Genomic DNA, 144,179 nt, shown 5'->3' with positions numbered 1-144,179 from the left:
CAGGGCATTCACTCAATTTGCACAATGGGGGGTCTGACCTCCGAAGACCACGACATAGCAAACACATTCAAAGATTTCTACTCACACCTCTACTCATACGAATCCTCAGACCCTGAGGCTGGAACTCAATACCTCCAAGTGACACACACTAAATCTCTTACCCCAGACCAAGTGGAGTCTCTTGACGGGGACTTCCGCATAGAGGAGGTCATATCAGCCATCTCACATCTCAAACTCACCAAATCACCAGGTCCGGACGGGTACTCTGCAGTTTTTTACAAGCCTTTTGTCCAATACTAGCACCAATCCTTCTCAGAACCTGGGACGTTCCCTGCCTCAATGCTTACAGCCTCCATAATAGTCCTACCCAAACCAGGCAAAGATAAAAGGCAATGCAACTCACACAGGCCTATTTTCCTGTTGAACATAGACTTAAAAATATTTACAAGCATTATCGCCCATAGCCTCAACGGAACATATACCCTCATTAGTGGACCCAGATCAAGCAGGATTTATCCCTCGGAGACAAACTAGTGATAACACTAAATGTATCCTTCACCTCATTGAAAAAGGCATTTGAGCGCAAGGGGAATACATGCTACTAACGGTTGACACAGCAAAGGCCTTTGACTGGGTCCACTGGCCCTACCTGGAACAAATCCATAAACATTTCGGGTTTGGGGAAAAATGCAGGACACAAATCCTTAATTGTTATTACCCATCAACCGTCTTAATGGGTATACATCCACTCCCTTCCTGATTAATAGGGGCACCCAACAGGGCTTTCCCCTGTCTCCCTTGCTTTTCGCTCTCTATATGGAGCCAATGGCCCAGAAAATTCATGAAAACCCAGACATTACCGGAGTACCATTCAGTGGCGACCGATACTCTATCAGTCTATATGTAGATGATGCGCTGCTGACCATGGAGAGGCTGGCTATCTCTTTTCTGGCATTTTTGGGGGAGCTAGAGTCTCTAGGGCTGCCTCAAGTTTTCAGATTAACGTAGGGAAATCCCAAGCTCTCAACCTCTCCATGTCTCCCCGGGCTGTGGAACAACTGCTGAATCACCATTCCATCGAATGGGCAACCGAGCCAATCCCCTTCTTGGGGATCATCATCGCTTCCATGACCCAGGCAACAGCAGATTAAAACTATAAGGCGTTGCTTCGGCAGATTCAACATGATTTTGGGAGGTGGAAACATGTCCAGATTTCTTAGCTGGGGAGGATAGCGGCATCCAAAATGACGATCCTTTCTAAAATTCTGTATCTCTTTCAAAGCTGTCATCTATCGCCGCCACCTGGCATGATCGCTAAATTACAGACCAAGATAGAGCAAGTCATTTGGAAGGGCAGGAAACCTCGCATGAAGAAATCCTTGCTACCTCTCCCTGGACACCGGGGGCCTGGGTGTACCAAACCTACACCTTTACTATAAGGCAGCGCAGCTATGCTCCCTAGTGGAGTGAGGGCATCCAGAGTCCGAAAAGCATTGGCTCTTCTAGGCCAGGGCAGTTGCTGGCACATCCCTTTGGAAGGTCCCCTTTCTACCAAAATCGCACAGACCTCCAAACCTGTACCTTTCGCCAGTAACACAGGCTACTATGATCGCCCGGGACCAGACTAGTATTAATATACAATGTTTAATGTCCTGTGTGGGGGTGAGGGAGAGGGCGTGGGTGTCTAAGGGGGCTGGGGTAAGTTTACCCGCACAATACAGTACTTTGTTAGGCTACACCTAGGGTTGGTCACCCTTGGTGGTAGTGTATCTACTGCTGGTCCTGTTTGTTTTATCTTAAAAATGCTAACAAAAATATTTGAACCATAAAGAGTGAAAGTGGATGGACGGAATGCAATGACAGCAACTTTAAATTTATTTTTTAAAGAAAAAGTAATGCACTTTGTTTCTTGTATGTGGATTATCAATGTTTTAGATATCATGTGTCCTATCAGGGGTGATGTCTTCAAAATGTTCCACAAAATTCAAAAGTGGTTTAAAAAGATTTACTATAGCATGTGTATCCTACACTCTCTAGATTAAAGGCTGCAACATGATCGGCACAATGGAATGACAGCAACCTTGAATTGACACCAAAGCTACCTTTCAAACCACAAAATTGTGACCTCTTGTTTCCCAAACTAGACTACTGTATACTATTTCTGGGGAAAAATGTAATATATCGTATTTTATCTATATGGATCATCAGCTTTTTAGACATCATTTGGCCTATTAGGGTTGATGTTTTGAAAAGGATCTCCAAAATTCAAGTGTGGTTCACATATATTAGTAGTTGTGTACCAGGTATAATAATAAAGGGAAACTTTTTAAAGTAGGTTTGTTTGCAATAGTGTAGTAAATGTTGGCAAAACAACTGTTTAACGAACTGTAGTGAGTGCAATGCATAGTGTCACTTATTTACAGCGATGTACTGTTCAGTTTTTTTTTACTGCAATCCATATGATTGCTTTTTCCCCACTGTTCATGGATGAAGCCTCATACAGTGCATCATTTATGGCATACAAGTATACAATCTGAGAACAGTAAAAAGGAAAAAGGAAATGTTTTACTATGTTGTAAAATACTATTACAGCTAGAGCAATGCATACTGTTGCTTCTTTAATTTTGTAAATCAAATGCTAACTAACTTTTCTATTCTTTTTCTTTCACAACACATATTGGAGTGAGAGGTGTTTAGATGTATGAAAATACATGTACAGCCACATGCATATTTGTATGAAATAGTCATGCAGAGGGTCTTCATGTTTAAAGACCAGTTGTTGATATCCTATCCCACCAGTTTGTTTTACCAGGTAGGATTATTAGAAAACTGCCATGCAATTGATTGCCAGTTTCATGAGTTCTTGCAACTAATCCTAACTCACCCATACAGGTAATCACATATTAACTCAGTTATCCATATAACCAATCACAAACCCATTCACTCACCCATATGGGCACTCACACAGCAACTTACTCACCGATACAGCCACTCATGCACCCTCTAAATCACTCAAATAGTCACTCAAGTACTCTTTCACTCATTCATACAGATACTCACATACCCAGTTACTCACCCATACAGCCACTGACACATACTCACTCACCCATACCGTGACTGACAGATGCACTCACTGATACAGACTCTATCCTTTGCATTCACTCACCCAATTAGCTACTCATGCATCTACTCATTCATTGATACAGCAGCTCACAGATATACTCACTCACTGATACAGGCACTCACATACACACTCACTCAGCCATACAGCCACTCATACATGCAATCAGCCACCCATACAGTTACTCAGACACGTACTCAATTACCAATACAGGCAGTCACATACCCTTTCACTCACCCATTTTGGTACTAAAACACACCTACTTACTCACTGATACAGCCACTCACAAACACACTCACTCACCATACAGCTACACACTCACCTACACACTCAGATATGCAGCCATTCATAGATGGACTGACCTAATGATACAGGCACTCAAACACACACTCACTCACCCATAATGCTACTCATCTACATACTCAGCTACCCATACAGGCACTCACACACCCACGTAACCACCTATACAGGTAGTCATTCACCCTTTCACTCACCCTTACAGGTTCTCACATGCCAACCTACCCACCAAAACAGCACCTCACACATACACTGACTCAGACATATAGTCACTCACTCACCCATAAACACACTCAGGTACCTACACAGGTAATTGTATACCCTTTCAGCCACCCTTAGAGACACTCACAAACTTTTACTCACCCATACAGGTACTCACATACCCCCCTACTCACTCATGAAGCCACTCACACACACACACTCTGACCCACTGATACAGGCACTCATACAAGTACCTAATCACCCATACAGCTACTCATACACCCTGTCATGCACTCATCCAACCTCTTACACACCCACTCAGTCACTTATACCGCTGCTAACATACCCACTCACTCACCCATACATATACACAGACATACACTCACTCACCCATAAGGCCAGTCACATATCCTTTAACTCACTCATATGGCCACTTACACACCCACTCAGTCACCCATACATATATTCAGACATCCACTCACTTATTCATACAGATACAAAGACATGGATTAATTCACCTATACATTGACTTACACAACCACTCATTCACCCATGCTACCACTCATCTATTCATACACTCACTTATATAGCCGTTCATGTAGCCTCTCACTCACCCATACAGCCACTTATACATGTATTCAGCGACCCAACCAGACATTCACATACCAGCTCACTCACCCCTACAGGCACTCACACTCACTCACTTACTCACTCACTCACTCACTCACGCATACAGCTACTGATAGATACATTCACTCACCTATACAGCCGCTCACATAGCCACATGCTTACCTATACCACTAGTCACACACACCCTCATTCATACATACACTACTCATTCACCCATTCTCTCACCCATGCAACCACACACATGTGCTCAGCCACCCATAGAGGCACTCACACATCCACTCACTCACCCCTACAGCTACTCACAGACCTACTCACTCACCCATGCTGCCACTCACATATCCTCTCATTCACTCACACAACCACTAACATACCCACTCAGTCTCCTACACAGCCCCTCATGCACCCACTCACTCACCCATACAGCCACTAACAGCCACACTCTTTCACCATAACAGGCACCCACACATGCACCTACTCACCCATACAGTTACTGACATACCCACTCACTCAACCAGAAAACATCAACTAGAAAACATCCATGTTCGCGATTACTTAGACAAATACCTGAAAAATTGTTTCATTAGTCCCTCCAAGTCCCCGGCCGCATCGCCACTTTTCTTCATCCCTAAGGCAAATGGTGACTTGTGTACATGTATTGATTATAGAGCTCTAAATGCCATTGCAGTAAAAAATCGGTACCCTTCACCATTAGTACCAGTACTCCTTGATCAGGTCCGTTCGGCCACCATTTACACCAACTTGGACTTAAGAGGAGCCTATCATCTGGTGCGCATCTGTTCAGGGGATGAATGGAAAAGAGCTTTCAGGACTTGATATGGTCTATTTGAATATTGTGTGATGCTGTTTGGCCTTTGTAACTCCCCGGCGGCATTTCAATTTTTCGTTGATGATGTCCTACACACATTTTTGGATAGATTCGTCATTGTCTATATAGACGATATTTTTATATATTCATCCTCTTATGAGGAGCATGAACAACATGTAAAAGCAGTTTTAAATACCTTACGGCAACATGGTTTGTATTGTAAACTATCCAAGTGTGAATTCCATGTGTCAACAGTGGAATTCCTCAGTTTTATTTTATCACCCCACAGAATAACTATGGCATCCCGTAAAGTACAAGCTATTCAGGACTGGCCGACACTGACATCAGTCAAAGACATTCAGTGGTTTTTGGGGTTCTCTAGTTTTTGCAGAAGTTTTATTCATCACTTTTCCCTAAAAGCAGCCCCTCTTTCACTTTGTTACAAAAAGGAGTAAAATTCCTTTGGGATAAAAACACTGAGAAAGCCTTTCAAACATTAAAGGAAGCATTCATGTCAGCACCAGTATTAAAACATCCAGATGTTACTCAAACATTTATCGTGGAAGCCGACGCTTCAGAGTCAGCAATAGGTGCATTATTATCACAAAGAGATCCAGAGACAAGATCGTTACATCCTGTGTCATACTTGTCTAAAAAACTGTTACCTGCAGAAACTATAAGGCAGCAGAAAAATAACTTTTAGTTATCCATTTAGTTTTTAAGGTATAGCGTCACTATCTGTTAAATGCAAAATTCCCAGTCACGGGCTACACATACCATAGGAACCTGCAATTCCTATGATGTGCCAGGACCTTAACACCGCGCCAATTAAGGCGGACGTTATTTTTTGCAGAATTTGACTTCACTATAACATATCGGCCAGGTAGTGATAACATCAAAGCCGACACGTTGTCACGGTATCAGGAAGACACCTCCTCCTTGATTAAAACATCCCCTCTACCTATAATCCCAACATCACAGATTGTAGGAGCAACCGTTTCCACTCAGTTTTTGAATGACATTAGAGAAAAAATGCCGATGAAACAACTCATATTATGGCAACAGCAAGAGAAGCAACGATACATACTGGAAGCACTACCTTTTCAAGGTAATTTATCGTATGTCCCTACGAAGAACTTACAAAAACAGGTACTGAAATGGTGTCATGAGCACCCTTTGGCAGGACATCCGGAATGCTTAAAAACTTTAGAGCTCGTGAGTAAAAACTTCTGGTGGCCTAAATGGAAACAAGATGTAATCAAATTTGTTCTAGAATGTGAGATATGTGCTAGAACCTAGTCTGAGCCTTCCAAAAAGAAGGGTCAATTGGTTCCTTTACCAACGCCACAAAAACTCTGGGAACATATTTCACTTGATTTTTATTGCAGATCTACCAAAAGACCACGGGAAGAATACCATTTTAGTGGTAGTAGATAGACTCTCTAAAATGGCACATTTTATTGTGTGCCCTTCTTTACCAACTAGTCTGGAATTAGTACATCTACTCTGTCAACATATAATCATGGACTACCCAGATCCATCACATCTGACAGAAACTCACAATTAATCTCAAAAGTATGGAAATCATGGTGCGATGTGTTAAAAATACGAAAAAATGTATCCACCAGAATCCATCCAGAATCAGATGGACAAACTGAAAGAGTGAATCAGCAACTCAAACAATATCTGCGTTGTTATTTGGCTCTCAATTATGGTTCTTGGGTAGATATGTTATGGGAGGCCGAATTTGCGTATAACAACCATATTCATTCAGCAACTAAAATGTCTTGTTTTATGCAAATTATGGTTTCATCCTCATTTCACACCATTATTGACAGCACAAGTGGATTCTCTGCTTCCACAAATACAGACTCAAGTGCAAAAAATGACAACGTTATTACAACAATTACGTTACAATGTGATAAATGCCAAGATTGCATATAAATGACTTGCAAAGAAAAAAGAATACCAGGCCCAACGTACCAACAAGGAGATAAAGTATGGTTGGCTACACGACATATTCATTTTAAAAGAAAATGGAAATTTCATCCAAAGTTCATTGGGCCATTTGAGATCGTATTGCAAGTTAATCCTGTTTCCTTTAAATTAAAGTTGCCAAAAACCATGAGAATTCACCCTGTGTTCCATACCTCCTTGTTGAAACCGTCTAGAAGTCGTACAAAAAAGGCACCACTTCCATGTATCATCAATGATCAACAAGAATACAAGATACAAAACATCCTTGATAGTAAAAAAAGAAAAGGCAAACTCTGGTATTTATTGTCATGGAAAGGTTACGGACCAGAAGAACATTCATGGGAACCCAAAGAAGCAATCCATGCGCCTCGTTTACTGAAAACATTTCACTGCACTCACCCCTTGGCACCAAAATAGGAGTGAATCCGTCTTTGAAGGGGAGGACTGTCAGGATTCTCCCCAGGATTCTCCTATAACCGCTCAGACAGCTTCTGTTGCCCAGTACTTACATCACATTGTGACTGAGAACATGTGGGGGTGTGTGACCAGAATATGTAAAGTTGTCCAGTCAAGTTGCGACCAGAATACGGAAAGCGATTGTGCCCCCCTGTGAGGTAACAAGTGGTGGTCTGTGACACTGCAGTGAACATTGAAAAGACTTGCATTTGCCACAAGCGTTACATAGACATCGGGGGATCAGTCACTTATATGCCAGTCAGTGTCGTTTTGTCTTCCAGGGTCTTTTCACAAGAGAAGGACGTCGGCCGCCGTGATCTATAAAAATGGACACGTCCTTCTCTCAGCTGCGGATTATTCTCCGGGTCTTCTGTGTCTGAGCTTCGTGTTCAACTGTGGAGCACATTGGAGTCTTATGCACGTTCTGCACAGCCAATGAGGTAAGGATTGTGGCGGAAAAGCAGCAGGACTGTTGCAGATCAGATCAGAGCAGACAATCAGCTAGTGAGTGGTAGAGCTGAGCGCAAGATATCAGCAGTGTCCAAAGGCAGGAATCTACCGCTTGAGAGCAGCGTGAGAAGGTAGGACACACATTTTTTTAGTATGTTAACAGTACAGTTGAATATTGCTGGAGTAAGGCTGATTAAAGCTACGGGACAAATCTAAGGGCAGTAATTGCCCATACAAGAGAAAAAAGGTTTATAAAACATTTGTCCTGTTAAAGAACATAAGTGCAACAGTTGATGAACAATTGTACGAATTAAAATTGGAATATATAACTGAAACTTTCAGCAGCTGATAAAAACTTTACACAACATGATGTGCATATGAATAGGCAATTTGCATATTTTCTTTCCTTTTCTCAGTCTTTGTTTGTGAGAACCAACAAATACATTGGTCATTTTTTGTAGATTTATTGGAACTACTTTAGAGACTCTTGGAGATAGAAAGCAAGACTTTGTGAGAACCAACAAATACATTGGCCATTCTTTGTGGATTTATTGAAACTACTTTAGAGACTCTTGGATATAGAAAGAGAGACTTCTTGTTTTTGACCAAGTGTGAGAGTACGACTTCTTTGAATAGTGCATTTTTTTACAGGTAACTGATAGTACAGAATCTTTTATAAAGTGAACTGAGCTAATAGTGACAATTGATGTTTTGAACCTGAAGAGTTATTCTTTTCTTTTAGGTCTCCCTCCCCGCAGTACCCTCCCTAATTCACTTCCCCTCATCTGGCCATTCTGATCCTCTGTGAATATTCTATCAGAGTCGAAACTGCCAGAAAGTGGGCCTCTTGAGGGTACTGCTCCTGAGGAACATTGAGAATCGTGACAATGGGACAAATATTGATGGTTCAGGGCCTCTTGTTGCGCTATATTTTCAGCTAGTAGAATGTATGCCTATACTAGGGGGAGGTGAATTCAATGTTTTATTAGACAACTGTTTGGATAAGATAAACAAGAAGCGGAAGGAGCGGAATAATAATAACTGATTAAACAATTAAATATTGTAGTCCAAAAGATGCAGTCCAGATGGTCTCTTCCAGTAGGATTCTTTAGTTTTTTCAAGAATTTTCATATATAATACCCCAACAAATTATTGTGTTTATTTGTACATATCCGATAAGTTGATTAATTTATTCTAAACCACCACAGCCAACACCTTTCGTCCCTCTTAGGACATCATCAGGGCTGTAGAAATTAGGCCTGGGCGAAGCACTACGCTACGCTCGCGTAGTTTGCGAAGTTCGCGCTACTTCGCACTACGCGAACTGCACGTAGCACAGTGCGAACACGCGTAGCGTAGTGTTGCGTAGTGCTGCGGTCATTTTTTGCTTGCTCGCGGTCCTCAACGTCAAGTTGGCGACCGCGAGCAAGCAAAATGACATCCCGGCGAGACTTTTTCCTTGTTCGCGATCGCGAGCATGGAAAATAAACCACCCGGCGAGATTCCCAACGCGAGGAGGTCAGGTTTCTCATTGCGAGGGCTCGCGTATGCTCGCGACCGCTCGCGATGAGAAACTACCAGTTCGCGTTGAGAAAGCTGCCGCTCGAGTAAAAATCTACTCGAGCAGCAGAAAACTACAGCTCGCACTGTGCAAGATGCCATTTTCAATGATTGCACAGTGCCGGTTGCTTGTCCGCACTGTGCAATCATTGAAAACAACATCTTGCACAGTGCGATTAGATTGTTTAGTTGGTTTTATACTGTGGTTAATCCTAGAATAATGATGATAATTTTATTACAGGCTAGGATTGTTAAAACATGTAGTGATGGTTAAGTTGGTTAACAAGTTTTAATACAAATTACGGGGTTCCAATGTTAATTGTGATTATAAAAGACAAACTATACATTAGGAAATAGCGCCTCTTTATAGGTTTTGATGGAGCGCATTCATAATGTATTATATAATTTTTTTGATTCTTTCAACGTGGGACGATCCATAATAACTTTAAGTGCTGCCGAACTGAGGGGCGTATGACTCTAGATTTGAATGAAGGATCAACAGGATATGCAACAGTCTGAGATCGGTAAGGACACATTGTGGGGACATCTTGGTATTTGAAAAGCGAGTACTATAATGGCATTGAAATTTTTGAACTTGGCGCTGTGAACTGTAGAAGTAATATATAAGCAACGATGGCTGGTTATTGATCGTTTAAATTAGGTTTTCTTATTATGCTCTATATACATAAGTTTTTTATAATTTGTATAGATGTTGATGCGTCACAGTAATTTTATTGCTGTTAATTTAGAGTGACGCACAAAAATGTAGCCTATTCGTATTTAGGAAGAGATTGTAAGAAACTAGGATTGTAAACAATAGAAATGGCGTTGCGGACCTACAGGGGAAACATGCGTGAAATATATAATATGTTGATGCGTTACAGTAATTTCATTGCTCCCTATTTGGAGGGACGCACATAATGGCAGATTATTCGTATTTAAGAAGACACTGCACGATACTAGCATTTTAAACAATAGAAATAGTGTTGCGGACCACAGAGGAAACATGTGCGATACATATAATATCCCGTGATTGGTCAGCCGGAGGAGCTTTCTAATTGGATTATGTGCTACCTCCGTGACCATGGAGGTGTTCTGAAATATTCGGTGCCACGGATTGGTTAATTTGACCTTAATACTTCCGGCTCTCACGTAAAATGAGGACGCGCATAGCTGTAATTTGATAGGCTAAAAACTATGCGGACCAGATGGGAAGCAATTAAGGGAACATGTTTATTGGTTGCCTACTAATCGGAAACTATGATTGGTGCCTTGTATCTTTAAATAGCGTATTGGCGGAAAAACTTGTACCAGCTGGGGATGCTACGTGACTATCGGGAAAGAATTGGTGCAGTTAGTAAGGTATGTTCTTCTGAGGAAGTGCTCTGCATTAATTGGAAAATGCCATTTGAAATATTGGTATAGTACTAACAATGATGTCCTCATTATTATTGAGGAATTTGTTACATATTGGATGATTCATTGGAGAAGAGATTATAGAGGAGAAACGTACAGACCATAATTTAGGTGAGGAATAGTGTTACAGGAGGCGCATTTATTATGATGCATGCCAACAAATTATTATGCAGAAAATTGCAGTTTTATTGGAAGAAGTGGTTTAATGTTGGAGAAGACTCGTATTCAATGAACTTTAGTATCCTACAACGATTAACATTTATAGTGACGTTTGAAATATTTAGGAGGTATGTTGCATATTATTTTTATTTTTATGATTGATGACAAACATATTTGACAAGGGACGTTTCTTTGATTTAGATAGCGAATAACATTTACAATTAGAATGGTTGATCGTTTTCATTATTAAAATATTGATTGGGGGAATAAGAATTGATTAATAAAAATCTGGAATTGTATGTTTAGGATAATCCTTATAGCATTGGAACCATGAATAGATATATGAGGATATAGGATTTCATGGATGATGTTAATAAAATGATGTTATGAATGGTTATTGGTAACTCTTTCATATTTGAGATTGTTAAATAGGCAGGATTTCAAGCCAAAAGTTATTTTTCTGTTCAGATGATTTTTTTGTTGTGGATATTCATAATGTATTGTATAGTGATATTATGCCCTTTTTTCATTTCTACAGCCCTGATGATGTCCCAAGAGGGACGAAATGCATTGGCTGTGGTGGTTTAGAATAAATTAATCAACTTATTGGATATGTACAAATCAACACAATCATTTGTTGGAGTATTATATATGAAAATTCTTGAAAAAATAAAGAATCCTACTGGAAGAGACCATCTGGACTGCATCTTTTGGACTACAATATTTAATTGTTTAGTCAGTTATTATTATTCCGCTCCTTCCACTTGTTGTTTATCTATTGTATATTAGTGGCTTTGATGGTGGGCCACTGGAGATTGAGTGAAAGAGTTTACGAATAGAGATCTTTATAATAACCACACTGTATATACTCACCGGTGCACACAGAGCAGTAAACCCTCATCGGTGTGATTAGTTAAACTGTTTGGATAAGTCTACATCAAGCAAAATAGTAAATTAGTCTAAGAAGCAGACACATGTTAAAATGATGTTTGAAGACTTAGGTTTATGTGATCTTTGGAGACTTAGAGAAGGGATGTCCAGGGGGTACAATTTCCATAGTAAGAAATGCGGCCACTATTCCAGAATAGATTATGTTTTAGTGGATAAGATTCTCCTAAATAATCTCAGAACTATAGACCATCTCCCGGCACATTTATCAGATCACTTGAAATAGCCTTAGAGATTTTCCAAAATCAGGAGACAGGGATTTAAAGTTGGACAATTACAGGAAGTTATTATTAGACCAAGAAGTGGTGGAACAGCTGTGAAAGGAGACATCATTGTTTTTTAATACAAATTTGGGAACATCCTCAGCAAATGTGGTTTGGGATGCCGTAAATCCATACATACGATGTAGATTTGTAAGTATAGCTGTCTACAAGAGTAGAGAGAACAACAAAAAAGCTCCTGGAACTGGAAGCTAGTACTGCAGAAACAGAGGGGGCATTATGGGCCAGGCTAATGTAAGAAACGGTGATGGCATGCCAACCAATAGTACACAAGACAAAGGAGTAAACTGTCAGGAAGGAATTCGTAGACGGTAGGAGGCAAGTAGATTACCCCATTGTGAGTATGGTGAGTACTTTAGTCAATTTCTGCATTGGAAAACAAAACTGAATCAAACTAGAAACACGATAAGAGAAATATATGGAAGTGTTAGCAAGGACATTAAAGATGGCTTTGTATATTTTTATTGAGCGCTTCATGCAGAAGGGACCAAAGTGTTAGAGGAGGTGATATAAACTAAGGACTCAGTAGATAGAATTAAATTAGAAAGTGGATTTGCACAGGGAAATTTAACAGGAGGACATTAGTGATGCCTTAAGAAGATGTACAAGAGGTGGAGCAGCGGGCCCTGAAGTGAGTGCATATTGTGCTAGCTGACAAAATTACATCAGTGTTGACTAGCCTTTTCAATGCCGTCTTTATCTGGGATGATCATTCACCATATACTTTGGGAGAAGCAATGATCAGTGTGATCTTAAAACTGAAAAAGAACCCCCTTTCTTATATATATATATATATTCTGACCTCCTCTATAGAACACAACTTTCACAGATGTGCTCATCACCTCAGTTGCAGTTATTTTGACTGATCTCCAGAACAGATGCATTCTGGGATCCTTCAACCTTTTCCTCACCAACAGGACTTACGAAAGTGATAGGAATCAATCCCTATACTTTGGGTGACCACCACATTGTCAACCTCTCAATATGCCAGTAGTCTCTGTCATAACCATTAACCCAATTCCAGAACCTTCATTAGACCCTGATAGAAATCTGACCTCTACTTCTTGCAGTCTGAACTTTACATCTCTTCACCCATGGACCCCTCAATGAAAGCTGCATCTACAGGTCTCTTCCTTGTTCAGAACTGTGATTTTCCTTCAAACCTCTTGCCACCAACTATTACATTGAAGAGATAGCTGTTTGAACCTCTTTGTTAATTCAATGGAAAAGGGAATTCACATTTTAAAGTTGAAGAAATCACACAACATCAATCGGAACCATCTTCCAACTTGACTACAGAGTTTACAATCTAGCCTTCAAGAAAGCAAAAAGATCATATAATGTACACTACATCACAGAAGCAACATGCCCAGACAAAGACCTCTTCAAAGTCAAAATCAAAAAATTATATACTCTGACTGCCCTTCCTTCAGCATTACCCATACCCAGGAGCTATTTGATTGTTATGTGCACCACTTTCTCAAAAAAGCTATTTGTATGCACTTTCTGATGAAGACAGCCAGTGTTCATCCTCTGCTGCAACTAATCTGCACCAAAAACCATACTTACTTCAATTGAGACTTAGTTAGCCTGGATCATCAACCACTCTGTGCCCTTCAAAACTTTTCATAACATCACAATGTCCTCTACTCTTTCTTTGTTGTCAGTCCTGAACGAGTGATTAAGAATTTCTGCCTTTTCGCTTGGTTGGTATTACTAGCTAAATACCTCCAACCTCAACCATTCCTAAATATGCAAGGGTGTGGACGAGCAGGCACCTGAAGGCAAACATACATGACCTCATTACCGGAGAAGAATATTGAAAAAGTATTCTTCTCACAGATCTCATCCTTTCTGCACGTAAGAGGCCTTCTCTGTGCAGACAAACAGAAATTTGACAGGGAAGAGACACTAAATCCCCATTTATCATCAGCTGGGATGACCACAAAACAAATGCTGATTCTAATAGAGTTGCTGCACCCCTCTTTCTGGCCCTCCCTTTAGCCATTCACTCATTAAGTTATTAAAAATCTATTGATTATTATTTCTGACATTAAATGATATTGGAACTCAGGGTGCTATTCTGACTGTATCATTCTTACCTAGCAGATTCAATCTAAATTATCAGTCATCTCCCTTACTACTTAGCACGCTTAACCACCCATAAAGGCATTGCTGCTGACATTTCAATGATTACTCTTTGCATTTCATTGGATACCTTGTCCCTTCTAAGAGGTTAATAATTATACACAGTATTCAAAAGATGGAAAATACATCAAACCTGAATAGGTACCCCTATGCTATTGGCTCCAGGCAGTTAATCATCTTAGGCGAGTTGAGCTGCAGAACTATCTGCAGCTCAACAATCTAATATGGAGATTTTCTAGCACTAATCTTAAACTCAAATTAACAAAGCAACCGTGGACACCTTCTTGACCATGAGAATAGTACACTTTATTTGCTCTCATCTGGGTATCCACCACAAGGATTTAGGCCACTGCAATATATTGTACTTGTTTATGGTTGTAGAAGTTTCTGTATGCTTCTCATTCAGAGAATTCCAATGATTAATAAAAGTACCACTTAACTATTCCATTGTGGAGGAGTCTTCCTTACAATATTTGGCAACGATCACCAGCATTCAATAGGCAGCGGAACACAGGAAAAAGGAACTGGAGCAGAAAAGAACGCACTATAACGGGAAAATGGAGTAGAAGTAGACAATTTAATTTTGACAGAAGGTAAATGCTGGTGAGTCGAGTGCTCATTGTATCGTCGCTGTTGTTTTTTTTTGGGGGGGGGGGTTTGCCTTAAATACTTAAGGCACCCCAATCCTTTACCCACACCACCCGGCAATAACACCTTTAACAAAGGTTTGTATGCTGTACGAAGTGTTATTTTACGACCGCAGACATATGTCCTAAAGTATTCCACACCCCACACAGTTGTCAGAGTCTCTCTCTCAATTACGGAGTAGTTTCTTTTGGTTTGGGTTAATGATAGAGACACAAATGCAACTGTCCTTTCACCATAACAATGGACTTGGGATAAAATTACCCCCAACCCAATCGCGCTTGCATCGACTGTGACAATGGTCCTAGAATTTATGTCAAAAGGTACTAACACGTTTACCTCACACATTTTTTTTTTAATGTTCTGGAATGCAAACTCCTGTTCTTCCTCCCAATGGAACCGGCAACCTTGCCATAACAACTTCTTTAGACATTCTGTTTTGTCAACAAAGTTTTTGGTAAATTTCGAATAATATTTGCTTAATCCTAAGAAGGATCGTAACTGATCTTTGTCTTGAGGAGAGGGGCTTTCTGATGGCTTCTTTTTTTTTTTTTTTTTTTTTATGATGGCTTCTAATAGATCCCTTTTCAATTTCACCCCTTGTTTTGGTTAAGGAATATCCCAGGTATTCGATTTCCTCTACCAGGAATATGAATTTCTCTTTTTTTAAGATCAGACCTGCCATCCTAAGCCTTTCTAATACACGCCTTAATGTGTTGTTATGGCTTTCGACAATGTCGCCGAAAACTAGAATATAGTCCTCGAAGTAAAGGGACTGGTAGTTATCCTGAGGCTGGTGTGGGAGCCCTGTGTTTATCTGTGTTCCCATCTACTAATAAAAGTACTCCTTAACTATTATAGTGTGGTTGGAGTCTACCTTAACATTACAATACAAATGCTTTCACACCGGGACTAAGCCAATGACCTCAAAGTGATTTTTACAATGAGGACCCTTAATATGTTTTTCACAGACTAAGTGGAACAGTAAACATAAGAAACACAACCCTACATTTTTCTCTTTTTAAGTAATATCCGCCTTAAGCTCATCTACAAGCCAGCTGCAACCCAATAGGAGCTTACTTCTTAACCCCACATATCACACTCACCACATTAGCTACACTGTTGTCCCACACTTTAGAAACATGCACATCAAACTGAATAGCACTTACTGAACTATCCTGATTGCATTTTGGGAGGATGGTATTGTTTTACACATGTTACAGGACAATACAAAATGTATTGTGAGCCAGAAACATAATGAGTATTGTGCTTCATTATAGTTTTAAGCAATGTGTCAACCACTCATGATGTCATGGGACTACCCCTTTGAATGCATGGCAGATACAGCGGGATGACAAGTATAGTGCCTGGGAAGTAAGTACACTTGTTGTCTTGCGCATTAATCTTTGCTGGAAATGGAAAAACTATAGTCTGCTGAACAGGACAGAGCAAAATAACTTAGCATAGGATAATGGCAACAGTTGTTGGACCAGTCCTGTCCTTAAAGACCAAGACATATGCAAGTTATACCAAGTGCCAAACAGCACTGATCTCCTGCTGATGTCTAATGCACGGTTCCTTTCAGTGGCCTGTAGGCGTTCCTGTCTTTGAATTGCTAGTCATTTAATTAGGAGTGCCACTTAAAGTCAAGTTAAGAGTACTTATTCACCTTTAAAACCATAAAACCTAAGAAAACTCACGAAAATGCCTTCTTATTTTATTTAAAAAGAGTTCCACAGTCAGAAGATAAACACACATATTAAATTAAATATTTAAGCGTTCATGGATACACTCCATATTCTGAAAATGTCAGCTTGTACATTCAAACTACACATACAAATACAACTTTATAACATAGGCAGGAAATTGCAGTCATTAGATACCAAGCTAGAAGCCGGTGATATTTGTTAAAATATCACTGTGGCACACTCATACCGAGGATATCGTTATCTGTCCTATAAAGTGCACAATAAAAATTCATATAAAGGGAAAGCAGCGTCACAAATGTTTATTTTTAAAAGCATTCAGAATAATTACTCTCAACACGTGCATACATTCACAGTATAATGGTAGCTGAATTAAAGCGGATGAAACGTCAACCCAACTTTAAGTGACAAGCCATCCTACCCCCACGCACTTATACATTTAGATACTGCTTTTAAAACAGTACGAGCTGAAATGAATTGGTATATAAGAAAGCGTTCAGATTTCTCACCTTTGTGATGATTAACGTTTCAATAGTTTTTTTTCCCCAATTTTCAATCCAAGTTTATTTAGCTAGTAAAATCAATACAGAAAAATAAATACATTAAAATATATGCATCAGTTAAAATGAAATAAACAGAAATCTCAGTTTTTCAAGCATAAAAACATTCATCTAAGTTGACAACATTATTTATTGATTTAATTTGGGCTACCATGGTCATGGCTTCAGAATGATTACAGATTCGTTGTTTGTAAGCCTGCCCCTCTCTGCAGGGTCACCACCAAACCTTTTACCTCCACCCCTGCTCTTTTGTTAACCCGTTTTTGTTGGCGTAGGACTCTGCACATCTTACCACTACTAACCAGTGCTAAAGTGCGTGTGCTCTCTCCTGTAATTTGGCTTACACCCAATTAGCACATTTAGTGTACTTATTAGTTACACATAAAGTGGTTCTACATGTACACAGAACCGGTAAATTAAAGGCCTTTAGCACTCATTGTGCCCCCCCACATAAGTAGTCATTTTAAAGATTCCTCAGGCCTGACAATGCAGCCTATGGGGCATATTTACAAGTTAATGATGCAGTGCATCACTTAAAGATATCTTGCTGCATCGAGCTGCGTCATTAGGAAAGTGCAAGGTTGCGTTGTATTTGCCACAATACGATACATCCATGTGCTTTCCTCTGCGCTGGTGCAGAATAGGCTGTCTAGCGCCGATGCAGGCACCAAGTGTGCCTGCGTTGCAGGGATGATTGTTTTTGTGCAAGAAGGGATAACCTCCTGCAAAAAAACAAACACTGATTGTGTTTTCCTCCTTATATGTGTACTGCAGAATGCAGCACACATAGAAAGAGGGAGAAACGAGGCGAAAGAAGCTATTTCTCCTCATTGCGCCACTTTTATACCTATCCTGGGGAGGCGTTAGAATCTGATGCATTCCCAGGTTTAAGAAACCTTGTAAATCTGGGAATGTGTCAGAATCCATGGGTGTTGTGTGGAAAACACCCACAGCAACACCAATGGAACACCCCTTTCACACAAAGTAATGCTTGAAAGGGAGCCATATCTACATGGCCATGAAAAGCCACACAGGGTGACTTTGCTGGCCTTGTAAATATGGGCCCGCACACTGCACCACCGGACCGTCATAAAAATTTACGCTCTGGGTGCGCAATGGGCTTGTAAGTATGCCCCTATGTGTGCAGTTCTAAAATGCATTTCGACCTAGTAAAATAAACCTTTTGCCAGGCCTAAACTTCCTTTTGAATACATATAAAGCACCCCTTAGCCAGGTCCTCACAAGCTCATAGGGCAGGGAGCATTGTATTTTAAAAGTTGGACATATACTTTTTTAATTTTACATGTCCTGGTAGTGAAAAACTCCTACCTTCATTTTTTTACTACTTCAAGGCCCACATTTCCCATAGGATAACATAGGGTTACCTTATTTCGTTTAAAAACTGTTTTTTTATTGGGAGCAGGTAGGAAAGTCATGTTAGCTGTCTGAGGAATCCTAATTTACAATCCTCTTTACTGGTAAAGTCAGATTTTAAGTCACAATCCTGAAAATGTCACTTTTAGAAAATTGTCATTTTATTGTTCCAACCATTTGGTGCCAGGATCCTGTCCCAGGGATACATGACTACGTGTAGTTGGCAGTTGGCCTTTGTTTATTCCTCCTAGGCAGCCATACAATAGAGGGTCTGAGTGTGGCCTATTGTGCCCCCTGATAGATTGGGACCAGGGCAAACAGTAAGACAATTTCAGACAACTCTGTAGGGGGAAACTCCAGAAGCTCCCCCCACTTCAAAGTGAGCACCAGGTATAAAAAGGGTACCTCGGATCCACACTACACTCCCGGACACGTGGATACTATAGAAGAAGGACACCCTGTTGCTTGTGGTGTCCCCTTCTAGCTGAGAAGAATTATTGGACCTGCACTCTTCATCCCAGAATGAAGTCCCTTAATCCCAAGCTGAAGTCACTCCAAGGTCAGCTGACTGGCCTCATTTCTGAGCTACAAGGAGAAACAAGTTCCAGAGGCCTCCCTACATCTACCCAGCTGACCTGCTGCTAGGACCAACTGAACCTGCAACTGGAACTAAAGATCTCTGCTGGCCTCTACTGGAGTGAGTTCCTGATCCTCAAGAAATGGTTCTCAGTCCTGAACTCTTGATGTGGCCTCAGTTTCCCTCATCCTGAAAGAAAATGAGAAAACTTGAAGTTTTGGGCTCTTCTCAATCATGAATGGTCAATTTTGAACCAAGATCTTGCCACCCGCACTGATAGCCAATGTGAATCTCTGGTGAACCAGACTCTTCGCATCACAGAGACTGACAGCAGAAACTCCCTGTAATGCCAGAGCTGCAAGTTAAACTACAGGATCAAAGGCCCGCTGTAACTGCAATGCAAATCACCTGGAACGACTGTCCACAACACCCTACAGGATGTTCGTGCTCCAGTGATGACTGTCTCCGATGCCAGGCATGCTTTCTGTACTACAGTGACAACCATCTATGACGCTCTCCTTGCTCCTTGCGGCCTCCTCCAACTTGAACTGGAATCTTTGCACTAGACTTTGGAAGGTAATTATTTCCACTGGATTAAACTGTTCCATGTAGCTGGCCCACGTTCTATCGCTGTCAGCCTGACATTGTAACTTTCACCCGGTCTTGAACATTCAGATAACCGCCAGTGGCACTTTATGCTTTTAGGCGCTTCACTTACCATACATCTCTAAAATTTCATATCTATTGTTCTACTGAGTTTTGTTGTTTTGGTGTCAAATATTATTAAATTTCAGTCTATCTTTTCTAAATTGATGTTGGATTTTTCTTGTGTTGTGTTTTCACTTTATTGCTGTTTGTGTGCTACATAAATACTTTATCAAAACAATAATGTCTCAACCGGTAATCATTTAAAAAGATCGTTAAAGGAAGTGCTTCAGTCTTGCAAGGGGAGGGGAAAACAAAAGGAGGGAGACCATAAGATTTAGAAAAAGCGTATTGTTATTTGCAGGTAGTTAAACAGCAGTACATTACAATTGGATTGAGTTGGACCTGGGCGTTAGCAATTGTTGAGGAACAAGCGGCGGCGGTTTGTAATGAATAACGAAGCGCAGGGTGCCGTGAACTGACGTGGAAGTCGGTGGTTTTAATCGGGCTGCAAATAAGAATAAATCAGGAGCGACGCTTCTCCTTATTCATTACAAACCGCCGCCCCGGTTCCTCGACTATTGCTAACGCCCAGGTCCAACGCGCCTCCTTCTCCTCCTCAACCAAGTCGGAATTTGTTTGTATTTCCAGTACAATACACAGCGACCGCTATATTGATTTCTACTTGTCGCTTCCTTGAACAGCGATTACTTCACTTTGCGTTTCTAGCATTACTTAAGAAAGACTACAATGCCATGCTGTCAAAATGTCAACCTGTACCATGCGGCTACATACATGTGGACACATTGTAATACACCATCTCCCCTTCACATCGCAGTGGCATTATCAACACCTCCTGCAGAGCAGTCCCAGCCACTCTTCACTGATGACGAGGAGAACAACACCAACATCGACACACAAGCCCTCCTAGACATCATTGACCTCATCCACGGATCAGGGCAGCCCAGCTACATCGAGGAGATGCCACCCACCACCTAAACCACCCAGCAGGAGGCACCCACAGCCCCGGCACCCTCCCAAGTCCCCGAGAAACAACAAATGGCCTTCCAACGCCGTTTGCTGGAGGGCCAGAGGGAGACGGCTGAGCAGGTGCGGGTGGGGTTCAAACTCATGGGTGCCAAACTGGACGCCATTCTTGGGTGTCTATGTCCACCCCATGGTCTTCAATGAGCCCTGACTGACATCTCTGAACTCATGACGGGGAGAGTAAAACAGCTGTCCACTAAGAGTGGCTCCAGCGATACCAGCCGTGAGCTGGCACACATGCGGAGGCTCATGGAGGACATGGTGCATAAGGAAGCGGAAAGGATGGCAGCCACCGCTGCACATCATCGAAATGTAGCTGGGATCTATCATGCCCTGCAGACCTCCATCATGGCATTGGCACTGATGAATGCTGCTGCCCCCACACCATCCACATCCCCGCCCCCTGGTGTGTCAGTGCCTCCCAGTGAGGCAGGCGTATCCACTCAGGCACCTGATGTGTTAGTCGCACACAGTGCTGCCGACAATCCCCTTCCGGCCCCTGATGAGTCAGAGGGTGCGACATTGCATTTAGCGCACCTGGTCCCATGAACACTACAACAGGGACACACGCATCAGTCACTTCCTTGTCTGGACATGGACTGGATCACGCCCCATGCCCACGAGTCATTGTGGCAAGCCCTGTGCTGGTCCGGCGTACGGCAGGCCAGACCACTCCGATGACGCACCGAGCGGGGGCCATCATTGCTACCGGTCACAGGCGTACTCACTGGTGGTGTGCAGGTCACTGGTCTAGTCATCAAAATGTCACAGCCACTCCCTGAGGGCAGGTTTGTACACACACCACACCCATCCGGCACAGGCGTCACTGGCCATGTGACTCCGCCAACATAAGGGGCCATTGACGTCACATTCCCCTCTTCGGTTGGTGACTGGATGACAGCCGCTCCACGCTTCTCATTCATAAAGGGCCCATGGGTTGTTGCACACAGGGTTGGTGGCATCTGAGGCCTGGTGCACGACACGGGCCTACTGCCATGTGGTGCTGACTGGGTTTGCACAGTGTTAGTGGCACCCGAGGCCTTGCGACCTGCACGGGCCTGCCACCACGTGGCGCTGACTGGGGTTGCACAGGGTTAGTGGCACTTGGAGCATTGCGGCCGGCACAGGCACCCCACCATGGGACGGTGACTTTGGGAGTCAGTGGCACCTTAAGCTGCTGAGCAGGTGTGTAGCCTGCGATGATGCCCCGTCCCAGCGGTCCGGACAGCTCAGGTTTTGTGTGCCCTGCTGGACCGCAGTGTAGGCCAGAGCCACCGGGCAGCGCAGGCCTACCGCCATGTGGTGTCACTTCCGGGATCCCAGAGTTAGTGGCACCCATTGAGTTAAGCGGGTGTGCAGCCTGCGTTGGTGCCGGGTGCACTGGTATGTCCTCTGCCATGGAGTAATCAAGACCCAGCACCAAACGTGAGACCTGTTGGTCTGCAGAGTGTGGCTGCAAGATGTGGAGGGTGCCATGTCCGCGGGCCCCGGGCTTGTGGCTTGCAGCCGCACGTGGTGGAACCTCTTTCATGCACGCCAGTGGTGGAAGGTGAGCAGTGAGGCCTGGGTGTGCATGGGCGGGCATGCTCCGATGGGCGGCGGGTGGGGTTGGGGTGCCTCTGCCTGGGTGTGCATGGGCAGGCAGGCGCTGTTGTCTTGTGCAGGTGTGTGTACTGTGCCTGTCATGTATCTGGACTCTGTTTCAGCTGGCGGCTCTGACTCAGAGGTGTGACTTGGTGAACTGTGATACATACCTGCACGTGGTTGGAGACACACCGGTGGCAACAGGTGAGCAGTGTGGCCTGGGTGCGCAGGGGCGGCACTGTCTCTCTCTCCCCCTCTCTTCTTCTCTCTCTCTCTCTCTCTCCCCCTCTCTTCTTCGCTCTCTCTCTCTCTCTCTCCCCCTCTCTGCTTCTCTCTTTACCCCTCTCTTCTTCTCTCTCTCTCTCCCCCTCTATTCTTCTCTCTCTCTCCCCCTCTCTTCTTCTCTCTCTCCCCCTCTCTTCCTCTCTCTCGCCCCCTCTCTTCTTCTCTCTCTCTCTCTCCCCCTCTCTTCTTCTCTCTCTCTCTCCCCCTCTCTTCCTCTCTCTCCCCTTCGCTCTCTCTCTGTCCTTTGATGTGCGGAGGACACACCTTCTCATCATGATTTTTGTCTTGCAGACTGGGACCTACGGATTGTCCCGAGGGGAACGGCCATGTGTCTTCATTTCATTTCAGTGATCATTTTAATAAAGTTTCATTTGTTGCTTCGAAAGTGAATGTGTGTTGCTCTTTTCTGTGTCAACACATGCATGTCACCAGTTGTGATTGTGCGACATCAGGCAAATTATTTTGTGCATGTTTGGGTGTAGCTGATGTGGCATGTCTTTGGTCGGGAGGGTGCCAGGGAGGGGTGGTCCTGGGGGGTGGTGTCAGTGGGTGTTGTGGGCCTCTTGGGTGTCCGGGCCGCATAATGGGTGGCTCCATGGCTTCTGTTGCCCTTCGGGTGTGGCCCTGGGCTGGTCTCCCTTTTGTGGTGCGGGCTACCGTCCGACTTTACATCAGGTCAGTTCCTGGTGCTAATGCGCCTTATCGTCTGTTTTGTGTTTTTATCGCCGATGTGGCTGGTCGTTGTGAATGTTGTGGTGTGATGTTGTCGTGACTTTTGGCACAGGAACGCCCACTCTGCATCTCATTAGCGATAGTTGCGCGGGACCTCTGTGGCGATGTGTTTTTGCGGCTGCTATCGCGGCTAAACAGGTGCTGTGGGCTGTTAACACCAGCTTGTGAATGGGGCGATGGAATTATCGCAATTTTGGCTGCGATAAAGTGCCGTTGACTCGGTGATAGTTTCTTGTGAATATGCCCCTTGGTGGTTAGAACAAATTACAATAATAGCCTTCGAATGGTACTCACCTTGTCAGAATTGTCCCAGTGCTGCCTGTGCTAGGCCGTAGTCAACATGAATGAATCAATCTATAAATAAATTAACTCTAGAATCCATGAGTTTTCATGTCATAAAGTGTATTTTACTCATACAATATGTGGGTAAGAGACAGTTCTTGTTGGAAAATGCCCAGAACGTTCTCGCCCCTCTGCTAAGTTTTAGGCGAGAAACTTCACAATGATATTTCCCAAATTCCTAAGATAGTGAGCACAGGCAGCTACTTTGCAAAAATATAACTCTGCTCGACTTTTGTGATGTGCAGGTGCCTTTTAGGCTGTGAGGTGCTCAAGATATGGGTCTGTTGGAATTTAATAAGGTTAGTTTCCTTGCTGCCTCAGACTCCACTTTTGCAGGTATACACCCCCTAGGTTCATCTCACTGAACGGACAAATTATGAGTGTCAAAAATATTCCGGAATGAGGACCTATGGAGAGTGACTAACTAGTTAGTTTATTCTCCAGCATTGCAATTTTCTTTCATTGTTTTCGTTCACAAATTTTGCTCAGTGTCTCTTTAAGACTGCAGATTTTTCCCCCCGTTGTTTAACACTGTATGAAAGCATGTTTTAGATACTCTGTAGTTTGTGTACCACTTTTTTTTATGCTCAATACTTTTACAGTAACCTTAACTGATCTTTGGTATAATTCTTCATCGTAGTAACAATGGCTCGATGCATGGCCACAGAGGAGATAAGTGACTCACTTTCGAAAGTCATTATGTGTTCTAGGTTCAGACATAACATTTCCTATGGTGATACTAGTATCAGTCCTAATCGAACTATCATAGTTAATACTGACTCTGTTTTCAATAGTCCCTATTTACTTTTCTGCAAATACAAAGGTGTCTTGTTCAGCTGTCTTCCAAAAAGGAAGAAACCTTTGCTTCCGGTTCCAGAGCTTTACCAAGGGTCAATAACATTGAAATGAGGATCAAACCCCCTTTCTTGACCTCACTTGAGTGGGTTGGAAAAAGGTTCTTCTAACCAGGAGCAGAGACAGGCTGGCCCGAATGCGTAAGATTTCGTCAAAAAAGGTCCTTCTTTAGTGTAAATATATATTAGAAGGAAATGCACGATTTGGTCCTTGTTGGACTTGGCCTTTTTTTGCAGGGTCACCCCCTGACCTTTTGCCTTCCTCCTACCTTTTGCTGAATTCGTTTTGTTATCTTTAGGACTCTGTGCACTTTACCACTGCTAACCAGTGCTAACTTGCTAGTGCTCTCTACTCTAAACATGGTGGAATTGACTTATACCCATTTGGCATGTTTAATATACTTATAAGTCCCTAGTAAAGTGGCACTGTCTTTGCCTAGGGCCTCTAAATTAAATGCTACTAGTGGGTCTGCATCACTGATTGTGCCACCCACTGAAGAAGCCTTTCAAACATGCTTCAGGCCTGCCATTTCCGAGTCCGTGTTTGCAATTTAAACTTCTATTTCTACCTGGCAAAATCAATCTTTTGCCAGGCTCAAACCTTCCTTTTTAATAAATATGCGTCACACCAAGGGTAGGCCCTGGACAGCCCAGAGGGCAGGGTGCAATGTATTTAAAAAATAGGACATGTACTTTTAGGTTTTACATGCCCTGGTGGCATATTATGTATAGGGCGCACTTTCCCTGTTTGCACCACGGCGCACCTTAAAACATGTGTGCCAGGTGCAAATAGGGAAAGTGCGCCTAATTACATTGAATAGACTGCCTCCAGGGCAACCGCGAAGTTGTGCTGCCCTGATTGCAGCGTAATCAATTGAAATACGGAGTGGCTTTGAAACAGCCGCTCTATGTTTCACTGTACAGGTTGCAACCCGCCTGCAATTTTAAGAGGGGAGAGGGAACCCCTTGCAGATGGGTTCAGTGAGTGACTGCACCTGCCTGCAAGGGGATGTCCAGAGATCAGGAGTTACACTTACAGTGCAGACACCTTTTAGGTGGCACTGTCAGTCCACCTCATGACAGCTTCTTTACTTCTGCGCACGTATCTATGATACAGTGCAGTTTCAGAGTCAAAGGGATTTCCTCATTTGCATGGGGCTGCTCCCCCATACAAATGAAGGAACAGCCTCTGATTTTAGCACTGGTGCTATATGTGCGCCAGCCACTATCCGCATTACAGACGGGGCAATACAAGAGTCTACGTCCCCTTCAGTAATACCAGAGTGTCCCCAGGGCACTCCGGTAATTTGGCCCCTGGTAGTCTAAAAACTCTTACATTCCTTTTTTTACTACTGCAGGGTCTATCTCTCCTATAGGATTACATTGGAGTAGCTATATTACATAATATAAGTGTAATTTCTAAATGGAAAGAGTTATGTGTGGTGTCTTTGGAATTGGGGTGAAAAGCCCTATTTAGTGGTGAAGCCGGGTGTTTAATCGCCATTTTAAAAATGCCACTTTTAAAAATTAGGTGCTCAGCCTTCACACAAAGGGCCCAATGCCCCTGTATTGTCACTTCAGACAGTTTGGTACCAGGGCAGGGGAGGCAGGAAATTCAATGCACTTCAAAGCCACTGTCTAGACACGTTCCAGAAACAGAGCAGTAGTGTATAAACAAGGACCTCAGACACCAACTCTTCAGTACACTTCTCGACTTGTGGATACTCTGCCAGGAAGAAGGACTGCTGTGCTGCTGAAAGGACTGCTACTCTGAAAGAGCTATCTCCCTGCTGTGCTGACATGCTGCCCTCTTGGCTGGGGAAGGAGTACTGGACCTGCAACTCTATTTTGAAACCAGGACCCCAGAGTTACTCGAAGGGCTAGTCAGCTGGCCTCCTGATCTGAGCCTTTTGGGCATAAAAGACTCCCCAGCAGCTCCTGAAACTGTCTTCAGTGAGTTCCTGACCTCCATGTGGTACATCTCAGGTTCTGGACCATTGGTGTGGCTCATGGGCTCTGGAAATCAAGCATTTGGGCTCTTTGCAACAATGAATTGGCCCGTTTGCACCGACTGCTGCTCGTACCGAAATTCAGGGTGAGCTGCCCGCCAGCCCAACTCATTGCACAGCAAACATCGATCACCTGTGGAGGACCGCCAATGCAAAGCACCAAATCCCCTCACTGTCCACAATCTTCGGTCTGTTCCTTGCATCATACCGACCACCGCCTTCAGTGCTTTCCTAGGTCTTCACGATAATCTCCAACATGAACGGGACCCTTGGCACAACACTTGAGTGGGTAAACCTTCAGAGTGACTAATCTGGGACTGCATTCAACTCGTGCTCCATCGTGATCGGCCTCATCATATGACTTAGACCCGTTCCAGTGTGGCCAGATAGCCGCGGTTAGCACTTTTTGCTTTTATGTGCTATTTTATGGTTTATTTTTTACAAATTCCTAACTCTGATTCTATTGATTGGATATTTGCTATTTTAGTCTTGTTTCATTTATTCAATTCTGCTCTATTTTTCTAATTTGGTGAAGGATACTTTTTGTGTGGTGTTTTAACAGTTTTACTGTTTGAAGTATTTCACAAATACTTTACACATTGCCTCTAAGTTACTCCTGACTGCCCTGTGTCAAGCTACCAGGAGATGAGCACATCTTAATTTGGGGTTTGCTTGTGCCTTACCCAGACTGGGTGGTTTCTGCTTGACCAGAGCTAACACACCAGTCAACCAGTAACCTAATTTCTAATAGTCCTTAAGTCATATTTTTTAAATTATCTACATCCATTTTAACCAAATGTATTTATTTCCCAAAGATCACTGGGTTATGTACCAGCCATTACCTAAACAGCAGATTTTATTAGAGCTTGGAAGTGAACAGCAATGTAATTTCCTGGATTGTGCAGTTTCTTTAAACACAATATTGAAAATAGGAACTGTCAGGGATGCCGTTATTTCTTTAGGGCAGGGTACACTTATCAACTCAAACACACTGTTTAGATAAAAACACAGGGCCTTATTAGGATGGTAATGAGACCGCCACAAACAGCCCATCAGCTGGAGTCTCACCGCCATCCTAAGCAATATCCTCGCCTGCCACATGCCACATTAGGATGGCGGACGGTGTGTTGGCGGTAAGAAAGGCCGACCACCATGCATCCGACGGGCTCCTTGAGCCCACCGATGTGTTGGAGGGAATTGCATTCCCTACAATGGTGGCGGTGACTGCCAGGCAACGCCGTAGGGATTACAGTTTCCCTTTCCGCCTGCCTTTTCATGGCGGGTAACCCACCATGAAAAGGCAGGCAGAAAGAGACTATGGGGGGCTTAGTGTGCCCCCCCTTCCCACCTGACTCCAGAAATGGGACCGGGGGGGCATCTAAGATGCCCCCCTATATATCCCTGCACCATGTGGCAGGCACTGCATGATGCTTGCCACAAAGTGCAGGGATATGTGCAGTGCCCCCTTTTTGTCTTGAGAGTGTGCTGCAACCAGCAGCACATGCGCAATACAAAATGTAGGCATTGCGACCGCTGTGGTGGTGGTCGCATTGTAATGCCTATGTCGGGACTGCCGACAGATTGTCGGGCAGTCCCGATACAGCGGTTTGGTTTCTGCTTAGGATGTTGTGAACGTGGGTTAAGTGCAGAGGGACCCATTACTTAGGACTTCAGGTATAGAGGCAAGGGGCTTCTCTTAAGAAACTAGCTGTCAGCCTTCATCCCCGCTACTCACGTTTCAGACACATGAAACCTATACAGACTGTCAATAAAACAATCAGTCAATCAAGTTTCTTGTAAATCACATCTAGTCATCCATTAGGGTCTCAAGGTGCTAAGCGTGGGGTGGTCTGAGGTTCAGTCGAAGAGCCAGATCTTGAGGTCCTTCCTGAATTGCGGCAGCAAAGGTGATTGCCTTTCTGCCATATTGGCATCTCCCTATAGTATTGGTTTATTTGTGTAGAGCCTGCTTTTCACACTTTGCATTAGAGTTTTAATATTGTATAAATGTCCGCTTCATAATATTTCTGCAGAATTTCACAGTGCCACTCAGTTTCCCAAAAAATTGTCAAGGGCATAAGAAAACTACTAAGCATCCAAAGCATATCTTTTTAATTACATTTAGGCAGTAGTGGTTGCTAGGGAACCATAGAAACAAATGTCTTTTTGAGAAGCAGGGAGTTTGTATCGCATATTGTTCTGCTTTTTGCAGGACGCAAAATGTACGAGAAAATATGTGGAAATGTAAGGTTTTAGTTATTAAGCAGACTACAAGAGAACTATGTTTCTATAAACTACTGGTTGTTTTTGAAATGCACCATCGTCCTAGGCCTCTATCATTGAGTAACACCTATCTAATTCCACTAAAAAGTTATTTTCTGAAACCCAAGTCCCCTTGTGGAAAGTCATGACATTCCATTGCCCTATAAAGTGCTCCTTTGTAGAGAGATAGTGTTCTTCATTCTCCCATCAACTGTTGAGAGAATTTTTAATGACTCCTTGTTGGAAAGTGGATTATTAGTAGTGGTAAATATATATCTACCACTGGCAATAAGGTCATTAACAAAGTCTAGGGCTCAGAATATGTCTCAGAAAATTATTCCCATTCTCAACCGTTGGTAGCTTCGCTGTGAGCAGGCAGGTTTAACCTCAGAGACAGGTACAGAAAGCATTTAAAAAACACTAATTCATTAAATATTTAACGCAAAACACAAAATAAATATCCAATGCCAATTTATAAAAATATAACATATTTGTATGTATAAAATGACATAAAAATGACAAAGATCCAATGTTGGGGAACTGGAGATATGAATTGTGAAAGATTTAGCACTATAAATCAGGGGTTTATATAGCATGGCTACTCACCTGTGTGGGTCTCAAGGCGATGAGGGGGGTGGGGGGGCAACTGATCCGTCTGGGTGCTGAGTTTCAGTCAAAGAGCCAGGTCTTTTTGAGATCTTTCCTGAATTGGGTCAGCAACAGGGATTGCCTGAGGTGGAGAGTCAAGGTGTTCTAGGTCTTGGTGGTGAGGAAGGAGAAGGATCTTCTTCCGGCTCTGGTCTTTTGGATCCATGGGATGGTGGGTAGGGCCAGTTGGGCAGAGCAAAGGTGTCTGGCGGGTATGTGGAATGTGAGGCAGTGGTTCGAATATACTGGTCCTGCATTGTGCAGGCCTTTGTAGGCATGTGTGAGGAGCTTGGAGGTGATTCTTTTGTTGACTGGGAGCCAGTGGAGTTCTCAAAGGTGTTAAGTGATGTGGCTGTGGCGGGGGATGTTGAGGACCAGTCTGGCTGCTGTGTTTTGAATGTGCTGTAGTTTTTCCTGAGGAGTTTCTGGGTGATGGCGGCGTGGAGTGCACTACCGTAGTCGAGCCTGCTGGTGATGAGTGCATGGGTGACTGTCTTTATGGGTTCGGTGGGATCGAAGCAGGCGGAGTGTGTGGAAGCATGGTGAGGATAGGGTGTTCATCTGGCAGTTCATTATGAGCGAGTCCAGTATGATGCGGATGCTATGTGCGTGGTCTGTGGGTGTGGGGGATTCCCAATGTGGCATGCCACCAGGATTCATCTCAAGCTGAGGGGTGGGTCCTAAGATGATTACTTCAGTCTTGTCCGAGTTGAGTCTGAGACAACTGTTTCTCTTCCAGGTGACAACAGCCTTCATCCCACTGTGGAAGTTTACTCTGGTGGCTGTGGGTTCATTGGTGAGGGAGAGGATCAGCTGGGTGTCATTGGCGTAGGAGATGATATGAGGTCCGTGGTTCCTGACAATGGCAGTGAGGGGGGCCATGTAGTTGTTGAAGAGGGTGGGGGTCAGGGAGGAGCCCTGGGGCACTCCACAGCTGATCTCTAGGGGTTCTGAGAGAAACAGAGGTAATCTGACTTGCTGTGTTCAGCCGGTGAGGAAGGAGGATCTAGTCCAGGGCTTTGTTGTTGATGTCAGCGTCATGGAGTCTTGTGATTAGGGTGCGGTGGGCAATGGTATCTAAGGCAGCCAAGTGGTCTAGCAGGATGGGGGCTGCGGTTTTGCCCTGGTTGAGGAGGGAGTGGATGTCGTTGGTGGCAGTGAGGAGTGTGGTCTCGGTGCTGTGGCTGCTTCAGAAGCCGGTTTGGGAGATATCCAGGAGGTGTTTCACTTCGATGAACTCAGAGAGTTGGGCGTTGATGGCCTTCTCGATAACATTGGGTGGGAAGGGGATCAGGGAGATGGGTCTGAAGTTCTTGAGGTCTGTCAGGTCGGCTTCTTTAGAAGATGGTTGATCTCTGCATGTTTCCAGTCATCGGGGAAGGTGGCGGTTGATGGTGCGACAAAGCTTGGGGGTGATGGAAGATGTGGTGCAGGCAAGGGTCCGAGGGGGCTCCAGAGTGGATGCTCTACATGGTCTTGAGTGTGTCATCTATGGTGAGGGGGCCTAGTTGAGCAGGATCTGTTGGGGTGCGTCGTGTTTAGGTGCGGTGGTGTCTGGCATGGTGGGAAGATATTGGGTTTCAAAACTGTCGCAGATCTGCTTGATCTTGTGGTGGAAGAAGGTGCCAAGTTTGTTGCAGGGGTATTAGGAGGATGGGACGTCTGTGGTCTCGCTGTTGAACCTGCCAAGCTCCTTGAGGATGGCGAAGAGTTCTTTCCTGTTGTGAGTGTTGGCATTAATTCTGTCTTGGAGGGCTGCTTTCTTTGTTGTTTTGAGAAGAGGTAGTGTGCGTTGATGCCGGTTTTGAAGGTTGCAAATGTTTATAGAGTTTTGTTGTTCCTCCATCTTTTCTCGAGCTGTCTACAGATGCGTCTGGACTCGTGGAGGGTGGGAGTGAACCAGCTGGCTTTCTTGGGGTGTTGCTTTCTGGGTGCCTTCTTGAGGGGAGCCAAAGTGTCAGCGTAGTTGAAGATCCATAGGTTGAGGTTGCGTGCTGCAGTGTTGGCAGCAGCTGATGTCAGGGGTGTGGTAGTACTGAGGAAGGTAGTGAGATGCTCTTCAGTGACTTTTTCCAGATATGATAGGGGGTGGTGAGGGCGATGGTGTAGGGTGGGTGTGGTGAAGGTGACGTGCACCCAATGGTGGTTGGTCCAGAGGAGTTAGGTGGTGTTGCTGTAGGTGATGTTTTTCGCAGGCAGAGAAGACGATGTCGAGCGTGTGTCATGCTGTATGGGTCAGAGTGGTGACTAGCTGCTTGATTCCGAAGTTGGCGACGTTCTCTAGAAGGGATGCAGTATTCTGGTCCCTGGGGTTGTCCAGATGAAAGTTGAGGTAGCTGAGTAGGATGTAATCGGTGGATGCTAGAGCCTGGGGTTCGATTAAATCAACGATGGTGTCAGTGAAGGGAGGGCAGGGGCTGGGAGGACTGTAGATGAGGGTGCCACAGAGGGTGGTGTTGGAGTTGATCTGCATCCGGAAGTGGAGGTGTTCCATGGTTGTCTTTGGGATGTCGGAGTGGGTGGTCAGGCGGAGGGTGTTCTTGTGTATGATGGCAATGCCTCCTCCTGGTTGGTGGGTGTGGTCCTTGCGGATGATTTTGTAGCCATAAGGGATGGCGGTGTGTGGTTCAGAGCTGGGTTAGTCCAGCTTTCCGTGAGGAAGGTGATGTTGGGAGAGATGGAGTTGAGGAAGTCCCAGATTTCTGTGACATGTTTGTGGAGGAAGTATGTAGTAAGGAGGATGCAGCAGAGCCAGTCAGGTGTACTGTTGGTCAGCTAGGCTGCGAGGGGAACAGGAGTGTGGAGGTTGGTGAGGGTGTAGCTGCAGCTTTGCCAGGAGAATGGTCCTTGGGTATCCTTTGGTGACTTGAGGTGGGAGGCAGCGTGGAGTCCTGTGTTGAAGGTGAAGGGGGTGCTGGCTTTGTATCCGTGTAAGGTGCGAGAACCAGGGTCTTACCACTGGGTGCGGTCCAGGCACAAACAGGCTTGCATTTTTCGTTCTTCCGGCATGCCAGTGGCACAGCTGCGTAGTTGCTGACATTAGGTAGTGTGCAGGGGGGCTGGTCAGCTGGGAGGTGGGAATGCGAGGAGCGAGAAAGTATCAAAGGAGGGGGTAGGGGCCTCAGGGTTAAGAGCGGCAAAAGAAAAAAGAAAAGTGCAAAAAGTTAGCAAAGGCAGAGAGACAGAATGAAAAAGGCAATAGAAATGCAGAAGATAGCAGACAAAGAGAGACAGAGGGCAGCCTAGCAGCAGAGCAGTGACGCTTTACCACTAGACCACCAGGGATTAGGCATAGACTGGAGACTGCGGGTGAAGGAGGGTCTCAAACGCCTGACCAGAGGGTCAGCAGCAGCAACGGGGGCAACAGCTACTAGGCAGAGCTGTACATGGAAGAGAGCAGTCCACCAATAAGGTCAGTGGACTGGCTATATATAGCTTTATATAGCACATAGAAACCTATATCCCGTATTGGTCACGCTAGACCGGGACAAAGTCAAAGTTTCTGGCTAACCGCATTGGAGCCCAGCACAGCTACCCCTCACGGTAGGACTCGGTTAAAGATTTAACCTTCCAACTTCGAAACTTTTCTGGAGCTTTTTCTGCCAGGGTCCCTCAAGGATCTTTACCAGTCTTCGTTTGGTGAGGGTTCGCCGGCTTGACTTTCGACAAAGTCCCGATCAAACTCTGGAAGTCGGACCTATGGAACTTTCCAGCAGGATGAACCAGGGATCCAGGCCGGCTCGCAGTTGAAGGTGGGTGGCTTAACTTTCGCTGTGGAGCTGGTCAAGTATTTACTTTTGAACTTAGAAACATTTCTGGAGTATTTTCTGCTGGGCTCTCTGGATGCTTTTTCACCTAGCCAGGCTCGGTTAGGGTTTGCTTACTTGCTTTCCAGGGAGCTCCTGGTCAAACCTCGGAAGTTGGACCTTCAGAGCTTTTCATCGGGACGAACCAGCAGGGCAGGCTGGCTCGCGGTTGAGGGTCGCTGGCTTGGCTCTCCAGATTGAGTTGGTCTACTTATGGAGCTTTTTCCAAAGTTGCTCTAAACTTTTGGAAAGTCTTCCTGAAGTTCCTCCAGGGTTCTCAATGTGTCTAAAACACAATCCAAGGGTCTGGAATCTCCAAAGGGTTGTTGAAAGTTTGGGACTTCAGTTCCCACAATCCACTTGGACAAAACCCTTACAAGTCCACTGGACAAACTGCAGGTTGGGGATTCTCCAGTTGAGCTCTGTTAACCTGTAGCTTGCAGGAAGTACACTATGTAGTCCTCTTGAAGTTAGTTAGGTCCACAGAGCTGTAGTTCCAGATTGTGTAGCAGACGCAGTCAATCAGAGTACAAATCAAAATTCCAGCATGGACCCTTCTGTTAGTTTCAAGCAGCAGATCTGAGAGGCTCTGCCCCTCTCAGATACTTATTCAGTGTTCTCTGGGGTCAAGCACGGGGGCACCCCTGTCCAATGAGGTGCAGGTCAGCACCCCAGCATCACCACTTCCTCCATAGTGTGGTAAAATTGTCTTCCAGAAAGCATTATGTCTCCAAAATTCGATATGGCTGAAGTTTCAGCAGAGGAGCAAGAACTAGTTAAACCAACCTCCAGTATGGCTCAATACCATAGCTCCCCTCCCCCTGACATATGCAAACTCCTTCCTTTAGCCTGCCATCTGACTGGGTTCAGAGGGCATGGGGGAATGGAGGTAGATGGAGGTAGATGGACCTGACTGTCTCTGCTTGTCCTAACCCACGTTGAAACTCCATGGTTTATGCCCCCTCTCCCCTGACATTGCATTCCTGACACTTATCACTTAATCGAAGCAGCCTGGCTAATCCTCTTAACTCTGACCAATCAGGGGAGACCACAGGAAGGCTGAGTTTTGGCTTACAGACAAGAAAGTCTTATACCTTCTTTTCTGTACATTTCAGGATAAATTCAACAATAACATATTGTTGGGTTTATAAATATCATTGTCTTAGGTCCTTGAATAATATTTTTCGGTAATCCTTAGCGTTAGTTATAAGTTCATAAACTAGTGCAATGTTAACCTCTGTGGCTGAGGATCTACACTGGAGAAAATGAAATGTCCAATTTCTAGAACCGCATGGCCTATAAAACATATTTTATAAAGACCTTGCTTATAGCTACATGACCCCCCACCCCCGGAACAACTAGAGGAGACTTTGGGGGTATTGAATATGAAAATATAATATAGATCCTCACTCCACCGTGCTCCTAACAGTCGATTTTACTACAAGGGAAGTGAAATGTGCAATTTCTCTCTCCCCATGGCATATAAACCTCTTTTATAAGGGTCCTACTTATAAGTAACTGACACCCCTCACCCCTCGGACACTTAGGGGAGACTCTAGGGGTACCTAATATGCCAAACAAATATTGTAGTTTATCAATGTTTAAGTGTCTCTACCACCAAAGTCGAGTTTGGACACAATTTACATTTAAAAGCAGTCCTGCAACACAGGGTTACTTTTAAAATGACCTCAAGCTCTCAGCAGTGCACACACTCAAGTGCAGAAGGGGCTGCTGGACTCTAAATTGCCATGACCTATTATTATAATCTAGGGTCTTAAAGGTAGTTTAAACAACCCTGCCCTATTATGTACTAGGGTAAGTCATGGCAATCATAGAGGTACCCTGACATATAGTGTACTCTAATGTGTGTATGTGTTTCCACCGTTTTCATCATAGCACTGACCTTGAGCCTGGTTAGGCAGAGCCCAGGGACAGTCATAGTCAGTTACCACCAGTACCAGTCAGCAAAAAATGGGGGTGCCCAGGGCACAGGGTGACTTTGCAAAACTCCTACAATATCCCACTACTAGTACTTGTGTGGGCTGATTTTTTAATTCCCCTCTCTTAAGAAAAAGGTGGCAAAAATAGAAATTTGAATCAAAATTGTAGTCACCAGCCTGCATCCTTATTGCATGCACTCTTAATGACGTATTCCTCACGGATGAACCATATCCTACAGTTAATCCTAAATCCATGAGTTTAGTATTAGTACGTCTTGAGTAACATGAAATAATTTTAACATACCCAGCGGATAGACTATGCCCTGTAGCTACTTTATGTATTCTGTACCTTGTTGATATAATTCTCTAAAGAATTGAAATTCTAGCGAACATTTTTCTTTAGCCAACTACAGCTGTTGTACACTGTACCTTTTAAGATCCTCGTGGTACAATGCATTTGAAAATGGTCCACCACAGTCACAGTGTTCTGGAAGTTGTCAGAAAATAAAAGAAGGATTCTGCATTGAATCCATTGCTAATTTAACAATCACATTGGCTGAATCACCTTTGCTTTTTCTAAGTAGAAACACAATATGATTTTGTGAACCTGTGACCACAGAGAGGGCCATATTTGTGAAAATGTAACACAGCGCATCAAGTAACCTTGCTGAACTGCGTTACAGGGAAAGGGCAAGAATACCCACGGAACACCCATGGAATGCCGCTCTGGGGCAGAGTAACGCTGCGCAGCATTGTGTTACTCTGGATTTATCAAGCTACTCAGGATCACGCACAGTGTCCTTGACTAGCTTGATAAATCGCATTTTGGAGGTTGCATCGCACATGCTCCAAGTTGCGTAGTCCAAATGTGATGCAAACCCTACATAAATATGCCCCAAAGTATTTAAAGTTCAATTCGAGGATGTATTGATTATTCAAAGCAAATACAGAAAATTCACCAAAAACAACTGTAATTATTTTCCTGTTTCCACATGAGAACATTTTTGCTGTACTTTTGAGCTGGCATTTGCACTGTTTTGTCTCTAAGACTGAGTCATGCTTCTTTCATGACAACAAAAGAAGTGGTTTGCTTATGTAGTGCCTTTTATTCTTCTACAGAATCTGCTTACCACTGTGATTTGATTGTAATAATGTCAGCCACTTAGGAGGAGGACATTTTCAAGTTGCTTGTTTCTGAGAAAGCTGTAATTTCAGGTTATTGTGAAAAGGCTGCCGCAAAAACACTGTCGTTTGGTGCTGCCAATGCACTTTTAAAAGAATGTAAACGCCTGCTTTGGAAATTAGAATATAAAAATGTACTTTACATCAGAAGAGTCACGATGAATTTGCTCACTTTGTGAATAAGTAACAATATGAATATGCGACCTTTGGGGCATATTATCAAGCACGGCGTTAAAATTATGGCCGCTTTAGTGGCAGAAAACTGCCGCTAAAGCGGCGATAATGGGCTTGATAATATGCCGTAGAGAATTCCAATAGAAGCCCATGTTCACACCAGTACATGGGCTTCTATGGGAATTCCCAAGGCCATATTATCACGCCCATTATCGCCGCTTTAGCGGCAGTTTTCTGCCGCTAAAGCGGCGATAATTTTAACGCCGTGTCTTGATGATATGCCCCTTTGTTCCTCTTCTTAAGCAGTGTGAATATTATGTTATGTTTGTGTTTTACAGAGCACTTGATTACCAAACGGTATCCTGATGCTAGAACTGATTTAAAGGAGATAAACTGTGGTTGTCATGAGGGGTAATTACATTTAAGGAGCACATATTTTTCCAGATGTTTTACTCAAAAATCCTGGCTACAGTGACTGAGAAAGCACAGTTGCCCAATATAAAGTGGCAGAATCTGGGGGTAATTAAGCGTCTTCCTGTGGAAGGTGCTAGAAGGTGAGTAAAAACTTCTTAAAGTTGTTGCAGAGTTAGCCACCCCCTCCCCACGAGAATGGATGGCATCAAACAGACTAAGGGGCTGATTTATATCTTGGAAGATGCATTGGTCAGTCCATTCGCCATCTGATCTGTTCTCCCACCTGATTTATATGGTGCCCGTTTGACAGACAAAAGTCCGTCAGCCCCCTCCCCCACATCCCCCACACTACTATCGCATGCAGACTCCACCGTCTGCGGAGTAAGAGCAGAAAAGTGACTGACTACGGGATTAAAGCCCCAACTCTGCCCTCCTAATCACAATGTTGCTTTCCGTTGGCAGCTAAACCTACACACCTGAGCTGGAGGTTTGCTGCAGATAAAAGGGGGTAAGCTACTTTTACTAATCTCTTGTACCTTGCAAGTCACAATGAACCTGATGTTGCCTCATGCTGCATACCTGCTCCTGGAAATGTATGACGACCGCCCACCTCTGCGCTGTTATAAGAGGTATGTGTATTTAAATGGATGTCATCATATTAAAATCTCCATTATAGACCCGTACACATTTGTGACATATACTGTCGATCATACAGCAAATAAGCATCTTAACTTTAAAAATACCTGTAAATTTAATGCCAAATCAATTAAGGGTAGATATGTGCAGGCACATTGTGGACATATGAAAAGTTTGTTGAAATATGTCTGCCATGTCATTGTCAGTCATCATGATAGTAGTGCTTCAAAAATATGAAATATAGATGACAACAATTCATTACTATTTTAAAAATATTCTTTTTATGTCAAACTTCTTTTTATTGAAAGTGTGCAATAAACAGAGAGACAATACTTTGCATCGTCAACTCCCTCGTTCCTCCCGTCACTACAGAATATAGGGGCCTATGCATCAACAATGCCATTTGCGATTCCTTATTAGCGAAAAATAAGGAATCGCTAATAAGGAATAGCAAAAGGCTATGCATGTAGGAATCGCTATTCAAATAGCGATTCCTTAATATTCCTTATTACCGAATCGGTAATACCGAATCGGTAATAAGGAATACCTACCCATTCATTCCTATGGGCTTGGAGGCCCATAGGAATGAATGTAAAGCCAGTCTGTATTAGCGATTCGGTATTACCGAATCGCTAATAGCGGGAGCACTTTCAAGGGTGCCAGGGTGTCAAAAGGACACCCTGTTGCACCCCTGAAAATGATATGTGCACATATGTTGCACACACACATGCTCTAAGGGCATGTGTGTGCGCAACATGAAACTTTGAAAAATGCACAAAAGTGCTTTTTTCAAAGTTTTTGCAAATTACTATGCAGTTCATCTTCATGGTAATTTGCTCCCCCTATTAGCGAAATCGCTAATTTTTTAACTTTGATGCATTGCATTTAAGGAATCTCACTTTGGGATTCCTTAAATGCAATCGCTATTTAAGGAATCGGTATTTAAGGAATCCCTATTTAAAGAATCGCTATTTAAGGATTCCTTAAATAGCGATTTCTGCTTTTGGGTTGATGCATTGGGATTGGGTATTTTTTACTTAATACCGGGAGCTATTACCGAATCGGTATTTTACCGACTGGATTTTGGGTTGATGCATGAGGCTGATAGTGTCTGAATGCTCGGGTGTATCAACGTTATATCATACATCCCAGTCTGTCCCCTCCATCTACACAAAATTTTCATAACATATATAACCACCTCACCCCCCTCCCCTCCCCCTCTCCCCTATGGTGGAGAAGCTCTATCTGTTGCTATCAGATAACTTTGCGCCGTGAGTAAGTTGGGTGATGGTGCAGACACCACATCGTCCCCACCTTTACTCAATCAAAATAATTTAAAGCAAAGTATCTCCACCATTCGTGAGACACTTACACTTTTAAGTGTGTCAAAAACATATAGGGGCTTATTTACAACCCCTTGCGCTACCGGTACATCACTTTTTCCCATATTAAAAGTGACGCACGGGTGGCACAAGGGGCTTGTAAATAAGCCCCATAATTTCAAAGTTTATTAAACTATTTTCTAAGGTTCCAAACATATATGTTATGTGTTATCACAGTGTAATATATATTGTTTTTCCTATTATTATTACTTTTCCCTCTTTGAAGGGTGACCATAATAAACGTTCTCCCTCACCTCTCCTGTTATCTTAGGTTGCTTGTCATATATTAGTGATATTGTCACTTTACCTATGCAATAAAATGTTAAAATAATATGCAGCACAGATTAGATTTGCATATCACATTGACACTTACATGTCAATGCAAATACAACTCAATGTAGGCAGGCCATGTATAACTGATGTTACTGGTGTCCTAACAGCACTTGATGTAGGAACACTGAAGTAGTGTAGAATATTGGCTCATTTGCATTGCATTACAAGATCTGAGCAGTTAAGATTGTCAATATGTTAGATTAGAGGTATCATCAAAGAATGAGTTAAAAACCACATAGGCATTCAATAGTACGAACAGACTTCCCTAGGTCAACTTACACTTCTAATTTTATGAAGTGTATACTCTAATTTTAAATGGCCGAAAAACAAATACATCATCATCAATTTGTTTGTGTAGACCAAAAGTTTGCAAGCAAAAATAAATTTGGTTTCATAAGGAGATAAATCTCCCAATTTTAAAATTAAAATCAAAACTTGCAAAAAGGAAATAAAATAAACATAAAGAGTGGATTTAGCCTGCCAACCAAGATGGCCGCCTAGCCCCGGAGCTCCGCATCGCGGCGGGAATATCGCTATGATTTCGCGACCTGATAACCCATTTTACATATTGAAACGGAGTGTTTCCTGTGTTGGAGGTGTCCTTGAGATGACATTCTTGGCTTACTATGGCTTTCCAAAACTACTGCAGCTCATCTACGGCCCCCATTTTGATTTTCTCTGAGAGGTTATTTTTCCACTTCTCCTCAGGTACAATGCTTTTTTCTTGACTTGCGCCAAACTATTCTGCAATGCTTGCTCTTTCATGCCTGACCAGTCTTTTCCTTGCTTTAAAGGAGGATTAAATATTTTTTACATAAGCAGATTGCGCATTTCTCTTCTGGAGTTTCTCTTCACATGCTGTGGGGTGTTTGCTGGTATTTGCTAGTGTTTTCTCTTACCATAACGTAATCTCTCTCCCCCTGCTTTATTGGTAGGAGTAAGAGGCTATTCTTTATAAATAAGAGATTCACTGCTCATACTCCTGTGTCTGACTCTCCACCTACTAAATCTGCACTTCAAACAAATATCATTATGGCGCAGTCTGGCTCTTCAAGGTCTACGGTCTCGCCACCATCCTCAGCCAAAACACAGACTTCAGCCTCTGCTAACAAACGTCTCAAACAGGATCCTCCCTCTCCGCCAAAGTATGATTCTCTGGTGTCTCTGGACATTGTCTTAGAGGAAATTCGTGCTTTGCACCCATTTATTGAAGAAACAAATACTCGCTTAAAGCTTTGGATACCAAATGGTCATCTATGGACTCTCACATTACCATAATGGAGCAACAAGTTGATGACCTACAAAATTTTTCCACAAAATTTGTTGCTTTAGAGAGGGAGGAACTTTTGTTAAGGAAATCAGCGGAGGACATTGAAAATCGAAATAGGCGCAATAATCTTCGCTTATGCGGTGTTTCTGAAGGTTTGGAGGGTGATGATCCCATCCACTTTTTCAACAACTTCCTCACAAAGCTTCTTGATCTTCCTGCATTTACAAATCTGAATATCCAAAGAGCTCACAAGCTGGGCCCTCGCTTGTCTTCATCGTCTGCTCCTTCCAAGGCACGAGGGGTGATTTTTCTATTTTTGAAATTTACAGACTTGCTACTAGTTTTAAATGCAGCTAAACATAAAAAATTTCTTGTCTGGTCAGGCACTAAATTGTTTATCTCCCAGGATGTTTCTCCATCGACAGCCACGCGACAAAAATAATTTCTTGATCTTCGGCCAGCTTTACGTACTCTTGGAGCAAGATATGGATTATTTCACCCGTGTTTATTCAAGGTGACTTTCCAGAACAATACTTCTACTTTTGATGATCCGGCAGAACTGAGGAAATTCATTCACTCACACTCACACTCCACGACGTTGATGAAGATCTCTGGTCCTCTTTCTTCTACATCCTCCATACCTTGACTTTCTTATCTTCAACTACGTAATATGATCCGATTTGTTTTACCTAATGCTTTTTTCGTTACAGGTTTTTGTTAATGAGTGGTATGTAACTTTCTATTTTTACTTCTCATTTGTATTTTCATTCCCTCTGTATCTCTGCAGGTATTTATCTTCTTTCATTTACCTCTTTATCCATGTCCTATTTGTTTCACATGTTCCCGGCTGTGGTGCTACCTCCCAGTTGGTCGTGCCATCTTCTTCCTTGTGTCGCCACTCCTCGTATTTTTCTCTTGTCTTCCATTGCAAGGTACATATTAGAGTTGTCAATCCTTTTATTTCCTTATTTGCATTCTTATTTGGTAATATTGGATGTCATGTACTGTCTTCTCTTACTATCTGTTCTATTACTCTCCTCTCTTTTCTTTCTTTTTTCCTTTTTCTCTTCTTTTCTACAACACTCTTCTTTTCTCTACTTTTTAATTTGCTTATGGTTTTTATGGCTGATTGTGTTATTCACTATATTTATCAATGTAACATTGTTGTTGGTTCTCTTGTTCCATATATATTTCTTATTTTCTCGCATTTAGAGTTGTTACTTGGAATGTAAAAGGATTTATTAATCCCATACAAAGACAAAAAATTATCTCTCATTTAGCTTCCTATAATCCTGATTTAGCTTTATTACAAGAAACTCATTTGTCAGAGGAAGAAGCTCTTAAACTTAAACGCAATTGGGTTGGTTCAGTTCTTGTTTCCCCTACCACTACAAAGAAAAATTGTGTTATTATTTTATGCCATAAAAAGCTGAAATGTTCTGTTATATCACAAGAAATTGATGCACAGGGGCGATGGATTTTAGTCAAATTACTTATTAATGATAATATCCCTTTAACCGTTTTTAATGTTTATGGTCCAACTCAACCAGATTATTCCTTCTGGCCGACTATTACAAGTAAGTGTTTGCAACACAAAGATGAATTTTTTATCCTAGGGAGTGACTGCAATCAGATCATGGACCCCTTTATTAACCGTAAATCTCAGGTATGTTTTGTCCCTCACAAAGCTCACAAACAATTTCACAGCACCATTGAACAATCACATTTCGTAGATGCTTGGAGATTATGTGGTACACAAGATAAAGTCACAGTGGGAAGTATTCACAATACATCAAGGAGCAAAACCTGATCTAAAATAGATAAAGTATGACAACACAAAATAACTCGTTCAACAAATGAATGTGATTTAATAAATATCACATGGGTTGACAATAAATCAGAACTATAAAATGTAATGTATGTCATATTATGCATTTATAAAGAGTAGGTACAAACAATGTGAAGTGACAGGTGCGCGAACAGGATGAGTGCAGGTGATGTGCAAAGGGAAGGTTGTGCGTATATGTACATCCACAATCAGTAATAACGACCTATCCTGCCAGTTGTCTGGCTAATACAAAAATGAAAAATCATAACAAGAAGATACAGATATATGTTCTCTGTCATCTAAGTTTGACACAAACAAACGAATGAAACAATGTCGAAGTTTCGACCCCTAATAGAACCAGCAGACTTTGCGCCTTGGAAGCGGGGTCTTCATCAGGACCAAAGTAGGGGGAGGTGGCACTTATGGATAATGGTATGTGATTAGTGAGGTGTGTCTCTAAAGGAACGTATCCAACAATCAAGTTAATTAGGATATCATTTACCGGTAACAGCGAGAAAACATCTGGCTGAGATGTGGTGGTGTGGGCCTTGAGGGCTTCTACATGGGGGAGAAAGGAGACATAAGAAATCCCCTGGGATCAGTATTTCTACTAGTGGACTTGGGGAGTAAAACACAGAGCAGAAAATGGCCAAAACTTACTCACGGTTGGCACAGGTATACGTGGTGTGTAGGCCAAGGTTTCTTAGTAACCAGTGGTCAGAGGTAGCGAAAATATCCATAATAGGTGAGCCAAGGCTCATTAGTAACCTATAGCTGAAACAGTAAATGTTTAAAATCAGAGGAGTCTGGCCTCGCTGGTGGTATCGTTGACAGAGAATGTTCATGTCACAATCTAATACTTTAAAAACTTAAAAAACCCCATGGAAGGCACTTGTGTAAAAGATTCACCCTATGCTCGAGGGGCGTTGGTAAAAGCACTGAACCATATGCAAAACACTAGTCAGTGGGAAAATCTAGGCATGCAGGCGAAGCTATAGAGAGTGGACCCTTAAATCACTTGTCAGAGTACAAGAAAGGTTCTAAAGTGAAATGGAAACAGGTAACATTATTGTCTGTTAGGTTGGAGAAATAGCATGACAGAGAATAATAACAACTGGCCGCGCGATAAAGATTGTTCGTACGCGGTAGCTGTCTAGCGCTCAAATATCTGTTGAGTTAAAACATCGCATGAACCAATCTGAGCGGTAAATGCCCTCATTGCAACGTTGTAGCTATCTGGCGCTGGATAGTTCAAAATATCTGTGGAGCTAAAACATCACATGAACCAAGCCAAGTTGAGATTATGTAACCCAAACCAAACAGAATTTTCTTTTTTCTCCCCTCCACATGGTTCCCTAACCCGATTAGATTATCTTTTGCTATCTAAACCTCTGGCTCAAAACCTCATCTCATCTTCCTGTGAACCTATTTTGATCTCCGATCAGGCCCTGGTAATCGCTTATTTTGATCTGCTCCCTTCGCAGCCCAAATCCTCCAGATGGAGGTTTAATAACTTCCTTTTACAAGACCCAGTTGTTTCTTCCTCTTTCACCTCTTATGCTGAGTAATTCTTCTCTCTCAATGAAGGTCCACCCACCTCTTCTGCCCTAGTTTGGGATACTTTTATGGTTGCTGCTCGCGGTCTCATCATAGACTTGTCTCTAGGAAAAAGAAACACACTCGCAACATAAAGCCTTACTTGATAATATTAAACGCTTGGAACACCAATTTTATACCTCCTCATCAGATTCCAATCTGAAGAAACTTATTCGTGCAAAGCTGGATTTTAATACAGTTTCTACTGACACCGCTTCCTCTATTCTTCGTAGTAGCGCCCAATACTGTGGGGGCGTAATAAGGTAGGTTCCCTTCTAGATAATTACCTCAAATCTAGAAAATAAAGAAATCTGATAAATTATATTCAGTCAGAAGATGGGAAAACTCTTTTTAAGGACCATGACATTTTGAATTAATTTGCCTCCTTTTATGAAAACGTATACACTCCGGAGTCTTCTGCATCGTCTGTTCTTATTGACTCATACATCAGCAATGTCTCTCCCTCTTCTCCATCTTCAGGTCTTGATTTTGATTCCCTAGAGTCAGACATATCGATCCAAGAGATTACTAATTCCCTAGGCTCATTAAAGAAAAACAAATCCCATGGCCCAGATGTTTTTTTCGTCGAATTTTATCTACATTTTTCTAATATCTTACTCCCAAAATTATTTAATCTCTTTCAGTATTTTTCCGCTACTGGTGTAGCAAATGGTACCTTCCTTGAGGCTTCTATTTGTCTTATTCCTAAAGAGAGTAAAGATCCAAAATTCTGCAATAATGACCATCCTATTTCTTTGATAAATGTTGATTATATAATTTTTGCTAAAATATTGGCATTATGCCTTGAATCACTCTTGCCTCATTTAATTGGTCCAGAACAATGTGTATTCGTCAAAGGCAGACTAACATCTGATAACTCTTGATTATTCTTAAATGTTCTAAACAAAGCAACTACTTTGCCTTATCCCTTAGCTGCAATTTCTATTGATGCGGAAAAGACTTTTGACAGAGTTGATTGGTCGTTTTTATTTAAATCACTTTGTTGGCATGGATTTGGACCTAAATTCATTTCTTTGGTTTCCTTACTGTATACCACACCTACTGCCTCTACTGTTGTCAATGGTCTTATTTCAAAACGTTTTTCCCTTCATCGCAGTGTTCGACAAGGTTGTCCCTATCTCCTCTTCTTTTTATCTTATCTCTGGAACTTTTTTTATCTGACATTTGTCACAACTCTTCCATTTCTGGGTTTTTATATGGTGACCATCATTTGAAACTCTCTGATTATGCGGAAGATATTTTACTTTTTACATCCAATCCAGAATCTTCTCTTCCCCCTTTATTACAAGAAATTTCAAATTGTTCGGCAGTATCAAGTTACAAAATGAACTCTGATAAAACAGAAATTTTTCCTATAACCAAATATTGCTCCAAACATCACTTTGACCTCACGGGATTCGCTGGAATACCTCAAAAATCAAATACCTAGGTGTATGGTTTACTAATTATATTCCGGACTTGATTACTATAAGTATGAAAGATAACCTAGATCGGATTTCCAAACTTCTTTCTTCCTGGAACCCTCTTTTTCTTTCCTCGTGGGGGCGTCTTGATTCTATTAAGATGATGGTTACCCCTGTGGTCTTATATGTTCTTTCAATGCTCAGTTCATATCCCCTCTCTTTATTTCAAAAAGCTAGATTCCCTTCTTTCTAAATTCCTATGAAATGGTAAAAAATCTAGAATTTCTTTATCTCATCTCTGAAAGTCTAAATCTATTGGAGGTGTAAACCTTCTAAATTTTAGATTATTTCATAAGGCCTTTTGTCTTAAACAGGCTTCTTATTGGCTTCATTCTGATATTTCCTCTCTCGCTCCTTTATGGGTCAATATTGAACATTGCCTTCTCTCCCCTTTCTCTTTTTCAGAGATCCTCGCCTTTACCTCCAAAACTAACCTCACATCTCTCCAGCTGTTTAAACACACTCGCTCATTACTAAGACCCCACTTACAATCAAAATTAATTTCCAGGAATATATTTTTACATTCTCCTCTTTGGCACAACCGCTTTCTTACCATCAACAACAGACCTTTATTTTGGAGTGCTTGGAGATCTAAGGGTATCATTTGGATTCATGATATCTTTGATCGTATCTCTCCTTGTTCTTTTCCCCAGTTTCAATCCACTTTTCAATGTCCTTGTTCAGTTTTCCCAAAAATTTCTATTACTGATGGAAACCATCGTAGAAATGTTTTACTTTCTTTCCCCTGAAGACTCTCTACATACGCAAGATCCACTTATAAAAATGTTATTGTTACTTCCTAAGACCTCTCTTATTTATAAGTTTTTCAACTCTGCTGATCAAGCACGTGCCAAATCTAAGGTGGAGCTTGCATAAGAAACGGATCTGGGTTGTGAAAGGAGCATTGATTTTTGGAACAAGTTCTGGATTAGATCATTAAAAATCTCCAGATCTGCATCCACCTCTCAATCTATGTTCTTTATGTATCATAGATTGTGTTTTACTCCTTTCTCTATTGATACTTTTACACACTCTGACAACAAAACTTGCCGGTCCTGTGATAATCCCCTTGCTGATTTATATCACCTCCTTTTTTCTTGCCCTCATGTAGCCTTATTTTTGTCACAAATTTTGATCTAAGGTCTCAACTATTTTTAATCTCCACACTCCCATATCACATACGATTCTCTTCATAGGCAGTCTATCAGAGTCACTTGGGTTGCTATCTCATGAGCGGGGACTCTTCGACCTTATGTTAGCTTTAGCTTTTCAGCAGATTACACTTAATTGGAAATGCTCAAGCAAACTCTCAGTCCCATCCTGGTGGAACAACATATGTCATTACCATAGGTTTGATACTGCTTTAGCATCATATCATAATCCACTGAGAAATAGAGATATATTTTGGTTACCATTAACTGTTTACCGAAATAAGATCTCCAATGTTCAGTTATCCTGTAATTGTCCTGAAAATTTCCCGCCTCCATGATTTTTTATAATCTACGTCTTTTTTTTTCTCTTTTTCTTGATCTAAAATATTTATTATTGTAATTCTATTTGCTCATATCAACCTATATTCCAATTGCTCCGATACATATTTATGATTATTTGATTTTCAGTTGTAGAATATATTTTATTCTCCCCTCTTTTCCCTCCCTCCCCCTATTTCTGTTTTCCTTATAAACCATAACATTTTGTAAACTGCTTTCTACTATATTTCATGGCATATTTCATTCCATATCATCTAATTGTCCATGAATATTGTTCTGTTTTTTTGCCCAATGCTGTATGATATAATTTATCTTAATAAAGCTTATTAAACTTAAAAAAAAGAATGGGTTTAGCCTGAACAGGTGTTGCTCTCAATCCCATATAGGATTCTTGCCTCCATTGTCATTGTGACACAAATAACCTCCTGCCAAAGAGGCATTTGTCGCTCCATGAACATTAAGATTGCATCCAGGCACCTCTTTTTACCAGGTGATAGGAGGGGGAGCCTTTTCTTCTGGGGTTTGGGAGGTGTAGGGATGGTTTGGGAGGGAGGAGGAAGGTATGATCGGGTGGGTTTTAGATGTGTGTGGGAAGTAGAGGGTGTAGGAGCAGTTGCAGTGGTGGTGGGTGGGTGAGTTGTGTCTGAAGTGTCATGATGATTTGTGGTTGTGCTTTTGGGTGTGTGTTGCCGAGCGTGCTGTAATAAGGCTGTAGTTTGTGTTTGTGAGAAATGTGTTGGTGTTATTGATGTAGTTCCTTTCGGTGTGTGTTTCTGTGGTGTTTGAGTGATGTTGTGTACTTCACTGAGGGTTTAATTTTTCAGGTGATTGTTTGGGTGATGGCATGTGCTTGTCAAAGGGTTTGGGTTTCTGTGGTGTTTTTGTGGGTGATGGTATGTGTTGGTCTGAGGATTTGGGTGTCTCTTGTGTGTATTTAGGTGACTGTGTGTGTTTCTTTCAGTGGTGGTGTGTGCTTGTCTGAGGGTTTGTGTTTCTGTGTTGTGGATTGTTTTTGTGATATGGTGTGTTTGCCTGAAATTGTGAGTTTGAATGAGAGTGTGGGTGTGGTGATGGCTGTGGGTGTGGTGGTGGTTGTGTGTGTAGTGGTGGTGGCAGGTGTTGAGGTGGTGGTTATTTGTGTGGTGGAGGGTCAATTGTAATTTTAACTTTGTAATTCTTGCTAAAATAATTTGTAACCATAATAATGGAATATGCTGGCAGGAATAATAATATCTCATATCATAATATGAGTTCTTTGTAGTCATTTCTCAAATGTCATATCTGGCAAACAGTATTTATATTTATAAAAAAAGTATTTCTTGTAACATGTATTTGAGATCCTTCCCACACCATTTGTTCAAAGAGTAAATTGCAATACAAACTCTAGCATGATAATTTTTCAATATTGAGGTATAAATATTGGAAGTAATTAATAAGCCAACATATATGTGTGTAGCTAGGTCCTCTGTTCTTTTGGTACATACCTTATTCACATTTAAATTTCTGCTAGTTCCATGTCACAAAACATCATCAGACTAAGGAAAAAACTTTGGCATGATTGAATATAAATAAATAGCTATACAAAATCCAGATACTCACATATAATGTACTTACAACCCCATTGGTAATTCTGTTTGCAATGTTCGGCTGGCACAACATTTATTCCTGCTAAAGTTGCTGGCACACAAAATAAAGTGTTACAGCATACAACAGGAAACACACAGAACATCATACTTACCACCTTCTTGCTACTCTCTGTACTTCAGCTCCCCATCAAGCAGGGGATAGGCCACTGACAGTATGCAGGCCACGAGTGGTTTTAAGGTGCACTGGATCTAGTTCTGCTGCTTGGAGGACTTCCCTAGCTGGACCTCTGCTACCTCCTTGGTCCAGTGAAGCAGGTCCTACCAAAGCTTACCGCAGTGCAGACTACGGCATCTATGGACCCCCATGGTCTGCACCTTCACTGCAATGACCCTCCAGATGCCCTTTTTGAAATGGGAGCTGAACTAAGATATGAGAAAAAAGTAATTGGACAACAGATGTTAGATATCACCATATTTAGATATATACATTTAAAACATACTCATTTTGGTTACGTTAATATTAAGAGGGGTATTCTTAAGTGTTTCGACAACATATGAATGGGCCATACTCGGCTACCTTATTTTCAAAAACATGATTCTAGTGTATACACATATTATAAGTGTGGATATGTTACAGTTCATAAAACTTTATTTGGTTTTTCCATACAAACCCAACTTCAACTAGACAAACATTAGCAAGTATAAAGTTATGGTTAAGACTTAAATTACTAATTTACGCACCACCTTCAATTTACCGTAAGTTGTGCACTTACATATCCAGTGTTATGTATCCACTGTACTTGCCTCACTACAATAAATATAACTCACACCTTCTCTATTCACTGGTTATACTCTTCCACATTACACATGTATGCCATGTGAAATTATAGCATTCGCAACATCCCTTGTGACATAATTTGTGATAAAAGTGCATGGACATATATAAATCTGGCTGGCTGAATCCATCCACACCAAAGCCGATTGAGCTTTATCCGATGGCAGAGGATTATTCCCAGTCTGTGTGGTAGACTTGATAGTATGACGGCTCTCTCTCTGACATGATGGACGGCGGTTTTCCTGTTCTATTTATAAATAAGTTACTCTGCAGGCTGACAGATGTATTTAAACCTCTGTCACTGCAAACAGACGGGTCGATATCAATAGGCCCGGAAGTCAATGAGTAAGGGCCTAATTTAGATCATTAGATGGTGAGTGTCCGAAAAGTTTCATCTCCTTGTGTTTGCTTTGTTCACCCTAAGTTGGAAGGGTATGCCCAGACGTGGGTCCCTTGCTCACTTTGCCACTGGATTCAAGCTAGCCTGGCTGATGAAGGGTGTTACCCAGAAACCGGTCCCAGGATGCTTGTTTCCGGTCCAGGGAAGACATGGCTTGGCAGTTCAGGCTGGACTGTTCCCATGAGGCACATGTTCAAGACTGATTTGCATATAGCTTTGTCTGAACTGGGGTGGTGAAGTGAGCTACAGAACGATGATGGATTCAACCCAGATCTGTGACTGGGGGTGAGCGTCTGAAAAGTTTCAGCACTCCATCCATCATCTCTTTGTGTTTGCTTTGTTCGCCCTAAGTTGGCAGGGTATGCCCAGACGTGGGTCCCTTGTTCACTTTGCCAATGGATTCAAGCTAGCCTGGCTGATGAAGGGTGTTACCCAGAAACAGGTCCCAGGATACTTTTTTCTGGTCCAGGGAAGACATGGTTTGGCAGTTCAGGCTGGACTGTTCCCATGAGGCACAGGGTCAAGACTGATTTGCATATAGCTGTGTCTGACCTGGGGTAGCGAAGTGAGCTAAAGACGATGATGGATTCAACCCAGATCTGTGACTGGGGTGAGTGTCTGAAACGTTTCAGCGCTCCGTCCATCATCTCATTATGTTTGATTTAGATCTTGGCGGGACTGGTCCACTTTTTCAGCAGTCTGCCTGCTCGATTTAGATTTTGACTGGTCATTGGAGCAAAGACCGCCACAGTCCCACTGCCTCTGTCAGAATCTTTCACCTGCTTCGACGGCATCAGAGGCGGATGCTGCTGTCAGAGGGAGTCCATGAAGATTCCTGTTGTCCAGAATATAATGTGCTTTTCCGTTGAGGCAACTGTGGTTGGGAAACCCCCAAGCTCGAGTTGGCAGAATCGATGAAAAAGAGGTGAAAACTCATATTTTTTGGAGTCCCACCACCAAATTCACCTTCAACGGCATAGTCCAGGTCCTTTCTGTGCTGCTGGTACTTGACCACGATGCTCATCCACCCCATTGTCGCTGGTAGGCCTTTGTGTTGGGTGTGGGCATACATTCAAAAGAATGTGTATGTTGTTGGTGTGCAATGGTATATGCAACAAAAATGAGCAGTACACATTATCTACATGTACATTTTGACAGATGCACAACATATATGTGTATTGAGATGAGAATAAGTAGTACTTACCTGTCTCCACACCACCACGGCTTCACTCCATCAGGACTCCGCTGCCAGGACACCATAAGCACAACGGGAACATCTCAATCACACAACACACTCCTCCCTGCATGATAGCGACAGAGCACTGCTAGCCAGCAGAGAAGACCGCAACGGCGGCTGTCTCCTGTCTATTGATGCAACATCGAAATTCGGCGAGCGGTCTACAGAGTGGTTTTTACTCATTCATGATTTCCCTCCAATGAATTGGCCTGGTCCAATTTCGAATGTGTCAATGGCATCCGCCACGGTAATGAACCTATTTTTAGGATACAGGTCACATAGTGTAATGCAGCCACCCTCCTGCCATTTTTGTGGAACATAGTTTGTTTTATGAGTTTAAATGGACACAGTACCCAGATATCCGTGTCAGGTGCACAGGGAGCCCTCTTTAAAACAACCTTTACCACCCTCTCCCACGCCCCGCATACCAGTTTAACAACATATGGTAAGGTTGTCGGGGCCTTTGCTCCCATCATTAATATTTCCAGCAGTGTGTCCCTTCTGCTGGTGACTTTCAGCAGTCTGCATTCCCAATTGTCTTGATCGTTCAACCGGTGGAGTGCGTGCTGCAACTGTGCAACTAGGTAGTAACTTTCCAAGCAGGGCAGTTCCAGACCACCTTTGCGTTATGTACACTTCAGTGTGCTCAGACTAACTCCCTTTCTACCAGCGGCTCACAACAGCTCAATAATCAGCACGTCTAGTTCCCAAAAGAACCTCCTATATATCTCAAACAGGGTTCCTGGAAGATATAGAAACAGCGAGGAAGTACTATAATTTTTACTAAAGCGATCTTCCCCATCAGGGAGAGGCGAAGTGTACTCCAACATTTTATTGTAGGCTTTTAAGCCGTCAATCACTCTGACCATATTTGCAGCATCGAATTCCTTAGCCTCGTGTGCTACCCAAATCCCCAGGTACTTTACTGTTTCCGTTTCTCATGGGAGCTCGAGCCGTGGAAAATCTGCAACAGGTCTGCCCGCCAACACCCCTAATGGGAACAACTTTGATTACGAGCCACATGCAGCTGCCTGTAAGTGAACCAAACTCGGCAAGTACCTCCAGCATGATGGGAACTGACTATGCTGGGTTCTGTAAATATATCAATGTGTTGTCGGCAAATAGGGAGACCACATGTGTAATCTCTCCTATTGTGATGCCCATCCATGCAATGCCACCTGCAGTAGGTAAGCCAGCGGTTCCATTGCCAAAGCAAAGAGCAGTGGTTAAAGGGGGCATCCTTGACTGATCCCCCGGTCCAACGCAAAGTGCCACAACACAATAACCTTCACTCACACCCTAGCTGTGGGGACTCCATATAGTAGTGGCACCCACCTTATGTAGGCCTCACCTATGTCTACCTTGTATAGCACCACCCACAGGAACTCCCATGACTAGGAGTCTAAGGTTCGCTCGATGTCCAATAGCGCAGGCGCAAATCGGTCATTCTGTAGAGTAGGTGAATCTAGCACCATTGACAACCTGCTGCAGATTGCATAGGGTATTTCTGTGAGGGATACGCCCACACTGGTCTTCTACAATCAACTGGAGCAAATACTCCAATAATCTAGTGGCCAATATCTTACTGAGAATTTGTACATCCATATTGAGCATCAATAAAGGGCCGTAAGATGATACCACTGTACTGTCTCTGTCAGGCTTGTGCAGCATCACTATGAAGGCCTCTCTCGTGGACTCTGGGAGACGTCCCACTTCATAGGCATCTGTATGTACCTTCAGTACAATTTGTCCGGTAGGCCATCTCCCGTCGGGGCTTTAGCAATCTTCATCACCTGTATTGCTGCTATAATTTCTTCTTTGGTAATGGGGGCATTCAGACTATCTTATTCAGCTCCGGTCAAATAGGGCATTCATATGGCAGCTAAGTATGCAGTCCTATACATCTCATGAAGGTGCTCAGTGAACACCTCTGTGATCTTCTGTTGCTAGGTCATCATGCACCCCTGTTTGTTCTGTAGTCCCACTATGGGTGTGCATCTGTTTCAAGCCTCAGAGAAGCATGGCAAGCATCTTACTAATTTGTCCCCTTCCCTGTGTAATCGCTTCTTATAATTAGTTAATACAAATGTATCTAATCTGTCCCAGGTAGCCAGAAACTCCTTCTTACATTCTTGCCAATCCGGTAGTCTAAGGGGCCTATCCACCACCTCACGTTCTAGGGTACTGAGTCGTTTCTCTAGCCCATAAAGTGACTTAATTCGCTGTTGTTTGACCCCATATGTAATCTTCATACATTCCCCTCGCAGCACTACTTTCATTAGATCCCATTCTAAGGCTCCAGTGGATGTACTACCCTAATACTCTGCGAAATGGCGATCTATCACCTCCATCACTTCTCCCACAAACACCTGAACTGACAGAGCATCCACACTCACTCTCCATAGCGGCACCTCTGGTGCTTGTTTATACATGCGGAAGGAGATCAACAGAGGTGAGTGGTCCAACAAGTAAAGCACCAAATAGGTAACATTTTCCACCCACTGGATTAAGACATAAGTTAACAGGCAATAGTCTAAGTGGCTATGCGTCCCAGTAGCAGGCACATAGCATGAGTAAGCCTTATGTTAGGGGTCTCGCAATTTACATACATCTTGCAATCCCAGTCTCCCCACAGTTCCTGAAGAGCATTTGTCATTGCTGGTTTAGCATTTATCTTAGGAGGGTGCCTGTAAATCTCCCTGTTAAATACACAATTCAGGTCCCCTGTCAAAATCATAACTGGGAAAACGTGTTCCGAGGATGCACGCATCACTGATCCAAAGAATTCAGAATCATCCACATTTGGAGCATACACATTCACCAGGCACACATCTTTAACGTTCTAGTGTCCCAGAGACTATCAAGTATCTACCCTTCAGGGTCCGTTTTTACCTCCTTCGCCACAAAGGGGACCCTAGGCGCCACCTAGATCAAAGCACCCCTGGTGTAACTAGAATACGACGTAGCAAATAATTGCCCCCTCCACCTACGGTGAAGAAGTTGTATGCAGGACCCCCAGGCGTGAGTCTCCTGAAAGGAAAGCTATCGAAATTCTATATCGGTGTAGATAGGAGAATACCCTCTGCCGCTTACCAAGATGGCCCAATCGCTTGACATTCCAGGTAATATATTTCCAGTCTGAAGTCATGACTCCCTACATTCTCCAGCACCATCATCCCATTGTGCCTTCCGCTCCTGCCCCATTTTCCCTCTTTTAGCCCTGCACTGCATCCCACATTCATTATCACCATCATGTCGCCTGAGCCTGTCCCACCCCTGAAACAAAATCAGTGCCCAGAACACAGGCAACTCCCCCCACCCTTAGGCAGTGAGACCAAACAAGAAGGCCTACCCCAACCTGGTCATCACTCAGGTCCCACCACCCCAACCTCCCCAGAGGTTCAACAGCCTCTACTTCATACAGCAGCGGACCCAGAATCCCACTACGTTTGTGAGGTCAAGGCACTCAGTCCGTCCAACACCACATCTATATTGTCGGTAACATTGCATCCTGCAGTATTAAACAACTGGGGTGCCCCCCTCTCAGTCCCTCACACTTCAGGAGACCCCCCATCCCTGACCCATGCACATCAATGTCAACATGGAAGTTTTGGCATAAGCCTCAATGCATAATGTCAATACATATTTCCAGTCAACCGTAGCACATGCTGCCCATGTACATAGTGCGCTCAATCACCCAAGGTCTTTGATCAAAGTTTTGCTTCCACTCCCTGTCATGTCTCTGTGTTGTGTGTGGGACTCCTGGGTATCTGCACACAGTTGGAGTCTGTCAACGTGCCATCTGGGTATGCCAAAATCTCCCAGTATTACAAATCCCAGAGCATTGCAAAGAGTCATCAGAGTGTCTTCATGCTCTGGACCCCTGATGAGTGGCACCACTCACTCAATTATTACGTTCTAGGGTAGGCCACCTAGGTTGGCCGCCCAGGCAATCCAAACTGTCATAAGTCTCACCAGGATTTACAAAGAAGTAGGCCTTCCCCTCATGTTGGACCCTGAGCTTGGCTGGGAACATGAGGCTGTATGTCATATCCCTGTCGCGTAGTCATTTTTTTATAGATCAGAACTCCTTTTCCGAGGTCCTGAACTCTGCGAGTATAATCCAGAAATATCATAATTTCCCGGCCTTCAAACTGACGTGTTTTTTGAGCACTGACATGTTGCAGGATTGCATCCCTGTTTCGAAAGTTGAACAGGCGTGCTATGATTGCTAGTGGTGGTGCGTCCCACCTAGACGGCTGCACCAACGCTCTGTGTACCCGTTCAATTGTGAAACATTTGGAGACCCTTTTAGGCTGCAGGGTATTAGTGATCCAGTCCTCCAAAAATAGCTCTGTGGATTGTCCTTCCGCTGTCTCAGGGAATCCCACTATGGGTAGGTTGTTCCGTCTAGAGTACCCCTCTACATCTTCCAGCCGGGCCTCCATGTGCGTTGATGAAGTTTGTAGTTCTGATACTGCCTTCTTTAGGGAGGCCACCTTGGTCTGTAAGTGTTTTTATATTGTTTTCAGCCTCTGAGACTCTGTCTGACATTTTACGAAAATATGCACGGAGCAACCCCATTTCTAGTGCCACTATATTAATTTTTGCAAGTGTGATCTCTCTTGAACCCCTTATTTCAGGCAGTATCTCAGCCATCATGTGGGCCCCCTCCTCCCCAGAAGGGGCGTGCTGCTCCACAGCCCCCGCTGCACCAACGGGCTTTAGGGACTGAACATAGCTATCAATTTTATTAGCCTGAACCATTTTTGTTTGTTTATCCTTCGCCATGTTAAGCCTATTACACTTTGTCTACAGCAAAGAGCCTGCAGTTAGCTTGTGCCGCGATTCCTTTGGGGCCCAAGCAGTTACCTCCAAACAGGTCCCCAGGAGCTCTTTCCAATACTCTTTTAGCAATATTGTTAGGGGCTCTCGCTGTGATCCTCTGGCCACATCATCTTGCTCTTCATTTGGGGGCCCAGCCAAGTCCCAATGCTCTTTTCCTTGAGGCCCAGGGCTCTATGACAGAGTATTTCAGCCTCGTCACACGGCAGGGGCATACACTCACAGGTGGCCCCTATTGAGGCCTAGTCACCAGCATGAGGTGCTATTTTATCATAGCAGAGGACCCAGCTCGGGCCGCACTCTTCTTATCTCTGGGTCCCGCTCCTCTGTTCTGCAGCTACATCAGTGGCCCAGCCCATCCTTAATCACAGTCCCCGGGCACCCGTAATCTTCCATGCCAGACCATGGCTCAAATTCCACTGTGGCCCCGCAACGTCTCCTTCTTTCATGGCTACGCTGCACCTGTTGGTTGCATAGGCCCCCACTGGCCCTAAGCCCTTTCCAGCTGATTTTGATGTCTCCACCGGGCTTCATTCCACTGTCTCCAGTACCGCCTGCGGCCCCGCCACAGCTACTCCACTGGATGTACTTTTCGGCCCGTTGACCCACACCTCCTCCTCCTCCCCTGTGCCCCCACTGTGCTGCAACCTGCCAGTCGACAGGCTTGTTCACAGGTTGGGGGTCAACCTGTGGAGGCACACAGGTCCCTGCGCTGCAGTCAGGGACCACGCCAACATAGGATTCTGCAGGATATTATAAACATTGGCAGGAGCTCCGAGGAAGCACATCTAGGCACCCCTTCTGCCTGGCCACGCCCCTAAGGCAGAGCTATAGGTTGAATAAAGAAGAAAATAAGTGAGTTAGGGCAACGGTTGGAACTGGCAGTGTTTGGTTGGCTAGAGGGATGCCCCCAACCAGGCAGAACCTGCTGCTCCCGTCAAGGGCAGCTGATTACACTTACTGTACAACCCGTGCTCACCCTTGGGTAGCTTGGCACTGAGCAGTCAGTCTTATATTAGAGGCAATATGTAAAGCAAAGGAGTCACTCACAATATATACACCGAGCTTCACAAAAGAGACTTCACACAGGATGTATGTAAAACATGCATATTGAACACATATTCCATCACTATAACATGAACATCATATACTTTTTGGGCATAAAACACCTTTGAAAATATTACTAGCAGTACTAGACCCACTCGCATTGTTATGATACCAATAGTATGCATACTGTGGAAAATTTCTTATCTAACCCCCGCAATTGAGAGAGAGAGAGAGACAGAGAGAGAGAGTGTGCACCCTTATGTGATGCACAACATCAAACTTATGTGCAAACATGAAAGTAGAATAATTTTTTGCAGCACCGCAGACCAGAGCCACGTGGGTAAACCCACTGTCAAAATGTATTGCGCTTTTGACATACACTCAATGAATGAAGTGGCACCACCAGTCAGTGTCGCGAATCATAGGTGATCCACACACAATCAATCCCACTCACACACACTTACTCTGCACCGCTACATGGTGCAGCAGGTATCAGCCAGTCCGTATGGAATGCTCTAACACACATATGCACTCTAATGCAATGCCACCGGCACCCAGCAGGTCAATGGCTCACACTCTGCAGACTCAGTGGCTCAAGCCTCTCTTGACCCATCTCTGAACTGTCTTGGGAGGGGCCTGGTGCGGAGAGGGCAGTTAGTCCACGGCAATGAGGGTCAATAGGGAAGAACCAAAGAATGGGGAGAAACCCAGGGGATCCTCTCCATAGGAGGAGGTACCCCAATCGGTATACGATGATCCAGGTCGTGCCCATGCAATGCGGGCACAGCGTCTGGTGCATGTTGGTATGAATCTCACCAGGCACATCAGATTTCAAACATGATGAGTTGCACATTCTGCACCTCCTTGAAAATGAGGCACAATGACAAGTGCACGTTGAAATGGATTGCTCCAAGCAATTCCGGTCACACTCACAGCATAGAGTTGCAATTCCATTCCTCCCTGGAAGTGAGGCACAGCACCCGGTGCACGATTATACAGGTTACAGGAAACCTGTCCAGTCACACAGGCACAAGCTCAACAGAGCCACATGAGGCAGAATGAGGCACTTCTACGGGAACACCCCCCATCTCTGAGGGTCACACCCTGTGAATCAGAAACCACACGCAATGAGAATGCAGTTGGCGTATCACACAAGAGTGAAGCGGCATGGTCCAAGAAACGGGCAATATGGGGTCCTGTAACTGGTGAATCCGCTCACCGCCAATTAGATGCTAATGAGTGTTATGGTCTCTGCAGTAGAGTAACCACACATCCTAGATGTGGGCAAGATATCTGGGGCTCCGCATTAGTCAATCCGGTCTCTATACACAAGTCTTAGTTCCACAATCACACCACCCCATAGTTGCGATTCAGTATCCTATGCGAGCACTTGAGAGTGCACCATTCTTCAGATGTCACAGGTAGATGGTGTGTGTCTCTCACGGGAGATCGTTGATGTCCTTGAGAACTCCAGGAGAACAGGAGGCCCGCGGTCGGGCCCCTGAAGAGCATACTTTAGGTCACCACACTTCAGCTGATCCTCAGCCCAGGCCAGCCACTATTCAGACAGTTATCCTCCATGTGCACAACAGAGTCCTCTGGCAATGTGCACTACGCAGTCCGGGTTCTCCGGTTGCACGTCCACACAAGCGTATCACACCCTTTGCTGAAGGATGGCACCCGTAGTTAAACTGTCTTGTGTCTTTGATTTTAAGAGTGGTTTAGGGGGTTTCCCTTTCAACCACAGATTTCCCCGCTTAGTTGTAGGCCTTTCTGCCATGGGGACATGGAATGCAGATCTTAATCTTTAGTGGGGCCATGATCTGGCCTCTAGCGACTAAGGGTTAAAACTTGTCTCTTCATCTATCCCATTCGACCCTCAAATGGCAGAGGTCTGCCGTTCTTGTGGGATGTCCATTGTTTATGGCTGTTGCTCGGGAAATGCACAGATGTGCTCCTCCAACCCCTGGTGTCCACTGGAGCTAGGCACCATGGTCCACGAGACTCTTGAAACATAGAAATGTCCATATTCTATAAGTGGTATTTCTAAGTGAGTTATGCCAAAACCCGCTTTACAGTTGGAAAGGGTGTGGCATGGTGAATCAATTGATAGGAAACATCATGAGGTTTCTCCACTGCAATCCACTATTGCAGCCCAAAGTAATGTCAACCACTTCCTCTGGTTAACCTATGAGAAGAGCAGGCTTCATAGGTAGTGAATACACACATGTGTATGCCTCACTACCTGGGAGCACATGCGCTATTGCGCACATAGACCTGCATTTGGCAGGTTGGACCCATAGTCCCCGTCACCAAGGTTAGAATTATGCCCGTCCGAGTCTGCACATCAGACTGGACATGGGTTTAATTGATACATGTGTCTGTGTGTATGCACAAGCATGAGTTGGCTGGTGGCACACACAATCACTGGCAGCATAGGTGTGGGTGCACACATACAGTGGCCTACAATGGCATGCTGCTCATGAGTTTACTCACGATAGATGCCTGTGAGCACCCACCTGTCTGCAATGACAGATTGGCCCATGTTTCAGAACAGGAAGGGTGCACCCACTTTCACTTGGCAAGGACAGGCCGGGCACATGGCTTACCCAGGCCCTAGCACTTTTGGTGCAAGTACACGTACACCACCCGGCCCGGTCCAGTCGTACATGGGTGGACCCAGTAACTGGTGCGATTGCACAATCCCGGCCAGTGATTCTGGACCAGGCACCTTCCCACTAGCACCACAGATGCAAGTGCACAGACACAGGCCTGCACCAGCAGGCCTGACCCGGAGGTTAGAACACTGGGGATGCAGATTTACACTCCTCAGCCTGAGATGTCAGGTCGGGCACCTATCCAAAATGCCATAAGCGCCAGGGCACATCCTCCAGCCTGCAGCGGCAGGTTGGGACAGTAATCGAAACAGCATAAGGGCCGGAGCGCACACCCCAGTCTGCATTGAAAGACCAGCCCATTCTTCAGAACATAGTTTTAGGCCTCTTCCTAATCTGTGTAGGAAGGCGCACACACTTCCACACTGCCTTGACAATGAGCACTTTCTCAGGTCCCTGAGGCTATGCAAAAGATTCAGCAACACCCCGGGAGTATCCCTTGAGAAGAGCCGAACTTCAATGCAGGGAAAACCTCACCTGGGGAATCCTCACTACCTGGGCAGGGTACATCCATATTTACCACACAGCCCTTAGTCTACCACCACCCCTGTGCCCAGCAGGGCTCCCCTTGGGGGGCACCCTAATGGTGTGGGATGTCCCACTCAGGGTTAGGAAAGGCGTAAGAGATGCCAATCTGAACAGAGCCACAATGGCACCCCACAGGCCTACCATGGCAGGCCCAGGTATGTGGTGTACCTGTTTTCATAGCGAACTGAGGTACAGCACCTAAACCCATCGCATATGCACCACCTGCCTAATGTCAGCGAGGTGGGCACATGCCCCTTCCCTCTGCAGTACAGTGAGAAGGGGCCCAGATTCCTAAGGTCATGCGGAGGGAGTTGGCAAAAACTAGGAGGAAAAAGCTAAATGTTTTGGAGTAAATTCCCCAAAGAAGGGTCATGTCCAACAACAACCCTAATGTATGCCTCTTACAGGCTTCATCATGCAAGCATTGTTTATGAAAATATGCGTAGAGAAATCTTATATAGTGAGGCAATGAACACAGTGAGCTGAGAAGAAAAAACAATATGCTTCCAAAATTGTAAGCCAACATTTCAAGTTCACCAGGTTGAAGGCCTTCTCGAAATCTAATGCATTTACATCTGCTAGAATTTCATTAGAGTGAAAATAAATTGACATTTTTGCTAGGACATAAGTAATAGAGGTCAATTTTTTTCCTGGTGGGAATTGATTGTGATCCTGATGGCTTAAGAGAGACTCTACCAACAAGTGAGTGGTAATTATTATGGCCAATTTTTTATAGTCATATAATGGGTCAACATGAACCTAATTCCAATGGGGCTTTTCCAAGTTTTAAAAAACTGACAACTGTACATTTATGAAAAGACAGATACATTTCAATTCTCAGCTAGATCACATATAAATGTTTTGCAAGGAGTAGGAATAGCTGTACAACAAAAGGATTATAAGATTCTGAACCCATCTTTCCCAGGGTTTTTCTTATTTGGCAATTGTTGAATTGCTTCTTTTCATTCTGCACCCAAGAAAGGCCTCACTGATTGGACTATTTCATGAGATGAAAGCGTTGGTAGTTTTACAATGACAAAAAATGTTTATTCTCTTTTCTAAATACTGAAGGATCTTCTTTGCATATTGATTTATAATATCTCAAAAATAGAGATATAATTTTGTCATTTTCACTTAGAACCTGATTCACCCAGAGGTCCTTGTTGGATTATATTAAATTATGATTCTCCTTTCCTCTAGGTTGCTAGGTGTGAGAAATTTGGTTGTTGGTTGACTAGGGTGTTAGCCCTGTTCAGGCAACAGCCACAATCCCTGTCAGGTGAACCACAAAAGTCACTAAATCAACCTGTGCATGACATAAAACAACAGTTGGGCTTAACACAGATGGAATGTGTAAAGTATTTATGCAGCACTCAATCAGTACTAGCGTGAAAACACAACACAAGAAATATCCCACACCAGTTACAAAATAGAGTAAACTCTAATAAATAATTTGACACCAAAAAGACTTTTTAAAACAGCAGGCATCTAGTTGCACGAGACCAGGCCAAAAGTGAACAATGCGGCAAATCGTGATACATAGCGGGTCGAATACAAAAGAGAATTAGGCATGGTCATCGCTTACCTTCAAAATAGAAGAAATTTAGAGAAAAAGTTGTAAGAAGGTCCCGTTCAGCATGGCAAGGTTGGAGGGGGTGCCAAAGGAGGGAGCGCATTGACAAGGAGCCACTGGACGAAGTCGTGGTGAAGATTTCTACATACAGATTTAGGCCTTTATTATGCTGTCGGTCAGTCGATTGGACCGATGACCTCATTGCTGTGGGCAGGAGACTGCCCGACAATCAGTTGGTGATCCAACTGCCCAATTACAATATTACCGCCATAGGGATGGTTGATAAGTGATTTTCTCCAATTTGGCCTGTGCTGTGGCCCAAGAAAAACGCTGTAGCGGAAAAAAGCACTTTGTGCACATCCTTGCCCCATGTGCATACGGTGCATGGATGTGTGGGAGGGACTACATGTGCCCCTAGGGCCACTTTGTAGTACCCCATGGGGGACAGGGGCCCTGTCGGAAAGGGACATCATAATCCCTACGACGGTGCCTGCGCAGGCACCGTCCCATGGTAGGGATAATATTCTGACTGCCGCACTGATGGGATCTTGGATGCTATTGGAGGTGGCGATTCTTTCCCCTGACCTCTGCGGTCAGACGGCCTGCATTGAAGTGCGGCAGTCGGAGTGATGGCCTGTCTGTTGGGCAGACCACCACTGACAGCCTGTCGGTAGCAGTCTACCCTACATTGAATCAGGCCCTCAGTATCTTTTTTGAAAGTCAAAAACCTTCAGTAGAACAAGCTGGAGGCTGTAGCCCACAAGAGTTCCAGGAGGCCGGATCCTCTTTCTCTGAGGGACTGCTGCATAAGATTTGCTGCCGCAGAGAAGAACATAGTAAGGGCAGCCATGAAGTCAGGCCGACCGGTGATGCACCTTGAGCAGATTGGTCCTGGTCTTCAATGTTTACCTAAACATTTTCCCAAGTTTGGGATTTTTGGCTATCTTGGTACCTTCAACAGCACAACCAAGGGCCCGAATAAGAGGGGCGCCACTTGAGGGTTCAGGACTCACTCAAACTCACTCAGACTGGCCTCAGATGTGGGTTTAGGATAGTGGGAGCCTGGTATATCCCTGTGGTTTGCACAGGGGGACAGCAAACTAGCCCGTGGAGTCACTCTGGCAGTCTTGGGTTCAAGTGATCAAGAATGGCTCACCAAGCAAAGCAGACCTCCCAGGTGCAGTAAATCTATCTTGTGGAGTATACAGCAGGCCACAGCAGTGAGCAGGTCCAGAAAGTGAACTGAAGAGTGGGTCTGTTCGCCCTATTTTTTATATCTTGTGCCTTCATTGAAGTGGAAGACTTGCCTATTCAGTTGCAAGTGGGGCTGTGCCTAGCTCCGTCCACACATCCTGCCAGCAATGGACCTATTTAGGCATATCTAATCCTTCTATTGAGTGACTGTCAGACAAATAATTTCAACAAAAATAATGCACCTCAACTAACATTTAATCTTGAATTCCAAATGTGGGTTTGACCTCCCACTTTTCACTCTGAAGAAAAATGCCGGCATCAGGTCTCAACTTGTGAGAGCAACCTGCCATCAGCCAATCAAAAAAGTTGAACTTCTGGCAAAATGGAATCTGAAACCAGTACACGGCCATCATAAATGCTGCAACTGCATTGTGTACAGTCAAATCATTGACGGTACAATGATCACACACGGTCAGAACCGGTGGCTGCACCATGAATCTTCGAATTGTAAGACAAAAAATGTAGTCTATGCCGTCATTTGCCCATGTGAAAAGATTTACATTTGAAAAACTAATCAGGAAATTAAACAGCACATAGTCCAACATTAATCCTGCATCAAAATCAAAACATCATCTGCCCCACTGGTCAATCATTTCAGTGAATTCAAAAACTCTGAAAAAAACATTTTATGGACAGTACTTAGTGTTATTCAACCGAACCCCAGAGGAGGTGATGTGGAAGACCAATTGATCAAAAAGAGGCATATTTTATTATGAAATTCAATACAGTGATCCAAGGTCTGAACCAAATGTCTGACATAAACAAATTATAATTAGGCTGTCTGGTTTTAGGTTTAAACCTATAATAACTGATAAAACCCCACTGGAAAGGAAATAGCCCATACCAGTGTAAGCATATAAACACTGAAAAAAAACTGCACAACCACAAACTAAATGCCATTCAAAGAAAGGAAAAGGAGAGTGAAAGAGTCATTTTTATTTATTTCGGAAGGAGCCAATGCCATGTAACTTTGTTATACAAGGCAGCAGTAAGAAGGACTGGGCTAACATCATTCTGCTCTAGTTTTGTTGTTTAGGGATTTCACTAAAATATTGTTTCTTCTTCCTGTTTTAGTTTTGTGGTCTTTGGTCTAAAGATACAGGGGTTAGAAGCATGTTTTAGGTGTTGTTTATTTATTTTATAAACTGTAGAGATTTAGGAAATATCAAAATCATATTTGATTTTATTGCTTCGTTTGAGTCTTGAAAAATGTAGGTTTCATAAGAATCTTTCCCAATATGTACCAATACATTCACCAGCAGAGAATGTGTACAATACCTTGATACATCAGCCCCTTTTTCTAGTGAGTCAGTATTGATAGTAGGTGAATTGACAAACACCCCAGGCTTTAAACATTCAATTCAAGGTATAGTGACAGGTATATGTGAAAAGAGTGCAGTCACAAGCATCTGGGATACTAGTGAAAACGTGATTGCAATCTAACGGGTTTATATTTGTGCGGTATGCGATGGCGCCTCCCTATCCCTCGCAAAGTTTACAAATTTCAAATTTTGGTGTGGTGCTACAGGCAAACCCTAAACCCTTCAAAAAGACAAAAATGCCCCACAATTTATACTCAATAGGCCTGTGCACACACAAATCAGATATAGACAACTAGTACTGCCATATTCTACATCCACATACGACTGCTACAATGCTCATTATTATTCGATTCAACACAATAATGATCGTGTAACACTCCAGATGATTTGTGTTCATATGTTTATTGTAGGTCACTATGCCCAGCCGACACGTGTTTCGTCAGGGTCAACACCCAAGACTTCTTCAGGGCTAGAAGAATGTACAATGACGGGTTTCAACATCAGACGTAAACATCTGTGTGAGGATTAGTGATGACTTTTAACATGAAAGTGCATCACCCTTAGTGACAGCCCAAAGTATCATTATCTTTATACAACAAAGAAACCAAAAAATGTACTGACAAAAGATGTACTAACAAAAACAGAGAAAGTCCCAGTGCTAGTAGAATGTCAAAGTGATAGCTCATTCTGAATTGAACCAAAAGCAAACTCAAAAACATATTAAAAATTCACTTCATTATACACATTCTAAGCAACTCTTCTGTCACATTCTATATTAATCACACCAACGTTTTTAGAATATCTGTTGCTTAATATCTCACAACCAATGCATTTTCATATAAGGGTTAAAATTACACATACAATGTACTCATTAGAATTTCTTAGAACATCATTCAAAATCCAGAAAAGGAAGGGAGCAAAGGAGTATAAGAGACGCAAAAGTGTGAAAGAGGAAGAACAAAGATTAGTGTGGGTAAAGTAATTAAAAAGATCAATTAATCGCTAATGATATAAGGCCAAAGATGTAAACCCTACCTTAACGGCGTAAAAAGCTATACCTCATTGAGTCTGAAAAAAATATAAGTCAGGGTGGTAAATTTCTATACAGGTCCTCTTATTGGCAAAACTACTGTAGGTGGTAGCACACCAAAACAAGACTTACCAATATATCGGTAATCCATCCATCCCGGCTCAGGAATAAAATGTCAATTCCATATACATTCGATAAATAGGTTTGTTATAAAATCCAATATGCTGCAAAATACATGAAACGAGGGGCACGGGTCAAGTTCATTAACAACAAACCATATGGAAATCAAGACTACACAATCGAGATTAAAAACATAGCTAAGTACGACACTCTTGAAGGTGTGGGTCAAACTACACTTTCTACATGCGTATCCCCACATATATTTAGAAGAAAGGAGGACTCTCCAAAAGGAATTAGTTAACATATTGACCTCCCAAGTTACATACAAATAACGGACAAAACCGCAGCTGTAATTATACCTATCCCCGAGTAAGGAGAAAAAATTCAGATTAAGGTAAAGCTAACCAAATCCGCATCCACAAGATACCAAAATCAAAGATTTTACCTCCAATGAAACGAAACTTCATGTAGGTCGTACACAACGGGGTTGTTCAGCCGAGTATGGCCCCAAAATCGCATTAACAAACTATAAGAGAAAACATGACCGAAATTAACTTAATGCTGGGTCATGTTAACCAACACCAACCGTCCGCCCTACTAAGGTCACAATCTCACCTTTGTCGAATATCGTGTAGTAGCAATCCCGTGTGTTACTCCATTCAGCGACTCGTGGTCAATAAACCGGAAGTATCAGTGCCTGCCCGAGTCGGCATTTTCTTGTGTGTGCTGCCATTACGTTGCGTTATTGAGAATGACGTGACAGGGTACGTTGCATGAAAGTGAGAGACTAGAGCGTAAACCTGCCTTGCCTAATTCACTGAATAAAACAATAAATGAATACAATAACAAATTATACTCCTGCTCAACCGATAAAATTAGTCCAATTCCATAGTATAGCCAATATATTGCATGTTGAACCTCCTTTCAGAGTATAAATTCGTCGGTCCTACCAAAGGCACTATACGTATCAAGAACGAAAAGTAAGTTGCATAATATTAAATCACCCTGTACAACTATTTAGATTACATAAAAACTCATCTAATACCGGATACATAGATCAAAACACAGGCATACTCGTATTACCCAACATATTTAAACGGGTGACAGATCTGCTACAGTGAGTCCACCTCATCACTAAGATGCTCACAAATAAGACAAAAGCACCATCGTTATTCTTGAGATGCCTACGTGACAAAGTTATAGGGGATTAGACAATATATTAACCCTCCAGTGTTAGTTGATCATGTAAATCAATCATCAAGTTATAGGAATTTAAAAACGGTGAAGACGGTCCAATCTGTGCAGTGATGATGTGCACAGCAAATATAAACAGGTCAAAGCCTGTAGAAAAGGAAAAAGACAAGTAGAAAAGAACAAAGTAAGAAAGTAAGAAAAATAAAAAGTCCAACATCACAGATACAACGTCAATATTATCATATCATGGCCAATCATAATACCAGTCTTTCAATACAAATAATTTGTTCATAGATGCTATGTCAACAATGTATAATGTGAGTATACATTAGGTTGGTTTCACCCCGGATGTTTCAACGCAGTAGTCTTAGACGGGAAAAGATAAACATTCACAGGTCAGAATTTCCCTATGATCCGTGTTGAGCCCGAGCTCAACTGATTTCAGTTTCATGATCCAAGTGGCTTCGGTCCAACGTAACATGAGTTCCCTGTCCCCACCCCGTATGTTCGGTGGGACATGTTCAATGCCATAAAAGCCAAATTGTTTATAAGCACATTTGTGCTGGACAAAGGGAAGCATGTATGGCCATCGGATATCTAGCATCTTCTTGTTTGAGGGCTCGTGTATGTTCACTTATGTGTTCTTTAAGCATACGTATGGTACTGCCTACATACTGTTTTTTTACACTTACACACAATTATGTATATTACATATCGTGTCAGACAATTGATATTTTGTTTGATCTTAAACTGTCTTCCATCCGGACCATTAAAGGATGTAACATTATGCATGGCCCATCTACACACCCCACAGCCACCACATTTGTGAAAGCCCAATGTCTTCTGTGTGAGCAAATTCTGGCCTGCCGTGGCATTTGGTACCGCTGGGCTCAGAATTGATTTCAATGTTCTACCCCTCCTGTAGGTTAAGAGAGGTCTTTGAGTGGTGAAAGTGTCCAACGTTTTGTCTGCTCTTATAATTTGCCAATGTTTGTGCATGCTCCTCTGGAGTACTGAGGAGAATTTAGTATAATCAGTAACGAGTCTCACTGATTGTTTTGCTTGTTTCTTACTTTCTCTCCCCTTTAGAGTTTCAGTACATTGCATTTTCATGATTCGTTTCTCAGCTTTATTTAGGAACCTATCCTGATAGCCTCTATCCTTAAACCTGGACTTCATGGCATTCAGGCATAGAGAGAACTCATTGTCTTGACTACATTTCCTCCTGGCTCTTTTAAACTCCCCATAGGGGATGGCCTCAATCTGATGTCGTGGGTGAGCACTAGAGGCATGTAACAGGGTGTTATATGCCGTGGGTTTTCGTTTGCTGTTCAAAGTACCATTCTGGGCATAAAATTCTGTGTCTAAAATTGCACTACTTGTCACACTATGTTGGTGGGTGAACCTTACACCCAGAGTATTGGCATCCAAATAAAGATAACATTTCTGTAGTATCTCTTCTGTTCCAGACCACAATAGAAGGCAATCATCTATATATCGGCCACAGTAAACAATAAACTGATTAAATTCACTACCCTTGTCACTCCAAATCCATTTGGCTTCAAAAAACCCCATGAAAATATTCGCAAAAGAGGGCGAAAATTTGGAGCCCATGGCTACCCCGCAAGTATGCTTGTACCATTGGCCCTCAAACAAAAAACAGTTGTTATTCAGAATTATTTCAGTCATCTGTAGAAGCATTTTGGAGTGGTGGAATTGCGTTTCTGATTGTTTACCCAGGTACCATTCCATCGCTTGTAGGCCCCTAGGTGGATCAATATTTGTATAGAGTGAAACCACATCTAAGGTAGCCAGGATAATATTGTCTTGCAACGTGAGGTCATTTATTAGACTAAGAATATGTTTTGTGTCTCTAATGTATGCTGGCAGATTCTGTACTATCGGTTGTAAAAACAAGTTCACATACTCAGCCAGTCTCTCAGTGGGGCCCCCAATACTGGAGACAATTGGTCTTCCAGGTGGAAACAGAAGATTTTTATGCACCTTGGGCAGTGTATATAGTACAGGGAATCTTGGTCTCTGTACTCTCAGGTACATATGTTTGTCCTCACTGAGTAATCATTCTGATTGCCACTGTTTTAGACATTTATTTATTAGGATGGGATTGGAGCTCAACTCCCGATAACACACTGTGTCTCCAAGTTGGTTAAGGACTTCTCCATTGTAGTCCCCTTTATCCATGACCACAATATTTCCCCCCTTATCCGCTTCCCTGATAATGATGGAATTGTCTGTGGATAAAGTATTCAGGGCTAGTCGTTCATTCTGGGATAAATTATCATGCGTGATGTCCCTTCGCGATTTCAACTTAGTCTCATATCTGTCAATGTCATTTAAAACTAAGCTATGGAAAATATCAATGGTATTTCCCCCTGGCATTACAGGAGTCCATCTAGACCTGGACTTGAGTCCACTTGATATAGAGAAATCCGCCTCAACATTGAGTTCACTGAGAAGATGGATTATATTATCGGGTGTATCTTCCTGGTCTGTAATGGAAAGTAAAACCTGAGTGTCATATACATCCTGTATACTGAGTACATCTGAGACACCACACACTGGGATATTTTTAGTGCCTTTATTTTGCAATGGACTATTCATAAACATTTTTTTCAATTTCAAATTTCTAGTGAATTTGAAAAGATCTATCTTCGCCTTACGTGTCACCTCTTTCAGTTGGGCAGAAGCCTAACCCTTTCTTCAGAACTGTAATCATGTCTTGTGTTAATGTTAGGGAAGAGAGGTTAATAATGTCGACCCCCTTCCCTGCGGTCTCTTTCAATTCTTCTTGTCTCCCGATCTTAGATTCATCTTTGTTTCGATTGTGCCCTGCTCTCTTCCCCCTACGGGTTTTCTTGATTGTCCACTTCGTGTGGTCTGTATCCTGTTGCCTCTCTTGATGCGTTGCACTTCCATTAAAAAATAATTCTCTGATCTTACTAAGTTAGAAGTGCCTGGTGCACATTCTAAATCACTGTCACTGGATAAGGGGGCACTAATGGAGGTTGAACTAGAGGAGATGGAGATATTTTGACGTCTGCCAGTGCTCTTATTAACCTGATCGTATTCTAATGAAAACATGACACCAGGTTTTTGGAAAACATGGAACGCAGTGTCACCTGGAATGCTGCTGCAAAAGGTTCTTACGAAGTTCAACAAAAATTGGAGTGTTATTGTTTGTATTTGCAGTGATTCAGCTATGTATATGAAAAAGTTGTGTGATGACCTGTCAAAATCGATACCTGAGCTGAAGTGCTTCCCTGTAGAAGATCCTTGCACTTGTTAGAAGGTATGCTGAAAGCCTATTTACAATCTTCAGAGATGATGAAGAATGCTATTGTCTTTTGAGTCCATTCTGGTGCACTGTTATTTTATGTGCGGAAACTAAAACTCACACATTTCTCATGTTGTGCTTTGTGTGGCATCAAAGAAAGAGTCATCACAACTGTATAACTTAGATGGTAGTTCGCAGTCCTAGAAGCCATTAATGCTATATTATTCATGTGGAAACCGTTTACAGAACATTTGCTGAGTGATGATGCCAAAGAAAAGAAATGTGAGGATCTTTGGTCACATATTGGTTATGATTTGAGAAAAAGTACACTCTACTGCATTCTTAGATTTTTACAGAAAAGCATTACTGATGTAGTGGACATAATCCAAAAAACTAGAGTCTAACAACCCCCTAGTCTACCAAGTGTTCAGCATAATTGGTGTAGATGTGAAAGATCTCCATGAGAGTAGGCTGGGTGACACTTTTAGTGACTTTGGCACTGCAACATGTTCCATGTGTGTTAAGAGTTGGTAAGCAAAGAAATGTTGAGGAACAATTCAGGAACTTTTATTTTACAATGTATGAGAAATAGTCCTTCACCAACCATGTTATTTGAAGTCAATGAAGCCTCACTGTGGTACTCTGCACATCCCTTCCTTAAAGGAAAATTTTCTCTGGAGTTTCGAAAGTGCTGCTTCATTTATGACCGCCTCAATAACAATAAGGGCATATGCGCCCAGTTCAACGCATATGTTGCAGAACCGGTCACAGAGAATAACAATCGTCAGGTGCACCAGTATTGGCAGGAAAGCTATGTCAGTGGCCAGAGTTAGCAAATTGTGTACTGGCTATTTTGGCATTGCCATTCTCAAGTGCCAATGTTGAGAGGGCCTTTTCACAGATAAAAGTTTACATGGGAAGGAAAGAGCATGCGTGCATGACCAAAGACTCATTGAAGAAGTATTGTATGGTTTACTATGATAAGTTTGATTTGTAAAAATGTATTTGGATCTCATATTCTCTGTACATACACTGTCTATATACCATGCAAAAAGTTCTATTAGCACCAGAAAAACGCTGTTTCTGTTGTTTTTAATGGCGCAAAAATGTGTAACCACTGATAACCACTGTTTTTTTAAGGCATTGAAATCACTTGAAAACACTAAACAAACCCCACCAGAATTTACCAAAAATAGAAACTGTAAACAGGAAAGCCTAATTGTAATCTATGCCAATTTCAATCTTTGCTAGACATTTGGACCATTTTGGAATTAACTACACGTACCATAATGCATTGCCTTTTTGACCACAGTATCAACTACTTTTGTCTGACTTTAAAACAAGATAAGAACAAGGGTGCCTTTATCATTAACTTCAGGATGAAGATGGAGGAACCAATGATCCGTGAATCTTACTAAACTATTTAAGTGTTACTCATCTTTGTCGTATTCAGCGTGCGCTTATGCAGCCTTTTTCCAGTTTGAGCAAAACACTGTTTCTGCCATCTAGGTATTTACCGCCTATCCAAGCGAAGAATTAGAGCGCCTCACCTGCTGGTATTTCCAAAACAGATTCCTAACTGAATTCCTTTGAGTCAAGAGTTTTCTTCGAAATGCACTGTTTAAAGCATTTGCCCTGCCTTCTCCTACCACAATCCTTCCCCCCATTTTTTAAACAAAATTGCACATAGCGAGGCTCTTGAAGCAGCAATCACACACATTTGTGCTACATTCACTGCGGATGCAACTTTCAGGCCATGTATTGATTTATAATTTGATTTTCTGGTTACAGACTGAAAAATATTTTGGAGACTGGCTCAAAAAAGAAAATAAAGTTGTTTTCCTTGCACACAACAGTACTTAAGTTGGGAACAGTCCCCATAATGAAGATACAAGATAACATTCACCTACAAATTGCTTCCTTGTAGCTTTACTGAGAGAGGTGTAGATGACAGTTAGCAAAAAGTGTCATGAATACTCTTTTCAGATACACACGAACCACCGCCAACCCAAGGCCCTGAAGAGAACTCCCACCAACCAGTGGTTCGAAACACGTTTGCCAGAAGTGTTTGGGATTCCACTTACTTTGCATCGATATGGAAATTGTAATCAGAATGAACAATCATTGATCCATCCGTATTAGATGGTTTTGGAGCCCGATCATCAGTACCGAAAGGGTCAGGCTACCTTTGAGCTGCCATGATACAACTCTCCGGTTTATAAACACTGGACTGGTTAGAATAATTGATGTGTGTTTCTAAATGCACCCCACATTTTTTTTTTGTATTCATGTTTACAAATTTAGTAGCACGCTAATTTTGAAGACATTTCACTGTTAAGTTTGTACTAGTATCACTAATCTGTTTATCAGTTCGCTGTCATCGTTTCTGTGGTACAGTTGATTTATGTTAAAGAAGAGTGTTTTTCCTTTTTATTAGTTGTTAAAAATGCATCAATCACATCCAACAATGAATTGTGATATGAAGACATAGGTTGAGTTTATTGATTAACTGATCCTTTAGTCAAATGTTTTGAATCAAAAACAACCACCTTTTTGACAGTTGTTTGTACTTTGTCAGAGGCCCATGTTGGTTGTTGTGAAGGGCCCAACCCCATAGTATTTCTACTTTCTAAAAGTGAAATTAAATTCTAACTTTACTATTAAAGAGGATATTTATTTACAATTTCACAGATGCAAAACATGAAATGGTATCTGTTCCCACTCAAAACTTATCACTTATTAAATGTAATAAGTCAACCCAATGTTATCCTATGGAACAGGTAAACCTCAGAGTAGTTAAAACCGAATTTAGTTGTTTATCACAACCAGAACATATAAAACTGAAAAGTAGATGTCCAATATTTAAGTTACAATGCACCCTGCCCTGTGAGCTACCTAGGACCTACCTCAGGGGTGACTTATATGTAATAAAAGTGGTGTTTAAGACTTGACAGGGGGGTTATATTTCAAAGTCGATTTGGAAGTTTAAAACTGCATTGAAGCTGCAATGACAAGCCTGGGACATGTTTTAAGGGGCTACTTAAAAGGGTGGCACAATAAGTGCTGCAAGCCGACTAGTAGCATTTAATGTACAGTATATAGGATACAACTCTACAGGGATTTATATGTTAATTAAATGTGCCAATTAGGTGTAAGCCAAACTTACCATGTTTAGGGGAGTGAGCACAATCACTTTAGCACTGGCTAGTAGTGGTAAAGCGTACATAGTCCTAAAGCCAACAAAAACAAATACCAGCACCAATGGAGGAAAAAAAGGCAAAATGTTTTGGGAAAGACCAGCCTAAGGCTGATGGGTCAACATCAGGTCTAGAAATCATCATTTCCCTTAACTCATAATCTTGATTTTGATACGTTCTGTCATTAACAATTTCTTTGTATACAAATTCATAAAGGCAATTCTTGCTGACTTAAATTTAGCAGATGAATCACATGTAGGCACTTTGATATAATTTGCTTCTGTGTGTTGCAATGCTAACTGTGGTCACACTAATTCTAAAGGCTTTGATTTGTTGTGGATGCAATATTAGATGGATTAATAGTATTGTAGTCTTCAGAACATCCAAGACTATTGCTTGATCTGCTGTATTTGTTTTTGAGTGAACACATTTTTTATTCAAGGCAGAATGTTGGCAGTATTCAGTTCTAAGTAAATAATGTTTAACATCTATACATATAAATTTGCCTATTTGAAAGAAAATGCAGCAGCTTGAGAATCACCATGGAATAGTTTGAGAAACAATCTGGATGAAAGTGTGTGGATATTTCTGGTGGGTAATAGAGAAACAGTCAGTCCAAGAGACCTACTTGAAATTACTCAAAATACTTGATGCACCTGTTCTGGCTGGATCACGTGTCCCCATCCTCATGTTCGCGGATGACACGTTGATTATTTCCAAGACCCCAAGTGGTCTACAGAAGGCACTAGGACGCTTTGAAGAGTTCTGTAAACTGAGGGGATTGGTGGTCAACACTGAAAAAACCAAGTTTATGTCTTTTAACGTGCACAAATCATTCAGGGGGAAAATTCTAATGAATGATTTGCCCTTGGAGGAGGTGACCTCCTTCACATATTTGGGCATTACAATACAGACGGATATGCGTTGGGATTCCCAACTGGACTGCGCCGCTTTACTTCATAAACAAAAATCAGGTGCCCTCCTAACAAGATTTAAACGCTCACATACAAAACCAATCTCACCAGTCCTTGAAGTATATGGGACAATGGTATTGAGTTCATGCTTATACGGGTCTGAGCTCTGGGGCTTTAGTAACTCGAACAAATTGACGTTGCTTGAAAACGCATTTTTGCGTAAAATTACAAGTCTTCCAGCTAGCAACCCACTGCGCCCTTTGTTGCTAGATTTAGGGAAAAAGCCACTAGTCCATCTTGTAAAGCTTCGCCCACTTCTTTATTGGCGCCGACTCTGGTGCACTGATGAACTTGCACACTATCAGAGTGGCTTTAGTGACATACTAAAAACTGATTCATCACATAAAATACATTGGCTGCGTAGTATTAAGCTCCTCTTGGGCAGTATAGGTTTGATTGAATTATGGAATGACCCACTAAACGCTATTTTCCCTTCTAAGGATAAGCTGAAAGCTATATATTGGGAATGGGTTTTCATGATAGAAACTACGCAAGGACTTTCCTCTCACTTAACAGGTCGTTTTCTCGATTTAAAACCTAGTCCATTGCTAGAGAGGTATTGGGATTTAATAGAGAGGCCCTTGGATCGTAAGTTATACTTCCAGCTACAGGTGGGTACCCTACCGGTTGCAGAATTTACTACTAGTTGGGGGAGCCCCCAAAACAAAAGTGACAAATGCTATAGATGTATTGAGGATTGTGAATCCGTAGAACACTTGCTATTTTTCTGCCCAATGTACATGATACCCCGGAAAACCTGGATAAAACCCTTCTGTAAGTTACTGGGTACCAGGAACTATCGTACAGCCCTTCGTATTTTGAGTACTGATACTGCTCCTCTTATTTGTATAGCAGTGGCTAAGTTCTTAGGGTGGGCCTGGGGCATACGAACTAAAGCCCTGAGTTATGATGGAAACCTATAGTATGATAAACAACAAAAGAGTATGGGAAAAAACAACTACTACAAAAGAAAGGGAAAGAGAACCTATATTGCCAAAATAATCAAAATTTGTAAAAAGAGTCCTCACTCACCAACCTGGTTGGTGACATGCTTCATCATTGGACTCCCACCAGGGAGGTCTAGTACCTCCCCGGTGTGCTACAACGCCTGTTTACAGCGGAGCTGGTGATTGAAGTGTCGCGTGTGATAGTGCAAGGTGATGTGCAAAGTGAATGTAAAAAATGTCTAGGTTTCAACCAAAAACCTTTATTATGGTAAACCTGGCATTAATTAAAAAGGGTATGATAAGTGGATACCAGATTTTGGTTAGTTAACCCTAATAGTGAGAAGGATAAAATTTGGTCAACATGTTTCTGCCATTTTTAGTTGATTCACCAGGCATTCGTCAGGACCTTACTGCCCCGGTGGTATGCACACGCTAAGGTGCACCCAACCGTTGGCAGTGATGTTAGTAAAAGACTCACGGTTCTTGTTACCGGAGAGGCTTCAGGATTTCTGAAGAAAAAGTGTTAATGGCTATGATCTGCCTCACACCATGGACCCAGGGAGGGGGATGCGCACTTGTAGTCACACATTCGTCAAAGCGCAGCACCCGCCGGAACACCTAGCGTTCCCTCCGATTTGGATCCCGTAGGTCACCGTAGATTTTCTTCAGAAATCCTGAAGCCTCTCCGGTAACAAGAACCGTGAGTCTTTTACTAACATCACTGCCAACGGTTGGGTGCACCTTAGCGTGTGCATACCACCGGGGCAGTAAGGTCCTGACGAATGCCTGGTGAATCAACTAAAAATGGCAGAAACATGTTGACCAAATTTTATCCTTCTCACTATTAGGGTTAACTAACCAAAATCTGGTATCTAGTTATCATACCCTTTTTAATTAATGCCAGGTTTACCATAATAAAGGTTTTTGGTTGAAACCTAGACATTTTTTACATTCACTTTGCACATCACCTTGCACTATCACACGCGACACTTCAATCACCAGCTCCGCTGTAAACAGGCATTGTAGCACACCGGGGAGGTACTAGACCTCCCTGGTGGGAGTCCAATGATGAAGCATGTCACCAACCAGGTTGGTGAGTGAGGACTCTTTTTACAAATTTTGATTGTTTTGGCAATATAGGTTCTCTTTCCCTTTCTTTTGTAGTAGTTGTTTTTTCCCATACTCTTTTGTTGTTTATCATAATTACCCTAGGGGGACGAAGAGTGTGTTTTTGACCCTGTCTCTCTTGTTGTTTGATTCTGGAAACCTATAGTAATCAACTGCAAATGTACAAGTTTTTCATGCTCGCCTAAAGGTCGGGTACACAAATAGTAATTTTAACATATGTGATATTTTAAATTGAGAATATTTGTATGGGTTTTAGACCGATTTTAGCTTTAGCGACGGTTGCAATATGAATTTAATCTTAGTCTTAAAAAGTTTAGATAATTTATATGTTTTCTGTGTTATGATTGTAATGTGCTTTTATAACTCCACTGTCGAATAAAGCTTTATTGATCAAAATACTTGAATATACAATTTCTATATGATTATCGTGACAAAGAAGATACAAAAGGCCTAAAATCATACAGATATTAGAAAAAACTGAAATAATATGTTTTTTACTTTTTAAATTATCTAGGATTAGATGAGTTTAGCGAACTAGAAGAAAAATACTTAAAGTCACCTCCTATAATAAAAAAAACAGTTTACGTCATTGCCAACTATGATTTTGCAAAGGAGTTGCAACATCTACAATCGAAAAAAAAAAAGGATACAATATTACTCAAAAATGACCCTATCTTCAAACAAAGAGATGCTCAGTGAACATTGACAACATGAACAGGATGACCAAGTGATAGCCTGGAATACTGATTTACAATCCTGGCTATTCCTCTTAGGGCTGCAGATGAAGAACTAAAAAATGCCTGTTCTAGCCAAAGATATTTTATTTTGTTCTCAGTCCTTTTTTGAATCGAAGCCAATTGAAACACTGTCTTATGCTTCTGACTAATATTTAGGACATAAGCTAGCTACTAGCAATTTTGCCATCAGTGTCTATGCTGATAAAATAATAACTTAGTTTGCCAACATTATGCAACTATAAAGTTTTGTATATTCTAATTTATTTTTTCCCCTTGGTTCCACATGCAACATACATGCAACCCTCTCCCCATTTACCATTCCTACACCCTGATAAATCCCACCCTCTCTTAGTTGATCTGTAACCATGCCCATTAAGGATACACATCCTTCCCCCTATGATCCCAACTGTGACCTCTTAGTGCACAAACTAGAGTTACCGCCTGAATAATCAGCAAGTATAACAATTGCACCTCTAGTATTTCTTAGAGTAAAACTGAACAGAAAGGGCATCACAAAAAATTCAGAAATAACCAGACCTCAGCCCTTTCAACTTGTTAGGGTGTGTTTGCACTCCAACGTGCTTGAATCTTTCGGCCAACTGCTTAAATTTCATCTGCACTGACAGGTGTTTCAGCAAAAGTTGGGGTAAAACGTACACTTAAATCCATTCTACACCTTGATCATTCTGAGTTCAATGGCTTTTGCACACATCTTTTCTTTTATTCTGAAGTTGAGAAAGTTAATCAAAAACGTGTAGGGCTAACTACCAGTCGTAATCAGTAAATGGAACACTATGGGTCAAAGTTCATTATTTTCTGACTGCAAGAATGTAGATTAATATTTGGGATCTGCCGTCTCCTACCTCAGGGAATAACAACACTATTGTTACAGGGTGAACCCTAAAAGACAATAAAATAAACTGCAGCTTAACTCTCTGGTAGCAATGGCAGAGAGCAGTCAGGCTTGCCTTAGGGCAAAGTGCTAGGTGCTTATGCAATAGCAAAACAGTAAGTCAAAATACTAAACAATAAAAATCCTAAATAGCAGTAGTAAACTAGACCAAATTTTACTAAACAAAATTACACCAAAGTGACAAAAATCGAATAAGGGAACAAGAGGTATTATTTTTTAAAGTTCTAAGTAAAAATAGCATCAAAAAGCATTATGCACCACTAATGCATCAATGAAAGTGGTAGACGGGCACCTAGGCAAGAATTCATGCTGAGTCTGATGGAGTGCCTGTCAGATACACCAAGTGGGTTCATCTTGGTCAAAGGTTTTACCTTTTCTGAAACTACAATCCCTACAGCAGGGCAAGCTTGAAGCGCTATCTGAGGAATTTGCCTTGAAATCAGACACCATTAACGCGAGATCCCACTGATGCTCTGAAGGTCTTGGAAGTCCAAAAATGTTCTAGATTGCAACTTTTCAGAGTTTCTGGCGTAGGGACAGCAGTTAGGAGCCAAGGCTTACTTTAGCTGAGGCCCCTAGAAGGCTCCAGGTCAGGTCCAATTGGTCCAGGCCAAATGGTCACCTCAAGAACAAGGCCTCATGCAATATGTTGTGTCTCTGTAGCCACACAGGAGGTCAGCCAACTGAACATTGGCGGTCACTTCCATGTAGGGAAATAGTGGGAGAAGATCGAGTCCTTTATATCTAATTTCAGGATACTGCAAGCAGCGTTCAGTCCTATTTTTACCATCTGCAGATCAAGGAAGTGTTCTGGGGTGCCATATTCATGTTTGGCAATAGCTAGTGGGTAGGGGTGGTGGTGACTCTTGCCTCTTCCCTAACCAAATGAAGTAAAAGTTCCCAGGGGCTACCCTAGCCACTTTGGTAGCAGTTCATTGCTGCTCTGCTGCAAACAATCCAACAGGGCACATTACTCCTAAATTCAAGATGGGGAAACCCTTTATTTTTTTAGCTGAGCCTATGTGCCCCCCCCCCCCCCAGAGGTGGGCACAGGGAAATAAGTAACCAACTCCTCTGTGGTCACTCTGAACTGGTTCTGGATAAGTTTCCCTCCCACTGGGTTCAAAGCCAGCCTGACTGTGGTAAAAACGTGTCTTCCCTAGTCTCACCTTCTATTTACTTGTAAAAGGGCAGGTCCTTTAATAGTCAATGATGTTCATGGGTCCACCCTAACTGCACTTCCTGTAAAAAGAAGAAAATTCCGCACATTCAGACTATTTTTTATGCCCTGGGAGCAATTTTCACACATCAATATGGCCAAGACATGGGAGTGCATCTATCAGCAGGCTAATGCTAACTAGCCTACTGGAAGTTCAGGCAGGTAAAAAGTAACTTTCTTAAAGCTATTTTCCTAAATCTTTATTAAAAATCTAACTTTGCTATTAAATGGATTTTTAATAAATATTAAAAATTGTCAGTGAACTACTTCTGTAGATTTTTCCTGTCAGAAGTTACAGTTTTAAGTTTATAATCTGTACTTTGATATGTTCTAAGATTCAGCTACAGCCCTGCCAGTGAAAATAACTTTTTGGGGCTAATCACTGGAGAAACATGCCAACTTAGATTTTGCATATCTTCCACTTTTAAAGATCTGGCACAAGGTGTATCTGGGGTGACATATGAGTGTGTAAAATCAGGGTTCCCCACGGGTCAAAAAGGGTTATTTTGACAGGTTTGACAAAGGTTGTTAAGCTGCTGCATTCAGGCCACTCGTGGTACTCCTGAAGCCACGTTTGTATAGGCCCACTCTGTAAATGGCACAATAAGTGCTTCTGTCCACAGGTGGCATGAAACATCCAGACTCAATGTGCTTTTTCTACACTATATACTAGGGATTTGTAAGCAAGGTAATTATGTTAATCAGGGATAAGCCTGTTTACTCATATTTAAAGGGGGAGCACAGGCACCTTACTCCTGTTTAGTAGTGGTAAAGGTGCATAGGGTTCTTAGTCCATGAAAAATGGCACCCAGAAAAAGACACCAAATCTGGGGGTAGCTATGCAGAAAAAGCATATTTGCTACATTGGCCCTCTTCCGTTTTTCTGGTATACCTACCAAGTTCCAATTAAGTCTTTGGGAGCAATTCTCTAACTCTTTTAGTTTCATTTTAATGTTCAAGAGTTTTTTAAAGAATAAAGTGTGCTTAAGCCAGCATATTTACTCTGCTATCTTTCCTTTTTGAAACTCTAGTTTTTTAGCTCTTCAAACCTGGAAAACAAAGTTTCCATCTTTAAATTAATGTTGCCAAATTTATATTGAATCATTTCAGTCAGAGCAATATGAGATAATTTGATTTCTTGTACCCCCTGAAGAAGCTACTGTAAAAGTTGAGATACCTATAATATGTTAATGGTTTCATAAATCAGATTCCTTCTATCTATATGAACTAGAGACAGACACAAAGTGCCGGTATTAGATATTTTCTTCCCCTGTTGCATAGAGAGGTATCCTCCATCCACCACCACCACACCATGCCATTCTCCACATCACTAGCTGAGTCCAGCTCATCTATTTACTTTAATTTTCAAGCTTCCATTATAATTAAACTCGGTAGGATCAGTGGGGCCAGAGCGCAATCTGGTTGAATCAAGAGGCACATTTCTAGAGAAGAAGCAGCCCTTCGGCCAAGAAAACAGGAGCACAGCACAACTGCAAATCTCTCGGAAGCACAGCTGGCTCAATCAAGTGAGCGGGCGGGATATACCACTTGCATCTGAAGAATCTCACCATGGAAGTGGCCCCAGTGCCTTTTTAGCACCACTTCTCTATCCAAAAGCTCTATCATGGAATGCCCCACTTCGGAATTGATTGCGGCCCTCAAGGCTAAAGGGTTGTGGCACAGTTCCTGTTGGGAACACTCAGCATCCCTTCACAGCAAACGTTATTTTTCAAGATGAATTTCAGTTGTAAATCAAATTTCAACATGTGTATGAAAATGTTTAAAAACACATTTATAAATCAGTATTGGAATTACAAGTGTTCAACATTTCCTCCATACTATTTCCCCGTAAGTAACATGGGAAGCCTCTGTGCAAATGTAGTATTTCAGTATTTAAAGTGTGTGTTTTTTGTACCAGTTTTAAAAGTGTTAGTTGTATTTTTGGCTGGGAATTCAATTTAGAGAATTGTCCTTGCAGTGTTGTAATTGCTGCTGTGCAGTTTCTGGATTAGCTTTTTCTGTACGCCAGATATGCTTAGTTTGTAATTTGTTTGCAAAACTGATCAATGTCCACACCATCAAGGAAGAATTGGATTTTTTTTAAACTCTTTTTATTGATTTGAAAACCAATAAATCACATTTAGGTTTGCATACATTTTAGTACAGTCCCATTTGTATACATTTAGTAGGAATCAGTAGCTGATCAGTCATTCAATCCCACAATATTGCCGATATCTTTCCTCATTTCCATCTCCTTGGTAGGTGAGATACACTGTTCACCACAATACTCATTCCATTTAGTCCATTTTTTGTCCCATTTATTAGGGCAACCTCTGGATTTGAACACCTCTTTTTCTGCTATCATACAGGAATTTGTTTTTGATCTTTTTTATGAAAGACCATGATTTCTTTTTCAGTTTACCTACATGGCCCATATCTTGCAGTTATCCTGTTGGATGTTTAGGTTGTGATAGAACGCTTTAATGCTCAGTGCAAGGATGACAAGTCATCTGGATATGTAGATCATTTAATGCCCGACATGTTCATTTTCAGAGCAGTAGCTTAGATTTCTTCTCACAGTGTTGCTGGTAATTGATGTGCATGTTGACCAAGGTTGGGCAGAAATTGCATCCTAGTCAAACCTGATGCTGTTGAATAATGTTTGGAAGTACCAAGTTGTGTGCTGAGTATCTTATACTGCATCTCAAGGACACATGGACATCATAATTATGAACTAGTAGCACCTAAGTTAAATTGATAAGCACAACATTTTGGGATGGACTGTTCTTACAGGAGCAGCAGCAAGACACTGGAGAAGCTAAACCCAATGGTGTGGAATGTGCCCAACATCCTACCAGTGGTTCATATTAATTCAGGAATTAGCATCAATTGTTATTTTAGTTTCTAAGTCCAAAGACCGAAGTATTGTAGGTATGCCCCAATGGAAGCACTTAATAGTTCAGGCGTGGATATTTCTATTGAAGCAGGACTACAGCTGCATAGGGATAATCTCCTTTAGTAACAACTCAGGCAAGCAAAAAAAACAACAGTATGCAAAATGTCCTGTTGCTACTAGAGTTCATATTAATTCAAGCAATTCCATCTATCACTTGTTTACAATGTAAGGGGGTCACCATCTGTGATGTGGGTTTGGCCAGATGTGGGTTAGTTGTTTACTGTGTCATAGAGACTCAAATCACACTTTACAGGTGAGACCCAGTAAGACAGAAACAAGTCTGGGGCTCCTGGGGTTTCCACTCAGACTAAGTGTGGCTAACCTTTTCCTATTGGTGCAGGAGTGGTGCTTATGTGAATATGGATGGAGGCTCTTTAATTTCTCAGACATCAATTTGTGAAATGCCCCTGAGCAATTAGCAGCAATACAGATTATTGTTTTCTTTTTCATCGATCACTTTACTGCTACTTAAGGAAGTAATTTGAGCTTAGAGTTACATTATTTGGGAGGCCTAGGCCCTGCTGCAATGAAATATTTGATGTGATACTGGGGAAATTTTGCCAAACATAGTTTTGTTAACATGGCAGGAGCACTTCCAGCAAAATTGCAAGGCCACCAGCCCAGGACAGTCTGCTCTGTATATTGGTTTAAAACCAAGCAGCCAAAGCAATTAAAGCAATTATCTTCTTGCTTGGTATTGATGTTTTTGTCATTAGCATATATAGGATCATCTTACATTGAGCCAAGGCTGTCACGTGTTATTGGAAGCATTGTATTCCATGTTTTGTAAAAGGATGAATCTATCACCACTTTTCTCCCAGGAGAAGCCACACAGAAAGAAAAGAGAAAGAAGGTCTTCTATTTCCGAAAACTGTCATAGACACATCAAGAAGTTGTCTTGCTGTTTCATTCCCTCAAAAGACCATTGCCCTAATAAACTCTGAATCCTTCTTAGCCTCCTCATTTAGAATTGCTTCCAAAGACTCAACAATAATGAAACAATGTATCATGACAGATCATGCATCTGTCTATTGAATGGTTCTACAACATGCATTCCATGGGTTTCATGACATTCCATTGATTGTTCAGTGACTGGCCAATCATCATATCACTGAATTTTAAACCTTGTTAAAATACACTCTTGTTGGACGTCCCTGAATGAAACTGTAACTAGATATGGAAAGACTAGTAATGCATGTTCGTAAAGATAATTAGATGCTCAGATGATTATTTCTATTGCTCCCTTCCCAAGATGAAAGCTTTCAATCCAGTATTTCTTTTGGATCTAATAAAGCTCACTCTCACAGCATATAAATAGACAGTGACATCATCAGAAGTGAATCAGATTTTAATCCAAAATATTGTTTCCCCCACTGTATGTTCCACTTCATCATTGCTGATAGAGACTCACAGTTTCTTTCTTGCTTTTAGCCATGCTGATGTACATAAATAATGAATACTGATTTATAAAGTGCACACACCCTAACACAGGGCATCTTGGCAATGATATCAGTGCTGACACAGTGGAAGAACACCTAAGGGGCAATTCCAGCAGAAACAGCACATATTAAGATAACACCTAAAGGCAGATTCCTGATAGGTAGAATGTAGCTCAAAGGGTAAAGAATTTCATAATGTGGAATCCAAGAAGGAAAAGGGCCTACCTCTGATATGGTGGCTTAAAAGGGGAGTACAAATATGTTCTGTAGTGCAGCATGTGAGATGCCACCTGTTGACATGAGGAACATAAGGAATGAACACAAGGAAAGAAGATACTCCTTAAGAGCTCTGGTCCATGTAATTTTCTGCGCCAACAATGAATGAAGGTGAGATATTGCGGAGGGTGAGAGTGACATGCGACCTGCCTCCAGCTTCCCCTGACTGACACTGTTCGACACGCGCTGCTCATGGGGCGGGCGAGTCATGGGAAGGCAGCGCGAGCAAAGCTTCGCCCTGAGTGGTTCTGTGTGTGGCGCCTGCTGCTTTGGAGAGGTGCAACCGGCGGGGAGTGCGGTCGGGGCCCCACGCACCAAGGGATGGTGCAGACCTCACGCGCTCTCTTCACAGCTGGGACCTGCTCCATATCCGGCGGAACCACTTACTACTCCAGAACACCGCTATCCTGGACATTGTCTTGATTAGAAGGTTTCCTATTTGAAACAAGCACTTCTACGGTGCATTCCAAGCTGGGAAGACTTTGGCCAGCTCATGCTTGGAACCAAAGGAGATCGGGATACAAGTTGCTGTGCAAATAAAGAATTTGACGCCCTTTTGAACCTGCTCACAGCTCACAGCTCTCTACTCAGCTGGGAACCAGGCCAGCACCGACATTGTTCTACCACCGCAGGGGTGAAAGTGGGACCGGGAGTGTAGCGAGTGAGAGAACTACACTCCCCAGGGTCCTTAGCGGCAAATAGCGCCGTCGCGCACCGTTGCCATCATCGGAGCACCAGGAGGCGCGCTCAAAAGTCACCAGGGGCTCTTGCAGCGCCCTTTTGAACCTGCTCACAGCTCACAGCTCTCTCCTCAGTTGGGAACCAGGCCAGCACTGACAAGGGCTCCCGCAGCGCCCGTCCGAGCCAAGAGGAGGCAGGGCTGGCCCGCCCCCCTTTGCCGCGCAAAACATTTTGAGCGTTGGACAAACTGTAAGGATATTTCATATTATATTTTTCCTGGTAGACTTGCTTTTAGAAGTTGGTGCTATATATTAAAGTACTGGTCATGACCACTAAACATAAGGTTACAGGACAGAGGACTGGGGGAGTAGCGGGGAATCTGGATGCGTTCCTATCTAGGGCGGAGTCAGTATTAACACACAAAATACACCTCACTGAAAAAAGACTCTCTTTGGGCTCGTATGCAGGACAAAAAAGAACATCTTTGGGGGCTATAACCTTGGCCAAATCTCCCCTGGGTGCTCCCCAGGGTGCCTCGCAAATTATGGATCACTTAAGCGTGGATACTATGGTTACAAGCCCGGCGGGGGAGTTAGTGGATTGAGTGGTCTGCAAACCAGGGCTATGGGAGGTGGAGTATTCAGGCACTCTGGAATTTATTCAAAACTCGAGACAGAGTATATCGAAAGAACTGCTGGTTATTCCACCTGAGAAAACAGTTTTGCCCGTACCCCCTGTCACATCCTCACCACATACCTCAATTACGCCCTGTGTGGGCCAAGGTGACTCTGCTACTGGATCCAAAAGGGCTATTAGGGATGGGGAAAGTGTGGTATGCTCTACCAGTTCCAGGTTGGGAGGGAATGGTGAGGGAGGAAATGGTGAGCCGCCAGCAAAACGCACAAGGGGAAGTGTGGCATTGAGTAATAAGGCCAAAACTAAACCTAAACCTAAACCTAAACCTCAAGTTTTAGGGACACGTGAGATTAATTCCCCGAAACCTAATGGTAATTTGCCTTTTTCTACAAACACTGACAGATTCTTGGAAACATTTGGAGTCTTTAATGTCTGCTCTCTTAGCGCCTTTTTTAAGCAAACTAGGGGAGATAGGAGAAAAGTTGTTACATCTTTTAAAATCTGGTAACGTCCCAGTTATTCAGGAGGCATGTGGGTTCAAATGTGTGGTTCGAGGGGTAGTTAAAGCTCCTGTGGACCAGGTAATCCCAGAACCCACTGGGCCTGTGGGGGATAATAATAGGGAATTGGTCCACAGAGCAGGAATTGAGCTCACTGGTAATGCGAGTCTTGCTATGCCTCGTCCATTATGTGTAGCATCTGCCCCTGGGGGGAACACCGCACATCTGGGCACGGGAGTCCCGGGGTAAGGTAGTATGGTTAATTCCCTCTGTCTAGCTGACCAGTTCCCGGACCAGCCACTGGGTCCTTTGAGACCTTTACCTATTGATCAGCCAGAGGCTATTGCGAGAGCTGGTAATCATCACTGAGATGGCCCCTCTGTGCTGAATGCTGTGAATATTAAGTACTCTGTAGATGTTCTTGATCTGCCCCCGGGCGCGTGTCCTTATGTTATGGTTCTGGTAGGTGTTCCTCCGCTTAGAGTAGACCAAACTGGGCCTTGCCACTGGGACACTTCTATAAGCCTTCTGTGAGAACTTCGATGTTGACTGTTCCCTCCATTCCCCTGTTTAACAGGTTTCAGGCACTTTCTGGTTTAGATGCTCAAGACAGACTGCCGGTTAATAACGTAGTACCTGTTGTTTCAGATAATTTGGCGGAAATATCGAATGATGTAACACATATTTCCTTGATTAGCTCATCGAATTCTATTATGCCCTGTCCTGTTAACCACCAGATTTTATAGATTGGTACAGTAAAACCTAGTTCTACTTCTACAATAACTGATGGGGTCATAATAAAAGTTTTAACATGGAATGTTGCTGGTTTAAGGGCAAAAAAGGGTGAGGCCAGCTGGGAACTTTACCTTGCCACACATCATATTATAGCCCTTCAGGAAATGTGGGAGGCTAATGAAACATACTACTTGGATGGGTTTTTATCATTCTGTAAATTTGCTATACCATCTATTATGGGCAGAGCAAGGGGGGCCTATTACTGATGATTAACCTTAAGCTGTCTTATAAAGTAAAGTTGATAGAATCAAGTTCTCCCCATATCTTAACAGTAGAACTGACAGGGAAGAATTTGTCAACTTTTCTAGTGTTTAACTTTTATAATTCTTTCACCAGAAACGATGAGCTAGAGCATCTTGGAGGCCTTACCGATTTCTTGGGTAATTATGTAGACAGCACCGAAACACAGTATGACACTTTAGTCCTGGGAGATTTTAATATTCATTTTTGTCCTACTAATTGCCTAGCAAGTCTGGAGGAGGATTATGGCCCTTAGTGGCTAACCCATTTTGAGCACACCTCTTCCAGTACCTTTTTAGAAAGTTTTTTTATAAACTCACAACTTGATCTGCCCTGTGCAGTCGGCCAGATTAGATCCTGTACCTATATATTTTGGTCATGGCCGTCACAGTATAATTGATTATATTTTGGTCTCTTCCTCACTGATGTCGACATTAGGCACATTAAGTGCAACAAAAAATTGTTTCAGTGATCATAATCCACTGATACTGGACCTCAATATATACGCTGTAAATAGAGATAGGACCATGACCCAACTTACTAACGCAAATACTGTGCTCATAGATCAAGCACGTAGAGTGAGGTGGGAGAGGATTACCCCTGATAGTTTTACTGATAGTCTAATGACCAACTGTGCACAGGAGTTTGGGATCTGTTTAGACCAGGACTCCCAACCACTATCTATCCTTGATGTCTTTGACCGGATTAGAAAGCAGGTCGCTCTGAACGTAACTGTTTCTTGTAGAGGGAGGCCCCCAAAATTTAAAAAATGGTTTGACGAAAGTTGTAAGAATACCCATAAGGAACTTATGTGGGAACTTAACCAAAAACCCAGGGAGGTCTCACTGGTTAAGAATGTAAGAAGGGCATACCAATTGTCATTGAAAAGACGGAAAAGGCAATTAAGGGATATGGCATGGGAGGAGCTTAGTCAGGCCAGCGTACTGGCCAACAGCTCTAGATTCTGGTCTGTTGTTACTAGTCCATCGTTTGATGATACACCAAACTCCAGTAAAGATTGTTTAGTTCCCGCTGAGAGGTGGGTGCAACACTTTGGGAAAGTGTACAGTGATGTGACACCCGGAACTCCTTCGGGGACATTAGAAAGTGATCGTGTATGCCACCCTCTTGTTTTTACTACTGACAAAGTCAATAAGGTGATCACATCAACTTTAGGGGGGAAAGCTCCAGGTCCCGATGGAGTACCGGTTGACCTGTACAAGGCAGATCCTAAGCTATGGGCTAAGGATTTAACTTAAGTTTTTAATGCAGCTTGTCCTGGGCCAAGGCGGTTATTATACCAATTTTTAAGAAAGGAGCGAGGGGTGATCCGGCTTGTTATAGGCCTATTTTGCTCCTTGATTCCGCAGCCAAAATTATGGGGAAAGTTGTCTTAGCCCGTTTGACAGACTGGATTGATCAAGCAAATATTATTTCCGATCTCCAATATGGTTTTAGACAAGGAAAAGGCACGTTGTACCAATGCCTAAATCTCCATTTGGTGATAGGGAAGTATACAGTTGTAAAACGCGGGGATCTCCATCTGGCCTTTATGGATTTAACCTCGGCTTTTGATCTTGTTAATAGATCAAAACTCTGGGTGATCCTTCAGGATAAAGGGCTAGATGCAGACTTAATTTCTTTTTTTGCAGCCATCCATGAAAATACAATAGCGGCTGTACGCTTTAATGAAGATGGTAGCCTGACTGACTCATGGGCAGTAAAAAGAGGGGTGCATTTTGGCCCCTTTACTCTTTACTCTCTATAGTGCACATGCATCAACAAATCCAAAAGCGATTCCTTAATAGCGAGAAATAAGGAATCGTTATTAAGGAATCGCTCTTCAGAATGCATCAACAGATTCGGGAAAAATTAGCGATTCTTTAAAAATCGCTAATATTTACCGAATCAACAATAGCGAGTATAGCAAACACCGGATTAGCTAATAGCGATATCGGTATTACCGAATTAGCTATTACCGATTCCGGTAATAGCGAATTCGGTATTAGCGAAATCGGTAATAGCGATTTCGCAAAAAACGGGTCGCTCTGGGAACGGTCTAATGACATCACTACCAGGAAGTACAGCAGCCCCACCCTCATTCACTCGGCAGAGGAGCTAACAGGAGCAGGAACTGGAGACAGCCTGAGCCCAGTGAATCACCACTGACAGGACTACCACCCTACCCAACCAGGATGGAGAAAGATGCACCAGCCAGCGCAGAATCTGACAGAAAGAGAAAGCGCAAGTTCTCCGACCGGGAACTGGAGCACCTGATCGAGGGGGTGAGCAGCAAACACGATCGGCTGTTCGGGAAGCTGTCCCTAAAGGTGCCAGAGGCAGAAAAGCGTCGCATATGGCTGCGCATCAGAGAGAGGGTCAATGCGGTGGGAGTGACGCCCCACAGCATCGACGATTTAAAAAAGAGGTAGTACGACCTCAGGAAGCGGGCCAAGGAGAGGATCGCTGAAAGGCTCCGGGAGGCAGCTAGAACAGGAGGGGGACCATCAACAGTGCCAGAAAACACTGCCCTGGAGGAGCTGGTAGAAGGGACCATCGAGCCAGAGGCCGTCGTGGGAGTCACACAGATGGACACCTCCGGCGCAGCCACAAGTGCCCAAGGTAAGATGCATGTCTGTACCCATACTCAGCATTGCGTACAACCATTCCCAAACCCCCAGCACGATCACAGTGTGCATGCAGAATTGCCCCACACATCTTCACTCATAACAATAGTGCATCATGGGAGTCGTAGTCATGTAAGGCCGGTGTGCATGTACAGGAAGAAAAAATATACTTTTGTCAAAACATCTGTAGAAGCTAGAAATAGACTTTAATTTAGTGAATCATAGAGGGACATGTATGTAGTAAAATACACCTTAGTAGTACCAATCCCACTAACCATGCACTGTTTCACACACAGATGCATCTCCTGGCGATTCCGACGACAGCGGCCGGCTAATCATATCCGAGACACCAGCCGATTCTGACGTCGATACTCCGGCAGAGCCGCATTCACCACCTCCACCACCACCACCACCTGCTGATGCGCCAACTGCAACGAGACAGTGGAGACGCAGGTCACAAGTCCCACCCATGCAGGTGATGGATGCATGTCAGACACCTGCAACACCATCGGGCCAAAGTCCAACATTCGTCCCACCGCCTGCAGCACCACCAGCACGTGTCCGACTCCCACTGCGCCGCAGGTCTCTGCGCAGTACTCCAAATGTAGGCGATGATGCAAGCTCCCCAAATGGTGGCATTGAAGAACAGATGCTGCGTGTCCAGCGCCTGCAGGGGAGACACATGGCTACCATCAGCAGTCACATAGCGCGCCTAGCAAAAGAAATGCGTACCCTGACTGCAGCAGTGAGGGACATGACCACTGTGGTGGCAGAGGGTAATGGGAACCTGAGGGAGGACATCCAGGAACTCACCCGTGCCATGAGAGCAGGGCATGACAGCGAGAGAAGGAGGCACCGGCAGAACTTGCTCCGGTCCGCAGCCTCTACGAAGGCCATCACTAGGCTGTGCAACAGCACAGCTGTTTTGTCACGCCGCTCGGTGTCACTGCAGGTGGACCTGAGCCATTATTGCGGTGATGTTGCCAAGGCCCTAGGCCAGGTGACCGCTGCAGTGGAACACCTGCAGAGCGGTACTTTCAGTGCTAGCGCATTGGGAGGGGAGGACGGCAGTGAGGCTGCCTCAAGTGTGAGCAGTGTTTCCGTGGCGGAGGCCAGCACCAGGAGGCGCAGTTCGCACTGCTCCACAGCCACAGGGACAGGCCATGGTGAGGTAGAGGAGACACCTGAAAGGAGGCTGGGCGTTCGAGGCAAGCGCCACTAGACAAACTGAAAGCCATCCATGACCTTGGTGGGGTAACCAGGGTCCTCTCCTATTTGACACTTGCACACCCGTGACTACAACGGGCATGTTTAGTTACACTTGTTTTGGGGAGCTCTTATTTTCTATCATGTGTGCCCGCACATACCTCAGTGCTCCTGTGCATTAAACAGTAGCACCAAAAATGAAATCGTCATGGTTCATTCTTACCTGGATCAGAAATGATGTTGCGTGATGTATGTCCGCCTCCTTTGCCCCTCAGCTGTGTTAGGGACGTGTGCCTGTCGGTGTTGTGCGGGTGGTTGGTCATCCCGGTAGTCGTCATTCCTGTCTACCTCTATGGGTATCCCCCTTCTGGTTGCGATGTTGTGCAGCATGGCACATACAGCTACTATCCTGCAGCAGGTGTCAGGTTTGTATTGCAAGGCACCGCCAGTCTTATGTAAGATTCTAAAGCGACTCTTCAGAATCCCAAAGGTCCTCTCTATTACATTCCTGGTGCTTATGTGGGCCGCGTTGTATCATTGCTCCTGTGGTGTTGCTGGATTGATGTAGGAGGTGAGTATATATTCCCGCAGGGCGTATGCACTGTCACCTAAAAGATGGAAGCAAAGGCTTAGCAACGGTGATGTATATACATGTGTGGTGCTCATGTTTGGAAGAGGTATGTATCCGTACCAAGCAGAAGTCCCTCTCCAAATTCTCTGTTGAGTAGGTGCCTGTGGATGCCACTGTGTCTGAATATGTAGGAGTCGTGTGTGCTCCCCGGAAATTGTGCCACTAGGTCCATGATGATGTGCTTGGCATCCCACACAACCTGCACGTTGATTGAGTGGTAGGACTTCCGGTTACGGAATATGTACTCATTGGCAGAGGGTGGACAGATGGGGACATGCGTGCAGTCAATGCATCCAATGACATGGGGGAAATGGGCCACCTGGTAGAATGCCTGTTTGTTGCGGTCCAACTGCTGTGGGGTTGTGGGGAAGCTGATGTGGGTGTGTATCATTGTCAGCATGGCATCAATGAATTTGTGGAAGAAGCGTGAGAGTGCGCTTTGCGATACACCTCCGGCTACGGCGATGACCCCCTGGAAACTTCCTGAGGCCAGTAGGTGCAGGCTGCATAGGACCTGGACGTGCGCAGGAATTGCATTGGTCCGATGTGTCTGGTGCTGCAGTAGTGGTTCGAGGTCTGCAATTAGGCGCATGATCATGGCATGATTCAGTCGATACTTGTCGTACACCTCATGCTCATTCTGTCCTAGCAATGTGATACGCACTCTGAAGACTCTCTCCTGGACCCTTCTCCTGCGCTGTCCTGCTGCATTGATTCGCATCCTCCTTGCAAGCACGTAGAGGGCTGCCATTTTGTGCAAGCCAACAGGGTCTCCAGAGCCAATTTTAAGGGCTTACTGATTGGTACCATCTGTGGCACATGTATTTTTTTTTCTGCTTTTTTTTTATTTTTTTGTAACTTTACCTCCAGGTTCTGATTCCCCTTAATCTGCTTATGCTAAATAGCGATTTTTGGGATTTTCGGTATTTGCGATTTTTGATGCATTGAGTAGCGATTCGTTATTAGCCATTGGCACTTGCCGGTAGCTAATAGTGATTTCGGTGATAGCGAGTTCGGTATTTAGCGATTATTTATTTTAGGGGGTTGGTTATTAGCGATTCTTTATTCTTCCCGGTAATTATTTACCGATTCTTCATTTTGTCCCGATTAGTGATCAACATTGGGATTCCGTTTTTGACACTTGCTAACGGCTGATTTTACCGATTCGGTATTTTACCGACTGGATTTTTCCTTGATGCATGTGCCAGTATATTAATAAGCTAGGGGATTCCCAAATTTACTGTTGTAAAGACATCCCCAGAGCCGGCTCCATAATGCTTCCCGCATTTCTGTATGCTGATGATGCGGTGTTGGTGGCCAGGACCGCAAGGAGGCTGCAAACCCTTTTAAATTGTTTTACAAATGTTATGGAGTCATTGGACTTAAACACCAATTTTAAAAACTCACATGCTATGTCCATAGGGTCAAAGAGGGCAAGGAAGGTCAAATTCTATTGCCAGGGTCAATAGCTAGTAAAAGTCCCCGTGTTTCCATACTTAGGGGTACTTTTTGACGACCAGCGCTCATGGTGCTCGCAGCGTGCATACACGAAGAATACATTAGCTAGAGCATCGGGGGCCACTCTAGACTTTTCAAAAAGAATAGGTTCAAAACCAATCCCTGCACTTATAAAGATTTCTAATGCTAAGTGTCTCCCTATGGCGACCTATGGGAGTGACATCTGGGGTTATACAGATGTCAGAGAAATTCAGGGGGTTGAAAACATTTTCTTCCGTAGATTGCTTTCGGTCCCTGCTTCTACGCCAGTTTTTAACACACACGAGGAATTAGGATCAGGTTTTATTTCTGACCAGATTGTTGTTGCCCCGTTTTTGCGTTGGTTGAGAATTTGAGCACAAGCTACCCCAAATCTTAATAAATTGGTCATGGAGATTGTCTCACTCTGGAAAAGGTGTTAGACATTCCGTGGCTTAGATACATTAAGGACCAGATGCAAATTCTTGCCCGCCGACTTATTTTTGAGTCCCCCAGCATTGGGTAAATCGGCCATTAGAGACCTCAAGCAGGACTTTTTAGATAGATGAAGAGTACTAAGGGAGGAGAATGAATTGAAAAAACCCATGGTGAGAAGCTTTGCTATACTGAGCCTGGGTCGGCAGATACAACCATATTTATCCTATATAAACAAACCGTACCATCGTTTTGTTTTGATAAGATTTAGGTTGAACATGGTTCCCTGCCTCCTTGCATTCCCCAAAGGGTATTTCAAAGAGGGAACTTTAACTCCTTGTCCTTGCGACAATTTCTCGGACCAGAATACTCATCATATAATATTTTTCTGCGCATATTATAACTTGCTGCGCTGAAAATGTATTATTCCCTTGCTTAGAGGATGTAATTTCAAGCAAGTCAGGCCGGCGCTGGTATACTTACAAATGCTGGCCTCACCCATGGTCTGTTTTGGGGTAGCAAGTTTTATAATAGGTGCAATTATGTGTAGGAATAGGCTATCTATCAACCTCCCTGTGGACACGGCTTTGAATCATGTTAGTTAAAAGTGTATTTTTATGTCTTTTTCTTTACATGTAATGTTGGATAAGACCAAGCTGGGCTGATTGTATTTTATTTTATTTACCCTATTTATTTATTTATTCCCAGGCCTAATTATGTGTTAGTGGTCTGTATTTCCATTTTTGTATGAACTGTTGCATCATTTGAACGAGTGTATTTTGTCCTGTGGATAATGAATTTTGAGTGGAGCAGGACTCTATGAAGATTAATAATAACCATTTTATGTTTTTTATTGATTGTAGATTTGTTTTGTCTTGTTTGTCATTTGTACTTTGATGGCCATAATCAGCCGAATAAAGTACATTTTGACCTGACCTGAATTAAGTTTTTTTAACAGGTAAGAAATAGGACATTGTGAGGACAAATGAAGGACCAATGGTGGTGCTACCTTTTGGAGTTTGATTATTCTGAATTTAGGGATGTCCAGGTAAAGTGGGTAACTGTGCTCCAATTCTGATGTTACTAGAGCATGGAGTACAGATTTCTTGCAAGAGGTGGGAAGAATAGGAAGAACCATCCTGAGCATTTTGAGTGATAGAAAACAGTAAGCTGTGACAAAGTGTTACTCTGCATCAAGAGGTAGGTCCATGAGTGGTACAGGGATGTTCCCATGCAACAACCCACGGTCATTGATGCAAAACCCCATTTACTAACAATAGTGGACAGGATTTTGCACCAAAACATAATGATACTTGAAATAAGGCATTAAAAATGAGAATTGCTTCTATTTCTCCTAACATTTCCCATGTTGCTTGTGTGCTGCACCGTACAATACACATCTGAAGTGGGAAAAGTTTTAAAGCTAGTCTAAACATAGAATTTTGAAATGGCACCCTTCCAGTACAAGACCTATGCTAGAACAGGTTTGTACTCCTGGCCCTGTGGAAGATTCAGAAGAAGAACTTACCTGCTGCCAGAAGGACTGCCCTGCTGCTAGAAGGACTGCCCTGCTGCTAGAAGAACTGCTTGACAAACTGCTTTGCTGTCTGAAGGAGGAAGATTGGACTGCTTGCTTTGATTCCAGGCTGCCAACAGTCACTCCGAGGATCAATTGGCTCACCTCTTGTGTTTGCTGCAGGAACACAAGCTTCCAGAGGCCTCCCTGAAACTTTACAGCTCACCAGCACCAACAAGAAATGCCTGGACCTGCCTGAGTCCTTCTACTGGCCTCTGCTGGAGTGACTCCTGATCCCTAAGAGGTGCATCCCTGTCCCTGGACCCCTAGTTGGCATCATTGAGATCACCTCCACAAAACAATATGAAAATCCTGAGGTTCGGGTGACAAAACTTTGCTGCCCATGACGACTGCAAATGCGAAGCTCCAGTGAGACCTGCTCCTCGTGCCGACAGTGACCGTCCGTGATGACTGGCAATGAAAGTCCTGAACTTCACACCGATAGTGAGCGTCCACGATGCTCAACCAACACAAAGCTCCAGCAATGAGGAGCTCTTCACAGTACAGCAATGGCCATCCACATTGCCCAACCTACTCTTCACACTGAAATCCTTCTCCTCATGGACTCCTCCAATGCAAACGGAAGTCTTCATAACGGATTTGAGAAAGTAACTCTTCAGTGGAACAAACCTGGGGGCATATTATCAAGCACAGTGTTAAAATTATCGCCGCTTTAGCGGCAGAAAACAGCCGCTAAAGCGGCGATAATGGGCTTGATATTATGTCGCAGAGAATTCCAATAGAAGCCCATGTTGACACCAGAACATGGGCTTCTATGGAAATTCTCAAAGGCATATTATCAAGACCATTATCGCCGCTTTAGCGGCAGTTTTTTGCCGCTAAAGTGGTGATAATTTTAATGGCGTTTCTTGATAATATGCCCCAACGTTCTTGTATCTGGCTACACTCTATCGTGGTTGGCATAAACCTGTGACTTTCTCCCGGTCTAGCATGACCAGATAACCAGAAGTGGCACTTTCTGCTTCTTGGCACTATTTCCACTAAAAGCTTTAAAATTCAATAACTTCGATTCTACTGATTGGATTTTTGTTCTTTTTACATTTAATTTATTAAATCTACTCTATATTTCTAAAATGGTTTGGGATTTTCCTTGTGTTGTTATTTCACTTTTGTGTGCTGTATAAATATCTTACACATTGCCTCTGAGTTAAGCCTGACCTCTTTTTGTGCCAAGCTACTAGAACAGTGATTCTCAAAGTATGGGCGGGGGCCGCATGCAGCCCTCTTGACCTTTACATGCGGCCCCCCTGGTGAACAGCAGCACGAGCTGCTGCTTGGTTGCTGAGCACTAACACTTAGAAGAAAATGTTAAACAAACGGAAAGCATGTATTGACCTGCAAATAAATGCTTGTCCGTTTATTTAACATTTTCTTTAGACCTCCTCACACACTCCCTGACCCACCCACACCCCTACCACCACCATGCTCGCATCAGTGCTGTCCTTGGTCACACCACAGACCGTACTTTGTGGCCCCTGGGCAAATGTTAGTGAGTACCCATGTGCTAGAAGGTTAATTTATGATTAATCTTCAGGATTATGGAGTTATGAGTTTAACTTGAGAGTGGTGCATAGCAATGTAATAAGAAGGTTCATCGTCAAACATTTACCTGGAGAGTGTGATGCATATTGTGGTGTCTGTAGTTGTGCTCCCATGCTTGCTTGCTGAGTGACCAGTGTATGTGCTGCAATCTATCATTCCTGTCACATTGGGGAATCCTCATATGGCATACAATTGTACGGTCACTAATCAACTTCCTGCTAGTACATAGGAAAATTATTGCAGGAGTTGATCATATTCAGCAATGTACCCCTAACCTGAATCTATATTTTTGGCATGTCGGGATGTGCTTATCAATGTTTGCTTGAATAAAGAAGTTTGCACATAAATACCCTGTAGCAATTTAGGCCCAGATATATGAAAAGACACTTTGCTGCACTATGCTGCATCAAGGGGAGAGGGCAGGAATGCACCATATTTAACAATATATGGCTAATTCCTGTCCTCTCCTTGCACTGGAGCGCTTTGTGTTGGCCTGCGCCAATACAGGCACCCTTGTGCTGTGGTGCAAGGGTGCCTGCGTTGTAGGCAGGATTGCTTTTTATGCAGGAAGGTACACCTTGCTGCACACAAAAAAATCCTCTGAGGCTTTTGCCTCTTTCTATGTGTGCTGCAGAATGGAGCACATGTAGAAAGAGGAAAAAACTAGCAGAAATAAACATATTTCTCCTTGTTACGCCTCCCCTAAGGTGTTGCATTTTGACCATTCCATGTCTACCAGTCATGATAAATCTGGAATGCGTCAACATCCATGGGTGGATGCGTGGGAACACCCACGCTCCACCCATTGAACGCCTTCACAGGGCAGAGTAAAGCAAGACAGCAACTTGCGCAACCTTGCGTTACTCCATATTTACCAAGTCACGCAAGGTGGCCTTGGGTTGCTTGGTAAAACTGACTGTAGTGTTGCGTTGCCCTTGCGCTACCTTGCTTGATAGGAGGGCAATGCAACACTGTAATGAATCTGGCACTTAGTTTGCAAGTATGGACAGTCAGTTTGTATCCAAAAGTTCCAAGTTATGTATGGTTTCTATGTTTTTGATAATATATTGTGTCTGGCACTCTTATCTTCATTAGATTGAGTCTTACCTGCCAACCATCGACCTTCCCCTTTATCTACGGCTGGCATTGCCCTTTGGCAATATACATTCTGGTCCACTTCCTCCATCAGAAAAACACCAGAATTGGATTCTAGTGCAGAGAGAAGAAATGCCTTCATGTTGATGGATGTTGCCGTCTGCAGAAGCTGTTTCTATAGTCTTATAGAGTTCGCTGTCAAATGTGTATGAGTTGAGTGCATTATGTTGTTCAAGCGCTGTTGTGTGATTTTATTTTCTTCACATTTTGTAGTTTCATTTCCTATATCCTTGTTTACATGTGTGTACTGAGAAGTTTGTAGCTCATTACATTTGTTTTCTGTGGTATTTTGTGTTGTTCTAGGCTTCCCGCCATATTTTATAAGGGGGAGGCTTTTATGCATAATCCCTAGTATTTTGCTGATGGTCGTCAATCGTAGAATTGCTTGTGTTTTGCAAAATTATTTTTAATGCGTGCACTTTTACTGTGCGATTTAGCACTGACGTTCGTTTGTAGTAAAATCACCTGCCCAAAAATGCAGGATGACACGGTATACCTATTTACTGGTCTCTTGTAATGTGGAACAGCAGATTAATGGGAGTTATTATCTCTAGCATGTGATACAAGGAATTCCTTCAACCTTGGAATGAGGCTGCTAGAGTTATTTTCCTGTGCAACGCCATAGGGCATAATAACACACAGCAAAGGGTAAACTGACAGAGAAAAGTAGAGCAGAAATATATTACATTAAATACACTAAAGCTTTGCAAAAATTAAATATAAAAAAAATGTTCTTCATACATTTTGAAGCGCGCTTAATTTTTATTTAAAGTGTAAATATTCTCCCTTTGTAGTAAAAATTATCTCGTGTTACAGAAAAAAATTGTTTTCTGTTAAGGATAAACCGATAAATGTTGGCACCTTCGTCATGTCTGGAAACCAGGGGGCAGATTTATGAGCCCCTTGCGCCACTTTTGCGTCACTTTTAACATGGGAAAAGTGACGCAAAAGTGGCGCAAGGGGCTCATAAATCTGCCCCCAGGTACTTTGCAGCGCCCCCCTTGCGGAAAAAAAAATCTGCACACCTTAAATAACAATCAATCACACTTCTAAATATGACTGCATTTTTGCTATCAATTTTCTGATGATTATGTAGGCTAGATTCACTGACTTGAAATAGACTTCACACTTATGCTGATTTTAGGACTGCAAAATTGCACACAGCCTAAAATGATCACAGAATTATGCAGTCCAATTAAGAATATCTTAGTAAAGATAGTGGTAAAGGTAAGTAGTCATATGCCCCAGAAATAAAAGCACAAGTAACAGTAATGCTAATGGTAAAAACATATGTGGACAAGAAAATATTACTACTAATAAATAATGATATTAATAGCAAATCAATTATACACAGTGAATAATTGATGCATTAAAATAGAATTAATTGCCAGCAGTACTAAGGGCAGGGAAGTTCCTGACCAGAGCTGTAAAAGGCAATTGCATACTGTGTCTTTCCTCAGAATATTAATTTACCATGGAGAAAACAAAACAATAATACTTACATTTCATTCGTAGACTTCCTACTGCTAATGTTAGCAGTTGTTTCCTACACACTCCCACAAGCTGAAGCAGGTGCAGGGATCAACAGGGGGGCACGGCCACCATTCGGTGGCCTTGCACCCATGGGGGCCCTGCTGGGGGCCCCCAAAGGCAGATTCCCAAAGCCTTTCTGGGTCGGAAAGGCCGGCACAGAAAAGCTGTGGGAATTTTCCATCGTAATCTCTTGGCCGGAAAGAGCCGGCCGAGGGATTACTGAAGGCTTTCCAAATGGCTGACGCGTTCTCCGAGCCCATCGGATGCCATTCGAAATCCTATTCTGATTCCCTTCCGACCGACCCCACCAAAAGTCAGTCAGAAAGGAATCCGACCAACCGATTATGATGCGGTCTGGAGGGCTCCGAACGACGGTCGGAGCCGTTTCAGCCCGCATCGTAATCAGGTCCCTAGTAATGCTGTTCACACTATGGTACTATGGTGACGGGCAAGGCTTTCTCTTGTAATTGTATTCAGATTTCATTAAATTCACTATTACCATCAAATGTTTTTTTCCTGCTACTTGCAAGGCCTGATATTTTACAAGCTTCTTCTGGTTTTGAATATATTTCTTGGCTACAGTTTCCAAATGTGGTTTCTTCCTCCAGTTGTTTTAAATAGTTTATTTTCTTTGTGATGGGGTTTCACCTGCTTTGTTTGGCTTTCTTTTTTGTAGTTCTCCATTTCTTAGGGCAAAGTTAAAAACCAGGGATGTCATTTTTTTCTATCAATCTTTTTTTCAATTTTTAGTTTATAGGAGGAAACAGGATGGATAGCTAGAGGGGAGAGCAGTTTCATGCGTGATGTGAACTGTGACAGAGCTCCTTTACACATTAAAGAATATAGGGCTTGTTGTCTGAAAAGGCAGATTGCAAACAGTGGGTGGAAACTGAGCCTTGACTTTTTGTGACCTGCCTGTAATTTTGTGAAGCAACAGCCAGGGCCGGCTTTAGTGCTGGTGGCACCCTGTGCGACAATGTTTGTTGGCGCCCCCCCCAATGACCACCTCCACCACGGAGTCTCTCACTAGCACCCTTTAACAGTGACCAAGTCTCCATAACCACACTCTCTCAGATGCATTGCATTGGTTATATAGCGCCACTCATACCAGTGTAGGGTGTCAGAGCACTTTGCATCACACACACATTACTTAGAGACAATCAATCATACGTGTGTAAATCAGTGTATAGGAAATGGTACATAAGCCAAAGGAGTAAGGGGCAGATTTACAAGCCCCCTGCGCCACCACTACATCACTTTTCGTGACGTACTGGTGGCACAGAGGGCTCCTCTATATTTACAAGGAGAGGAAAAGCCACCCGGCGTGACTTTTCCTCTCCTCGTAAATGGCCCCTTCACACGCAGCACTGTGCGTTGAAGGGGCGTTCCATGGGTGTTGCTGTGGGTGTTCACACGCAACACCCATGGAACAAGACACCTCTCCAAATTTACCAGAAATCGTAAATCTGGAGATGTGCGTGAATGCTACGCCACCCTAGAGGTGGCGTAGCGAGGCGCAACAAGGAGAAATGTTTTCATTTCTCCTCGTTTTTTCTTCTTTCAATGCGTGCTGCATTCTACAGCACACATTTAAAGAGGAAAAAGCCTTTTTTGATTGTTTTTGTGCATGAAGGAGTCCTTTCCTGCACAAAAACAATCTCCCCACCACGCAGGCATCCTTGCACCATAGTGCAAGTGTGTCTGCGCCGGTGCATGGCTGCAGATTGTGCGCAGGGGAAGCACAGAGATGCGACATATTCTTGTAAATATGTCGCATCTCTGTGCTTTCCAAACGAACGCAGCACGGCGCAGCAAAATGACTTACTGCACCGTGCTGCGTTACTTTGTTGTAAATCTGCCCCTAAAAGTGTAGGAGTCACATGTCATCCGTACTGGCACACAGTATAGTTTGAGTGCTTGTTGTGGAGAAGCACAAACTCAGAGTCGAAAAAGAAACAGCATAGTTGGGAGTTTTCTTTAATAATAAGAATCAATTTCTAGCCAAATTAACCCTTTTTGCAAAATGAATCAATGTTCTAATAATGTAAACTTTGCAATGTGTATGCAGTTCTAGGATGAAAGTTAATAGCTCACTATTCTATATTAGGACTTTAAGTTATAGATTGCAAGTAAAAAAAGGATGTCTCTTTTAAAACCAGTAACCTGCTGATCTGTTTATATTATATGCACTCTGTAATCTACTTGGTACACGTTCTTTGCAGCAGTCATATTAACCCTCTACACTAACTTCACCTAAGTCAAAACTTCAACTATACAAAATGCTGATCTCTCTCCAGGAAGATAATTAATCACACGAGTTATCTTGACATTTATGTGAGGCCTGGTAATTGCCGGGGGAAAGAAAGCTGCAGCAGGTGCTTCAAAAGCATAATAAACTTTCAAACACGGCGCCCCCAGGAAGCCAGCACCCTGTGCGGTGGCACCGGTCGCACCGCCCTAAAGCCGGCCCTGGCAACAGCATTTGTGATAATAGTTCACAACACAAAATGTCCATTTGTTTACAATTGCAAAATGGCCTGCCTAATGAATATTAATTAGGTAGGTCGCATTGTTGCAGGGATTCTGCTTATGCACAGAACTATGCGCAGGAACCCAGGCCCTCAGTGAATTGTGGTGTACCAAAAAACTCACCTCAGAACCCAGAACCCCTTATCCGACCAGCATCAGTGTCCCATTCGTTATCCGAGGTTTAGCTCGGCGGTCCCAATGTATAGACAACCCAGAACAAGCGACTTAGGTGCCAATTCCGATCCGGTAAAAACCGGGTACGAACCGTCGGACGGAGCCTTTTCTCCGTCCGACTCGTACCCGGTGCGAAATCCATCCGAAAATGCAAGTACGATTCATACGGAAACACCATTTCCGTACGATTCGAACAAAACACCGACCGAACAGAAACTAAACACAATTCCGATCCTGAAAGGAGCCGACGTGACGTCGGTACGCATCCAGCCTACGTTTCACGAACCAGGAAGTACGATTCGAACCGACGTCATCCCGCACGGAAAATATTTACCGGCTGCCAAAAACTGCCGGGAAATCAGGACGACACACGCAAGGAGCAGCTGGACGCGACGAACAGACATGGACCCGAACCTACGTGCCATCCCTGCCCTCCTAGCAGTCCACCTGGCGTACAGGAACCGACGCAGACGCCGCAGAAGGTCAGCACAACAACCAGGGGCAAAGGGGGGGGCAGGGGCAGGACACACAACACCAACACATGGTACCAAATCACACATGGCCTGGACATACCTGACCATCAGGGCCTGGTCACTTCCAGGGGGTGGGGGCGAGGCCAGCAACGCAAGCGTCCGCCACAACGGAAGTGGATGGTCACGCGAACCGGTACGTACCCTACCCAGGCCGCAAGAGCGTGGGTACGGAACGTACCACGCGTCCCCCTACGTCACTCCAACAATAGCGGTACGGCCCGTACCCACGTCAGAAAGGCCTTGGTACAGCTCGTACCAGCATTGCTGGGGTCATGTAGGGGTACGCGTGGTACGACCCGTAGCCACGCCCCCAAGGCCTGTGTACGGTGCGGACCCCACGGCCCCGCAACAATGGTGGGACGCACCGTACCCACCCACCAAAGGCATGGGTACGGCCCGTACCCAGGCACGCAGAGCGTGGGCAGGGGTATGTACGGACTGTACCCCCACCCGTGGAAGTACGGCCCGTACCCCCACCCGTGCATGTACGCCCCGAACCCCCACTCGTGTATGTACGCCCCGAACCCCCACCCGTGTATGTACGCCCCGAACCGCCACCCGTGTATGTACGCACCCAAGCGCCACCCGTGTATGTACGCCCCGAACCCCCACCCCACCCTGGTATGTACGCCCCGAACCCCCAGCCGTGTATGTACGCACCAAACCCCCACCCGTGTATGTACGCACCAAACCACCACACCAGCCGTGTATGTACGCACCAAACCCCCACCCCAGCCGTGTATGTACGCACCAAACCCCCACCCGTGTATGTACGCACCAAACCACCACACCAGCCGTGTATGTACGCACCAAACCCCCACCCCAGCCGTGTATGTACGCACCGAACCACCACCCGTGTATGTACGCACCGAACCCCCACCCCAGCAGAGTATGTACGCCCGAACCCCCACCCGTGTATGTACGGACCGAACCCCCACCCCAGCAGAGTATGTACGCCCCGAACCCCCACCCGTGTATGTACGGACCGAACCCCCACCCGTGTATGTACGCACCCAACCCCCACCCGTGTATGTACGCACCTAACACCCACCCCAGCCGTGTATGTACGCACCGAACCACCACCCGTGTATGTACGGACCGAACCCCCACCCCAGCAGAGTATGTACGCCCCGAACCCCCACCCGTGTATGTACGGACCGAACCCCCACCCCAGCCGTGTATGTACGCACCAAACCACCACCCGTGTATGTACGCCCCCGAACCCCCCCCCAGCCGTGTATGTACGCACCGAACCACCAGCCGTGTATGTACGCACCAAACCCCCACCCGTGTATGTACGCACCTAACACCCACCCCAGCAGAGTATGTACGCACCGAACCACCAGCCGTGTATGTACGCACCAAACTCCCACCCGTGTATGTACGCACCTAACACCCACCCCAGCCATGTATGTACGCACCGAACCACCACCCGTGTATGTACGGACCGAACCCCCACCCCAGCAGAGTATGTACGCCCCGAACCCCCACCCGTGTATGTACGGACCGAACCCCCACCCCAGCCGTGTATGTACGCACCAAACCACCACCCGTGTATGTACGCCCCCGAACCCCCCCCACCCGTGTATGTACGCCCCCGAACCCCCCCCAGCCGTGTATGTACGCACCGAACCACCAGCCGTGTATGTACGCACCAAACCCCCACCCGTGTATGTACGCACCTAACACCCACCCCAGCAGAGTATGTACGCACCGAACCACCAGCCGTGTATGTACGCACCAAACTCCCACCCGTGTATGTACGCACCTAACACCCACCCCAGCCGTGTATGTACGCACCGAACCACCACCCGTGTATGTACGGACCGAACCCCCACCCCAGCAGAGTATGTACGCCCCGAACCCCCACCCGTGTATGTACGGACCGAACCCCCACCCCAGCCGTGTATGTACGCACCAAACCACCACCCGTGTATGTACGCCCCCGAACCCCCCCCACCCGTGTATGTACGCCCCCGAACCCCCCCCAGCCGTGTATGTACGCCCCGAACCCCCACCCGTGTATGTACGGACCGAACCCCCACCCGTGTATGTACGCACCCAACCCCCACCCGTGCATGTACGCACCGAACCTGCTATAAGAATGGGGTGTGCAAAACACCCCCAGCAGTGCCCAGACACAGGAGGGGTGGGTGCAGGGTCCTCCCAGCAGTGCCCAGACACAGGAGGGGTGTGTGCCTATCACTCCCAGCAGTGCCCAGACACAGGAGGGGTGTGTACCTATCACTCCCAGCAGTGCCCAGACATCGGACAATATACCCCATCAACAAGTTCAGTGACCTACAAGGGTGATACCCCAGATGCAGGCGGAGCCATCGCTGAGCCAGCATGGCTATATTGAAAGGCAACCCTCACACATCCAGGAAATGTAGACACAGCACAGCACAGCATTTGGGAGACACCCTGCAGGAAAAATGGCCTGGGCCACAGAGGATGGAACACACCTTGGGACAATGTCACCATACAGTGAGAGCAAACATGACCAAATACCATTTGCAGAGACCTTTGTGATGGCACGCAGATGGCAGGGTACACCCCATGAGCAGCACACTCCAACATTTCACAGACCCCTAACACATTATCACCACCCCAACGCAGGGAGCACCAGCACCAACAGCAAGTCCAGGAAAGCATCAGTGTGCAAAACAAAAAGAAAAGGCTTTATTCAGCAGGAAAATATATCAGAGAAAATGTCCACTATGTACAAGGGCCATGGGCCAGCCCAGCAGCAATGTCCGGGGGGGGGGGGTACACATCGGGACGTGTGTCCCCTAGCTTGCCTGCACAGTTCACAAGTCCATTTCATCCACAGAAGAGGGGGCATCAGGGGGGAGGGTGGAAACAGGCACCGCAGGGACAGGAGGGGAAAGGGTAGGTGTTGTGGGTGCAGGGAGGGATGAATCTGCCACAGGGGGGGTGCCAGCGCCAAAGGTGGAGGACAGAATGGCGCTGCACACGTCGGCAAGTTCCCCCAGCGACTCCCCCGTACCCAAACCAACCACAGGCCCCAAGGAGGGGGGGGGGGCAAAGGGATGGGTCGCAGCGCCACTGGGGGAGGGTGTGGACAGGGTGGGGGACTCAACTCCCCTGGCCGGGTCCCGCCTCCACCGCTTGCGGGGTGGTGTCATCCTGGGGCTGGGGGGCACACTCGCAGTGGATGATGCTGTCACTGACTGTTGGCCAGGAGAGCTAAGGGGAGTGGATTTGGAGGGAGTGGGTTGTGTGGAATGCGGACTCCCACTGTGGCTGCGTGTTCTACGTTTCTCCCCCGACCCAGTGGGTGTGCCTTCCTCACCCTGTGTGTGCGTGACAGGAGGTGTGCGCTTCGCCTTCCCTGGTGGTGTGGTGCCTGTGTCTGTTGGGGTGCGTGCACGCTGACGTCTGGATGTGTGTGGGACAGGCACGGGAGTGGGAATTGTGGATGGGGCAGGGGTAGGGGGTGTTACGCAGCGCTGCAGGAGATCCAGTGCTGCAGTCAGTGTGGAGTCTATGGACCTCAGCAACTGCCGTTGGTCAGACTGCGCAGCCGACATGCCCTCCATGTATGCCTCCATCTGGGTCAGCACCTGGGTGTGGGCATGGAGGACATTTAGCATCGCAGTCTGACCAACCTGCAACTGCCTCAGGATGTCCACAGACTCCGCACTCACCGCAGCAGTGGTGACAGGGGCAGGGGGTGCGGTGCCTGGCAGGAAGGAGACATGTGGGGACCGAGCACGGAGGGAAGGGCCACGAGCATGTGGGAGGCCGGTGATGGAACCTGAGGTGGCGGGGGGATGTGGAGGGCTGCCATCAGCTGGGGGGGCAGACTCCGCCACCTCTGGGAGCTCAGCCTCGGACCCGTCTGCGTCATAGTCTGTGTTGGCAGTCAACAGGTCCTCCGCCTCACTCCCTTCGGCCTCCGTGCCACTCCATGTGCCAGACAGGACAGCACTGCTGGTACTGGTGCTCAATCTCTCCTCCCGGTCCGTGCTAGTGTCTCCTTCCGTGTCCCCCAGCGATGCTGTGGGCAAGGTGAAGAGACAGGAGAAAATCAGACACCTGTACACTTATGTCACATGAGTCAAATATACATAGGTCACATTGCATAGCCTGAAAAGCAACAGGAGTAACACCTACAAAACAATGTACACATGTAGGCCATGGAACACACAGTTTTTCTACCCACCATGCCACTGAGACACAATGGAGATCATGACACAACAGCAAATCACTGCACCTGAAATTTTAGAGAGGAGTCAGCCTCTGGGGACAAATGTGCACAGCACCTGCACCACACTGCGTCGTCAAAAAGGGATGAGCATGAATCATATCCATTTACTCTTGCCGCATGCTGCAAAGGCAATACATGAAACCAGGCCACACATGACAGGGTCACTGCACCTTGAGCGTATGTCCAGTCAAACATCACACACAGGCTAAACCCAGCAAGGAGGATGAAGCTTCTGACATGTAGGCCTTGTACGCACAAACCACCCACACCTGAGACAATCTCATTGAGACGGAGGAAGTATGTACACCTCTTACTCTGGGATGGAAACACATGGCCTCCACTAATTCATGACTGTACACACACAGCCCCTGGTGGCCATGTCCACACATCATTGACAGGCAAACATCATCAGATTGTCTCAACAACACACACAGGTAATGCCCACTATGAGTATGCACAAGCAAAATGGGTCCCCCTGTACAGTGGACACATGTAGCAACCTGTAGGTCCTAACAGTTGAGCCCAGGGTACAATGCCACCCTACGCAACCCATGGCAAAGACACAGTGAATGGCCATATTGTTGGATGACGCACATGATACCTAGGAAGAGGTGCCCCAGGGCACAGTAGTGCCCACACTCCTCCATGGTCCAGGATGGACATGACTGCAAATTAAGCAACCGTCCCTGCACTTAGCAGGCCTCCCACTCAGGCACATCATGTCAGAGGGCACACAATTGGACATGCATGCTGGAAGGCTGTACATTTTGGAGACACACCCCTATGTCGTGATTCACAATCAGTGCCAAGTGACATGGACACCACAATGACTGAAATTGGCCATGGCACACGCAAGGTCCCCATACCTGTGGCACATCACCCCCACACATGATGCTGATAGCATAGGGCACCTGCATGAACTGCCTGCCTAAATAACCGTGTGCAAGAGTGGCGACAGACCAGGGAACACATTGCAAGGAGGGGAAGGGAGGGAGTGAGAACAGCACTGTGCTACTTTGTGGAGAAGTTGACGCACTGCACAATCAAACCCTGGCAGTGTATCCATGCAAATGCACACTTACATTGGCTGGGGACACACACCTGACACACATGTACCTACCCCCTTCCTGCTGCTGCCTCTCCTGTAGGCGCCTGTCCATATCGGGGAAGACCACCGCCAGCACACGCTTCTGGATGTGGGTCAGACGACGGCGGCCACGGTTCTTACGGCTCTCAGGTGAGTCCCCCAGCAGGAGCCGTGCAATCCTCCTCGTCCAGCACCGGATGTCCTGCCAGCGTTTCCTCACCTGAGACAGGCTCCGCCTCCGACCCTCTGTACCCCTCACGGCACTGACGGCTTCCCTCCAGATCTCCCCCTTGGCAATGGCGCCTACCTGTGAGGATGCAAAAGAGAGAATACATTAATCCACATGAGCAAAGACACAGAGACACACATATAGAACAATCCTCATTATGAACAGGCCATGGTATGCATGCAACTAATTGCACCTTTGTCATAGGGACATAATCCACTGTGGAAGGCCAAATGCACTACGTGCCAGTGGAAGCACACGGGTGGCATGAGGGGTACCACACACTCACTGACCAGGGATCACACTGTGCCTCACAGGCTACACCAGGATTATGTACAGCACCTCACAGCAGTCACCTGCCCCAGCACACTGATGCTACCTCAGCAGAGTACACAGACACACACAGGTACAGGACAATCACATGGCATTGCCAACTGCGGGTACACACCTCACTCTGCCCATGTGCCAGTAGACGGGGGTGTCACAGGTGTGGGGCTGGCTCAGCACGGCATGCACACAGCACTGCTCCCTGCTCACATCCGATGGCCAGGCCATATCCATCCCTCATGCTGCTTGTGTGCAACACTCCCCATATGCACTCACCCACATGACAGGGGACTAACACACACACCAATGTGCAGGGGACGAACACGGCCTTTGGACACTCACAGCACAGGTACACTGAACAAACACACATCCATGGGTACTGACACCTGTCACACTGGGGGGAACACAGGATCACATCAGGACTGTGGAAACAACATCCCCAGGAGGAGTATGCAGGCAGAATGTGGCATGCACCTTGCATTCATTGTCACAGTAGGCACTATGCAAGTGAGGAGTGCACACAGGAAACACAGCATGCTCTGCATGGGTGACATGAGGCCTTCCACACCCTGGGACCCACTCCAAACAACAGTGCATGTCTGTCACACATGGACACAATGCCAGAAGTCACTGTCACACAAAAGGGGCACAGTCTAAGCTAGTGGAGTCTGCACTCACCTGAACCCCTGGTCGACCATACAGGCTCTGGAACTGTGGGAGGATCACATCTATCAGGGCAAGGTTCTCCTCCTGGGTGAATGGCTGTGACCTCTCCACAGTCCTGGACATGGTGCCAGAGGAATCACTATCAGCAGCAGTGGTCATGGATGAATGGATGTGCAGGCAAGTGCTCTCTCATGGGACCTGGCTGCCTTATATATGCCTGGCTGGCCTGTTCATGTATAGGAGTACAGATTGATTGGTCAGTCACATTAGCATCCTACGTTTCATCCAATCCCTTCAAACCTACCCCAGTGTGTGGCTTTGCATGGTTTCAGTTTTGATAATGATGTCAAGTCAACATCCACATTGCAACAATGTAGATGCTTTCAAACTGACTTCTGCTGTGCACCTGGTGCTCAAATTCAAAAATTTAACTCAGTCTCCATGGCAACCATCAGGCATTTAGGCCCTTATACTTGTCCCTCATGTGTCCCCTATGTGTTTTCATACATTTACACACAGGTACGGTGCGTTCCACGCCCTAGGCACCCCACAAGCAGTGATACCGACCGTACATGCGCTTGTACGGTCCGGATCACAATATGGGCGCTGGCGTATGCGTACGCCACAGTAGTACGGACTGTACACGCGCTTGTGCGGTCCGGATCACAATATGGGCGCTGGCGTATGCGTACGCCACAGTAGTACGGACTGTACACGCGCTTGTGCGGTCCGGATCACAATATGGGCGCTGGCGTATGCGTACGCCACAGTAGTACGGACTGTACACGCGCTTGTACGGTCCGTACTACTGTGGCGTACGCATACGCCAGCGCCCATATTGTGATCCGGACCGCACAAGCGCGTGTACAGTCCGTACTACTGTGGCGTACGCATACGCCAGCGCCCTTATTGTGATCCGGACCGTACAAGCGCGTGTACAGTCCGTACTACTGTGGCGTACGCATACGCCAGCGCCCATATTGTGATCCGGACCGCACAAGCGCGTGTACAGTCCGTACTACTGTGGCGTACGCATACGCCAGCGCCCTTATTGTGATCCGGACCGTACAAGCGCGTGTACAGTCCGTACTACTGTGGCGTACGCATACGCCAGCGCCCTTATTGTGATCCGGACCGTACAAGCGCGTGTACAGTCCGTACTACTGTGGCGTACGCATACGCCAGCGCCCATATTGTGATCCGGACCGCACAAGCGCGTGTACAGTCCGTACTACTGTGGCGTACGCATACGCCAGCGCCCATATTGTGATCCGGACCGCACAAGCGCGTGTACAGTCCGTACTACTGTGGCGTACGCATACGCCAGCGCCCTTATTGTGATCCGGACCGCACAAGCGCGTGTACAGTCCGTACTACTGTGGCGTACGCATACGCCAGCGGCAATATTGGCCCAGGGACCCTATACACGCGCTCCGAGCGTATGTACGGTGCGTATAACAACTGTCAGTGGTGACAGGCGGCACACAGACAGGAATGGAGCGGACAGGTATTGCCAAGGGTGGACACAAATGCATTGTCTGTGCAATACCACCTGTGTGTGACACAGGTGTGTCAGGATGTGATGTGGCACTTTACCCCTGAGGTGTGGGCAAAGCACATGTACGATGAGCTGTGTACACATGTCGTGTGTGATGGTGCGCATTGTACCACACATCCCCTGCACTCCTTTGACATGTGTGCATGTCGTACACACTAGTGGAGCCATGAGTCACTTGCATGTCCCAGTCACGGACACCCGCACCTGTCCCCTGATGCCAGGTACACGGAATATTACATATGACACGTGTATGGCTGCGTTGCATGCTGCAACCATGTCATGTGTGTGGCATGTCTTTCCATGATTTTGCTGTAGGTGTGTGGTTCAATGCGTCAGCAGTTGCTGCTGCCAACATGTGTCTGTGTGTCGATGGGCATGGCACACTGTTCCGCACACCAGCCCACATATGTGATTTGCCATGAGGTGTGTATGTATCCAACTACACGGAGTATCAACACAAGTACATATCCACATGCTCCCTATGTATGTTCTGTCTCGACATGTACTCCTCAAAGGCAATGTGTGTGGCCTGTCCTATTCCTATGACATGTGACCAGTGCATATCGCATCCAACTACCTGTCTGTACCATACGCATACTACTTCTGCACATGTGTGGATGTCTGTGAATCCTGTGATGCGTGTGCATGTTCACTTACACTGGCCCACAGCTAGTCTCATGCCATGTCATCGTGATCTTGCCCCCCTCCGTTAGTGGCTGTCCCTTGGTAGGAGTGTAACCTGACTGGCGTACGTGTCCAGGAACTGTGGCACAGACCTGACTCACAACGTGGCATATGTGTATTGGCTGTGTAACATGTGCTCAGTGCATTGACGATGTTGTTGTACAGTGCTCACTCTTAGGTGTTCCTTCCATTTCACTGCAGGGCTCCGCCTCTCCCTCGACGTATGCCAGACATTGCTGCCCTGCATGAACGGGACTGTATACGCCGCTACAGATTCAGCCAACGGTTGATTGATGAGTTGACTGGCCGGCTGGAAGCACAACTCCTCCCGCGCCACAGGTATCCAAGTGCACTGACACCCAAGTTGAAGGTGATGGCAGCCCTACATTTCCTTGCCACGGGTACGTTCCAACATACCATTGCTGATGTCGGGGGCATGTCCCAGACGATGTTCAGCCGTGTTCTGCATGATTTCTTAGAGGCCATGTTGGTTCACCTGGATGAGTACATTAAATTCCCAAATCGTGAGCAGTTGACAGATGTCAAGCGTGAGTTCTATGCCCTGGGAGGGATGCCCCATGTCATTGGGTCCATAGATGGGACACATGTTGCGTTGGTACCACCACAGGCACAGGAGGTGGTGTATAGGAATCGCAAACATTATCACTCCATTAATGCCCTTGTGGTGTGTCTGTCCAACATGGTGATTTCACATGTCTGTGTTCGCTTTCCAGGATCAGCACACGATGCCTTCATCATGAGGCGTAGCAGGGTGCCAGAAATGATGCTGCAGCTGCGGAACGAGCGAGCATGTATTGTTGGTGGGTAGACTCTGGCAGTTCAGTGTTTGGCGTCATCTTCCAATCTCACTGCCTGTGCTGACACACTTCTGTCCATGATGTTTCCTTGTAGGGGACGCTGGCTATCCCAACATGCCATGGCTGATGACGCCTGTCCGCAACCCCAGCACGGCTGCCGAGCACCGCTACAACAACGCACATGGGCGGACCAGGAGAGTCATTGAGAGGACGTTTGGACTTCTGAAGAGCCGATTCCGGTGCCTCCACAAGACCGGCGGAGCACTCCCATATGCCCCGGTGAAGGTGTGCAAGATCATCATCGTCTGCTGCATGCTGCACAACATGGCAGTGGAGGAAGCTGTTCCACTCATACTGGATCAAGATGACCAGGACCATCCACCCGTGGAGGATGAAGGGCTTGGTGACGGGGCAAGTGATGTGGAGGAGGAGGAGGCTGTGGAGGACATGCGGAGTCGGCTCATACGCAACTTCTTTGCTTAGTGGTGAGTTCCAGTGTCTGAGTGTGCACGCATTGGGCCGTGTGTGGCATGTGTTGCAATGTGTGTGTCCATCTGCATGTCTGCCAAGTGAGTCAGTGGTGTGTATTGAAGTGTCACTCAAGTGATGGCGCTGTGGAAATGTGGATTTTCCTGGTCAGTTATGTCCCCTATCTTGGACCCCAACGGTTCTATGTGCATGTCACAAGTACATGTATGTTCCCTCCAGTTCCAGTTATGAAGACGCAAATACATGTGCGTCCACCGTCAACATGTCCTCTGTCAGATCCGCCATGAACAGGCCGGATATTCCATTCCTAAATATGAAAGGCCACCGGCTTTATATGGTTCACTTATGCCATTTTTACAGTCCAGGCAAGTAGGCCCTGATTCTGCCATCGAAACTCCTCTTGCCTTCTGCCTCTGAAAGCTCCAGTCTGAGCCTGCATCTGTGACCATGAACTTTGTCTCATTCTCTGCGCGGCCCACGAAGCCTGACATCAGCCTATTCTCTGCCAAGAGCTGTATTTCACCTTCGAATTATCTACTTTGCTCCTCAGCCGATGCATTCCTGCCTAGTAGCTTAAGTAAACATTCCTCCAGTTACCAAGCAAAAGGCCCGGTTTCTCTGCCCTCATGCAAGTAATTCATAGCCCTGTCACCATGGAATATTCCCATCCCCTTGCATCTCATATAGACACTTAGACGCTTGTACACGCACACACAGTCAGTATAGAATAGATTCTGTCCGAGAGCCCTTCCCTTGTGGATAACACAGTTCTTTAAACATAGGATATTAGATATGATTTGGGATTAGGTTGACATAACCCCAGACTTTTGTCTCCACATGTAGAGCTAAATGTCAAGTCCCCTTCACCCTCTAGTTGCACGTCTATCACACGTCATGCTGCTGCGCGCGCATCTCTGCCAAGTATTTCTGCTGACATTGCGAAATCATCTCCAGGTATCCACCCACACATGACAATTTACCCCTTATCATCAAGTGGACGCCCACATGGACGCCCACCTTCACGCCTACTTACACGCCCACATGCTCTTATCTCATTCTCTCTTGCTCTTTTGCTTACGTACAATTGAGAAATGTATATATACTGTACTCTGTGAATAATGTTTTGAGAATATCGAGAATACTTTTCAGCCCCGTCCAGATCCTTTTTGGTGATGGAGATATTCTCCCTTTGACTCGAGTTATTGGAATAAAGCCCTTTATGAATCTGATACCACAGACTCAGCCTCTTGCTTTATGCATGATCCTATTGTTAATATTTAAAAGTCTGAGAGCGTGATATTTTATTTACCACAGAATGGCGCCCGAATAGTTTAATCTCTTTCCCCACACGCCGGAGATGAAGGTCCTGTTTTGCCCCCTTCCATAGCCGTGATGGACTTCAAGCGTGCACGTCGCGGGTTTTTCCCGCCAACTCCCTCAGGCCACCGAAGGGGACAGACTGCGACCAGGCATCCATACGAGGCGGTGAGGAACGCAGATTGTCTACCCAGAGCCCACCTGCGAGAGAGCTGCGTCCGAGGTATACAGAGGCCCACCAGGTTTTCAAAGTCCCGATGTCCAGAGGGTCCGATGTCCGCAGTCGTCGAGTCCAGTCCATTCTCTGAGGCCTTCCGTTTCAAGGAGCTACTCGGTGAGTACCATCGCCGGGGAGGCGTGTTGACGCGCACATAGGTTGTGCCGGTCAAGACGGATTTGGGTACACAAATCCGGTCTGCACTGTTTAGCAGTGTATATGTACTGTTTAGCAGTATATCAAGTATTCCGAAGTATTCAGTTATTGTCAAGAATTCAGCGTGGTGATTAGTTAGGCAGACTGTCATCATTGTCGGTCGTTGTTAAAATGTTTAATGTTTAATGTTTAAAGTGTTCAAATATTGTGGTATGAATGATTGTTCATTGTTCACTGTTCATTATTGTGTTTTTTTCGTATTAAGTGAGTTCAAGAGTAAGTATCAGATCAGTTGTCAATATGCCGCTCTTTTCGAAGTTAAGACAGATTATTACTAGAAAAGGGGTGCTTGAAGAAGCAGTTCCTATTCCTCCTAGGGACACTCCAGGGCAAATAATGTATCACAAGCATGGCTTAGACGCCATATTATTCCTTGATCTATGGGTGGACTACACCAAAGAGTTACCAGAAAGTCAGAGATGGCCCGTAGCTGGGACCTGGGATGCCGAATGTATCATGAAAGTCGAAGAAGAGTTGTGGAAGAGGAAAGCTAGACAGTCACAGAAAGACGCTGTTGAATTATGGCGTAAAGAATAGCATAGACGCACAGAGTAAGCGCTCAGAAAAGAAGAGAAAAGTAGGGAGGATTCAGACAAAGCCCGAGAAAACGTGTTAGTTGAGGAAGGTATACGAGTAAAAGCAGGACAAGTAGATGGACAACGAAACACTCTTATAAAAGAGAAAATGTAGACCAGCTTGGAAGGATGCCATTGAGTTTTTGGCGCAAGGAGTGACATAGAAGGACAGAGTAAGTGTTTCACGAAGCAGAGAGAAGTGGACTGGTGTCTGGAAAAGCCAAGGATGAGATGTTACAGGAGGAATTTGAGCTGGTAAAATGAGCGTAGGCTGACAGAAAAAGAAATACTGACGTTGCTGGTATTTATCCCGTCCTTTCAGAGGACCTAGCAAGAGTGGCCCCAGTAAAAAGACCAGTTATAATACATATATTAATTACATAGTAGCCCAAAGGTTCTTGAGCCCCCCACCAAATGAACAGCGCATAGCTGGTGTTTACATGGTCCAACATTTGACTACATTGTCAATAGGAAATTGAGAGGGGTGCAGCTAGAGAAGGAGCAACTCCTGTGATTTGATGACACCCCTAATGTACAAAGTGTTAACGAAAAATAATTAGTGACAAGTTTAGCTTGGAAAAAGAATTGTGGGTATTTCGAATTTGCAAATTTTTCATGAATACAGGTTTGTGTTCTTGATGGTCCAGTGAGCCAATGTGCTGGGTCAAGTCGGTATGATTATGACCCCTTGAGTGCAAATTGTATGTATAAATAATTTTTCAATTGTGCGAATTATTGCAGTTTTTATGGACTTGAGTAGTCTTTTTGTCTTTGACAGCTTCAGAGTGAGGAGAAGGTGGGGGCCGTGTAGAGCAGAATGTGATACAGAAATCGGAGACAGATTCTGACCTTGTAGCCAGTGTAGGTGGGGGCCGATGAGAGGAGCAGAACAGGGCACTGCTTAGAAGGCTTCTCTGACATCGCATCTGTGTAATGCCTGCAGCTGGAGAGCCTTGGGGCCAGGAGTAGGAAAAACAAAAAAAAGATGGCTGGCAGCCCAGGCTCAGGCCGCGCTGAGGGGCTATTTTTAGCTTCTCTGATAAGACAGGGCAGCTGAGAAATGTAAGTCGAGAAAGATTCCCTTGTTCTATTCTGTGCAAAACAAGTGCCCCGAGGAAATGTCTATGGAGAAGATTTGTTTTATTTTTTAGCAATTGTTATATTGCTTCTGGTCAGAAAGTAAAATGTTGCTCTTGTTTGGAATTTTAAGGGCTATGTGCCTATATAAAAACGATTTTCAAATTCAGACATTTTTGAATTGTGGCCACAAGCTGCCACCAGTTGCATTGGATAAATGATCCAGTGGTTACGGGTCTGTGAGGAAAGATGTGAGATGCATCTTCGACTAGGACATGAGGGTACATTGTGTACAAAGAAGCATAGCACATTTTTATAAAAAAAAAAAAAAAAAAAAAAAAAAAAAAAAAAAAAAAAAAAAAAAGAGACAGGTTCGTGTGTTCGTCATTTTTTGATTATTGTTGCTGATCCTGTGTGTCAGACTTGACGCGGTCATCATTGGGATGACCCACTGCCAGATGGGGTTGTATAGGGCAGGTAAATAAGTTATTGATTATAAGCCTGACAAATTAAGCAGGCCAGAATGTTCGCATCTGAGCTGTAGGTACTGTAATTACGCATCGCTGCTCATTTATATATGTTAGTGTAATTATCTATGCTTTCTGTGCCCGGTATACTGATGGCTTGGCACAATTACTAAATTTCACAGACATGATATTACCATTATCATGCTGTCAAAATAGCAGACAACACGTTATCAGTGTATGTCTAATTGGTGTTGGAGATGAATGAAACAAAAGAAAAAGGCTATGCAAGACTAAAATATTTTTCACATAACTGCCTTTCTCTTATAGACAGGCAGCCTCGGTCATATGTTTCCAGATTGGACATTAAGGAACAATTATGATCTGTGCACTCGCATTTTAACTCTTGAAAGGTTTTTTTTTAAATAAGGACTGCCACCACAGAGTGACATATGAGGCCCGGTATTTAGGGTAATGAGAAAATATCTGACAGGATTTCCTTTTTAAAGTTTGCTTTAGTAAGCTCATTCTTGTGAGTGGTGGCCCCAATAGTTGACTTGTTTTTGAATTAGGCTATTTATTGTATAGGTGGAAATTATTGCAAAATGACTAATTTCTTTAGCAGATAAATTATTAATTATCAACATTAACAACTGTTCTTAAACTTGGTTTTCCGAATATTCAGGTACTTTAGCATTCCTATTAGGGCTTCCTAGCATTAATATTGACTTCAGGTTGGTGTAGGTTCATGTACTAGGGACATTTGCATATGAGATGTCATTTGGCTAGCTTATGAGCTAACACAATGAGGTTTGTACATTAATTTGAAGGATTTCTCGCCGTTTCACATACGCTGTGTATCTCCTATAATTTTGCTTACGCCCAGTAGCTACACACAGGGAATAATAGTGTTGACAAGACACAGGGTTTGATAGTGTTTGACACCAGTGAAATCTGTTTCAGATTTCCTCCTGTCAAAAAGGGGGGGGAAGGAGGAGAATATTGGCTTTCTGCTGGCCCCTGAGGAGGTTCGCTTCCCGCTAGCCCCTTAAGAAATTAAGCCCCTTAGAAATTAGCCCCCTTAGAAATTAAGCCAAGGAAATAGGTATGGTGTTTTCCCCTTTTTCTCATGTTTTATTGTGATCTTTCAGGGGAATTAGTCCAAGCCCCTAATACAGCTTCTACTAAAGTCCTCCCTTGGACACAAGAACACACTGTGGCATTTGAAGAATTAAAGAGAGCTTTATGTCAAGCACCAGTTTTAGCAAACCCTGATTACAACAAATCGTTTATGTTTTTGTGACAGAGCGGGATGGAACAGCACTATCTGTCCTAACACAAGATCATGCAGGAAAACACGAGCCCTGTGCTTATCTTTCTAGTACATTAGACCCAGTAGCACAGGCTTTGCCTGCGTGCCTAAATCAGTTGCAGTAACGGCCTTAGCCATAAGACAAAGTGACTCGATAGTGCTGGGCCACCCTCTGACAGTACAAGTACCACACGCAGTAGAGGTTCTCTTGAACCGGACACAAACACAACACCTGACTGTAGCTAGACTGACGGATTATGAGCTGACGTTATTTCAACCACACATAGAGATCAGACGATGCAACATACTGAATCCCGCTACCCTTTTGCCCTCCAGTACAGAAAGCGTTTCACCACACAACTGTGTTGAAGTAATACATACCGTGACTAAACCAAGACAAGACTTGACAGATGTTGCACTCCCAGACCCCGACCTAACACTATATGTTGACGGCTCATGCATGAGGACAGGGGCGGGAGAATTAGTGGCAGCATATGCAGTGACTGCTGATACTGTAATAATAGAGACTAAAAGAATAGACATATTGTCAGCACAAGCAGCAGAGCTCATCGCCCTGACACAAGCGTGCATAAGAGCTAAGCACCTGAGAGTAAACATTTACACCGATTTTGTGGAGAGAAAGAGGTTTCTTGACCTCTCATGGGGCCAAGATACAGCATGGCCCCCTTATTCAAGCCCTACTGGAAGCAATACATTTACCAACAGCCATAGCTATCCTAAAATGTAAAGCACATACTAGAGCCACAGATACCATTTCCCAAGGCAATGATCTGGCAGACCGAACTGCTAAACAGACAGCTCAGACCCCACTAGACATGACAAAATCACAGATACTATCACTGTCCAAAGCCATGACAGTTAGGGATCCTTCCAAGGATGTACAAGACATACAGACACATGCTACTATGGACGAATTAAAGAAATGGTCGGAACAAGGAGGGGTACTGACTGATCAGGGTTGGATGAATAAGGGCAAATTCGATGGTACAAGTGATTATAAATACCGCACATAGTCCTGCACACTTAGGAGAGAAAGCAATGATAGATAGCTTACAGAATATATGGTTCAACAAGCACCTGCGTGCAGCAGCGAAACAAAAGGTCAGAACATGTATGATCTGTTGCCAATTCAATGCAGGTAAAGGCATTCCGATGGAACAAGGTGGATTCCATCCACCTGACCACCCTTTTGAAGTGCTCCAAATGGATTATATCCAAATAAACAGATGTAGAGGTTACAAATATGTCCTGGTACTAATGAAGCAGGTGTCCCTTCTGTTAGGGTATACCTGGAAATTCCATTGTGTGCGACATCCTGAAGCAGCAGGCCTTGTAGAAAGACATAATCAGACATTAAAAATTTGCGCAGACAAAGGTATAGACTGGATGGTAGCCCTGCCGGTTGCCCTCTTTTACATGCGAATTGTAGCTCATTCTAGAACAGGCTTATCTCCCTATGAAGTGGTCTTTGGTAGACCACCAAAATATGTGGGCACTACAATGCCTAAAAGATTACTTATGTTGACAGTAACATGCTGACAGATTACCTGGCTTCCTTGATGTCTGCACTACTCTCTTGTTGTTCGCAGGTTGCTGCCGCCTTCCCTGACAACACCCAGGTCAAAGAATACTCCATCGCTCCTGGATGACAGGCGCCGAAGTCAGTGCTCTGGACCACGGGGACGGCCGTTAAAGTCAAAGTGCACCTTCACCACTCTTTTACAAAGGAAAAAAAAACTTTGAACTTGGATTTTGAACAACATTTTCTAGAGGAGAATGCCCAGAAGTTTCCACAAAGCTAAACCTTGATTCAAAAAGTCAGAACCCGTTTGATCAATTAAGTCCACTAGGTGGTGAAGCGGTTGAACATGTATTCTGGCTCGCATAAGATCTTGGACAATAACATAAAGCAAAAATAAGAGAGTTAGATAAGAAGCAAATAGATGTATAGTGACTGTAATTTTTCAATATCTTAAGAGCATCACGATAATATGTATCAGCTTAATACTACATGCTATTTTTCCTCCTATTGCCTCACTTTTACACTCCTCCACTAATGATACCATAAAGCACACATTTAGTGATCTGCCATCCTATGAGCTATCATATCGACTTGCCTTACGCAACAATACCTTTATTCAGATGCTGCACCATTCACATCAGACTAGCAATACTACAGACTGCTGGGTCTGTGGCCGACTCCCCCCCTATCAGAACTATAAGGGAGTTTTGCCCCTTTTTCTCTATCCGTTCACACACAATGGCTCCTGTGGAGCATGGTTTAGTTTGATTAATTCCCTAGATTCGAATTCCGCAGTTTATCAAGACAACTGGGTATGGGGAAACCTGAATTTAGTTTTTGCTTAAAGTCTGCTACCCTAACAAGGAGGGACTTCCCAAAAGAACAGGAACTGATCTAAGAAATGAAGTATATGGATTAGGTAATTTTACACTTAACCTCATGATCCTGAACGTTGAATCTGAAGCTACACCAATCTTGCCCGCCATGTCCGTATTCCCAGTAAAAGAGGAATTATGTATAAGAAAGAATGGCTCCATACACATGGGCCATAGTAAATGCACCACTGTAATAAAATTCAGTGATCAAGGCAAGTCTACATTTAGAGCTTCTCGTCATTCCTACTTTATATGTGGCCAGACCGCATATATACGCTTACCTCTAGATTGGGACGGTACCTGTTACATAGCATTCCTCCTACCACCTGTTTTCCTAGCTCCTCCTGATTCTCATAGAAATACTCATTTAGTACACAATAGACAGCAGAGAGATCTCCCAATTGTCAATTACACTGAAACAGCATGGGAAAAATACACAGATTTCAATAAAGGTTTCTTTCCCTATATAGGTACAGTTACCAATAGTAAGCTGATACGTAGATTAACCAGAACCCTTGAAGCAGTAGTGAACGAAACTATTTCCGCCTTAGGCAATTTAACAGAAGAGCAGTCTGCTATGCGGATTGTTGTGCTTCAAAATAGTCTTGTCCTTGACGTTATCCTGGCCGATAGGGGCGGAGCTTGTAGGGTCATCGGATCAAGCCATTGCATTTTTCATACCAGAAAATTCGCCATCTGTATATAAAGCCATAACTCGCCTTCATAAGATTGTAAGCCAGATACACCAGAATCCAGGCACCTGGACTTGGTCCGGTTGGTTTTGGAGTGTATTATCTACCTTCGGATGGAGGGTCCTATCCTTCCTAGGTATTGGCCTTCTCATACTATTCAGTTGCTGTCTATGTCTACAATGTGGACCAGCGATCTGTGGTCTGTGTGCCACATCGTGTATTCCACCACCAAGATTTCATTCAAGATCACGGAAGAAGAAAGAAGAACAAATGATGCTATATGAACAGATCAATGGATTGATGAAGATTGATATCTCTTGAAGGGCAAGTAGGGGACAAGGAGGGAATGTGGAAATGTGGATTTTCCTGGTCAGTTATGTCCCCTATCTTGGACCCCAACGGTTCTATGTGCATGTCACAAGTACATGTATGTTCCCTCCAGTTCCAGTTATGAAGACGCAAATACATGTGCGTCCACCGTCAACATGTCCTCTGTCAGATCCGCCATGAACAGGCCGGATATTCCATTCCTAAATATGAAAGGCCACCGGCTTTATATGGTTCACTTATGCCATTTTTACAGTCCAGGCAAGTAGGCCCTGATTCTGCCATCGAAACTCCTCTTGCCTTCTGCCTCTGAAAGCTCCAGTCTGAGCCTGCATCTGTGACCATGAACTTTGTCTCATTCTCTGCGCGGCCCACGAAGCCTGACATCAGCCTATTCTCTGCCAAGAGCTGTATTTCACCTTCGAATTATCTACTTTGCTCCTCAGCCGATGCATTCCTGCCTAGTAGCTTAAGTAAACATTCCTCCAGTTACCAAGCAAAAGGCCCGGTTTCTCTGCCCTCATGCAAGTAATTCATAGCCCTGTCACCATGGAATATTCCCATCCCCTTGCATCTCATATAGACACTTAGACGCTTGTACACGCACACACAGTCAGTATAGAATAGATTCTGTCCGAGAGCCCTTCCCTTGTGGATAACACAGTTCTTTAAACATAGGATATTAGATATGATTTGGGATTAGGTTGACATAACCCCAGACTTTTGTCTCCACATGTAGAGCTAAATGTCAAGTCCCCTTCACCCTCTAGTTGCACGTCTATCACACGTCATGCTGCTGCGCGCGCATCTCTGCCAAGTATTTCTGCTGACATTGCGAAATCATCTCCAGGTATCCACCCACACATGACAATTTACCCCTTATCATCAAGTGGACGCCCACATGGACGCCCACCTTCACGCCTACTTACACGCCCACATGCTCTTATCTCATTCTCTCTTGCTCTTTTGCTTACGTACAATTGAGAAATGTATATATACTGTACTCTGTGAATAATGTTTTGAGAATATCGAGAATACTTTTCAGCCCCGTCCAGATCCTTTTTGGTGATGGAGATATTCTCCCTTTGACTCGAGTTATTGGAATAAAGCCCTTTATGAATCTGATACCACAGACTCAGCCTCTTGCTTTATGCATGATCCTATTGTTAATATTTAAAAGTCTGAGAGCGTGATATTTTATTTACCACAGCGCAATGGAAGGATGTTGTCTGAGGGTCATCATTGTCACCTGTCATGTTAACAACATGATACGTGTTAAGTACATGCTTGCGGATGTGCTCCTTTGTGCTGAATCCTTGTGTGTCTCTCTTCCACAGGTCCATGTGCATGCTGTCTGCTGGTGGCATTGTTGTGCTCCTGCTACTCCTCATGAACACAGCGACATGTGCTGATTCAGCGTCACATGCACGGGCAAGTGTTGAAATCTCCTCAGGGTAAGGGATGCCTCACGTCGTTTTGGGTGTGTGAATTGTTTGTAGTCTGTGTGCACTTCTCCGGTTCATGTGTGTTCCATTTGCATACATGGTGATCCTACATGGGGAACATGACATGGGGCAGGCTTCACCTGGAGCCATGCTCAGACTTGGTGACTGTCATGTGGCAGGGGATTGGGGATTGTGATGAGGCCATCATTGTGTGTAACACTGGCCTCGGAAACATACAGGTTGCACCGGGTTGACATGGTGTGTGATTGCCCCATCAGGGCCTCAATGGTGTATAGCGGCCTCTCCGTGGCAGCAGGGGGTGTTTAGCTGTTATCCGTCACTTGTGTGCCAGGTCAATGGGATGCCAGCATCTGTGTTGCAATGGGGGGTGCCAGTGTTGCTCCCACATGTACATCCACATGACCTGTGTATGTGTTGACAGAGTATCATTGTCATTCCAACACACATGACTAATAAATTTGTCCCTCTGTCTCCAAGGTGCCTCTTCCCTGTCAATGGTGCCCTGTTGCCACTGTGCGTGCCGCAGGTCTGGCATAGTTTTCATAGGTGGTGCATATGTGTCTATGTGTAGAGTGACAAGATGCTAGGGGTTTGTCAGGGAGTGGGAACTGTATTATGCACAAGATGCACAGTTCCATCCACCTCAAGGCAAGAGAGACCATCCCCCAGGGCAACTACAACATCCGTGTCGAATCCTACCCTGCAGTCTACGGACATGTGCCTCACGACTCCCATGGTACTTGTCCATATCCGGAGTGCATCTGCACAGCTCTGCTACTGCGTCGGGCAACCAGGCCACATCAACGTCCTAACGGGATGGGGGGAATGTTTCACAGCCAGCTGCAGGATGACCTTCTAGATCCACGCCCACACTCATGATGCAGCCCACAACCCCAACACAACCATGTGGCACAGTGATCCTAAACTGCATTCTGGCATCTCCATGCATCCAACCTTGGCCTAGCCACCATTCTCAACATCCGCCTGACGCAAGCATGCTGCACATTGTAGGGACACATGTCTAGACATACCTGGGAGCGGCAAGCCAGGTCACTCAACATGATCCCTGACCTCTGCGCATGACTGTTGCTCCCCTGAATGTGTCTGTAGCCACAGTTGTGCGGGAACCACTCAGCTGGTTGGGCCCAGCACAGGTGAGTTTGGTACTCCATGTCTGTATCAGATGAGACATTGGGACCCATGTGTGTCCTGGGCAAGACTGCGACCCCACGGTTTGGATGGTTGGAGTTAATTCTGAGATCAGGCATGCTTTGACTGTACGACACACACATGTATTGTAATAATGTAGAATCACGGCATCATCTTGTAAGTGTGATTAATTTATTTGTGGTGGGGTACGGGTTTGTGGGGATGACAAGAGGTGCACAGCGGGAGTGTAGAATCCAAAGTTCACTGGGGGAGTTGGTATCCTTGTCGTAGCAAAATGTCAGAGTCCATGCCACAGTCTTCGTCAACATAGGTCAGACAGTGACCAGCAAGTCCATGTGGCAGAGAATGTCATGTGCTGCTATTGGGCCAGAGGGCCAGGTGCCAGGCCAGGTGACCTGGGAGATGGTGATGTTCTGCTGACTCTCACAGTCTTTTTCGTGGACGACCCACCTTCCTGCGGGGACCCTCGGAAGCAGTCCGTGACGATGTCTGTGACGCTCCGTCGGATGAATCCTCCTCCTCCTGATCCCTCCCTGTGTCTGGTAATGGCCTTCGCCTGGTGCCACAGGGAGGGTTGCCCATGTTGTCGGCAATCCGACGGAGTACACCGGTCATTTGGGTTTGCACCGCCACGAGCTCAGCCTGTCTATCCTCCATCCTTCCTTGGTGTTGCAGTTGACAGGCATGTTGCTGGGACTGCAGGGTCTTCATCTCCTGGAGGGTCCCCTTGATGTCATTGAGGGTGGACGCAATCTGGTCCATGCCCCTGGTGTCACGCCGGTATGTATCCAGGATGTTGCTGACCTGGGACACTACCGGGTCCTGAGCTGCCTGGTCAGGTTCGCGCCTCCGCCGTCCTCCACTCCCGCCACCCCTGCCCACGTGCACCTGGCCTGCCGTTGTGGGTGCATCGGGTCTCCGGGACCCCTGAGGGATGGCATCTGCGTTGCCGCCTGCCTCCTCCTGGGTGCCCGGAGGACCGTGTCCCTCCTGGGCAGACTGGCTGGGTGGTCGTGTGCGGGCAGGGCTCCTGGACGTCTCCTGGGATGTGGCAGGAATGGGGGTGGTGGTTGGCACAGTTGTACCTGACGCAGGTGCTGCAGGTGGTTGGACACCAGAGGGGCCAGGTTGGTCTGGGTCATCCACGGAGTGGTGAGAGTCATCGCTGGCGGTGGGGTCATCATCCCGCGGAGCCTGGTCCTGTGTGACTTCCCCCCCAGTGTTGGGGGGTGTTCGTCGACGTTGACCTGTGTGTGAGAGAGACAATGTTAACAGTGTCACATGTGGCATCCATGTTGCATGCATTTCTGATTTGGCACTCTTCCTCTGGGTAGTTGGATCTGTCCTGCATTCCTCTCACAGTGCACTTGTGCATGGCTATGTCCCTTGGCCACAGCTGTCAGGGCTTTACGCATGTGTGAGACACAATCTTAGTTGATGCATCTATTTGGGTACACAGTCAGCAGTGTGGTGTGCGGGCGTAGCGAGCCATGCAGAGGCGCCTTACGTGTTGCACTGTACGTGGCCAAATGGTGTTTTGGCAAGGCAATTTGATGTTGCAGGTAGGGGACTGAAGCATTTGTGACAGGGTTCTTACCGACACGGTGGGTGGGTATACTGGGTGTGTGGTTAGGTCTGTGCCTGCAGCACGGATGGACTCGTGCACAGATTGACACATGGACCGGTCTTCATCTACGGAAGGGGGGGTTGAGGCACTGCCAGACCTGGTCTGCATGCACACAGTCCACCGGCTGACGAGTGGACATGGCCACACCACCCAAGGGTGATTTAGTCTCCCTGTGTCTCCCTTCCTCCCTCCCTCTGTCACCCTCCTCCCTCCCTCTGTCGGTCTCCCTCTGTCACCCTACTCCCTCCCTCTGTCTGTCTCCCTGTGTCCCCCCTCTGTCTCCTTCCCTCTCATTCCCCCTCTCCCTCCCTCTCTTTGTCACTCTCTGTCACCTCAGGCCAGCTTCCTGGGCACACACAGTTAGCCGGTCTTTGAATGGCCATTGGCTTGTTCATGTGAGTTAGTCCCTGTTCTCCGGGCACCCATTGGGCAGTGTGTCTGAGTGTAGGCTGCTGCTGTGGCGGTGTGTGCTGAGACTCTATCAGAGCGATGCATCTTCATTGTCTGCTGTTATGTGCAAATTGTGCCTTCAGACCCATGGCATCCTGCATGGCAGCCATCATTTGCAGGCAAGACAGTACTGTGTGGGTACACACAGTTTGTATGGCTGTGCCCTGGGCCATATGGGCTGAGGGCATTGTTGTGTGCTTGTGAGTTGCTCAATGTTAGTTTTGCTGCCCCCACTCCCAGCATCGACCACATCCTGTGTTGTGTTGGTGTTTTGTGTGGCCTGTGACTTGGCATGGCCCTGATTGATGCATGGGGCATGGAGGCGCCAGTGGCATGTGTGTGTTTGTGGAGTGTTGTTGTGTCCGGTGGTGGCTTGGGGGGGGGTGGCATGCATGATTGATTGTGTATGGCATCCCCCCCATGTGAGGTGAGTTGTTTGTGTACTCACCAGGGTCTGGGAGTCCTGGCAGTCCGTGTAGTCCCTCCACCGCCAGCGTGGACATCACCTTCTCCTCCCAGGGATGGTATTGTACCGGTCTGGGGGGCGGCCCTCCTCCAGTGATGTTCCCCTGGTTGTGATTGTCAGTCATCTTCCTCTTGACCGTCCTCCGCAGATCGTACCACCTGGATTGGCACTCGTGCCTGGTCCTTCTGGTTGTCCCAACAGCATTCACAGAATCGACGATCCTCTGCCACATGGCGGTTTTTTCGGATATGCTGGTCTGTCTGACCAATGTCCCAAAGAGCTGTGGCTCGACTCTGAGGATTTCGTCGACAAGGATCTCCAGCTCCTCCTTTGTGAACTTTGGATTCTTGGTGGTGGACATGGCGTGGGGTGTGGTTGTGGGGGTGTGGGTGTGGATGGCTGTGGGTGTGTGGGTGTGGTAGTGGAGGTGTGTGTGTGAATGTGATGAGGGGGTGTTTGTGTAGGTGGTTGTGTGAAGGTATGCAAGTGTGAGGTTCAAGTATGGTGGTGTGGGTCGTCTGTGGGCTCTGGCAGCAGTGGGTCTGTTGCAAAGGCTCATGGTTTGTGTGTGTGGTCCATTTTTATTGGTCCATTTGTGGGTGTGGCTGTGTTTGAAATTTGTGTGGGTGTGTTATGAGGAGTGATTGAGTTTTGGGCCTCTGTTTGGCAGTTTGGCAGTTGCAGGTGAGTGTATGTGATGTTTGTGGGGTTGTTGGGCCTGTTTGGTGGTGTGGGGAAACTCTACTTGACTCTCCTTGTGTAAATATGGTTTGTCCGGGTTAAGTACGTGTTTTTTTGGCGTCAGTACGGTCCGTACATGCACTGGTGGGGGTGCGGTCCGTACATTCCCTGGTGGGGTGGTGGTTCGGTGCGTACATACACGGCTGGGGTGGGTGTTTGGTGCGTACATACACGGGTGGTGGTTCGGTGCGTACATACACGGCTGGGGGGGGTTCGGGGGCGTACATACACGGCTGGTGGTTAGGTGCGTACATACACGGCTGGGGTGGGGGTTTGGTGCGTACATACACGGCTGGGGTGGGGGTTTGGTGCGTACATACACGGCTGGGGTGGGTGTTTGGTGCGTACATACACGGGTGGTGGTTCGGTGCGTACATACACGGCTGGGGGGGGTTCGGGGGCGTACATACACGGGTGGTGGTTCGGTGCGTACATACACGGCTGGGGTGGGGGTTTGGTGCGTACATACACGGCTGGTGGTTCGGTGCGTACATACACGGCTGGGGGGGGTTCGGGGGCGTACATACACGGGTGGTGGTTCGGTGCGTACATACACGGCTGGGGGGGGGTTCGGGGGCGTACATACACGGGTGGGTGTTTGGTGCGTACATACACGGCTGGTGGTTCGGTGCGTACATACACGGCTGGGGGGGGGTTCGGGGGCGTACATACACGGGTGGGTGTTTGGTGCGTACATACACGGGTGGGGGTTCGGGGCGTACATACTCTGCTGGGGTGGGGGTTCGGTCCGTACATACACGGGTGGGGGTTCGGGGCGTACATACGCGGGCGGGGGGTGGTGGGGTGTTCGGCGCGTATGCGGGCACATGTCTCCATGGTTGCTATGGGAGTTCGGTTCGGACGGTGTTTTTTGCGTACGGTTGTGAAATGGGGAGGACGGGAGGGATCGTACTTGCGCAGTCGGACTTTATTTTTCCGCACGGTGGGTTTCTCGCCCGGGGACGTGTCGGTGACTTTTCCCGACCCGAGGACGTGTGGGGAAATCTTCCCAATGCGATTCGTATGGACTTTTTTCCGTTCGAATCGTACTTGGCAGTTTGTACGCTACTTTGACGATTCGGACGGAAAAAAATCCGGATACGAGTCGGACGGGGAATTTTTTTACCGGATCGGAATTGGCACCTTAGTGTATTTCTCAGGAATGGTGGGAATCAGAAATACCTGTTCGTAATTATTCTCATATCAGTCCACAACAGAATAAACGGAGACACGGTAAAGTTTAAAGAGTTTATTTTATAAACCTCGTGTCCTAAGCTACAGTAGTTTGGCTAACATAAGCAGACAAACGATTAAAATCAAAACCATCAGCATAGTTACAATACCATAGAAAATGAAAGGAGTAATCATACTAAAATGACAGTGGATCTAAGCCACCTTCCTTTCTCTAGCAAACTAATAGTATTATTATTAGACTAGTAAAAGGTCACTAGGCTTGAATGGGGAACCCCATACCGCAAAGATCAGCTCAGTGAGATCACATCGCAGGATCAGCTAGGCTCTGCTCCTGGGAAAGCTCTTCTTCCGAATGTAATGAAAACATGTAACACTGCAATATTAAAAGCACCCGACTTTCAGGTATTTGCAGCTGCGTGCGTGTTATGGCTAAATAGTGGGCCGATCAACCTGAACCCAACAACATGCACCCTCTAGCGACCCAGACTGTTTCTTTACACTGTGTACAGACCAAGGTCGCTGCTCACTGTTTGAGATGTGAACAACAGACAGTTCTCATGTGAAGCAAAGTCGAGTAAGCATTTCTCAATGTAATAACATGTGACTACAGTGTCGTGTGCAAAAGCAGCAAAAGCGGCAAGATGGCTTTCTAACATCTAACACGGTGGTGCTAACTTAGCATTGTACATATATAGATAATGATCTTCACTACAGCATTTTGCAACACCTAGTGATTGACTATGAAATCAAGTATGGTGGCTGGCACAGGAACAAAGATCTCGGCGTCATATTTGCTAGAATATTTGCTAGAAAACGTCCGAGCGTGTAGCAACGCTAAATGTGACAGCGTCACGCTTCAACATTTTCAAAATGCAGGGATTGAACTTGTATTTGTACTTGACCCACAGTAATTGGTGTACGTCACTAGGAGATCAGGCCATTACGCAGCCACATACTGCTGATTGTTGATTTTTGGTTCTATTTTTGAGGTAACTCTTGAACTATCATGGCTCCAAGTGAGAAAGCAGCCAGTGTAGAAAGAGAGCTAGAGTTCACCATTGAGGATTTGTATTCATACAAGGTGGAGGAACTCAAGCGGTTCTGCAAGGATTTTGGTTGTCCCATAAAAAGCAACTTTAGAAAGGCGGAGTTGCAGAAGGTTCTGAAAACCTGGTGGGAGGCTAAAGAGGCTGAGGGAGCAGATGATAATAATGAAGAGAATGGGTTTGGGGCAAATGATTTGCCAGTGGGTAACCCCACCAGCGGGGCGGGGAGCCACCATTCCAGCAGGGGTCTCTCCCCAGCAGAGGAGATACAAGAGAATCAAAGAATCAGAGAACATGAGCTGGAAGTAATGAAAATGAAAATGGAAATGGCAAAGGAGGAGAAGAAGAATGCCCTTACTTCTTAGGAAAGAAAATTGCTTTTGGCTCATGAGTAGAGCGTGAAGGAGCTGGAGATCAAAGCCAGAGAGGTGGAGACCGGCTCAAATGGTGGCAGCAAACAGCCAGTAAAAGGGGGTAAGGTATATATCTCCAAGGATGTGGTGATGATATCTATGGGTGGTTTTCTGCCTATGAGATTTCTTGTAAGATGCATAGAGTGCCTGAAGAAGATTGGGGTGCAGGTCTGTGGAAGCATTTTGAGGCCTCAGGGAGGAGTGCTCTAGAGCCCTTGGAAGCAGCCGGTAACCTGACCTATCCCCATATGAAGGAGGTCTTATGCCTCAGGTTTGGGTTAACCCCAGAACAGTACAGGGTACAGTTCAGGAACTCCAGGAGGGAGGGGTCCCAGACTTGGGTAGAATGTGTAAATCTGTTCTCACGTGCACTGGAAGGTTGGATAAAGGGCAGCAATGTGAATGATTATAAGGGGTTGTTGAATTTGATCATTTGGGAGCACTTGAGTAGTATATGTGTTCCAGAGCTGCGCCAGCATCTTTTAGACCACAAGCTTACTGATCCCCTTGAGCTTGCACAGGAGGCGGACCGCCGGGTCAGTACCAGGGTCCATAGGGGTTTTGTGAGTACCACAGCCAAAGGTGGGCAGGGTCCCCAGCAGAAGAGTGGGGGGGACAAGGGTAACCAAAAGGAGTTCTCCCAAGGGCCCCAAAACAGTTCCCAGGGTAACCAGTCCCAGCCCCCCAAGTCAAAACCCAAACCAACCTGGCCCCCTAAGGGCAGGTTGGATTAAAGGGGTCCCATTAGGTGTTCACTGTCAGGAATTGGGTCACAAATCCCCTATGTGTCCCAAGAAATCCCAGGCACCCTCTGGTGCTCCAACACCGGGTATAGCTAGTGTAGCTTTTGGTGGGGATTTAATTTCTAGTGATTTGGAGGGATTAGCTGTTATGTCCCTTGTCTCTTGAGGAGACACAGAGATGGTCCGGGAAACCCCTGTGCCTGATAACACTAAGAAGTACAGGCAGTGGGTGACCATCAATGGGAAGAGGGTGGAGGCTCTCGGGGATACTGGAGCCAGTGTAACTTCGGTCAGGTGTCAGTGGGTCCCTGAGGAGCTGATCATTCCCGATGTACTTTACCCTGTAGTGTCAGCTGACAACTCCGTGCGCCTTTGCAAGGTGGCACATGTTCCCCTTGAGTGGGGGGGAGGGGGGTCTCAGGGCCTCTAAGAGTTGTTGTGAGTCAATCCATGCCAGTAGACTGTCTGCTAGGTAATGACCTGGAGAGCTCCCCATGGAAGGAGGTGGAACACCAGGCTCATTTGGAGATGTTGGGTTTGCCTGAGTGGGTCTGTGTGACCACTCGGTCCATGGCAGCCAGACAGGGTTGTGAAGCAGACCTGGAGCCTGAAACAGTGGCCCAGGTCCCTGCTAGAAAGAGGAAGGGCAAGGGGCATGGTGCGTCAACCCCGCTGTTCCCACGGTCCAGGACGGAGCAGACCCTGAGGGGGATGCCCTGGAGCCTAAAGGGGAACAGGTAGCTGAGCTGGGAGACATACCTGAGCTGACCTATTGGCAGCAAGAGGGTTGCGGCGCCAGAAGTCAACGCTGCGCATCGCGCTGCATCGAAGATCGTCACCATCCACGATCGTCGCACCATACCTGTGCGTGAAGCTTCCCCCTAAAAAACCTACGCAACGAAAGCCAAAGTCATCTCATCCTCCCCCTACAGATCGGAGACGGCGCATCCACCTCTGCTGCGTGAAGCAGGGCTGCTGCAAAGCCTCCCCAAGGTATCAGGAGTATCGCATCGCCTTTGCCATCTTCATTGTTATAGCTTTTGGGAACCTTAGCGCAACTACAGGTACTGTTGGGCACGAGAGTGTCGCATTCTGTGCATTGAGAGTCGCATTGTGCAGGACACTGATTTTTACATCCTGGAGTACTTTCTACAAACTCTTGAACTATCTTTAAAGTAACCTTTTTAATTGTATGTTGGTTTTTCTGTAGTATTTGGTCTTGTGAAGTTTTTAGTAAAGATACCTTATTTTTCTAAAACTGGGGTAGAGTAAATCTGTGGTGTTTTCACTGTGTTGCTGTGAATGTTGGTATAAATATTTTACACATTGCCTTTGATAGCCTAGACTGCTCAGGCCAAGCTACCTAGAGGGTGAGCAGGGGTTATCTTAACAGTGTATCCCCCTTTCCCTGACTAGAAGCAAGGGTCCCTACTTGGACAGTGGTACCTACCCTGGTACCTACCCTGCCAACTAGAGACCCCCAGATCTAACAGATTGCAAATCATTAATAGATGTTGATGCGAATTGTATGTGGCAGAGGCCATCACCTTTGAGTTCCCTCCTAATTGCAGGTAGGGATGAGTACCAAAACCGCAGAAGGTGTTTACTATCTAAAAAAAAATGTCCTTTTGCAGATGAAAAGTTTGTTATTTAGCAGATCACAGCATTTCCAACTGCAAAGTGGCTTTTTACATCAAACCCCTTGCGGTTAAATGTAAAAAGAGTTATTTGAGAGGAATCCGGGGTGGGGGGGGGGCAGTAAAAGCTCATTGGGGTCTATTTTTCCGAATCCAAGGTCCAACTGAAACTGTGAACTTTGTTGTCAATAGTTCCAAGTAGTACAACCATGAAAAATCTTGAAGTCAAGGTCACACTTTACTGCTGGAGTCACTTTTCTGCTTTTTCCTGCTCTTGCATTTCATGTTGGACTTTGTCACTCTTTTGTAGCTTGAAATCTTCCCAATGGCCAGGGCTGGCAGCCATAGAAGGACGGATCTCCCCAAAAGTGGATATGTGAATTCGGTCTTCACGCTGGAGACAATGCTGTTGAGGGATGAACCAATAATTTGTTTTCTGTGCTAGGGCACTAACGTAGCTAGCCTTGGCACCTTGTCACAGTCCTACAGGAGTCAAAGAATTTAAATGTCCCAACTTTACCAAATGCAAAATGTCTACTTTTTAGATGCTTCAGTTGGTAATACCGTTTTAGGAACTCTTTCTTGGGGCACCGGACCATGGATTTCAGTACAAAGTAAGCTCATCAAGTGCTCTAATCAGGAATGCAGCCAATTATCCAGTTCCAACTTCTGCTGGGTTTCTCTAAGGCATCTTGGAGGAAGACTTACATCTGCGTACATGCTTTTAGTCATGTTTGTTTGTGATTTCATGGGTGTTTTCACAGAAGCACATTTTGGAAGTACTCCTGTATCCTGTATTTGAATCCTAAGAGTTGAATTAATTGGTTAGGTAATTTTTTACCTTTACCTACTCTTAACATCTTAACCATTTCAAATCTGTGGTCAAATGTGAAGTCTTCTGCACACTCATGGATCATCACAGTCCCAGAGGTTTCAGATATAGATATGGTGTAGGGATGTTCTATAGTTCATCAACCTTTTGTATTATTGGTGTCCTTTACAGGTCACATAAACCTGAGGAACATCTCCCTTCAATACATATGTAGCTTTTCTCTTCTCATCCATCATTTTCAAAGTAAATGTTCAATGTTATGGCTGGTCTGCTTGAGAATCAAGTTGGGAGAATGAAGGGAAGTGGCTGTTAAACATCGTGAAAAATAACTGATGCTTTTGAAAAAGATAAAAGAGCATAACAAAATGTGTTTATCTGGAATATTTGCACTGACTTAAAATACCTGTGACTTTGAATTCTGTTAGGAAATTGTGCTGCTCGATTGGTCTCGTGTTTTTGTCAAAATATTCATGATTGTTCTGCAGTTCAGGTCTGGCATATGGACACCACCTATTTAAAAGTTCCTAGCTCCCACTGAATATGGACAGCTTCAGTGACTTAACATTGGCCCCTGTAGCCCCCATGGTCCGGGGGCACCCGAGCTCCAAGGGTCTCCTCCTGCACTGTGCAGGAATGGCAGGTCCCTGGCCTGAGAGCTCCTGGCTGGGTTTGAAGGAGGCCCCTCCACGTACTTTGTGGGGAGCCTCCCTCAAGTTTCGTTATGCCACTGGGCATCTTTGCAAAGGATTTTGGGAAAAGAATCTTGAGTAAATTTACCCTTTTGTGCAATTTTACTCTTTTTTGGTATTTACAAACTGGGATATAATGGTAACTTTGCAATTTAGTAGATTCTGCAGTCGGGACGGAGAAATCTGCCCATAAAATGATAGGCATGTCATTATGTGCGTGGTTCTCCACCCCGATTGTGGAATCTCCGTAGGAGTAAAGTTACTATTAAATCGCAGTTTGTGAATACCGAAAAAGAGTAACATAAAAAAAGTTTAGTTTACCTTTATCCCCATGACTGTTAATTCACCTCAAAGTTTGCAGACTCTAAACCGAGATAGTGGACCATAAAATTATAAAAGTTTTATTGGGTCCCCTGTAATAGTTTTCAGAACTGGGATAGAGTTAAATGTCTATATTCACAATTTGGGTGTGCTTGAACACAGTCTCGATGTAAAGTCTGTGAACTCTAGACACACTTCAGTGCCATTTAAGATATAAAAATGTATGTTTTCCTCACTACACTTTTGGTAATCCCAGCTGAGGTAAGGTTTTGTTTAACAGGGGGCATTGTTAGGGAACTCAATCTTTTTTAAAATGTGTACTGTTCACTGCCTCAGGTTTGAGTCTGCAGATATGACATGCATAATAACAAATGGCTGCTCGCATCGAAACCAGCGCCAACATCAAAGAACTGTTTATCATCGTAAAGGAGTTCAACCTGGCCACCAGCGAAAACAACATCACACCCACCCTCACAAGATCTCTGCGACAACCTCGCTGATTCTTCCATGACAAGATCACAACCATATACAGAACTTTGAATCCCAACCGACACCCACGGACTTCCTCAACCAATAAGCCCTCACCGCAACCTACAATAACCATGGACTGATTGCCTAGAAGCAGCTCTCCACCCAGGACTCTACCTCAGTCATGAATTCCTTCCAATCAGGAGATCACACAGACCCATGCCTGAACTACATCTTCAACCTTGGATACCATAGGATTGACCAAGAACTACCACCCTGCTCAACACCTTGATCACCACCACAAGAAAATTCCTGATGCTTGAAAACATGCAGAGGTGAGACAACTACTCAAAATACCCTCCACCGAGCCCAGAGAACTCAGAAACTACCAGCCAATCTCCTTGCTCCCAATACTAGCCAAGATACTGGAAAAGACCATCAACAGGTAACTCACAACACACCCGGAGCAGAGTCAGCAACTCAACACCTCCCAATCCGGTTTCTGCAGCAATCACAGTACAGCCCTGATTGCAGCCACCGATGACATCCGGACCATCCGCGACTGAGGAGATGTGGCAACCCTGATCCTCCTCAACCTCTCAACAGCCTTCTACACCATATACCACAACACTCTGAATAAAAGACTCCCCCATTTCGGCGTCCAAGGGGACGTGCTTAAATGGATCATCTCCTTCCTCACCGGACGAACACAGAGGGTTAATCACCACCTTTCACCTCTGAATGAAAGGATATCATCTGCAAAGTCCTCCATGGCTCAGCCCTAATCTCTTCAAAACATACATGATACCACTCACCAGCATCGTCAGAGTACACGGTCTCAACAAAATATCCTACGCAGATGACACCCAACTCATCCTCTCCCTCACCGATGCCCATACCATCACCAGGAACAGCTTCCACAGATGCATGAAAAGTGTTGCCGACTAGATGAAGAACTGCCTGAAGATGAATGCATACAAGATGGAATTACTGATCTTTGGAAACAACAGCAACCCCTGAAAGAACTCCTGGTGGTCCCCAGACCTGGGACCCGCACTCATACCTGTCGACCATGCCAGAAACCTCAGAATCATCATTGGTAACAAGCTCACTTTGAAATCAGAGATCTAAGCCATTTCCTGTGTCTGCTTCCTCACACTGCGCATAATATTGAAGATTTCACATCGTGACACAGGGCCTCATCACCAATATGGCAACGCTCTCAATGAAGAATCGCTGCACACCTCCTCCAGAGACTTCAAACCATACAGAACACCACTGCCAGACTCGTCCTTGACCTCCCTCTATAAACCCACATCACACCCCACCTCAGACAAGCCCACTGGCTCCCTGTACAGAAGAAATGCCAATTCAAGCTGGTGACCCATGCACACAAGGCTCTACACAACCAAGGACTCATCTTTATTAACCACTGTCTGAACTTCCACCAACCATTGAGAATATTACGCTCCACCTCCCTATCACTTGTCCACATGCCCCACATCCTCCAAACCAGAAGTGGAGGACGTTCCTTCTCCTGCATCGTAGCAAAAATCAGGAACAGCCTTCCCATGCAGCTCCAGACCATCACTTCACTTCTGAAATTCCCAAGGGCCCTCAACACCTGGCTGTTCAAATGAGCCTTCTGGGACATGCAAGTGCCTGGATCCCCTACAAGGTGATTAGCACAGCTATAGAAGTGAGAAATGATTGAAGTGCATGACTTCCTTTAAAGTCTACAGAGCTGTAGTAGAGTGCGCAAACTATTTTGCATGATTAAGAGCATACTAAGGTTTTCATTGACTGAACCATAGTATACCTTCAAACCACATTAAAAAGAAATATTCCATGGCAAAATATGGCACACCCACCATTTTAAGAACAGGAGGACACCTATGTTGTTCACATCCAGAGTCAGTGCCACATTTAAGAACTGAACCGTGGATGACACATTAGGTAAGATGGTTTCTGCACTATCATCCATACCTCAGAAAGAGGAAGCCATTTGCTCTTGAGATATGATGGAGGGAAATAAACCACCAAAAGACTCCATTGTGTGGAAGATTTTCACACACAGACCTTCAGAGGAAAAAGCAAAATGTCAGGAGAGTAACGTGCAAGCTATGGGATCAAAAGTAGAACTTTGACAATTACAAGACATCTCCAGTTGAAGAATTAACTTCCAGTGTATGCCACGGAAAAGGAATCCCTAAGCACTAACTAAGCAGGAAGTTCAAGCACTCAATTTTCCTGGGCAGGTTTTGCAGCAAGCAAAATAGATGAACAACCCTCATCAGAAACTATTTACCTTTGATTGCATGGACTGCAGAATAATTGTGTGGTGCGGGTAGCAGAACCCCAGGATAGGTAAACGAAGGATGAAAGACCATTACATAAAAGTCCACTGAACATCCTGTTCGTAAGTGGCAGTTTGCAACCCCGGTTGCACCACTGGTAGTTAGAAAACACATAAAACAAAACAATCAGCCTCCTCCTCATCGCCAAAAAACCCCAAACAAAAAAAGATTCTCTTTAGAACAAATTAAAAAAATCAAAGAGTGTGCCTCTATTAACCTCAGCCCTGCATGGCCACGTATGGCGGTTTGGACACGGGGCTAGAAGGCCGGCCATGTGGCCATCCCTCAGCTGATCAATTGCTGAAGGCAATACACTGCAGGGTTTGTCTACCTATGGCAGCTTGGATGTAGGGCCTGGCTGAAGACATAGCAGGTAAGACAATACAGCAGCGAGGAAGGGGATGCTTTCATAGAAGATGGATGTAACATATCATTAAAACAAACACTGAAATTCCCTCTAAAACCCTTAGTAGCTCCACAATCCAAAACTTGCACAACAGCCATGTAAACCATAAATCACCCGAATTTATAAGAATAGAGAGGGATTTTGTTCCTAAAATAGCACAAATGAACTCATAAAGAGATTGGAATACCTACAATAACAAAAAACTAAAATATCTTGGAGGATTATGAACTCAGTCTCAATGAGGGGAAGAAAACAGAATGGGAAAAGAATGTTAAGAACATCAAAGTGATAGGAAATATTACAAACTATAGAATGGACATATGAGAAATAAAGTTGAGATTTTCTATGGACATGCACATGGATAGGTGCATCTACCCTTCCAAGTGATAGAATAGAAAATAAAATGCTTAAGATTTGTAAAGGAGGAATAACCATTTCAAGTCTTAAAATGGACATCATTGAGTAGAGCAAAACATGTTTATAGAGTAACAATGAGAAACAGCAAATGTATAATAGTTTGGTGCCATGCAAGACAACTCATAGGGTAAGATTCACAAAAATGTTCCACTGATTGTTACCTGTGCAAACATTTTTAAAGTACATTTTATACATGGCTGAAAGTACAAATTGCATTTGCACTCGGCTGAAATTACACTGCATTCGTGCAAACTAGGTTTAGCAGACATAAACTGATAAAATGTGCCTGGGTCATGTCCAGGGGCTTGCAGGGCAAAGAAGCAGACACACCTATTATTCAGAAAGTAATGCCTCTGCTCCAATCATAGTATAGAAACAGTACTCATCGATGCCACAGATAACATCCGTATGATCCTTAACAGAGGAGACACGGCACCCCTTATTCTTCTGGACCTCTCTGCATCATTTGACATGGTCTCACATTCCATAGTCCTCAGGAGCCTACACAAAATTTCTATCCAAGGACCTGCTCTTTGCTGAATCTGCTCCATTTTAAAAGATAGAACACAAGTCAGCCTGACACCTTACTGCTCAGAAGTCAGCAAACTCATCTGCGGAATGCCTGCAGGTTCATCTCTCAGCCCATCGTCTTCAATGCGTACACGATCCCTCTGGCCAACATCATCTGAACACACAGCATCAACATCCTTCCAAAACAACTCATACTCTACCTCACGTACAAGACCCCTATCACAAGAAACAAGTTCTCTGCCTGTATGACTGAATCACTAACTGGATGAAAGCCAGCTTTCACAGGCTCAACACCAACAAGACAGAAGTGGTTGATCTAGGGCATGAAAACCTCACCATGAGACTACAACTTTTGGCTGGCTAAACTTTGACCCACACTTGCCCCCAATGCCAGGAACCTACGAATAATCAGTGACAGCAAACTGGATATGACTGCACAAGTCAACACTGTCACTGCATCCTGCTTTTACACTGTGAAGATGCTGAGGATGATCCTCAAATGGATCTCAAGCAGCACTAGAAAAGTTGTTGCTCATGCCCTCCTCACCAGTAAGTTGGACTAACACCCTCTATGCTGCGATCACCAAGCAACTGGCCCTACTAAAGAAACCATCAGCAGACTCCAGTGAACTCAACAACTACTGACCTATCTTCCTGCTCCTGTTCCCTGACAAATTATTAGAAAAAGCCATCAACCAACAACTCTCCTCACAACTGGAATGGAACCTTCTACTCAACTACTCCCAATTCCAGTTCCGCAGCAACCACAGCACCGTGACAGACCTCATTGCGGCTACCAGCGACATATTAGTCCTACTCGACCTAGGAGAGACTGTGGCCCAGATCCTCCTAAACCTCTCAGCAACCTTTGAAATGGTCTCCTACCACACACTCATCACAAGGCTGCAGAACATCGGCATCCAAGGAGCCGGTCTCAAATGGATCATCTCTTTCTTCACCCTGGAAGAACAAAAAAAGTACGCCTTTTCCCACTTCACTTCAGAACACAAGGAAATCATCTGTTAAGTCCCCACAGGGAGCCTCACTCATCCCCACCCTTTTCAACAATTATATAACACCACTGGCCAGCATTGCCAAAACCCACGGACTCAACATCATATCCTACGCCAACGTCACACAACTCATCTTCTCCCTCTTCACCACCACCAACCCCGAGACCAACTTCCAAAACTGCATGACAGATGTCACCAACTGGATGAAGGACAACTGACTGAAGCTCAAAACTGACAAGATGGAGGTACTGATTTTTGGAATCAGAAGCTCATGTATGGGACACATACTGGTGGCCCTCAGAATTCAGACCTACTCCTACCTCCACTTACCACACTAGGAACATAGGCATCATTCTGGACAACAAACTAACCATGATGACTCAGGTCAACTCCTTCTCTCCTGCTTCTTCATCCTCTGCATGCTTCATAACATACTCAAATGGCTATTCCAAAGCTCAAGACGCACCATCATCCAGACCCTCATCTCCTGCCGACTGGACTACAGCAACTCTGTCTAAACAGGGATCACATCTCACCTCCTCTGACAACTACAGACCATACAGAATGCCACAGCCAGATCTCCTTGGATAAACCCACATCACCCCCACCTCAGGGAACTTCACTGGCTCCCTGTACAGAAAAGGTGCAAGCTAAAACTCCTGACTCATGAATACAAGGCCCTACACAACTGTTGATCCAACTACTTCAACCACTGCCTGAACTTCCTTAAGCCCACCAGACTCTTACGCTCCTTGTCCATTTCTCTAACCCTCAGCGCAGCATCTGACAAAGCAGATGCAGAGGTCACTCCTTCTGCTACCTACCAGCGAAAACATAGAATGTTACCCTTTCAGCTACAGACCTCCCCATCTCTTCCAGAGTTCCAAAAGGCCCTGAAGACCTTGCTATTGAGCTAATCAACTGGGCCCTGCCAGTGGATGGATACCCTCACAGGTGACAAGAAGCCCTCTACAAATCTACTGATTGATTGGGAAGATTACAAATCATTCAACAACTCAGCAGCTAGACTCATCTTTAACCTCCAACAAAGAACTCATATCACATCACCCCTCAGGGAATTCCACTGGACTACATGCACATTTAAAAATCCCTGCACACACATTCAAGAAACAGCAAAATCTAGGCCCCACCTATTGTAACAGTCACATCCACTTTCATCAACCACCCAGGCACATCTGCTCCACAGGGATCCTACTCACACAGATCTCATGCATGCACAGAACCATATCAGAAGGATGTGCATCATACCTGCAGTGTGAAACAGCATCCCATTGCACGTCAGAGCCTCCTCCCCTTTTCTTGAATTCCACAAGAAGCTGGAGACCTGGCTTAATAATTAACCAACCTATCATAGGCAGGGTCAGGCAGGCGTGGCTTGTGTAACAGAAAAGAGGGTGGGAGGGCAAGGGGGGTGTGGAGGGGTGGTGGAAAGGGAGATCAATGTGGAACCTAAAAAAGAAACTTACCTGCTGCCCTTCATCGCGTCGTATTAGACATCTCCTCTCTTCTTCCGAAGGCACAGGCACAGCCTTCCCTGCGGCCAATCCTGAAGCTGCTCTCGCATGAGAGCAGCTTCCGGGTTGGCCTGAGCACCCTCAATTTGCGCTCAAGGACAGACTGTGAGTCTGTGCCTGTTCTCGCCAACCCGTTGCTGGGTTGGAACAAACTTTCACTGCGCATGATGGTTTGGCCGGCCTGAAACGGTTGGCCAAACTATCATGTGCAGTGAAGGAAGTGCACATACCACTCCCCTCAGTGCCTGTCATCACTGTGGCCCCGCCCCCAAGACTCGGCAAAGGAAAATAAAACGATAATAAAACGAGTTTTAATCCCGTTTTATTATCGTTTTATTTTTCATGATTTTGAGGGTCGTGGCAAGGAGGGGCGACGCTCCTCCACCAAAGCGGAGGAGCGTCCCCTGGGGTCAGGCACACACACCTGCTCAGCGCCAGGATACCATCACGGGTGCCCTTTACAAATACAAGGGGCAATCCTTGTTGAACACGTGGGACATGATTTCCCCTTCTTCTCTCGGTTTCGCTCTTAAAAAAGAAATATTAACAATTTGCTCGAGTTCTTTTTGGGGACAATTGATTAATTGGTGGCCATGTCCTTTTAAGACTGTAATACTGAGTTTTAAATATTGTTCTACGGAAATATTGTATTCAGAATATCGACTATCATAGCAGTCAATGCAAGTGTACATAGGTCAGTATTGATAAGTATAGTTTTTACTATTCTTAAATACACATACACATCCTTTCATGATATACAGCCTTCAAGAAATGTAGAGTTGGCGTTAACATAATAAATCTACACTAACCGACGTAGGACCTTCACGAAACTATGGTAGTCAATTCTGAATAATATATTTTTTTGTTGTTACTCGGGCATTCAATATTTTTTTATTAACTTTTAATTCATAACGGATGAGATATACGATCACGAGTTAGATCGGAAGTATGTAACATCTCTATCTAAATGTAGCCTGCAGTTCCCACACTTTATGACATATGTAGATATTACAATATCACATTGAAATTGAAGTGTTGTGAGCTGCTAACTTCAAGCATATGCTCTCAAACGCTTTCAAATATATTCAGAATATTTGAAAGAGGAAACAACAAATATATGTAAACTAATCAGCATTACAAAACTGGTATCAAAAAAGGGGTAACGAGTATGAGATTTTCAGAAATTATCATCAAATCCTTACAAATCCTTGTTATGTCTCTTGGCTTAAAGATGTCGGAGACAGCACCAGAGAGCGCCTTAATCAAGAAGCATTTACGAAAAAGAAAACTTGACAAAAGGCTCGATTTTACATTGAAAGTTGTAATCAGAAACGTAGCTGATTCAACCATTGCTACTGTGGAGAGAATCAGCGAACGGCCTTCGTGTTGCACAGATCAATGGGGACACTAAAGTTATGGGCACATATTTCTTTTTAGCTTATTGCATTATCGCGTGATCTGCTTGCACCTCAGTAAGACCAAATTAGACACTGGGAAACACAGCCATGTATTTGTTTCGGTGGGTTATTCACGTCGAATTTAGATTCAAATATTTTCTCCATAAGAAATAACATAAATGGTCCTCAAACACTAAAGTATAATGCACATTCTAACCACTTTAACAGGAAGTTGGTCACCTATTAAGCGAAAGGCAACATATTTTATCCTTGACAATAAACAAGTATCACATTGATGCAGAATAACGTATAGTTGCCATGGGAGCAGGTTAAAGCATCAATTAACTAGGCCCTATGATGGATGGAAATATTGCTGCAGCTTACGAAAAATCCGCAGGAGGTTGTCAATGGATAAATCAATTAGGACACTGCTGAGACAAGTATGTCAAAAAAAGTGAAACAAAAATCCAGAATCTGCAAAATATTGGTTTCTCTGGACATCATTAGCAGAGACTGCAGGGGGCGTTTTGATGCACACATCAGAGTCTTCTGGGATCTGTCACTGACAGCATCTTATGAATAGAGAGTTAGAGGAGCGAACATGAGGAAAGGCTTAAGAAACTGTCAGGTGCTCAAAGGGTTGGTAAAATACTCATTTCATGCTTAAGAATTTCAACTTGGAGCAGCACAGACTAATGGGTTCATTATTCACAACACAATAGTGCATAGAACACTATTTATAATACTTTTAAGCTCTCTTCAGGAGTGGCCTCTTAACTCGGATGGGGCCAATAATATTAGATACTGACCCCATTTGAATTATGAGCTCCATAAGAATAATCTAGATATGTTTATTTTCACACAGAGATTTCAATATTTTTGTGAAAATCTTGGACGAAAGGAAGAATTAACGGGGTATTGGACCAGGATTTACCAATTCCCTAAGTAATTTCTAATTTCTAAGGGAACCTTCAGGTTCTAACTTGTAATTCCCAAGTAATCCTGGACCTCTGGAGTTATCAGTTCCCCCATAATTAGTAAATCCGAATTTAGCAGGAAGGTTAATGGGCTACCCTTAATGAAGGCCTTATTATTCATGCGTAAGTAAAACTCTGCAAAAAAACACAGATACAATAGTACTGACTGCTAAGCACAGATTAACCTGCACTACTGACGAAAATCCACATCAACATTCAATGAAAAAAAATAATGAGTGATTATTTTTATATAGCACACCATAACACGCTTCTGTTCCGCCATCTCTTTTTTAGAAATTCTCTTTATTATTTTCCACAATCATATAACACCAGTATTTTACCAGTCCCCCACCCACCACGTAAGCTCACAGTAGGCATTGTAAATATATTGTTAGACCACTGGCATCACACATACGATCATACAGATACATAATCATCAGTACAATGGGTTTAGCTTATCAAGAAATCTCCAACTATCTCTCAAGCATTCTGTTCAGCATCACATTGTTTGACATTTTCCTCTGCAGGATCCTCTATCTCCCTTTGTGTACTAATGTCCACCATGTTCCAGTCCACAAGGCCCCCCTGATCAGTATTCCTCTGGACCGATTTTTGGCACATTTCACATTCTACCCGCACACACCGGGCGTGTTCCCTCACCCATCGCTTCCTAGTGGGCAGTCTACTTGCTATCCACTTCAGTGCAATACATTTCTTGGCCACAACCAGTCCCAGATCTGCCACCTTGCTCATGACGTTAGTGTGTTTAGGGTATGGCACAGACTCCAGTAAGCTCATTCAGTACAGTAACCACCTTGTTCCAAAAGTCCTGTGTTACCTAGTACACCCACCACATATGCATAAATGTGCACCACTTCCAACCTGCATTTCGGACATGTCTCCGGCTCGGATGGGTCTAGTTTGTATAGCCACTGTGGTGTTACATAGTCTCTGTGCATGCTTTTGTAATGAATCAGTTTCAACTCGCACTCCGCATGACATGTCTGGAATGACTGAGAATGGTATCCCATTCGACCTCCCCCAAGTCCTCTGCATGTCAGTTTTGAGAGTAGCCATGCATCAGCTGTGCGTGGGAGCAGCAGCATGTATAGCTGTGAGTTCAATGTCATACTGCCACACATATCCGGCAGTGTTTCGTTCAATATGTGTGTGTCCAGTTCCTGCGGGAATCTCAGCCATGCCTTCCACAACGCTGCCACCAGTCCAGCATACGCCAAGAAGCATTAGCTATCATCCCACCATCCTCATACAAATCTCCCAGGTACT

This window comes from Triturus cristatus, chromosome 8, assembly GCF_964204655.1.
Source record: "Triturus cristatus chromosome 8, aTriCri1.1, whole genome shotgun sequence".
Lineage (NCBI taxonomy): Eukaryota > Metazoa > Chordata > Amphibia > Caudata > Salamandridae > Triturus > Triturus cristatus.
The sequence above is the reverse complement of the archived record's forward strand: the minus strand, read 5'-3'. Positions refer to the sequence as shown.